This window comes from Rattus norvegicus, chromosome 6 (assembly GCF_021556685.1).
Source record: "Rattus norvegicus strain SHRSP/BbbUtx chromosome 6, alternate assembly SHRSP_T2T, whole genome shotgun sequence".
NCBI classification, from domain to species: domain Eukaryota; kingdom Metazoa; phylum Chordata; class Mammalia; order Rodentia; family Muridae; genus Rattus; species Rattus norvegicus.
In genome coordinates, this window is record NC_141539.1 from 12,201,260 (window position 1) to 12,345,438 (window position 144,179).

Here is a 144,179-nt window from a genome sequence, read left to right on the forward strand (position 1 = left end):
TTCATTTCCTAAAATGCCTATGAACAGCGCTTCTAGCTCTCTGCCTATGCAACAGGACCTGGGTCTCTGTCTCTCTGCAGCTCTCCAAAGTCAGTCCTTGATCCACAGCTCCACCATGAGAATCAATCTTGAGGTTTCATCGGAGGCTGCTGGGCTGCTGGGCTGCTGGGCTGCTGGGCTGCTGGGCTGCTGGGCTACTGCAAAACAGGCCTATCTGTCTCCTCATCTGACCACCCTCACTCTAGGCTCCTCCTCCTCCCCCCCCTCCTCCTTCCCTCCTCTTCTCTTCCTCCCCCTAGCTTCATAGAGTAAAAGTGGATTTCTATTCCCATAAGAAAAACCCCCTACTTCCTAGGCTCCTCTGGGCCCTGCTGCACTGAGCCTTAGTAGGTCTGGGTTCAGTTGGCTCCCTAGCACCTGTGTCCCTGTGCCCTTGCTGGCAATGCCTTCCCTGGTCCCCACCACCTCCACATCGCCTCCCCACCTTTCTCCCAGTGTCCTTTGGTAGATTTTTTTTTTTAACCACTGTAGAATTGTGAAGTTACTAGCTTGTGTTTCTTGCCCTGTGTTCCCTATCATGCTGTGTTCCCTCCTGTGCCCCCAACAAAGCGACAAAGATCCTTAACTATGGAAAACTCATTTTGACTCTTTAGCACCTGGAGAGGGATGCAGGAGTGCACATCATCAAAAAGAATACAATTGCATCACACTCCTGCAAACACAAAGGGTTTCTTTCCCTTCACTTTTCTACCCATGTGAAGGTCATCGCAGATGGCCTTTTGCTGTACCCTCTTCCACTCATGTCCCTCTTCCATGGTGCCCTTGGCGTTGATTTCTTTCTGGAAAATCCTGACTATTGAGCCAATGGTATTTGCATGAGTTCAATAGAGATTTTTGCCCAGAAAATTCTTCAGAATAATATGGTAATTTATTTATTTATTCATTTCTTTTTCTTAACTTTATTATCATTGTAAGGACACTGTCATCAGGACAATGGCAACCTAAAGACTGGGAAAAGATCTTTACCAATCCTACATCTGATAGAGTGCTAATCTCTTAGTCAGGGTTTCTATTCCTGCACAAACATCATGATCAAGAAGCAAATTGGAGAAGAAAGGGTTTATTCAGCTTACAAATTCACATTGCTGTTCATCACCAAAGGAAGTCAGGACTGGCACTCACATAGGACAGAAAGCAGGAGCTGATGTAGAAGCTATGGAGAGATGCTACTTACTTGCAGGGGGGAGGGGGGCTTGCTTCCCCTGGTTTGCTCAGCTTGCTCTCTTATAGCACCCAAGACCACCAGCCCAGGGATGGTGCCACCCACAATGGGCTGGGCCCTCCCCGCTTGATCACTAGTTGAGAAAATGCCTTACAGTTGGATCTCATGCTGTCATTTCCTCAACTGAGGCTCCTTTCTCTGTGATAATTCCAGCTTGTGTCAAGTTGACACATAAAACTAGCCAGTACAGCTAATATTTAATATATACAAAGAACTCAAAAAAGTTAGACTCCAGAGAACCAAATAACTCTATTAAAAGATGTGGTACAAAGTTAAACAAAGAATTCTCTGTCCCCGCCAGCGGGGACCCAGTTATTCAGGGTCCCGAAGAGGCTTTCTACCTGTGGGCCAAAATGGGGGTGAAGAGAAGAAGGAGACCAAGCAAAAGTTCTGTTGTCAAGGTCTCGTTTATTGGGATGAACATTGCAGCTTTTAAGGCTTTCAGGTAGGGGGAGTGACCTTTGTGAAATATGAAGGAGGGGGAGATGAGGGTATAGGCAGTGATAGCTGGAGGCAAAGAAGTCAGGCGATGAGGTCAGGTGGTGGAGACACTGGGTGTTGACTGAGGAGATAACTGGTATCTGCTCGAGCTGAGGCATCCCTTGAATGTTATACTCCTGTGCCGTAAATTCATGGGAGAGGCTTTATCCAACAATCTTAAGATTTATGGCAGTCATCTTCCGGGGTGAGTCTCTGTGGCCAAACAGCCCAGAGTCACTTTGAACCATGCAGTCAAAAAGCGGCTAGGCCCAAATCCAATATGGCTCCGTGCATCTCCCCCATTTTTCTTTTATTAAAAAAAACCATTAGGTGGAAGTAGTGGTCTGAGAGAGATCAGACATGCCTCACAGAGTGCCCAGCTCGGCCATGGCAAGCCACTCTTGCAGTTAGGACTGCACCCCAATGGCTAGGAATGAACTTATGCTGTAACACACCGTTCTGGGCTATACATGTGTGTTATTGGGGGAGAAACTGGGCAGAGGAGCATTTGACCGGCCCGCACGTTTAAACGGGGTGTAGCCACCTCTGTCTTAGGATCGACCTCTCAAACCCCAGCCTCTCTGTCATAGGACCACCTTGTCGCCCCCAAGGTTCCTGTCTTAGATTGGTCAAGGGTCAGAGGAAGTTGCCCGTCCCTGAGGATAGCTACATCAGGTCATCTTCTCATTCCTCTCACTTGAGCCCAGGGGCGAAGGAGCAGGAGCCAGATGGCATTAATATAAGAGATTGTGGAAATTGAGCCTCTCCCAATAAGTAGTGGGCACCTCATCTGGTTCTCCTCAGCTGCTATGGCCATACCACCAAGGACCTAGTCAAGCCTCTCCTGTAATAAAATTTAGAATTCCCAATTGTTAGCAACTACTCCAGAAAGTTCACCCACTGTGCTTGCTTAACAATAGATTGGGGGAGGGTAGCTCCAGACACTGCAGACACAATGGCTGCAGCAGTAATGGCTGCTACAATAGCAGCGAAAATGCCAAGGTCTTTCCCAGGACAGTTCAGGATCGGTCATTCTTCTCTGGAACAACCAGCAGGCAATGGGACCATGTCTGAGATCTGCAAAACAGGGCAGAGTTCCCCAGTCCACAGCAGCTTCCACCAAGCAACAGTGCACAGAGGGTCGGAGCGCAGGCCGTGGTGGGACGGGACACAATGACTGCAGCAATGCCAGAATTTCTGTGATGACAAAAGATGAGTGGGAATCCTCCATATTCCTCCAAGGACACAGGAATGACTCCAGGGACCCGAACCAGGAGAGCTGAATCTTCATGCTCCCAGGATCAGCAAGTCTCACCAGCAACTCGGGCAGCTGGCACACTCCTGTAGCATCCTGTAGAAAAAACACAAAGATTCCCTCTTCCCCATATAAAATATCTGAACAGGATCATGCCAATATGTGGATCTTTCTATTTCACCTAGGCAGAAGTATGCCTAGCTGTAGGGTGCCATAAACTCAGAGTGTTCCTTGGCATCCAAAATTTAAAATTGAAATAAAAGGAGCATATTTTAGCATACAGGGATAACTCCCCTTTTTATTTATTAAAATATTGTTAAAATATTATTTATTAAGATAAGTCCTTAAGGATTAAATTGAGGACACTGAGCACTTGTATTTATAAATTTACTTTTATACCAAATTATTGTCTCCAGCATTACTGTTTTGGATATATAAAGAATGAGATTTTTTGACTAACTGTTTCTATATAAGGCCTATAATCTGTCTGGTATCGTTGTCCTCCCTTGTTAAGGGGTCTAGGCAATCCAGTTTGAGTTCTTAAATGGCCTATAAAGGAACAGTACTTAGTGCTCTTAACCACTGAGCCATCTCTCCAGCCCCTCACCAGCTTTATTTACCTAAACATAAGCATTAATTAGAGACGCCAAATCCTATAAATATTGTCCAGATTTAGTCGCACTAGAAATCCCTGAGCCGGTAGGGTGAGGCTGGGAGTTGAAAGTAAGCAAACGGAGTCTTCCTCTTTTCAAGAGGGTGTGTTATCAACTCCATTACCATTTTCAAAGAGCTGGGTCTATGGTTTTGTTTAGTTGTCTGAGCCAGAGCACTGAAAGGACAGTGAGTTGTCAGACAATTTACACTGAAATCACTCACTGATTTCATGTAGAAAACTTGTCTCTAATAAAGCATTAAGTAATTGAAATCAATCGTAAACCACAAGCCACACATTGGCTATCAGTATGTGAATTGAAAGCTTGATTTTTTTAACATTATAAAAACAGTGGCTAAAGCCAGGAATTTAATAATCTGTGCTGAAGCAGCAGAAACTCAAGAGAATAAACAAGTGATCCAATCATACATGTAGCCTTTTCATTAGATGAACCACCTATAAATACAGTAAGCGCATTTCCTATGGGTTGTATGCACAAATATACAGGAAATACAAAAACATGTAAAGAGTAAAATTATCAATTTTGCCTGAAAAATTTGTATATGTAATAGGCCAAATATCAGTATTTTGTAATAACCAATTAACTGTTGTTTGGCTTTTTAAAATACTTCCATGACTCTAGCCTACAATTCTGTATTAACACAACTGAAGCTTTATCTCCAATGAGGATAACAAACAAAGACCTAAGTCCTCTGGTAAGGTGAGGTACTTAGCCAACTAGCATATCCTTAGTAGCTTAAAATTAGTTTTAAATACTCTTTTCTGGAGTAGTCTAACAGCTACTCCCCAAATATTAAAGCTCATTTAGAGAGCAAAAGTTTGTAGTAAAAATTTCTATATACACTTAAAGATTTAAAGTTCTAACTTCTTACATCGAAGAAGCGACAAAATTACATAATATAAGGCTATTAGCCATTCTTTAGTAAAAATTTTAATGATATCACTTTATGGGCTCTCTAAAATTATAAGCAAGCTCACGAAATGAAAACTCACAATCGCCAGGACGTAAACAAACTGCATAAAAACAATCCTCTAAATCTATCTTGAAATGGCAGTTGGATAAGCAAACAAGCTGTAATGTTCTCACAAGTTCTAAAACCTCATCAATCCTTTTTAAATCCTATAACAATCTCTACCTGTTTGATTTTTTTCTTAATTATAAATAAGTTTGAGTTAGTCAATGTAACACTGACAATCTTTAATCACAATCTTTAAGATCTCTTTGTAACACCAGAGCACAGCCACAACTTTGGAAAGTCACCTGAATTCTGAGTATGTGACTAGGCAGCTGTTCTTGGGGCAGTGGAATTAGCATCAAAATACAGTAACTTTAGGGCAAACCACAACTTTGGCTATGACTGCCAATTCCTACATGTGAACGCACGATGGTGCGGTCTCCAATACCTCAACAAAGAGACATTGCCCTAAAATCTTTTAGAAGCCTGGTTTTTAGAATAAGAATTCCATAAAAATATTACCTCAATTTGGACCTGTTTCCCTAGGTTGGCTCATATCCAAATTACAGTTTTAAGCCAACTTTCTGTTACCAATGTTACACCTTTTAAGCTGTGAAGCTCCTGGTGTCTTTAGGATCAGCTAGTATAAACATTTAGCCAGCCCCTGGGGAGCTTGTCCAGCAGACTTAGGCTTCTAGCTACAGATGTAGGCTCCAAAAGCCAATTGAAACTGTTTTTTATGCATTGTTCCCTTCTTGAAACGAGTTAAAACCAAGTCAAGGTGTGAACGACTGGCAGATAAAGTTTTTATCATTTTTTCTTTTAAACACGAAACATAAAACATTTAAACAACGAGAAACAAAGACCACAGACATAAACTGACAGACATGGATAGCTTGGTGCACCAAGGACACACAATAGACATAGAGGGAAAAAACTAGATGGTGTCCCACGATAGGGACCCACATATCCTACCTATGGAACCCAGAACTAGAAATAAGCATTTCTCCAATAGGAGCCAGCAGAGAGGCAGGACGTCTCCTGCCTTTCTTCTGTTCCCAGGAGAGCCCTGAAAAGTTTTTCTCTTTCTCCAAAGCATCCGTGGAGAGTCCGGGAGGACTGTTTTTCCCAAACCCATTCTCTCTCATGTCTAGGGTGTAAACTATCTCTAGTCAGGATCCAAAGACTAAAATATAACTCTAAAAGAACGCATATGCAAAAACACTTTACCATTACCTTGTCCCTTTTTTATTACAAGTTTTACTTAAGCTAGCCCCACACTGCTTAAAATTAACCAGGGACACCTTTCATCAATAAAACAAAAAAACTTGATTAAATCCTTTTTCTTAACTCTTAATCCTCTCTCCCTGAGTGAGCGCTTGATCTCTCCTATGAAACAAGCCTCCTAAATCCATACCTTCCCCATGGCAATTAGACGACAATTATTCGACCGGTCCTTACCTCCCTCTCCAGCGACGCACGAGCGATGCGGCCTGAAGAGTCCTTGATTCCCGCTGCAGCTCTCTTATCTCCATCGTCCTGTAGTCGGCCTTGCTTCGGGGTCCCTGTGTTCGGGCGCCACTTGTCCCCGCCAGCGGGGACCCAGTTATTCAGGGTCCCGAAGAGGCTTTCTACCTGTGGGCCAAAATGGGGGTGAAGAGAAGAAGGAGACCAAGCAAAAGTTCTGTTGTCAAGGTCTCGTTTATTGGGATGAACATTGCAGCTTTTAAGGCTTTCAGGTAGGGGGAGTGACCTTTGTGAAATATGAAGGAGGGGGAGATGAGGGTATAGGCAGTGATAGCTGGAGGCAAAGAAGTCAGGCGATGAGGTCAGGTGGTGGAGACACTGGGTGTTGACTGAGGAGATAACTGGTATCTGCTGAGGGAAGGTATCTGCTGAAGGGAGCTGAGGCATCCCTTGAATGTTATACTCCTGTGCCGTAAATTCATGGGAGAGGCTTTATCCAACAATCTTAAGATTTATGGCAGTCATCTTCCGGGGTGAGTCTCTGTGGCCAAACAGCCCAGAGTCACTTTGAACCATGCAGTCAAAAAGCGGCTAGGCCCAAATCCAATATGGCTCCGTGCAATTCTCAACTGAGGAATATTGAATGGCCAAGAAGCACCTAATGAAATGTTCAACATCCTTAGTCATCAGGGAAATGCAAATCAAAACAACCCTGAGATTCCAACTCACACCAGTCAGAATGGCTAAGATCAAAAACTCAAGTAACAGCAGATGCTGGTGAGGATGTAGAGAAAGAGGACCATTGCTAGTGGGATTGCAAGCTGGTATAACTACAATTTTTTACTCAAAAAATTGGAAATAGTACTACCTGAGGACCCAGTTATACCCTAGTCATAGACCCAAAAGATGCTCCAACATACAACAAGGACACATGCTCCACCATGTTCATAGCAGCCCTATCTATAATAACCAGATGCTGGAAACAACCTAGATGTCCCTCAACAGAGGAATGGATACAGAAAATGTGGTACATTTACACAATGGAGTACTACTCAGCTATTAAAAACAATGACTTCATGAAATTCTTAAGTGAATGAATGGAACTAGAAAAATATCATCCTGAGTGAGATAACCCAGTCACAAAAGAACACACAGAGTATGTACTCACTGATAAGTGGATATTAATAGGCAAAAAGCTCAGAATAATCACGATACAACTCATGGACCATATGAAGCTCAAGAAGAAGGAAAATAAAAGTGTGACTGGAATAGTCTTACTTGGAAGGGGAAACAAATAATCATGGGAGGTAGAGGATAGGAGGGATGTGGGAGGAAAAGAGGAGAGGGAGGGGAAAGGGCAGGTAGGATCGGGTAGGGGAGGATATAGAGGTCAGGAAATTGAACAGAGGTATGTAGCAATGGGGGATGGGGATCTGGAGGCAACGGTCAGAAAGTCCCAGATGCCAGGAAAGCAAGAGGCTCCCAGTACCCAATGGGGATGACATTAACTGAAATATCCAACAAAGGGGAGAGAGATCCTGTAAAAACCATATCCAGAGATTAGGCACAGCCCCTGATTGAGGGATGGGGCCACCCACTCATCTCCAAAATTTTAACCCAGAATTGTTCTTGTCTAAAGGAAATACAGGGACAAAGTATGGAGCAGAGACTGAAGGAAAGGCTGTCCAGAGACTGCCCCACCTGGGGATCCATCCCATCTGCAGACACCAAACCCAGACACTATTGCCGATGCCAAGAGGTGCTTGCTGACAGGTATGGATGTCTCCTGAGAAGTCAATTCTGACAGATCCTGACCAATACAGATGTGGATACTCACAGCCAACCATCTGACCGAGCATGGGGACTCCAATGGAGGAGTTAGGGGAAGAAATGAAGGAGCTGAAGGGGCTTGCAAGCCCATAGGAAGAACAACAATATTAACCAACCAGATTCCCCCATCCCCCAGAGATCCCAGGGCATCAATAGGAAGGGAGGCCCTTGGTCCTGTGGAAGCTCAATACCCCAGTGTAGGGGAGTGCTAGGGAGGTGAGGCTAGTGGGTGGGTGGGTGGGGAAGCACCCTCATAAAAGCAGGGAGAGGGGAGATGGGATAGAGGGTTTGCTGATGGTAAACCAGGAAAGGGGATACCATTAAATAAAGTAACCAATTGAAGAAGAAGAAGAAGAAGAAGAAGAAGAAGAAGAAGAAGAAGAAGAAGAAGAAGAAGAAGAAGAAGAAGAAGAAGAAGAAGAAGAAGAAGAAGAAGAATCATCTCTGTTGAAAAGGAAAGCTGGGTCTTCTATCAGAGCCTTGGGGCATAGTAGCTGTGGCTTCTCCCACGCATAGCAACACAGTTCCAGAGGAAAGTTGGAAAGTGAACTAGACAGAGCTAGGCAGCCTGTGCTAAAACCACAACCCAGTTTGGGTCTATGCAGGAAAAGCCTGCAACTCTCCAGAGTTGGGCGGAAAGAAAAGGCCGAGGCCCAGAGGCAGCAGCCTGCCTGATGGGCAGCCTGCATGATGGGCAGCCTGCATGATGGGCCACCCCAATGGCAGAAAGAGCCTACACCTGCAGAAGTGGGGAGAGGGCAGAGAGACTTGGTGGACACCAGCTACAGACATGTGCAAATGGTGGGAAAAGCTGAAAAAAATCTAGAGACTTGGAAAACACATGGGAAGTCCTCAAGGAGAGAGTTAGAGGTTAAAGAGAATATTTTCTGTGTCAAAAATGGAGAAAAATGTAATGACAGAGGGCATCTGGATCCTGTATAATTTCGTTTTGCTTATCAGCATACAAATAATTATATTTTCAATCAGGGTTTGAAGGACATCTGGTTAAAGTGTGACTCTGAGTAAGCTGGGGGAGATGCCCTCCTGCCAAATGGTTTATGAGAGTCTTGATAGCTTGGGCTGGTTCCTGCATTCCTTTTCTTTATCTTTATGGTCTGTTAGTCTGGGCGGGGCTGCCTGGACTTGCTTTTTACAGTGTTTAGCCCTGAGTCTGTGAATTTTGAAACTTACTCTTTTAATTTTATATTTTTAAACCTTAAATCTGTATAATTTTCCTTTCAACAGTCACCATATGTAAAACAGATATTTAATAACTGGGCCACGCAAAGTTGTATAATACTGAAAGACTGAAGTGATTTTATGACAGCCATCTTAGAGGCCCTCAATGAGCTACAATGGCTAACATTGGTAGAAAGATGAGGTTTCAGTTATGGAGCAATAAAATCTGACTAGAGGCATTGATGTTGTCAGGATCAGTTACTAGGTGAGAGTCAATATTATGAAGAGTACAGATTACTCTTGATGTTGCTGTCCTAGAATAATATCAGAACAATAGCTTTAAATGTTTGGGACAAGGTTGAACAACAGGGATGATCTGAATCATTTACAAAGGTAACCCAGGGTGCAGATGAATCTTTCACTCACTTTTTACAAAGACCAACTACAGCTCTAAATAAAACAATATTAGATGTAGCAACTAGAGAATTTTCAATAGAATCTTTAGCTTTTGAAAATGCCAATGCTGAATGCAAAAAGGCTATTAGATATTTAAGAGTAGATCCACACCACTTTATGAATGGATTAAAACTGCTGTGGATATAAAATCTAATACTCGCAATTCAGTTGTGGTTGGACAAACAATTAAAGAAGATATAAAAACTCAAAATGCCTATTGCTCTGTCTATGAAAGATGCAATCATTCCCTAAAGGACCTTAGACAAACAGTTCCTAAGGAGAATTCCGCTATATTAATAACTCAGGGGGAAAGTTTCCTGTGAAATGTAGATGATGTGGAGGGAACAGACTTAAAGCTCATGAAAGTAGATTATCCAAAGATGCTTGAGGTGATTCCTTAATATTAGAAAACTGACTAAGGGGCCTCACTCAAGGCCCACCAAAAAATACCAAGGAAAGACTGTTCTGAGAAAGAACTAAAACAAACAAACAAAACAAAAACAAAGCCTGATAGCACAAGCAGAGCTGCTCAAAACTTAAATAAATCATTTAACAGGGATAGAGCAACTCCTGTGGATAAAACAAGAAATTCCAAAGATACCAAGAAATAGACACTTGGGCAAAGCGCTATAAATGATAAAAGGCAAAAGTTAAACTGACAGTTAGATGGGATTGAGATAGAAGGCTTAGTGGACACAGTGGCAGAAGGCTCAGTGGCTACAGGGGCAGAAAGCTCAGTGAATAACAACTTCACAAGAATCTTGGAATCCAGCTTGGCCACTCTGAAGGGTATATACACAGCTCCTAGGAACTGGGACATTATCTCAAGTAAAACAAAATCTAAAATTATTAACTGCATAGGATCAGAAGGTCAAATAGAATAATTAAAGCCATATGTGACAAATATAGCCTTCTTCTATAAGGAAGAGATCATTGAAAATATAGGAAACACAGATTAGCATTCCTCCAACTTCAGAGACAGTCTATAAAAGAGGAGATGTTCCTAATAAAGAAAACTTAAAATGTCATCAAAGACAGTTACATACTGTCTGAGCTGTCCATACGCAGAGTACAGCAGAGCCTGACTGTTTAACTTTTTGTCAGGAAGCCACTGATTCTACAATCAACACCAACTGCCCTACCACTGAAATGGCATACTGATAAACATGTTTTGGATAGAACAATGTCCTATGACTAAAAAAAAAGTTCCAACCACTCAGACAGCTAGTCTAAGAGCAGCTGGAGGCTAAATATATAGAAGAACTCAACAGACCTTAGAATTCTCCTATATTTGTCATTATAAAGAAAATGGAAAATGGAGGATGTTAACAGATCTGAGAGCAGTCATTAAAATCAGCCAACCCATGGGTTCTTTACAGCCTGGAATCCCATTGCCTTCATTGTTACCTAAGGCATGGCTTGTTATAATGAAAAGGTTCCTTTTTCACAATCCTTTTGCATGAGCATGATAGAGAAAGGTTTGCTTTCTCAATGCCTACTCATTAAAATGTTTGATGAAGTAAAGAGAATTTTGCCTCCTGGGAGTTACAATTTTCTTCTGAAAAAAATACAAAGAGAAGATTATACTAATTATGTAGGGTATAAGATAGGTATACAAAGTCTTCAACCACAGAAAGTACAAATCAGAAGAGACCAATTAAGAACTATTAATGATATCCAAAAATTACTGGGAGATATTAATTGACTAAGATTCATAATTGGATTAACTACTCAAGAGCTAAGTAATTTATTTCAAATCTTATTACCTTACAAGTTAATAAGGACCTAAATAGTCCAAGAAAATTATCAGCTGAAGCTGTGAGAGAATTGGTTCTGGTAGAAAAGAAATTACAGAATGCACAAGTGGGCCATTTAGATCTAAAGCTGGCTTATATTTTTGTTATTTTGCCTTCTCATCATTTGTCCACAGGAATTCTTACACAGAAAGAAGATAATATCTTAGAATGGATATTTTTAGCATATAAACAATAAAAAAATTAAAGACCTATGTAGAAAAGTTTTCTTAATTGATTCTAAAAAGAAAAATGAGACTCATCAATTAGTAGAAGTAGACCCAACAGAAACTGTAGTACTTTTTACTAATGCTGAAATTGCCTCATTATGGGTAGAAAATTAATATTGGCAGAGAGCTTGCAGCATTGTGGGGAGGGGGAAGATTAACAACAAACACCCCAAAAGCAGTGAATTCAGTTTATAAAGGAACTAATTGGAATCTCCTTCATATAGTAAACGGGACAGCAATTTCTGGAGCCCCTACTTTCTATAATGATGCAAGTATGTCAGGAGGGACATGTTATAAACCAGTAAAATATAAGCAAAGTAGCTCGGAGCCCTTTTTATTCAGTACAAAAATCAAAGTTATATGCTATTCTTTTTTTTTTTAAGATTTATTTATTATTTACTATATATAATTATACTGTCACTGTCTTCATGCATGCCATAAGAGGGCATCAGATCCCATTACAGATGGTTGTGAACCACCATGTGGTCGCTGGGAATTGAATTCAGGACCTCTGGAAGAGCAGGCAGTGCTCTTAACCACTGAGCCATCTCTCTAGCCCATATGCTATTCTTATGGTATTACTAGATTCTTCTGAATCTCTCCTTTTTTTATTAGATATTCTCTTTATTTACATTTCAAATGTTATCCTCTTTCCCCATTTCCCCTCCAGAAACCCCTATCACACCCCACTTTATTTTAAAGGCTTATTTATTTTATATATATGAGTAAACCCACCATGTGGTTGCTGGGAATTGAACTCAGGACCTCTGGAAGAACAGTCAGTTCACTTAACTGCTGAGCCATCTCTCCAGCCCCCTGAATCTCTTAATATAGTCACTGACTCTCACTATGCAGAAAAAAATTGTTTTGCATATAGAGATTGCTGAACTTATTCAAGATGGTTCAGAATTAAATTCATTGTTAATTCAACTACAAGTAATCAGAAATAGAAATCATCCATTGTATATAACACATATCAGACACTGTATGAATCTGCCAGGCCCTCTAGCACAAGGTAATGATGAAATTGGTCAGTGATTAATAGGAAATGTGCTAGAAGCTTCAGAATTTCATTTAAAAATATAATGTTAATAACAAAGATCTGAAGAAAGAGTTTTCTATCACTTGGTAACAAGCCAAGGAAACTATAAAAAAAATGCCCTTCCTACCTGTTCTTTTTATAACCAAATTCTATTACCTGTAGGGAGTAACCTAAAAGGTACCCAAAGAAATGAAATTTGGCAAATGGATGTGTTTCATTTTGTAGAGTTTTTGGAAATTAAAGTATGTGCACCATGCCATCGAGACATATTCAGGATTTCAGTGGGCAACTGTTTTAAGTCCTGAAAGGGCTGATTCTGTAATTACACATTTATTAGACGCTATGACTATTATGGGCTTACCTGTACAAAGTAAGACTGACAGTGCCACAATATATGTCTCTAGTCAAATAAAATCATTTATTATATTGCAGTATAAAGCACTTTACAGGTATACCACATAATCCTATAGGACAAACAGTTGTAAAGAGATCTAATAGTACTTTAAAAGAGATACTTCACAAGCAGAAGGGAGTAACAAAGATCATCCAGAGATAAATTACATAACGATTTATTAACTTTAAAATTTGTAATGCTAGGGCTGGAGAGATGACTCTGTGGTCAAGAGCATTGTCTGCTTTCCCAGAGGTCCTGAGTTCAATTCCCAGCAACCGCATGGTGGCTCACAACCATCTGTCATGGGATCTGATGCCCTTTCCTGCTATCTAGGCATACATGCAGATAGAGCACTCATATAAATAAATAAACCTTTCAAAAATGTTTAATGCTAATGAATAGAATTTAACAGCTGCTGAGAGACATTGGATTATGGGGGGAAGAAACTGCTGGATTAGAATAGTGCATCTATTTTAACTATGTCTTAACTTCAGAAAGGAAGGAAGGAAATGTGTTGCATTGGGGGAGAGGCTTTGTCTTTGTTTCAACAGGAGAAAAAAAAAAGCTATGGATTCCATCAAATTAATCAAGATTAGATTTGACCAGGGGAAACTTACTAAAAGGCTTGGCAGCAGTTACATGAAGGAAGAAACCAAGAACAACAGAAAAGCAGGTGTATCCTGCTCGGTCCCGCTACATGAGAACAGCTCTAGAAGCTGGCTGAGACATGAACGCCTCCAGACAGGACCTCAGCTGTGCAGAGCCAATAAATCTTGTTGGCTACAGAGTCCTCAGGACCCTTTCACATGGAATGGATGGAAATTCATACTACAGTTTGGCATACCATCCAAATGGACTTCTAAAGTTTGATGCCTTTTTCCTGCTCAAATATAGAGCAAAGAATCATCTTCAGCTGAATTGTACACCTTGCATACTCCATGCACGTGTCGGTAAAGAAATGTTTGTTACTTGTGAGAGTTTATATGTTTACAGAACAAAAGGCCCAAGCACCAAAGAAGACAAGACAAGTAGTTCAAGTGACTCAATCTCAAATTGCCTCAATTGCTGTTTCCACAGAAGTCTACATCCAGGACTTCTATACAGCTAACTGCGACTATCTAGGCTTATGGGCTTTTTCAGCCAGGACTTCAGTTAAGCCCTACACTTTCCCATCACACAGAGGCTGGGTAGCAAATGTTATGGCTTTCCTAGGACTTGGTCACTATCACAGTCTTCCTCTGGGCCCTGAAAGATGCTATTGCCCCAGAGAGCAGGAATGACACCCCATTCCCTCAAAATGGGGTGGGTGGTTTTCAGCTATTTGGTGGCAGATAGGTGTTTGTCATTGTTTAAGGGGATTGGTCACAAGTTGTTGATGGTCTTGGTCAGCAAGGAAATAACATAATGGTGGTTAGACTCAGGGATCTCTTTTTCTCTGTTTCTCTTTCCTCTATCCTCCTTTCTCTCCTATCTAGCATTATGGGTAAAGAAGGGGAGGGATGAAAAGAAAAAAAGGGGGATATAGGAATGATAGGATAAAAGGGCAGATTATTGAATCTACTTTTAAACTAAAGAACATCAACAAGTCAAACATTTTTACATCAGTATAGAATTTCATATATTTGATACAAATTTAGGGCTTTTACAATATACTGTATATTTATGTTTCAACTTTTGTTCATATACAAATCATCTAAAAATATAACATAATATTCCAGTTTTTGAAAACTGCTAATTAGAAACTGTTTAGGATAAATAAGAAGTGCAGTAGTTAGTCAGTCAAACTTATGGTCATGTTAAATACTAGTTTAGTTAACTACATAAATATGATTCCTAGGTTGAACAGATAGGAACAGTTAGAGACAAGCAATGTTTGCCTATTCAGATATACTACAGACAGATGGATTTTCTTCAAAAGCCTCAGAGATATATAGAATATGGAATTTCTAGTCTTTTTAATAGAAGACTTTTTGTGACAATGAGACATCTGCTCCTGGCAGCACCACATACTATTTCATAGAAGTCGAGAAGCATTAAAGAATCTCCTTATGGAGTTTGCTCCAAATGTGGCAAGCTAGCCACTGGGCAAGAAACTTCCCTTTCCTCAACTACAGATAGAATCCTGGTCAAACTAGACAGATAGGACCTGAAAGAAGTCAATTCACAAGCTTTGCAAGAACAAGGTAGGTGAGTTTCTTCATAGCTCTATGAAAAGTCTGTCATCCTGAGTCAGAAAGGCCAAAGAAAGGCTCCAACAACAAAGAAATTTGGGTGACTGTCCAGGTATCGAGCTGTCTCTGTCATTTCTTAGTTTTGGAGGCTGCTTGCTCCATGCTTCCTGTTTACTCAGGTAATGTTTATCCTTCTCAGGTCTCTGATGGGGTTGAAGACTAGACAGTTATAGTCTCACAGTAAGCTTAAGTTGTTTAGGATTTAAGAAAATGTTATAAAGTCTAAAAAGGTATTTTAGGTACTTAGGTTGGTGATGCAAGTTATGATAGAAAATTATTTAGGTATAGAACTTTGGCTCACCAAGATAGGATAGATAATAGAATATTTTCTCCAAGTTTGCCAAACACAAATGGACTGGACATTGTGAATGTGATTCTTACCTGAGAGTTTCCATAATTGTTCTTACCGTATGCAGTTTATTGATGTTAAAGAAAGGACCTTTCATTGGACTAAGAGGGGAAGATGTAGGAATTTTGTCTTGTGTACTTGTAAAAGCATCATCTGTCAACAAAAATCTGATGGCAATAAGCTGAGGCAGGATTACAAGGTGGGGACATCTGGCAGAGAGAGAGGAACTCTGGGAAACCATCAAGCGGGAGATATGCCACCAAGCTGCCAAGGATGTCGAACATATGAAACTGAGGAGAGGTAACCAGCCATGTGGCAGACATAAAATAGTATAAACTGGTTAGTATAAGTTAAGGGCTAGCCAGGGAACACGTCTAGTTTAAGGCTTAGGGATTAATTCACAGAAAAAGCCTGAATAATTCACCAGGATGTATGTTTATGTATTTTTTTTTGGTTCTTTTTTTTTTTTTTTCAGAGCTGGGGACCGAACCCAGGGCCTTGCGCTTCCTAGGTAAGCGCTCTACCACTGAGCTAAATCCCACATAAGCCAGTGTTTATGTATTTCTATGGCCCCGAATTTCATGGAAGACCCAGCTCCATCCATAAACAGGACCCACAGCTATATGCCCACACCTAGATTGTTCTATCTCCCCTCCCAATCTCTTCTTAGACTTCTGAAAGGCTTCCACATCGATCTGCCTCTGATCCCAGCGTTTGCCCAACTACAACCCTTTCTCACACAGCACCAGAAAGACCTTTATAAACTGATTTCTTTTATGTTATTTATGCATGTATGGTGGGGGTTATGTGTGTAAGTATGTGTAGGTATGTTTTGTGTACATGTGTTTTATGTATGTGCGTGCATGTATCTGTGATGTGTGTGTGTGTGTGTGTGTAAGTGCTTGTTGTATACAAAGATCAGGAGATAACTTTTCTTTTTCTTTTTTCTTTTTTTTTTTTGGAGCTGGGGACCGAACCCAGGGCCTTACACTTGCTAGGCAAGCGCTCTACCACTGAGCTAAATCCCCAACCCCTAGGAGATATCTTTTCAGAGTCAGTTTTTGCCGTCTACTATGTGGATCTCAGGGATTAAACTCAGGCCATCAGCCTTGGTACCCTTTTCCACTGAACCATCTGACTACCACAGATTTTTTTTTAAAATAAATGTATTTGTTTATTCACTTTACAAAATAATATCATCCCTTCCTCTACTCCCAGTAGCCCTCACACATAAGTTCTCCCCCATTCCCCTTAGAAGGGAAAGACCCCTCTGGGTATCAAACTCCCCACATGCCCATACTCCACACCCTATACCCCACTCCCCCACATCCTACCCTCCACTCTACACATCAAGTTGCCACGGAACTAGGCACATCTTCTCCCACCAGGCCAGACAAGGCTGTCCATTTAGGGATATGGGATCCACTGACAGACAGGTAGGCAACAGGCTCCAGGACGCACTCTCACTGTTTGGGGACCCTCATGAAGACCAAGCTGCTCATCTGCTACACACGTGCAGGGGGCCTAGGTCCAGCCTGTGCTCACTCTTGGGCTGGTGATTCAGTCTCCGGGAGCCACCAAGGATCCAGGTTAGTCGACTCTGTTGGTCTTCCTGTGGAGTTCCTGTCTTCTTTGGGTCCCTCAATCCAACTCTTCAGTAAGACTCCCCAAGCTCCATCTACTGTTGGATGTAAGTATCTGCATCTCTTTCCATTGGCTGTTGGGTTGGGGGAGACAACTTCCAGAACAGAACAGCAATGGCTCAGGCACCAAGGTCAAGAATCAATAATAAGACCTCATGAAACTGAAAAGCTTCTCTAAGTCAAAGAAGACCATCATCAGCCTACAGATTGGGAAAAGATCTTCACTAACCCTACACCTGACAGAGGGCTAATGTCCAAAATATATAAAGAATATACAAAGATGTTAGTCACCAACAATCCAAATAACCCAGCTAAAAAACGGAGTTACACAGAGAATTCTCACCAGAGGAATCTCGAATGGCCAAGAAACACATAAAGAACTGTTCACCAGAGAAACACTAATCAAAACAACTCTGAGATTCCAACTTACACCCATGAGAATGACAAAGATTAAAAACTCGAAGGACAGCCCATCTTGTTGAGGTTGTGGAGCAAGGGGAACAGTCCTCCACAGAATGATCTTGCAAAGTGTCAGGTACAGCAAAAAAAAAAAAAAAAAAAAAAAAAAAGCAAAGTGTCAGTACTCCCAAAAGCTTAGTGAGTCCCCAGGGCACTCAGAGTAAAACACAGTTCTATCTTGTGGAGACATCATCTCAGCCGTGGCTCCCTCCTTTCTGTTGACTCTAGCTTCTGTCAAGTTGGCAAAAAAACAGCCAGTGCAAGCTCCTTCTACCTGATGGTTACATGAGGCAGCTCAGCTATGTTCTCAGCATCCTCACTGAATCTTACTCCCAGCTCTGAGCGTCTCCAATCTGTACAGGTGAGGAAAATAGTCCAACACTCATCCATACTCTACCACTGCTATTTTTGATTAATTTGGTATCAATGCCAAAGAACACTGCTCTTACATGACAGGGAATAGAGATGGTTTATTCTAGAGGCGAATTTGAGTAACCATGGGAATGAAGATTTAGGTTACCCCAAATTCCATTTCTAGTATAGAGGCAGTTTCATCAAGTTTTTATAATAACAGAACAAAGTCATAAGTCATTTTTAAAATACATTGATGGGTACAACTAAAGTTACAGCAGGATGGGAGAATCTCTCCCATAGGCCTCTGATATTATCTGATGCCGTTCTCGGCTTTAAGGTTGGTGCAATCTAGTAGTATGCTAAGTTAGTTGATTATAAAAGGCTTTGAATCTAGTCATGGGATGTTTGTCCAACGTGGAAGTGAGCAAACGAGAGCCATTCAGGGGGCTAAAACTAGCCCAGGACAAGGTTCTGGAGCCTGCAGTTCCAAGTGGTCAGTCAGTCTCTGCTAATTCTACAGATTCTTTCCAAGAATTCCCACCAACAACGGCTGCAAATGGAATCACAGTAGCTAATTACCTTTCAAACAAAAGAGACGACAGCAGGAAAAATACTTAGCCCAACACAGCACTCTGTAGACAGAGGAAGGAGGTCACAAGCCAAGGAACGGGAGTGACCTCTAGAAGCTGGTAGAAATGAGGAAGCTTTCCCTATTGCTTGTGGAAGGAAAGCAGCTGCTGACATATTCCTTTTAGTCTGGGTGAGAGCTCTTCCTAACTTCTGATCCACAGAACCACAAGACAATAAGTTTTCATGGTTTTAAACTAGTAATTTGAGAGGTAGTTTGTTACACCAGTAAAAACAAACTATCTCCCAAGATCGAGGTGAGGGAATGACTCACATTGCTACATCCAGCTCTTCCCCTATGTCCTAGGGCCATCCACCACTCAGAGGCTCATCCCAGTCTCATGCCCCCCACCACCAACGTCAGCAGCTGAATCCCGAGAGTGGTTCAAACTGCAGTGCACTGATGCGAACTCGTCTGGGCTAACGTGCAGTAACTCCTACATTTTCAAGAATTGCACAAGCCATTTGCTAAGCCCAGCCACTGTCAAAAGCTAGAATGAACAGTATAGGGTAATAGGGCAATGGGAAGTCACCCTGCCCCTGGCCTGTCCCTAAACTCAGGACTTGGACGTCCCTGCCACAGTCATAGGCAGTGTCTATACTGCCTATATAGTCAAAGGCAAGACTCCTATACTTTTCCAGTACCCCACTGAGCATGCCCCAAAGACCACTCTGCCCAGTCCACGGCTATCTTTCTTCCCATTCAGAGGCAGCCACCCTTCCGTTGTCTACAATAAATCTCTGTAAGCTTAGATTTTTCAAAACCTATTTTATTTAGGGTTTTGAATGCTTCAACCTCCCCTCTAGCCCACTGACCAGAGGCAGGGGAAAAGGAGGTTTATAGAAAAGGGGTTTCATTTTCCTAGAAAGGTTGTGAACCAGTTTAGAAGTAGTTCTTTAGGATGATTCCACTCTTTAGTGTTAAGATACCAGAAGTCCAGACCAGAAGCAAATACCAAGCACGAATCAGCAGCAGTGGCACAATCTGGCAGAAACTACAAGGCTCCAGTGAGTCGGCACTGGTCAGTGGAAGCAGCCAGAATAGGCCATGTGACTTTGTAGTGTTTCTTGGCTCCCAATTGTCAAGCTACCCTTGCCTCAGAGAAATTGTTACACCCATATTTACAATGAACTAGAATTTCCTACAAAGATATTGTGTAGCAATTTCTTCCCAGATAAACCTCTTAGGGAAGCTTGTTAACACAGGTTGTTCTAAAGTAGCATTTCTCAACCTATGGGTTATGAACCTTTTGTGTTTAAATGAAGCTTTTACAGGGGTCACCTAAAACCACTGGAAAACAAATATTTACATTATGATTCAAAACAGTAGCAAAATTACAGTTGTAGAATAACAATGAAAATTATTTTATGGTTATGGGTTACCACAACGTGAGAAACTGTATAAAGGATTACAGCATAAGGAAGGTTGAAAAACCACTGTTTTAAAGGGAGATGAAACATTGCATCCTTTGAGGAAGCCCAGTTTAGCTTAGGAAGTAAACAATTCAAAGACTTCAGGAAGTCCCTGAAATTGACCAGATACAATAGGTTCCTCCCTCCTCAAGTATATAAAAGCAGTAGTGAGTGGTGAGAGATACTTCCAGGCCATAGAGCCACTTGAAAAGATATTCCTCGGGTACTTGAGAGAGTGCTTCGGAGAGATGGCTCAGCGGTTAAGAGCTCTGACTGCTCTTCCAGAGGTCCTGAGTTCAACTCCCAGCAACCACTACTTGAGAGATGACTCAGGTGAAGACCACTGGCTGCTCTTCCAGGGGACTTGGGTTTAATTCCCAGCAACCACATCTGACATCCTCACACAGACATACATGCAGTCAAATCACCAATGTCCATAGAAATAAAATAAAAATCAGAAAGTATACCCCTCAGTGTGAGGCTGCCTGCCAGTTGTACATTGAACTCCTGGGTTCTGTTTTCCCCTATGTGGGCCCTGGTGCTGCAACTGTCTTTGATCATCTCCGTTGCTGTAAGTAGGATCTCACCCGTGCTCCTATAAGTAACCCAAATAAAACAGAGCTGGAAGGAGGCTTGGTTTAAGAGCCTTGCTGTTCTTGCAGAGAACTCAGGATCTATTCTCAGCACTCACATGGTAGCTCAGACCTATCCATAATTCTAGTCTGTCACCATCATCTGGCCTCTGTGGGCATCAGGCACTCATAAGGTACATGATATACGTGCAGGCAAAGCATTAACATGAAAATAAATACATCATTCAAAACAACAACAAAGGACATTTCCACTAGTGAAGGACCTTCCTGCCTTCACTGCATGCCAGGAAGTTGAGAAAGAAAGTTTCTTTATGCAGAACCAGGAAAGGTGGTGGGTTTTTTAAAACCACTGTTTTTTTAATTTTTAGCAGAATAATTGACTGAAGGCTAAGGCCATGTGAAACCACTGACAGGTCCACTAGGGAACAGGGAGCTGAGTGAGGATGGGACACCATCCTGGCTTGTGAATCTGTGTTTGAACTGAGGAACAGCAACTAGGCCATTTTCGGTAGTCTGTATGAAAGTAGCCCCCATAGGCTCACAGGGAGTGGCACTTTTGGGAGGTGTGGCCTTGTTGGAGTGGGTGTGGCCTTGTTAGAGGAAGTGCGTCACTGGGGGTGGGCTTTGAAGTCTCAGATGCTCAAGCCCAGTGTCTCTCTCACTCTCTTCTAGATACCAGTCAGGATATAGAACTCTCCAGTACCATGTCTGCCTGCACATTGCCGTGCTTCCCACCATGATAATGAACTGAACCTCTGAACTAAAAGCCAGCCCCGCTTAAATGTTTTCCTTTATAAGGACCGCTATGGTCTCCCCGCAGCAGTAGAACACTGACTGACTAAGACGGTGCCGAAGGGTCTGGGAAAGAACTAGGCAGCACACCTCTGATCCTGTCACCAAAGTGTTTCCCCTGGGCTTCGGATCTACAGTTCGCAAGAAACTCAGGGGTTAGAGGGACACCATAAAGAGTCTGATCTGTAGAGCAATAAATTACTGCACAGTCGCTAGGGAGGAAGAACAAGAAGTGTCTCGGATGAGAAAGGGCGTAGGTTTTCTAATAGTGTTAAGTAAGAGGAGCAGGGAGGCCAAGAGAGATGAGAACTTATGTCCACAAAAAAGATACAAAACACTCAGACACTTCGTTATAGTAAAACAAGGTATACACCGATTTGCATGCACATGCGCACGGACACACACAAGCACATGTGCACACTCACACACAAACATGTACACGAAGACAGACACATGCAAAGACAGCAGTTTGATGTATAGTGTAACAGCCCCACCTGGACGCAGTCTAAGTGTCAAACAGTGGGTATCTGTGGATAGGATACAATGTAGCGATAGAAGAGAATGAGCCACTGTGTGGGGAAAACTCAAAGCACCATGCAGAGTGTGAAGAGCAGTACACGGCGTTCTGTAATTACCTGCTTACCATGGAACTTAGACCAGGCAAGACACCCACAGCAAAAGAACCGAGAGCAGTGTTTGCTCAGAGGCATGGCAGCCACTGTCGGAGGTCATGGACATGTTCTCTAGCCTGAGAAGAATGCAGATCAGTTGCAATGCGCTTGTCAGAATTCATCCAACTGAGCGCTAATGCCTATGCATTTGGTTATTAACATTTGTAACACTTATTCATCCATGTGTCTGTGTATGGGAATGAGCATGTGTGCGCACGTGGAGGTCACAGGACGTCTTGCCTGAGTCGGTTCTCTCCTCCCACCACGTGGCCCTCCAGGGATGGAACTCAGGTTGTCAGGCTTGGCAGTGAGTGACTTTACCTACTGAGCCGTCCAAACCCTAGCGGGGCATCTCAGTGGATGTAGGGGACGTGATTTGAGAGAAGGAAGGATGGGTGAAAGAAAAGGGGGGAGAAAGAGGCAGATCAGAGAGAGAGAGAGAGAGAGATGGAGACAGAGAGAGACAGAGACAGAGAGAGACAGAGACAGAGAGAGCTAAGAGACAGAGCAACACAGTGTTCTATGGACTTCTGGGATCTACAAACAATCGAAAAACATTTTGAAGAAAACCCTGAGGTGAGCATGGTGCATCGCCAGTGGCCCACTCTAAGAACTGTGTACAGTAGACGTGACAGTGGCAGGCAGTGCTCTAGAAAGGCTCTCTATTCCAAGAATGGCTCTCGTAGCTGTAAGGTAAAGCAACACAAAACCTATGTGAGTCACAGTACTTGTGCAGGGGATAAAATAAGAACGACACAGGGTAAAGGAAGTGTCAGAATCAGGGTGTGCTAAACTCCATGTTCTGACACACAGGCTTAATGGTTCTTTTCACTCTGCTCTAGTGTATATTCTAAAATTATCATAGTAAAATATGTCTTCAGAATCCAGGAGAGAGCTCAGTAGTGTCAGTCAGACCAAAGACCCTTGCTACACTTCTGCTTTAGCAGATTATTCACATTTTACTACTAAAACCCACCCCCTTGGTGGGTTATATTTCTTTTTTGTTGGTTAGTTTTGTGTTAGGGTCTTTTGTAGCCCAGGCTGGTCTGGAATTTGCTGTAGAATCCAAAACTAGCCTTGAATCTTCCTCACTCCATCGTCCAAAAACTGGGACGGCAGGCATGAACCACTGGTCCAACCACTAACCACTCTATGCCCTCGCCCAATCATGAGATATTTATTAAGAAATAACCACAAACGTCTCGACGAGAAACTTCTTACAGCTCCCCTCCCACAGTATTATTGTCAAGGCTCCATTCCACTGACTTTCTCAAACTGCTTTCTGCCTGGTATAACCTCATTTTGCCACCAGGCGGCGCGCCATCACCAAATTTGCAGCCACTCGGGGTGACAGTCCTGTAACTGGTTACCAATCCTGGGGCACGCCCATGACCACTGGTAGCAATTGTTTAGGCACGTCTCTGGTGACTTCATTCCACTAACCATGAGTCTTTTTCAGGAAACAATTAGCCTGTTTGAACAGAACAGGTTAGGCAAATTCGTAACTGGAAAATCAGTAAGTCCTTCTGCAGGGCGTGTTGGGACACCTTGCACTCTTTCGGCTGAGTTAGGGTGTGGACCCTTTGTCCTCATGTGATGGCTGGGAAAGGAGGCCAATCACCATCCTCGACCGGACACAACCTCTTCTTTGTCCTGGGCTGTCTGGACAGCGTTGGGGGCGGGGAGCACCTGTGGCTGGGATGGACAGACCCAAAGCAGTAAGGGGTCACAGGCCTGGCGCTGCTGTTCTCTCAGCCTTATCTTTCTGGCAGGGTGCTGAGCACTCGCTGAGCTCCTGACCACCTTCAGAACCACAAGCAAGGCCTTTAGAGGACAAGGGGCTGGGGGACGGGGGAGAATTGAAGCGTCCTTCTCAATGCGATTTGCCCCGGGCTATTTCCCACCCGCTCAAGGAAGCCCTTGGAAATAAGGGGTGCTGCTGGGACACCGAAAGCCTTTCTCAGTCTGACCACTGTCCCTCAGATTCCTACAATTCAGTCAGTGTGGATTCTCAGCCCGCACCCCACCCCACCCATGGCCGCCAGGTTCTCACTATGAAGCAGCTGTATCCAACCCTCTGCTCTCAAACCCTGTGCGTTCTGTCAAGAGTGCCTTGTGGACTCCTAGTAATTCTTTCTATGCTTAAAAGCCATAGGTTCCCACACTTCTGACTCTCTCGCTAGACTCTAAGGGACAGAAAGTCTTGTTTGCTTTTTTGATACAGACTCGTGTAGCCCAGCTAGCCTGGATCTCTGAGAACGTCTAAGGGTGACCTTGAACTCCGGCCTCCACCTCCCGAGTGCTGGGATCACAAGAGCTGATCATTATGACAGGCAGGCACCAAGGCCCCATAAAGCCATTTGAACATTGTAAATACCCCCCACACCCATGGTTATCTCCACTGAGAATGTGCAGACAGACCCTGAGGAGTGCAGCACTGGGAGGAAGAAAGAATTTGAGAACAAGACACCTTCCAGGAAGCCCTCACCACACTGCCTCAGTCTTCAAAACAGGCCTGGGGAGCAAGGGAGAGTTGGGCTTTAGGAAGACAGGAATGCTGGCCTAGGGGAAAGAGTGGGAGGAGCATGACAAAGGATACTTTTTTCGTTCCTCCTGTACTGGTGCCTTTAATCCCAGCGCTGGAGAGGCAGAGACGGGGGATCTCCGTGAGTTCCAGGCCAGCCTTGTTTACTTGGGGAGTTCCAGTTGAGCCCTGTCTAGAAATAAAGAGGAGAGAGCTCAACATGTTCAAAGCTGAGAATACAGAAGACTGCCATCTTTTGTCCCACACCCAATAGGCTGATCCCTCTCCAAAGCTCCTGGTCCCTGCCCACCTCAGACCACGAACACAGGGATCAATGTGATAATTAAATTCTGGCTGTCCCATGTGTGCGCTGGGCACTGAGGTGGGTGCTGAAGAATTCATATACAGCCACAGTGGGAGCCTGGTGGTGGTGGAGAGAAGTTAGCTTGACAAGTTTACAAAGGGGATGGGGTCTGGTCTGGTCACCCAGTCCGTGAGCGCATGCTCACAGGGACAGTCAGATACGTGCTCTCCTGGAGACACATTCCAGTGGAGCATGGTGCACTAGGTCAGAATTGTGTTGGCAGTGGAAAAGGGGAAGGGCTAGGGGAGTTGCAAAGGGAGAAGTGACACTTAACTGTGACTCACAGATGAGGTGCAGGTGACCGGGCGGGGGTCCTGGGCATTAGGAGCAGAGGGTGTTTGGGGAGCAGCAAGGGGGAGGGACTAGTGAGGCTGGGGCAAGGAAGAGAAAAGCAGAAGACATGGGCAGGGAGCCCCAGGCCTTCTCTGCTGTTCCGAAGACTTGTCTGCTGATTCTGAGAGAACAAGGTAACTGTGGGAATGGCCAGCTACTGGGAAACGTGGCTCTAAAAAGAAGCCAAAGCTGCAACTTGCAGCCATGCTGATTCCACCAGGCACCCGTGTAACAGCTCTGAGCGGAGTCAGGGAGGGACATGAGCATCAGTTCCTGCTTCTGCAGCTCACGAAGGCTCTGGGCATAACGCTGACAGCATCTGACTCCTGCTACAGGGCAGAGTCTGGAAGCGTGGTGGGACCAAAGGAGACAGTGGGGTAGAAGCCTGGCTTCAGGGGGGTCTGGCAGTGGTGCCAATGGATCAGACAGTCTCAGAGGTGAGCGTGAGTGGTAGTGGAGACGGAATAGCTGGCAGGTTCTAATCATGACTGAATCCACCAGGATTTCTTGGAGGACTGACCGTAGAGCACAAGAGGAGAGCTATTCAGGGAGGCTCCAAGGTTAAAGGAAAGTTTTGGGGAGAGTAAGAAGAAAGGCATTCTGGGAAGAAGAGATCATGTGCGGAAAGCCATGCTTGTGAGCTTACCTACTGTGGAACAAGAAACCAAGAGATGTGGCTGCCAAGGCAGCATTGGACAAAGCGGCAGGCAGACCTAGACCCGGGTATCTAGGACAGTGATGCAGAGAGAGGTCAGGACTTGGGCCTGGGTCACAGGGAACCACTAATGTAGAACTCTAGGATAGGTGACAGAGAGGAGGTGGGGGAGAGGTGTTGACGGTGTGCCTGTTTCTGGAAGTATAAACTTCGTGGTGACTTCATTTATTACATGCCAACTAGTTGCTGTTTTAATAGAAATTCCACAACATCCCAGTAAATTATCCCTCCCTGTGGAAAATTTTGATGCTATTTTTGCACCTTATTTACTTGCAAAATAAATTTTACAAATTCCCTTCCGTTTAGCTTTTATGAGATTACAGTCTCTGTTATTTAGAATGAGCTACGTGCAGTAAATGAGCTTTAAAAAGGGAATAGAAATGCCATTCTTGCAGTTAAATATTTGGGACGGATGACAGCATTCCTGGACAGACAGATCCAAGCCAAATGGCTTGGCTAACAGAAAATGATCATTTGAGTAACTGCTGGAGCGTTATAACAAGAGCAGGGCGGAAAGCAGCACAGTAACAATAATAGCGATGTAAGTTATAAATGTGCTTTCTGCATGCTCCCGCAATTTGTCCTAAAAAATGTCTTTAAGAAAATCATTTACAAAATGCCTCCATTGCTACGTCTGTAGACAAGGAAGCACAGGCTTGCCCACGTCATACAGCCCTGTCTCTTGCCTTTGTCCATTTACCACACTGGGAAAGCCTTACAGGGAGCACAGCGGTCCGGGGTTTCTGCACGTCCCAGACCCAAGGCCAGGGCTCTTGGCAGCTCAGAGGAAATCCTCCATAAGCAGTTCCACCTGGGCATGGATGGTACACTTCTGTCATCCTGGCACTTGAGACACGAAGGCAAGATGATCAGGATTGCAGACCAGCCAGCGATATTCAGGAAAGATCTTGTCTCAAAAAATAGAGGGGTTGGGGATTTAGTTCAGTGGTAGAGCGCTTGCCTAGCAAACGCAAGGCCCTGGGTTCGGTCCCCAGCTCCGAAAAAAAGAAAAAAAGAAAAAAAAATAGAAATGGGGCTATGAGGTGGCTGGGGGAGGGGTGGCGCTTGCTGCCTGGCCACCCTGGCCCATGGGGCGGGCAAAAGAACAGAATCAACTCCTAGTGCTGGCCTCTGGAGTGAGCCCAGCACAAAAGTCTCTGTATGCACAGATCTCCAGAGAAAGCAGAAATGCTAAGCACTCGGAAGCCTTTCCAATGGGAAAGATGAAAACCTGTTCTTTGATCGGAAGAACGGGAAAAGCTGAGAACTGGAAGTGATCAATAGCCCCGTGACCCTCATTATCTGCTGGGCCAGGCCATATCAGGCTCCCACAACCGGGACCCGAGGTGGCCAGCAATCTGAGAGACCCTTACAGCCCAGGCTCCCCAAAGTCCCACAACCGGCTCTGCAATATCTATAGTCTAAATGACCCTTATAGCCAAAGGCTCCCCCAAGTTCTCAGGACCAGACGGAGGTGGCTAACAGCCCAAATGACCTTCGTGCTGTCTGTATGGCTGAGTCCATGCCAGCCTGAATCTCTAGAACCCACGTTCTTGGAAGAAATGGCATGTATCCTGAGTTGAGTTTCAATGTAAATATGTCTACTTGGGTGAATTATTGGGATTGTACTATACCGGGAAACTCTTTTCTCCCAAATTTACTGGGCTCACGTATGTTGGGAACAAACCATCCAGTCTGAGATTCTTCAGAAGTCTTGATCCAGGTTAACAAAGCTGATCTGACTTCCATTCTCTTCTCACTTTGCTTCTCTTCCTGACCCCTGCAGACCCCTCTGTCATTTGACCACCACACACATGCTGTAGAGTGCATGACACGTACACGGGAATGGGAAAGGGTAAGTACATTCTAATTTAAAACTTGAAAAAATTAAGCCAGATGGTGGTTTCACACACCAGCAACCTCAGCGTTTGGGAGATAAAGGCAAGTGGATCTCTGAGTTCAAGGCTGGCCTGGTCTACAGAGTGATTTCCAGGAGAGCCAGAGCTACATAGAGAAACCTTGACTCAAAGCACCAAACCAAACCAAAAGTACAACAAAAACAAAAAATGTCAAAACAAAACAAGAAACAAGTTTAAGCTAGAAATGACTGAAGCTGAAGATTCACAAAGGAGCTGCCAAGTAAGGGGTGATGGAGTGTTTGTCTAGTAAGCAGAAGGCCCTGGGTTTGTTCCCAACACCTGAACAAAATAAGAAAGAGGAAACAACAAGCCATGGCTCTAGAGCAGGAACACACACCTGCCTGGTTCACACCTGCCTGCTGCACGCACCTGCCACCTGCACACACCTGCCTGGTTCACACCTGCCTCCTGCACACACCTGCCTCATACACACACCTACCTCCTGCACACACCTGCCTCCTGCACACACCTGCCTCCTGCACACACCTGCCTCCTGCACACACCTGCCTCCTGCACACACCTGCCTCCTGCACACCTGCCTCCTGCACACACCTGCCTCCTGCACACACCTGCCTCATGCACACACCTGCCTCATGCACACACCTGCCTCATGCACTTGCCTCGTGCTTGTGTTTGTGGTGGCCCCTGCTGGGGAGTGGCCACAGCTGTCCACCCTTCACCTCCTCCTTTCTGCACTTGAACACAGTTCACAATGAAGGGTTTTCCAGGAATGAAAGTTTCAAAGAGAAGCTGGAACTGTGCGTCTGTCAGTCACAGGGTTGGTCATCAAGTGTACATCCTCATCCTCACAAAAGGAGATCTCTGCTGCTGTTGCATTTCTGTTTTCAGCAACTGTCATCTCCATATAGTCACTGTCAGGACAAAGGGTAGGCAGGGGCACTCTGGCCGTGTGTCCCAACCTGAACAGAAAGTAGTGGCGACTTACTGAGGAAAACAAAGGCTTGTGGAGTCAGCAAGCATGGATTCTTGTTTGTTTGTTTGTCTCTCTTCTAAGCTCAGAAACAGTTGATGCACACAGCCCCTGGCATGTGTGTCACTGTGTAGACTTGCAAGCAACACTGTGGGTTGGATGGAAGAATACGGCAAGATTTTAACAGGTTTGGGGATTTCGATGAAGAAGCAGACACTAAGAGGTTAACTGGTGTGCTCAAGGGAAGGAAGCAGCTTCAGCCCAGAGTCTGCCCCTGTGGCTTCTGGCTATCTGCTGCCTAGCCATCACCCGGGTTCTGTGTGCCGAGGTCCCTGAAGGGAACAAGACCCTGGGCTTACAGTTCTTTCTAGCCCCATGCTGGGCTGGGGCCAGGCTGCATGGGAGACACTGCTTCTTTGTGCTGCCCTCCTTGGCACAAGATGAAATCAGGTGGTCCTCCTTCTTCCTGCTCAACGTCGCCAAATCCATCTGAACACATTTCCTGTGCACAGAGCCAACTCAGCAATTATCTGCTCCAATTAAGGACATCGAGCTGTTAACTCAGCCGTTCCAGTGGGCTGACCAAGGCGAAAGGCAAGGCTGATGATTCTGGCCTGCAGGTCTTCCAGTGACCCTGGGCATGTTGCTTTCCCTGGTATTCCTTGCCTGCCCCAGACAACCTAAGAGGCTACTCTCTCATCCCTTCCTGTTCAGAGTCCCTGGTCTCCCTCCCTTCTCATATTGATCAAGTTCTGTCCTTCCTTCTCAGTCTGTGGCCATGGGTCCACTCAGATGCAGGGGATACTAAAGGAAGACCACGAGTGAATTAGCTCATACAGGACCTTGCCTCTGAGGCATCTTCCGTGTCAAAGCTGCAGCCCATGCTTGCCACAGAGGAGTGTAGAAATCAGGCCTGTCTGGCTCTGTGGTGCAGACTCTAGAGTCAGCTCTCAGTTGTCAGCCCTTTCTGCTTCCAAGTGCCACAGGGCAAGTGAGGAGAGGCTGGGACTGCCTTCCCTATAGCACTCAGGACTACAGGCACCACAGAGGCCTATGCTCTCTCTACCTGAACCCCTACAGCAGCTATGACGGTGAACCCAAAAGCACAGACAGTGTAACTATCCGTGTGCTCCCTCTCTGAATTGTACTGTGCTTCTCTGGAGAGATCAGAAGACAAATAAAGGACATGACCATTTCTAATCCAGCAAAACGCCTCTTGTGCAATCCTATAAGGTAGGATGAAGGATTTGACCACTCGCTCGCCCTGAATGGCCAACTCCAAAGAGAGACTAACATAAGTGTGTTATATAGGAACCACTGCCAATGTAGATGTCACTTTGCGGGTGGGGAATAAACCCTAATTCAGATTCAAAGAAACAAGATCCAAGATTTCTTTGTTTTGTATAAAAGTCAAATTCCCAGAAAATTACACATTCATTACCACGCAAAAAATTATTGTGCTTATGCATATATAAAATGACTATATGGTATATTTATAAATATATATCACATATGTGTGTGTTCGATTCAAAGCACAATTAATTATAAACATTTTGCTATCACTGTTGTGTTTAAACCTACATGAAAGTAAAACAGAATATCCTATATTTACTGAATGTAAGATATTACTTTCGTTGTGACAAAAAATATATAACCTTCCTCCCTCTCAAAATGTCCAACACCCGTCGAATGTTCTTCAGGGAACAACTGCTTAGACAAGGTAAGGTTTTGCTTTTCTCACAAGAAACATAAACTTATGAATGGAGAGTCTTGGGCTGGTTTTATCTAAGCTTTTCACTGCTTCTCTTTCCATTCCTAGACTCAAATTTCATCTTCAAGTTCATAGCTACAGAACGGTTGCTAAGGCCCCAGCTCCTGTGTTTGTAATATAGGAAGGAAAAGGAGAAAGAGGGGAAGAGGAGGGCGTGGGAAGGAAGGAAAGAGGAGGCATGGAATTCTCACCTAAGAATTCTCTATATCCCACGGGCTGTCCCCATGCTCAAAGTCAACCTGGAAACATGGTACTCCACTCGGGGCACTGCTCTCTGTAATATATTGGGTTATGCAGCAAGTAAGAGGGAGGGGACACTGGGTGGGCGGCTGGTCCCCTCTGTGGCAGTGCTTTACCTACTGACGGTGCCTGGGAACAGCAACAACTGAAAATGCTAAGAGGGACTGGAGAGGTGGCCCAGCAGTTAGAAGCTCGGGCTGCCCCTGTACAGTGTGACTCCCACTACTCGCACAGCTGCACACCAGCTCACAACTACCTGTAACTCCAGTTCCAGAGATCGAAGGCTTCTGGAGGTACCAGGCACACACATACTACACATTTATACGGAAAGGTAAAACATTCATTCACACACATAAAATAGCGTGAGCTTTTAAGACAGAGTTAAGCAATGTTTTGGATGACTTAGTTCCAGCGGTGTGTGTGAGCTTCCCCCTTTTTTTTTTTTTTTTGGCTACTCATCACAATGATCTATTCTGTCGAGATCCTGATTCTAAGCAAATCTGGAGAGGACAAACCACACTGAAAACAAATGACTCAACCCAGGACCCCAACCCTTCGAGCCCCATGAAAAGAAACATGCCCATTTCAAATGAGAAGAAGCAAGATGGCAGTGGTTTAGAGCGGCACACTGAAGCTAGTTAAAGAACCAAATAGAGATGGTGTCGACGCCAGGGAGCGTCACAGATGCGCCTTCCCTGCTGTGTTTCTCACCCTGTGTGCAGCTACTTGAGGTGAAACCCATGCCCTCCCTTCCCGAGAGAGCTGAGTCCAGGACTGTGGGGAGAGGCGGTCACTGTGCTAACGCGTGTCCTGGCGTGTAGAGGGACCTGTGCTAACGCGTGTCCTGGACGTGTGCTAACGAGTGTCCTGGCGTGTAGAGGACGTGTCCCCGACAGTGTGCAGCACTGCATGCAGCATATGCTCCACACACAGTTGCCTTCTGCCCTGGGACTCTTCCTTGGGCGGCAGGAAGAGCCTGCTCCCTTCAGAACCCACTCTCTTATGTGAGGAGTTAGTCACTCTGTGTCTTGTACGGCCTGGGGCTCCATATTTTGTTTCATCCAGTCACTTTTGCCCTAGAAAAAGTTACTAAAATATGGCATGCGTGTTTACTTTTAACCTTTCAGAAATCCTATGTGGATGGAAACTATAGCAAATTCTTAGAGCTTAGAAATATTTGGAAATATGAAAAGATAATAAACATACTCTCTATGTTTGGGAAAAAAAATTTAAATCCCTCCAGAGCACAGTTTGATAATAATTTTCAACAATGTTTGCTTTCTTGTTTTTTTTTTTTGTTCGTTTGTTTGTTTTTCAGTTTTGTTTTGTTTTGTTTTGTTTTGTTTTGTTGCAGGGGTAGGGTGGGTTTTTGTTGTTGTTGTTTTGTTTTGTTTTTTTGTTTTTTGGGGTTTTTTTTTTTTTTTTTTTGAGACAAGGTCTTGCTGTGTAACTCAGCCTAACCTGGCACTTGCTGCTATCCTCCTGCTTCAGCATCCTGAGTTAGCATTACTTATGTGAGCCACTGGAGTTTTCATAAAACACTGAGGACATTGGAAGTAGCCATTTCTCTTTTATAATTTATACTGAGAAGATAAAGGCATACAGTAAACAAGAATGTGGAAATAGCTGGGGGTGGTGCACACACCTTTAATCCCAGAGCTTGGGAGGTAGGCAGATCTTGGCTTTGGGAGGCCAGCCTGGGCTACAGGGTGAGTTCCAGCTAGAGCTACACAGAGAAAACTCTGTCTCAAAACAAAACAAAACAAAAAAACCCAAAAACAAAAAGCAAATGTAAAAGTAAAAATGTTTGTTAGAACTGGTTTCTGATAATGGAAGGATTGGGAGTCACCTGATGTGATTGCTTCCAGTGTGTACTAAACAATGAATAACCTTTCGTAGAAAGCACTGCACAGTACCTCTGTGGTCTACCAGCTGCCTGCTGGAAGCCAGACAGTAAACAAAAGGATATATTAGCAGATAAAACCACGAGACCTCACATCCACATGTATGCCATGGTGTTATTTATTGACATGAAAATAAACCAGGTACAACCAGGACACATCGGTGATCCTCCTGAGGAGGCAGAGGCAAGAGGCTAGCCCGGGCTTCCTGTGAGACTCAGACCCAAACCACTACAGCGAAAGGAACAGAACAATCAAAAAACACAAAAGAAAAAATAGGGTAAAGACAATTCACTGAGTGAAATGAAGCGAGCTGGATTACAAGTCTACAGGAACAATAGCAGCCAAGGACATTCAAAGTGTTTGTTACATCATGCTGGGAGCTTTACCCACACTAAATGGCTTCACTTAGGTGAGAAAAGGACCCCTGTGTTTAAACCTAGATGTGGTTGTTTTTCCAGTGTGTTCTAAACAATGAGGAACTGCGGTACATTCTATAGAATGTACTTCCCCTTAACCCTGCGGTCTGTCTACCGGCTGCCTGCTGGGAGCCAGGCAGTTCCACAGTGGAACAAGCTTAACTTCCCTCAGCTGAAAGGAATGCTCACCCCTCTGGCCAGCCTGCTGTCAGTGTGTACACTTGAAGACTCAGGGCCTCTCCTTGCTCAGCGCCACCTGTTCTTACACCGGTCTCTGACTTCTCAAAACTGGGTGCCGGAGAACGGGGGCTGGAGACGGACATCTATCCTGTAGGCACAGTCCTGAGACACAGCTGGCTCCCATGGAAACCAGGGGGCCCTGAGGGACTCTCTCTGGTGGGGGTTTGATGAGTTGCTTCTTAGAACCTTTCTCTACGGATGTGTAGCAGTTACTTTAGTTGTTGCTTATCGCTGTGACAAAAGACCTGATAGAAGAACTTAAGGAAGGGTTAGTTTGGATTGAGAGTTCGAGGGTCGGGTTCATCCTGCAGGGAAAGGCATGGGGGAAAGAAGGAGAGGCAGCTGGTTGCACGACATCTGTTCACCCGACAGCTGGTCACCCAGCACAGTATCCAGTCAGGAGGCAGAGAGTTAAGAGTGCAGGTGCTCAGTTCACTTTCTCCAGTGTATTCAGTCTGGGACACTAGCACATGAAATGGTGCCACCCAAATTAAGTCTGGGTCTCCCCTTTTCTCCCCTCCTCCTCCCCCTCCCCTTCCTCCTCTCCTCCTCCCCTCCTCCCCCTTCCCTTCTCTTCCTCTCTCCCTCTCTCTCCCTCTCTCCTTCTCTCCATCTCTCCCTCTCCCCCTCCCCACTCCAGTTAAGCCTTTCTAGCCTCACTAGCACACCAGAGATTTGTTTCTTGGTGATTCTAAATCTCACCAAGGCCAGTCGTGGTGGCCACACTGGTAGGATTTGCTGAAGGAGGCAGAGGCAGAAGGATCATGAGCTCGTGGCCAGTCTGGGCTACACATTTTTGCATCCTCCGATCCTCACACTTTCCTCACATTTGGGATAGGATAGGGAGTTTATGGACAGGAAATTGGGAAAGGGGATAACATTTGAAATGCAAACAAACAAACAAACAAAGCTCACTGTGAAGTTTGAATTGAACCTCTTCCAGGACATCTTGAATGAGACCCACGGAGACGGTGATTGATGCAAAAGCAAGAGGAGTTTAATCATTTCGACATGTTGGGACCACCCACTTCAAGGGGAGATGACCCTGAACAGACTCTAACAGTGAGTTATATACCTTGCAAGCGATTGGGATAGAATTCAAACAATTGGGGCAGAATTTGCACAATGGTAACTAGGCAGGGTGCTGTGTACTATGTGCATTTGGTGGAGCAAAACAACTTTCAGATCAACTCAGTGTACAGTTCAGGACTTTCAGTTGGGAGTCAGGTGGCTTGCAGCTGTTCCAGGAACTAAACCAGCTTTCTTTTCTTCCTGGAAGGGAGGGGTCCTTGTGCTCAGAGGTTTGTGGTGGGAATTTTCCTACTGGACCTAACTCTGACTCTTTCCTCACCAAGACTAACCACCACAGATGCTATCTCTTTGCTTGGAAGTTCTCAGTTAGCCACAAGCCAAGGGTTTCTAGCAGTCCTTTCCCCCTTCTCCCTTTTCTCTCTCCTTCTTTCTTCTCCCTTCCTTTTTCTTCCCCTCCCCTCTACTCCCTGCCCACTCAGAAGTCTTCTTGTGTAGTCTGCCTACAACAACCCAGGCTGGCTGCCTCCCTGAGTTTACCTGGCCCTAGGAAAACACATATCTTTATCTACCTCCTCCTCCTCGCCCTCCTCCTCTTTCTTCTTCTTCTTTGTCCCTGTGGCATAAAGTCCCATCTAGTCTTCACTTGTAGGTATCTTTTGTGAAAAGCAAAATTCACTCCCTAAATTCTCTGAGGGTCATCTTGGAAATTCCCCCTGAATGACCTAACTGGGATGGAGGTGTGTTCCCCCAACCTGTCCTTCTGAGGAAGGTGTGGCCCAGGCTGTTTGTAAATCTCACAGTCTTCTCTCTACATAGTTTGTAAGGGAGACATAATACTTAAATTATAGTCAGAAGTCTAGAAAAGGCCTAGCTGGATTTGAACTAAGGTGCTGACTGGGCTGTGTGTTTCTTCTGGAGACTATAGGAGAGCATCCATTTCCTGTCCTTCATAGCTTCTGGTAGCTGCCATATTCCTTAGCTCATGGTTCTTGCATCTTTAAACCTGAATTGGTAGATTGTGTCTTTTATATCGTTACTCCAATGTTCTCGTTCCTGACCCTTGCCCACACTTATGAACACGGTGATTACATCCTGCCCACCCGGATGATCTACAATCTCTCTATTGTAAGCCAACAAGAAAACTTACTTCCACACAGCACCTTCACTTCCTTTGCCATTAATAATAATATATTTACACGTTCCAGGAACTAAGAATACAGACACCTTGCTTGACACAGCCATCCCCTGACACATCCAATATGTCTCTGAGTCACCAGCCCAGCCTTTTGACAATCTCAAAGAAAGACCAACCAAGAAAGTCCTTCAATAGAAAAGACGAGGATACACTTTTGAGCATGGACTTTCATCTGTTCAGTGCGCAGACCACCGATTGGTATTTCATTACTGGTAACCCGAGCAAGCAGGCAAACAGGCCTTTCCAATCTCCAAACACAACTTTTAGTTTAGAAAATTCCAAATAAAGCAGAATAATCAATGTTCTTTTGGTTATTGACTGAGATAACACCATCTTTAAAATAGTCACAAATAAGCCAAGTTTGTGAACCATTATTTTCGTTGTGGATATTAATCACCCCCTGGATTTTTACAAGGTTTCATTATAAGAAATAGAATGTATTTTACTTAGAGTCAACAAAAGGCTCTGGGGAAGATGGAAATTCATAGAGAACTCTGAGGGCCATCCACAGCTCAGAAACGGAACATCAAATGAGCTCTTTCCTCTTCCTTCCCATGTCCCTAGGAAAGAGCCCAGAAAGGGAGGAGAAAAGCCAGTACCACTAGCTCTATGATAGCAGTGGGCATGAATAACGCAAGGAAACTCATGTTGCTGTGGTTACCTATCTAGGTAGTCATTCGTTTAGTTCTTTACCTACCAACCTACATGAATCTTCCTGAGATTTTTATTTTCCAGAATCTACGTGGCTTGTCTGAGCCAATCATAGAGTCTGTGTGTTTCTGATCTGTTTATGAGTTTCAATGTTCAATTACATTAGAACAAATGTAATGGCCCTAGATGAGACGGGGCCAAGGTTAAAGGAAACAACCTCTGGATTCCACATGACCATCATCTCTATGAAACTCTGCACCAGCTGATTTCAGAGAAACCTGCCTACACCTTTTAATGAACCGGGGACTTATTCAGGTCTGTCTCTTGACTGCAAAACAGGCGGTGTACTAGATTACCTGTGAGGTCTCTGACAAGGTTCTTTGTGGGTTTTTTGTTTTGTTTTGTTTTGTTTTGTTTTGTTTTGAGATGGTCCCTTACACTATACAGTTCAGGTTGACCTCAAACTCATGACAGTGTTCCTGCCTCCTCTTTCCAAGGGCTAGAATTATAGGTAGGAGGCACCACATTTTGCTAGGTTTCTGACAACTTTAAGGGGTTACTTATGTGTCTCCTATTAGATCTCTCTGGACAGAACACCATGAATTAAATTGATCAACCGATTGACTCACTCATGCACACACTCTGTGCATGTGCCAGGTACTGTTATAGAAAACAGAATGGGCCCTGTTCTCTAGGACTCTATCTCACAGCAACACTCACTGGTCAGTTTATGATCTGAGCAGAACCACAGAGGAGTTCTCTTTAAGAAATCATCACCATACTATGTAACTGCCAATGGGAAGAAAATAAAGTTAAACGGCGAGGGCCCTCAAATTAACAATATAAGAACCCAGTTTCAAGAGAACCTCCATCCCCTGAAAGTTCAAACCCTAACCAAAGCCATCAGAATAAGGTGATTCTGGAACTCCAGTTAGAAAACAAGATCAGTAGTTCACTCTGGGCCTGTCCAGCCCTGTACTAAATTCAGCAGCAGAGGAGGGAGGAGGGGCAATTTTGTAGAACTTTTGTTTAGTTGTGGGGGAGCTTTCTTGTGGGCTTCAACCCACACGTCCATGCAGGGCGAGTGAGGGAAAAGGAACCTACCCTGACTGACAGACTGATCAGGGTGCCTCATGAAGCAATGCATCAGACAGACACCTGTCTGTCTCCACACTGCCCTAACCTTAGCATAGCTCACTGAGGGAGTATGGACTGATGTCAGAGACATGCCCCTTTGTTACATGCCTTGGTATAGCCTGCCTATGTAGAACTGAAGAGCCTTGAGAAAACACCAAGGGGGTCCTGATGCTGTCACTCTTGTTTAAAAGGTGTGTGTGTGTGTGTGTGTGTGTGTGTGTGTGTGAGAGAGAGAGAGAGAGAGAGAGAGAGAGAGAGAGAGAGAGAGAGAGAGTTCTGCTGCCACCAACCACTTGGATGGAGGAGGGGATTTCCCCATGTTTCTGGGAAGCGGGACCAAACAGTAGCAAACAGTAGCATTTCCTATCAGGCCGCTGCTGCGGTGCTGAGGTTGTGCTGAGGTTGCCGCCAGTTCAGCCCCAGCCTGCACAAGGGTTAAGCGCCTTAGCTTTCTCTTTCACTGAGGGCTGCCTCTTGTTGCCTAGTGACTGCTGCTGCATGGCTCCTTGCTGTCACTCAGCTTGTCTCCAGAGTTATCCTCTACCCTCATAAAGAAGGTTATGATTGGACAGAGGTGACATCATAGCAGGGGAAGGAACTGCATTGCTTTGTCAAGACAGCACCAATAAGATGACCCAGAGGTTGGTGGCAGCGTGTTCAGATTCCTTTGTTTTAGTGTCTTTCACACTGAGCTAACAGATTCAGTGGACATCCTCCTCCATTTCTTGAAGTGCTAGTATTGCAGGTGTTGCTGATGGATTTTTGCCCATAAAAATATTCCTTGACACCATGCGGATTCTCTTTACACCCATTTAATCAATGCCGGTAGCCCAGCCAAAACCTTCCGTGCCAAGGACTTGGCCAGCACTGTGGGGGCTGCGGATCACAGGCAGCAAATGACTGCCTGTAGCTCATTATCAGAGCTCTGGGCTGCAGCGCTGAATTCTGAGAGACGGTTCTCCTCGGCGCTTATGTGAGGTGTCTGAAGTGCTTCGGAAGCACCCATCTCAAGGATGGGCTCAGCTTGCAGCTCAGGGCACACAGGAAGCATCCCAGGAGGAACCCCAAGGAAAAACAGTGATTAAAGTTAAAAGCCTATCTACGTTTAAAACCAAGCAGTTGGACACATCTCACACCGTTCAGACAATAAACACAGTCCTTTGGTTACTTCTGCATCTGACATCGCACATGTTGGTGCTGTTCTGAGAACCGAGCCTCACAGTCCTTACACCACGTGTACCAAATACGCAAGTATTTCAGCCACTGAAGACACCGTCTGTGCAATTGTAGGGCTTCTTGCAGCCTCATTGTGCTTGGCTGCTGAATTACATCCTCGGTTAAATGCTCTTTTCTTGGTAAATATTTAGGATCCAGCATCATCACCGCTGGTGTAATGGGATGACTGCTTCCAATTAATGCTCTATTCCAAAAGCTACAATGTCATAGGAAGCTTAGGTGAGCTATAACAAAGGCAAACCCCAGAGAGACAGAGAGACAGAGACAGAGAGAGACACAGAGAGAGAGAGACACACAGAGACAGAGATACAGAGAGAACGACAGAGACAGAGACACAGAGACAGAGAGACAGAGACAGAGATACAGAGAGAACGACAGAGACAGAGACACAGAGACAGAGACACAGAGACAGAGATACAGAGAGAACGACAGAGACAGAGACACAGAGACAGAGACACAGAGACAGAGATACAGAGAGAACGACAGAGACAGAGACACAGAGACAGAGACAGAGAGAGACACACAGAGAGACACACAGAGACAGAGAGACAGAGAGAGACACACAGAGAGACACACAGAGACAGAGAGACAGAGACAGAGAGAGACAGAGACAGAGAGAGACACACAGAGAGACACACAGAGACAGAGAGACAGAGACAGAGAGAGACAGAGAGAGAGAGACACACAGAGACAGAGAGAGACAGAGACAGAGAAACACAGAGAGACAAAGAGAGAGAGAGAGAGAGAGAGAGAGAGAGAGAGAGAGAGAGAGAGAGAGAGATTATAACATCCACAAATAAAGGTCACGTGTTGGCTGAAACCCGAGAGGACTCGAGCTGCTCTGCCCAACGCTGAACACTGTTATTTCTTGCTTGAGTACCAGCTTGTTCCTAATGTGAATTGAAGCTGGTTATGCATTTCCTGAGGATATTCATCTAAAAAGGAGGGAGAGCATTTACACAGAAGCCAGGGTCACAGGAATACACTTATACTTTGAATTATCAAGCATTTTCAGAAAAGAAATATAATTTCCTTTAAAAATTCAGATTGGAGGAGGGTGTGCTGCACTCTTTTTATCTCAGTGCTCTGGAGACAGAAGCAGGAGGATCCCTGTGAGTTAGAGGCCAGCCTGGTCTACAGAGTCAGTTCTAAGACAGCTAGGGCTACACAGAAAAATTATGTCTTGAAAAAACAAACTAAAACAAAACCAAACAAGGGGGCTGGAGAGATGGCTCAGTGGTTAAGAGCACTGACTGCTCTTCCTGAGGTCCTGAGTTCAATTCCCAGCAACCACATGGTGGCTCACAACCATCTGTAATTGGATCTGATGCCCACTTCTGATGTGTCTGAAGATAGCAACAGTGTATTCACATAAATAAAACTAAATAAATCTTAAAAAAAAAACAAAAACAAAAAACAAAAACAAAAGAACAAACACCAAAAAAAAAAAAAAAAAAAACCCAACCAAACAATCAAATAACACCCTCCCCCCACCAAGTAATTCAGATTAGGAGATGGAGTCTCTGTGGTTAACACCGCCTACTGCGCTGTCTGAGGGCCCGGATGCAGTTCCCAGCACTTACATCGTTCCTAGCTAGCAAAGTGCCTGGTAACTCATTTCAAGGGGGTCCAAAGCCCTCTTCTGACCTGCAGCGAGCACCCACATACACATTTGCATATAGAAGCATATACGTATGTAAATAAATAACAAGTCTTCAGAAAAGTAAAGATAGGGACTAGGAAGATGGCGCATAAGTTAAGAACACCTGCTTTCTTCCAGAAGACGAGGGTTCAGTTCCCAGGACCAGAGAAGTGGCTCACATGCATCCTTACCTCCCATTCCAAGGCATCTGACCCTCTCTGGATCCTCGTGCACCAGGCATGCTTGAGGTGTACCGAGGGAAAACTCTGATTATGTAGGTTGAAGTCCACCATGACCGGATAGCCTTTGAGCTTGTCCAGGGAATTCTAAGCCCTCTCATCTACCTCTACCTGAGGACAGTCACATACCCTCAATTAGTTTATAAGATCAATTTCCTTCCTCCTAACAAAACCTGCTCGTTCAGACCTGAGATTCCCTAATTGCTTCCCCATGCAAATGAGGCATTCCAGGTACCCTAAGTCCCCAGCCAATGAACTTTGCCCATCCTGAAGGTCCCTACCCTCAGTCTCCCCAAACCTTATAAGCCTTCAATCACCCTAAGTAAAGTTGATCTGCCTCTGACAAGTGGTCCTGGTACGGTCATTCGTCAAGAGTACTCTCAGGACTTCCAAACCTATCCCTACACCTCACAGTCTCTGCTCCCTTTACCTTTGTGGACCACACTGGCAGACCATCCACAAGGGTTGGGAGACCCACAGTGTACATTCATACAAAGTATTCATACATATAAAATAAAATCAATCTTAAAAAAGAGGGGAGAAGGTCTGGAGAGATGACTCAGCAGTGGAGTGCGTGTTCTGCACTTCCACGGTCTGAGTTCTGTTCCTCATGGCCACATGGCAACTCACAACCATCTGTAACTTCAGTGGTTTGAAGCCTTCTTCTGGCTTCCTTGGGTAATGCATGCATGTGGTGCATAGACATACACACATGCAAAACACCCATACACACAACATAAAAAATAAATCTTAGAAAACTGAAAATAGGGGAAAAAGCAGAATCCTAGAAAGCTTTCTTCTTCCTGTATAGAATGGGAAGTGAAGGGGGTGGGGGCAGGCACTGCTGCTGGGGCGAGATTCTGCCCAGCACAGTGCTCAAACTCATCGTCTGCTTCTACAAGAGATCTGTCAAAGTTGATATTACAGTCATCATTGAGGGGAGCAAGCTGGTTCCCATGAGAAAGTCAGCCTTGCCCCAAGGGGCAGCATCACCATGCTGCCGTTCCTCCCACTTTGCTCCCATCACTCCTTGTAGGTTTGCCATGAAACCTAAGAGCAACAAGGGGGCAGGCATAATAATCAGACAGTGGCCAAATGGAGTTGACCAAGCTAGTGATGAGTGCTTTTCATTCCTCCAAACATATTGAGTATGTGCTGCAGGGCACAAACTTAACCACATCATAACCTTATTTTTAACTTCTTGAGCAATGTTCATATTGCTTTTCAAAGTGGCTATACCATTTGGAATTACTCAAGACCTCTAGTTCCCCTACATCCCCACACAAATGACAATATCATAATCTCAATCTCTCTCTCTCTCTCTCTCTCTCACACACACACACACACACACACACACACAAAGTGTAACATATGTAACAAAATTTCCGCCTAGAGTAATGGTGATATCCTGTAAGACAAGCTTTTTTTTTTTTTTTTTTTTTTTGGTTCTTTTTTTCGGAGCTGGGGACCGAACCCAGGGCCTTGCGCTTCCTAGGCAAGCGCTCTACCACTGAGCTAAATCCCCAGCCCCTGTAAGACAAGCTTTAACATGGCTGCTGCAAGATGATTTTGAGTTCAATGGTTGCTAGAGCTACATAGTGGGGCCCTGACAAACTCATAGCTTAAGGATTCACCATTCCTCATCTGGTAAAAGTATTTACCACAAAATCTTGGCACCTGAGTTTAAGCCCATAAAGCCACAGTGAAATGAGAAAACCAACTCCCCAAAGTTGTCCTAAGTTCCACACACGCACTTTGGTATGACTGTACCAGTGTGTCTGCAATGCACACGCATCCACACACACACACAAACTACTGAAAGATCAAAATATGTAACATAACATATTAAATATAAATAGTAATAAAAGTTAAAATATTGAATACAAACAAATAACAGAAAGCACAAAAGTGTTATAAAATGATGTTTATTCTGCAACTTTATCATAATGAATTGCATATCTTTGGTAAAAATAAACTTTATAAACATTTTAATAGTCAGAGATTAGATAAAAAAACTAAATGTTTATAAGTTGTTTCTGCTATAAGCAAGGCTGCAACTGAGAAGTGGTTCACTTGTGGTTGGTCATCTGTTGGCAGTTAAACTCAGAAGTTTTTATGCTACATCAGAAAAGAGAAAACAATTTAATAACAAATTTCTTTAATCAAAAGGTTTTCTTATACTTTAGTTTAAAAAATAAATAATAGTTACAATGAATGGCAATTATACATTTTATACACTATGATGGCAACATAATACTTTAAAATTAAGCACTGTGTTTAATAAAAAAAGTACAACTTTGACAATGGCACTGGCAGTTAAATGCAAAGAATAGTCTTGGGAAATGGCAGGTTTAACATGAAAACATTCTATTTTGCCTTTCAATAAATATGATTACATCATCAACACATTGGAGTAAACTTTAATCAAAACTTAGACATTTCAAAATAATAATAAAAAATCTCCATGACATATATGTAAACCAGAAAGCCTCAAAAGTTGCCTTATAGTTTTCAAAGGGCGTTCGTTAAGCTGCTGTCCATCTGAGACAACAGCCTTTGCTGCTGAGAAGGCCTCCAGTCTACAAGACACAAGTATTCCCTCAACTCTTGCTCTAGCTTTCAACTATGCTAACGTGTATTTAACTGACCATCTAGTATGAACCCTTTACAGAATGCCTCAGAAAGCGGTGACAACATGTGCTAAACTTTACAATGTACAAAGGATCTGAGTTAAGAGAAGTCGTGCTGGCTATGAGAACAGAAAAGGCTCCAAGGAAAGGGGTGATGCACCCCTGCTTTTCTACTGATTGAGGCAATATTTCATCCTAAATTTGAAAGCAAAGAAATCAACTATTTTTAATATATTGCACAAATTTCAAAGACATATTCAAGAAACACTGATTCTCTTGGCAATGTAGAAAATAAAGTTAATAGTGCTAAGACACAACTTTTATTAGGAATCCATTAAAAATGGAATTGGTTCCAACAAAATTCTTATTTTGATGTAAGACAAAGTATACCTTAGCTAAAACCAGTTTAAATGATTGAAACATGTATGTTGTCCTTGGATTTCTAAGCTGTCTTTATTACACAAAGCTTGCGATTTTCTGGGAATTTCTAGCCCGTAAAATTCAGGATGACTTCCTCAACTGGATAGTTCCAAGCCATGCTTCAGGCTAAGCACACCAAATAGGCACATAATCTCCAAGAACAGCATAAGGGACCCAATCATGAAGGTTCTCCCCTTGAAGTGGGTGCCTGGGCACAGCAGCAAACGGAAAGTGAGACACTGAATCCTACAAGAAGTGCAAGTTGTTAGGGACTCTGCATGTTAGTTCTAAGTGCACAGGCACATGACGCCATCCTTGCTAATGGCTGCTGCTTTAAATAAGAGGCCACTGAAGGAGGGAAAGGAATTTAAGTTACTGCCTAAACATCAATTCTGAAAAGATCCTTCTCTTGGAGCTGAGAACAACTCTTTCCTCCTACTTCAGATCATTTTCCTGTTTGCAGAACAGCCCGCCCCCTGGCCAGGGACATCAGTCGGAACAGAATGCGGTGAGCACAACTGTGAAGGACCTCTCAGAAGGGCACGGTGAGGAGCTGCACAAGTCCATGCTATCATCCGAACTCCACCACCTCTTCAAGACTTGTACCACACTAAAACCACACTTCCGTTTGGTGTTTCATTCAGTCTGCAGTAAAAACTTTAACTGTTTTCTGAGAGATAACATTTATGAATTAGAAAAATTCCAAATTCCTCATCCTGCATTATCAATAAAAGAAAAATGTCTATATTTTAGTAGCACCAATTCCATTAATTTGGCTCTCCAAATTCAATTATAACTAACATGGATTCAGGAGTGTATCAATACTGTTATAGCTTAAGTGTGGTCACATAAGAAACATTCTTTTGTTTTTCTTATTTGGCAATATTGCCCAGAAAAACATTTAGAAGTAAAAATAAAAACATTTGTCACTTTAAAAAGTCCAAGAAGATGCTGTAGAGCCATAAAAACATTTGAACGCAGGAAGCTAACCTGAGCCTGTGTGTGCACAGCAAGGGTGTGTGCACGTAAGTGAGAAAAACTCAAGGTCACTGTCTAGAATACAGGACGTATCATGAAATAAGACTAAGGTTTCTGAAAATTTCTCCCACCACTGTAAAAAAATATATGAGTTATATAGCCTTAGTATCCCTGTTCTTAACACTATAGTCAAAACTGTCTCATATAAGCAGTTTTGTTCAAATATTTAAAATCTTAGCCAATGCACTTTTGAAATGGTAATATAAAATCTTCTAGCGTGGATTAATGGCACATACAGGTTATTACATTGCCTTCTCAAAGTTTTGTGTAAGACCCAGTTTTTCTATGTATTTTGAAATCCCTGAAGATATTGATCTCTACATCTTCCTCAGTAGGACATTTAATACTGTTTTAAATCTAACTCACTATACATTTAATTTTAACTTTACGAAGCTTGGGCAGTTCCGCCCTCAGTGACCTACTTTACTTCTGATGTCACACTCTCCCTTCACTACACTACGGTGTGAAAACAAATGCAAGCCTCTCTGCACGTGTGTCAAGACGACTGCTACTCCATGACACTCTCCGGCTGCATCCTCATCAGACATTTTTACTTAAGCAAGACAATGAGCAGCTAAAGCTTAAGCGCTTGCAGAGTGCTCTGGGGAAGGGCGGAGGCCCTCGAGGCTGTGCGTTAACTGTGAGGTGGAGCATTGCAGAGATGCTACTGCAGGAGCTAGTCATGAGATGAGCCTCATCCCCAGATGGCCTTCCCATGCCTTACAACTGCTCCATTCTCCACAGACCAGAGAACCTTCTAGGCACCTAGGCTCTTCCCGCTGCAGAAGAGGCCAAGCTCATGCTGCAACAAAGAACAACCGAAACAAGGTCAGACAAGCGATCCCATCTCACCCTCCTGCACTACGTCAGGAGAGAAGCACGTCAGGGAGATACCAGTAACTAGTTCATAGCAGAATGGGAAGAAAAATGAAAATCCAAGTTACCAATTTTTTAACCGATTAACAAAGAGATTTTTTCCCTACAAGTTTAAGACAGAGGCTGAGAATTTTTCTATACGAAATTTTCCAAATCTGGGAGACACTTATTCACAGAAATTATGTTGTGGGGTCCTTTATGTCAGATTTACAATTATGCATGATCCTAAGAGCAACTGTTTAAACAAAAAAGAAAAGCAACCAAAAAATATTTAGAAAGAAACAAGTGGCACCCCTCCCCCACCCTTAGCTAAAGCGGTCCATCTGATATGGCTCTGTATCCCTGGTAAAAAGTTAAGTAGAAGAGTATTGCCACACTTTAAAACAACTCCACACTATAAGCATTTCTACTTTTTCCGGTGTTTTTGACTTTGTGCCTTTGCAGTACTTATAAGGGAGCCAAGGCAGGTGCGGATTCCAGCAAGGTGGAGCAGCGACCCGGCTGCTTCTTTGAGCTCCTCATCGATCTCTTGACATGACTGTTTTGGAATCTTTTGGCCTGGCTGTCCTTTCCGAGTGCTGTCTTCATGAGCTTGCGGTGCATAGCCACTGTCTGCAAGAGGATCCTCATCCTCAGCATCTGTCTCCTCGTCACTGTGGAAGCCTTCGCTGCCGTCACTCCCGCCATGGCTACTCTTGGGGATGAATTCATACACCTCATCCACAGAAGACAGGGAAGACATGCTAGCCCTCGATGCACAACGCTGGGCTGCCACGCCGCTGGCACTGTAGTTATGGTCTGCTTTTGGGTCGATGCTGGAGGCTGGAGAATGGCTCTCCTGCAGTTGCACAGCACTGGGGGCACTGAACGCGCTGCCGTAACTCCTCTTTTTCTGCAGTGATGTTTTAAGAGGCAGAGGCTTCTCACCTGCGGGAAACAGAACTTGTATCAGTAAGTCAGAGGTATTTGATTGTAAGACCAGACCCCTGAAAACTCTCTTTGGAGTAGGAAGAGCTTGGAATTAGTCGTTTTGTAGGATTTCCCCAACATAGTACTCTACCCACAGTCATTAGGCTGAAACGTTTCAAAACCATTTGAAAGACAGCCTGGGGCTGGAGAGATGGCTCAGTGGTTAAGAGCACCGACTGCTCTTCCCAAGGTCCTGAGTTCAAATCCCAGCAACCACATGGTGGCTCACAACCATCTGAAACAAGTCTGATGCCCTCTTCTGGTGTGTCTGAAGATAGCAACAGTGTAATCATAATATATAATAAATAAATAAAATATATAAAAAAAAAAAAAAAAAAGAAAGACAGCCTGGCTTGTCCATGGAACATGAAAGTTACTTTCCAGTGTTTGTACCGGATGTCTCAGTATGAGCACACCACTGCCTAACAATGTCCTTGTAGGTGTTTACACAGGTTTTAGGTTACACAGGGACAAATAACCCTGCAGCAATCAAGCTTGTTGGACACCCTTTACACACACACACATTTCTAGGAGGGATAACAAATACAAGTTCTGAGTAAGAAGTTAAACGTATCTTAAATTCAAGTAGGGTCAAATTAACCCTGGGATGGCTATAACAACTCCACAGTGTATGAAAACAAATCTATTTTCATATTACAATAGCAATCATTGATATTTGATAGATACTATCTTAAAAATTATTTTGCATCTCTCCATATTTTTTAAAAGATTTATTTATTTATTTTATGTGTGAGTACACTGTAGCTGTCTTCACACACACCAGAAGAGGGCATCAGATCCCATTATAGATGGTTGTGAGCCACCACGTGGTTGCTGGGATTTGAACTCAGGACCTCTGGAAGAGCAGTCAGTGCTCTTAACCACTGAGCCATCCCTCCAGCCCCATATTTCTTCTTTAAAACTCACTTTCATGGGGTTGGGGATTTAGCTCAGTGGTAGAGCGCTTGCCTAGCAAGCGCAAGACCCTGGGTTTGGTCCCCAGCTCCAGAAAAAAAAAAAAAAAAAAAACCTCACTTTCATATATTTTGCTAGCTTTTCTTCTGTCCTGTTCTTAATTTTTTTATTTTAAAATGTTTTTATTCAAGTATTTTTAGTGTGATATGGGTTTATCACATTCTTTCCCTTTCTTAATTCCTCCCCACCCACCTCCCCACCGAACCTTATTTCCCCTCCCCCAAAGAATAAAATCATAATACAAAAACTGAAAATCACAATAGATTAACTAAACCAAACAAATACAGCAAAAGGAAAATAGAATTAAAAAAAAGCAAAGCACTACCCCTGGACATGAGGCCTACAATTGGAGAGAACACAGTTTCCCCTTTCCAGCAGGAAACAGTTTCTTGGTTAGGATGGGCCTCGGCGCCCACACCCCTTCTTAGTGCAGGGACCTGTCGGCAGTGAAGCGGTACAGCCTTTTCAGTACTGTTGTGTCTGAAAGACACCACGTTTCCTCTACCTCTGGCTCCGTCCTTCTGCCTTCTCTTCCCACAGACCAGTAGGGCAGTTGTGGGTCCTGTTTGCTGATTTCTTACTTGGTGCACCCTTCAACACACAGGCATTACGGTATTAAGCTTTTGTGTGTTATCCATAGTTAACATAGACTTCTCCAGTTACTTCTCACTTTATTTTTTGTGGTGCTGGGGTCAAACTAGTCCAGGGCCTCGGATGTCTTATGCAGGTCTCCTAAACCCATGCTGAGCTCTGTGGCCTCCCACACTCCTCTATTTGCTCTGAGACAAGGTCTCAGGGACCCAGGGTGGCCCCAAACTTGTTGTCTAGCCTGAACTCCGGGGCTTCCTACCCCAGTCCCAGGTGCTGAGCTCACAGGGTTCAGCACGACACCTGGACTGTGCAGTTTTGTTTTTCCTCTTTGTCGTCTTGAATTACATTTGTTCATCTTTTCTCAACAGACTTCGCAATTTGTACTTTAATGCTCCTGTTCCAAAATAACCTTTAAAAAATTAGTGTGTGTGTGTGTGTGTGTGTGTGTGCGCGCGCGCGTGTGTGCGTGCACTCTACTCAAGTCAGAGGACACACCCCTGAGAGTTAGTTCTTCCCTCCTACCACACATGTCCACAGGATTGCCTGAGCTTTTGTCTTTCCTTTTAGCTCTTCAGGTTTATCTGAACAGCATTTTCCTCCCTACATTTCTTGATCAACACAATGATTTCTCACAGCCTTGGCTTCACTTTCTCAAATGTTCACAGAAATAGAAACTGAGTCATTGTGGGTGGGAGTGACGGGGGGGGGGCGGGTCAGTGAGCAGGATGTAAAGTAAATAAGTAAAATAAAATTAAAAAGAAAAAAAGAAATGGAGTCATTCAGATTAAAACACAATTTAGTGGGAAAGAAAGAATTCTGCTATGACATTTAGTCATTTTATATTTTAAATCATTAATTTGAAAAGGCACTTAAAAATTTATCTTGAAAAGAAAGGGTGATTGCTTACACTCTAACATCTCTTGTTCTATTGAAGTATTTAAAAGTATCATTGCAGTGGCAGCATCAATATCAGATTCTGAAAATGGAAGAGAGAGACAGTGTTAATGAATGTTCTTCCCGAGAGACACTGTAAGCACTGCACGTTTCAGAAGATCAGCACTGGGTCTCTGATGGCCCAGTGTTGTGACCTTCAACCCCAGCGCGCAGGAAGCAAAGGCGCGGCTCTGTCAAATCAACCTGCAGCTGGGCAGAGGCTCATCCAGCAAGGAAAGGACAGGCTCATAACCACAGGATAAACAGCCTGCTCTATACCAGGTTCCATGCCAGTCACGGCTACTTAGTGAGACCCCGTATCAAAACAATAAAAACAGCACACACCCACCACTCCCCCACACAGTTTAGTCTCACGCAGCTGAAGATGACACTGAACTCTGGATCCTCCAGCATAAGCTCGTGCGTCAGCACTGGCCTCCGGGTGTGCACGACTGTTCCCAGCTTACATGGAGACAGAACCCGCAGCTGGAAGCACTAATGCCGGCTGAGGCCCATCCCAAGCCCCTTATACACACTATTTAGCAACTTGTGTTTTCCTTTAAGATTATCAACAGTTTATCAAGGGCATTATGTCACAGGTAACGGAGAGATTCGAGTAGTAAGAGGACCGTTCTTCATTCATAATGCATGTGAACCCCACTACCTCTCAAGAGCTACTTCTAAACCAAACTCCTAGAATGCAGAATACTGCTTTTCAGCATTTACCTTGGATAACCTTATTGTAAAATACATTTATTACACAACACTTGCAAGATTTAAATATATATAACTGGTTACTCTATGACCTGAACTTTTAAATGCTAAATGAAGTTATTGTAGGATAAAAATATTGACCATGTTCAGCCATACTTATATAAATGTCTATAAGCACTACAGGGTCTTATGGGTGTGCACATACATACATGCTCATGTCTATGCTGGTCTGCATGCATATGTGTGTAGAAGCTAGGTCACCTTTTCTGTTGCTGGTACTCATTGTATAGCTTTGTTATAGAACATCTATCTAAATTTAGGAGGCTTATCAAAATACAAATGCAATCATCTTGGCATATTTTTATGTAAGATACTTTGTATATACCATGATATTAATTTTAGAATCACAGTTTTGACAGTAAGAATTCAACATAAAACTCACATAGTTATTACTTACTGACACAGCAAATTAACTTGTTAATTTTGTTAAAAGACATAAAACTACCATGTGCCTGCCAATTTCTAAACTGTCAATGACAAGATTTGTTTCTGCACTGTAAAAGTCACATTTACACATTAATACAAAACATTTCAGACACAATGCACCTTACTTCATAAAGGTTCATTACAGCATCTGAACTAAAATTTTCACTATCAGAGTCCTTGAATAAAACTGTTAGGGCCTCAGTAAGTTTTTAACTCAAAAAAGAGCCTCCAAACCCATAAATATAGCCACAACACAAAAGCAGTTCTTACTGATATTTCTAAACAGAGAATATTCTATCTTATGTAGATGGGTGTTTTCCCATGTGTAACGTCTGCATCTCTGCAGAAGCCCAGACAAGGCCATCGGACCCCTAGTTTTGTGGGGTATTTTTGAGACAGAGCACCTTCCTGGTCTAGAACTTGCAAGCCGGTTGGCAACCAGCCCAGGGTGCTGCCACCTCCGCCTCCTCCTCCTCCCCCAGCACTGGGGTTATAAACACCAGCTTTCTCACGCAGACCACATGGGCGGGCCGTGTAAGGAAGCATCTTACTCACTGTGCTCTCTTCTCTTTCCAGGCCTGGGCCTATGTACTGTTTGCTTGTTTGTTTCTTTGATTAGAGACAGGCCTCATTATGTCACCCAGACTTGCCGAAGAATCCCGAGCCTCTGCTTGTGGAGTTTGGAATTAGGTGTGTGTATGCTATTTAACAGGGTTTACAGAATGACCTCACACTGGGTATTCCAACAGGGGCACAAGAATCATGAATTCCAGACTAGCCTGGACTACAATGAGAAATCCTGTCTCAAAAACGTGGTCTTAGTGTAGATTATCAACCACACTCCTCACCTAACTCACCGTGGAGAGGAGAGTAAGCCTAATTCTCCCAAGCAAGGGATGAGAGGAGGATGCAAATCACTTACTGGAGGGGTGACACTTGCAAGTGTCGCATGGAGAACAGACCCATGCTCCAGTCGGAAAAAAAGGCTGAAACTACCAGTGGAACTACAAGTGGAATGAAACAGAGCAAGTATGGATTCTAAGAGCTTCCCAGAATTCACAAAAAGTATGTTGAGGTTTTGTCTTTTACTGTTTATCGTAATGCTAAGTATGGTCCTTAAGACCTGAAGTCTGCATGTAGCCCCTGAGACCCTGCCCCCAAGTTAATTCTGATTGGTGAATAAAGATGTCAACAGCCAATAGCTGGGTAACAGAGACATAGGTGGGGTTGTGGTCTCATGTGCTTGTGGGAGAGAGGACTATGAGGGAGGAGAGAGAAGAAACAGCCATGACTGAAGAAAAACATGTAGGAGGGAGAAAGAGAGCTGCCTAATTGGAGCCAAGAGCAGCCAAGATGAAACACAGTAAGAAACAATGGGCTTTATCAATAGGAAGGCAGACTCTAACAGCATGGACGGTGGGCAGCGGCCCAGCTATCGTGCTGCCCTAAGGCAATTTAAAATTCAAGGCTGTGTGCACCTTTCTTCTAGGAACATAAATGGTCAAGGGCAGGGAAAAAGCCTGGGGCCAGGATTTTAGTATTTTTTATTTAAAAAGTATGTCTCAAAATCTGAATGAAGAGAGTGAGCTTGTGGTGCGATTCAGAAGGTACTCGGGATATGAAGACCTAGGTGTCTCAGCAGCGCCTAAAGGTAAAAATAACCCACGAACCCATGCAGGTGACAGGAAACACCTGCTCCACTGGAGGCAGACGATCTTCAGGAACTCATTCCCATCCACTACAGTTCTTTACAGCATTTCCCCAAACCTCTCCTTCCACCTCTCACAGGCGCACAATACCACCAAAGCTCAGCTTCTAAGTTTCAAAGCACCAAAATATCTGGCAACAGAAAGGCTTCTCCGTAAGGTTTTTCATTTTTGAAGGTCATGGAAATGTTTAAGAATTGAAATAACACTACAAAAATGTAGTGCCACTAATATAGTCTACCTATTAATTATGAGCAGGGACTAAATCCAGTACTCAGAAGAGTTCTGAGGACTGACAGGATGTCCTGCGGTGTGGAGCTGGCTAAGGTACACACGGCTTTGACCCTCAGCACTTCTCCAGAAAAGAAACAGTACATTCTGGGTTTGTTTTTACAAGGCAGAAGAATCCCCTCAATTCTGACTGCTAGAAGAAAAGGTGGGACAAACTCCTGGAGATGCAGGCATAGATAAGAACTTTCTGATAAGGACAGTCACAACAGAAGTAAGACCATCAACAATAGGCGAATGGAACTCCCCAAATCAAACTGCTTTCTGCACAGCAGTTAACAACTGGCAGAAACTCAGCTATACACCACAGAGAATTCCTTCCTTCCTGGTATATCCAAAGGACTTAAGAAAGAATTAAGTAGCAAACAACCAAATCAAAAAACTCACCAAGCCAGGCTGGTACAGTATTTGCCTAGCAGGAAGGAAGCCCTGGATTCATTCTCAGTACAACAAAAAACTGGCATGGTGGTGCCCGCCCGCTATGCCAGTGTTCTGGAGGTGCAGGTAGAAGTTCAAGGTCACAGCAAGCTAAGAGGCCAGCTGGGCTTGATGAGACTGTTAGCTTTGTGTGTTTAAAACAGCCTCTGAGATTTCATTTCAACAATGTCAGAGTGGCTGCCATCAAGAAAACAAATGACAAGCGGTGACCATGGAAAAAGGGTCACCATTATTCACCCCTGCAGCTACTATGAAAATCAGTGTGGAAATTTCCCAAAAGACAAAAGGCAGGAATTTGTCGGACCCTGCTGTTAACACTGCTAGGTATACACTCCTGGGACTCCACATCTGACTACGGAGGTACTTGTACATCTATGCTTGATACTCTAGTGCTCACGAGAGCAAGCAGTAACAGTAGCTCTACGTCCACAGGCAATGCATGGAAAATGACAATGTACTTATACACATCCTAACTGTACTCAGCAGTAAAGGAACAGGAAATGATGCAGCGTGAGTGAGGCAAACACATGGAAGTGGAAACGATTATTCTAAGTGAGGCAGCCCCGGCCCACAAAGACGACAGAACGCGCTCTCTCCCGTATGTGGGGCTCAGCCTCTGAGTGTCACATACAGAGTATCTAGGTGAGAATGAAGACTGTGTTGATGCAGGGACACTGCTAAGGGCCCCACGAGCAGGGAGAGTGATAGAGAGGGTAAGAGACACACGTGACATCAACACAAAGGTGCATAAGCAGGATGTGGTGACCCAGCCTGTATCCTATCACTTAGAGGCAGAACCTGGTGGATCTGTGGGTTTGGGGATAGCCTAAGAGTTCCAGGCCAGCCAGGGTCACATAGACTGTCTCAAAACCAAACACAAATCAACCAACAAAAACAAAAAAGAAAAGAAGAAGAGCACTGGAGATGGAAGAGTTAGGTGAGGCAAGAGCCCCAAAATTCCTTTAAAAGAAATCAATTTACTAGTCTAAATTAAAGTAATATTCTGAACTATATATCCAAGTCTAAGGGATGGTAAAATCCTTTAGCACAGGATCACAAGTATTTTATGATTATACCAGTTGGCAAAAATCAAAGGAATCATTTGTAGGCCTTTGCTGCAGCTAATCCTGCAGCTATAGCAGACACTATGCCTCAAAATATTATGGTTAGTTTTATTTTTTAATTCAACCTTTTCATAAATAACATTATCATGGGCCACATAACAGGAAAAAATAACTCCAATGATAATATTACTAAGAAATTAAATACCACGTTCAAGGAAAAACAGACATAAAACCAGTGAAGAGGAACATAAAATGCCTGTACAGTGTGCATCACTGGAGAAAAAACAAGTAAACACCATTCCAAATGTCCATAAAAGATGACTTTTACTTTCTCTCCAGAAATGTATCTCCTACAGTTAGAAAAGTTAAAACTCCTAAATCTTAACATATGCGTCATGACCCAACAGGACGGTTCATACCTACCTTTAAGAGTTTGCACTTGACTTTGCTTGAGAACAGAGCTTAAGTAGTGAGGCGATAAAGAAGCACTAAAAACAGGAGAGAAGACAGATGTGCGTATTAAACATTATTCATTTCCTACAGAACTAGCCACGAATACCCCCCACACACACACCATGAAAGCCACACGCAATGTCACCTGGTTCCCTCTGCCACCAGCACTCACATTAGGAAGTCTGTCCAAGCACAAGGGCATACAGGAGTGGACTCACAATAATTACTCGGTCACTGTTTAGACAAACACGTTTCTCATGCATAATGTATTTTAAATGCCTTGAACAATAAATAATAAAAATTTGGTTTTATATTACATATTTAAATTTTGTATAACACTAATAGGAGTTAAATTCCAAGAGATTTTTAGTATAAAAATTAAAACTTTTTGGGGGGAGGAGATTCGTTTTTGCGATTGTAGAGCGTAACTTTTAAAATGAAAGTAATTCCTATTCACAGTTTTTACATAAACCTCATTCTTTATTCCATACTTATAAATTATGGAGGGTTACACAAAAACATGTCAAAAGGAAACAACAAAATGGAATAAAATGCTTTCATTTTATTAATGTTTAAGGTCACTAAGTAATAACTTTCATGATGTTATGGAATCCCCTTCTTTAAAAAAAGGCAAAAATAGGGGCTGGGGATTTAGCTCAGTGGTAGAGTGCTTACCTAGGAAGCGCAAGGCAGGCCCTGGGTTCGGTCCCCAGCTCCGGAAAAAAAAAGAACCAAAAAAAAAAAAAAAAAAAGGCAAAAATCACTTAATACCTAAGATTTGTTTTTTTCTTTTTTTTTTTTTTTGGTTCTTTTTTTCGGAGCTGAGAACCGAACCCAGGGCCTGCCTTGCGCTTCCTAGGCAAGCGCTCTACCACTGAGCTAAATCCCCAGCCCCAGATTTGTTTTTTTCAAAAGTCTGAAAGGTTATTATTTTGAATTAACTTGTATTAAAGCATTTAATAATACACTATAATGATAAGGCTAAGGATACCAAGGTGATAGATAAAGATGTTGGCAGACTCCCACTTTAACTTTAATTAAGTTAAATAAATCCTAGCATTAAAGATATTTCCTTTAGCTCCAATTGCTAATTGGAATAGCACACAAGCACCAATATTAACTAAGAAGAAATCAATTCCCAAAGCTATGATCTCTTTCTTATTTTTTGAGACAGAGTTTCATCACACAGACTAGGCTGTAGGCTGGCCTTAAACCCACAGAGCTCTGCCTGCCTTGGCCTCCTGAGTTCTGGGATTACAGCACACTACTCCTGGCCCCACCCACTGTGTTAAACTACCCCACCTCCTGCTCCTTCCATGATGATGACGTCATGTCCAAGAAGTGATGTTCCTGGCATTTCAACCTTACTTTCCTGGCTGTTCACTACATTCAACTAGAGCCGTTCATTCATGATTTTCGAGAATTTGAATAAACTACAGTGGAAATTTCTCAATTTGTTGCAGTGAGATTTCATTTTAGTTTTCTCCCTACGTTTTTGAAAAAACAAACTAAGCAAAGACAACCCTTAAGTTTATCTTAATAAGGCATATTCTAACACAAATATATAAACATAACAGAATTTTAAGATTCTTAAGGTTTCCTTAGGAAAAAGAAAAAAAAAATCAGATTTAGGGAAATCATAATGTCCAGATGTTAAGTCTGAGAAAATGGAAAAGAAGAAGAAGAAAAAAAAAAAAAACCCTAAAGCCAGAGGAGGTTGTAAGAAAATACATTGTTAATTTTTTTTTTCAGAAAACAACATAAAAACCTTTAGAGCATTATTTTACTTAACATTTTAATTTTTAAACTTGAACTTAAATTTTTTTTCAAGACAGGGTTTCTCTATCTAGCCTTGGCTGTCTTGGAATTCACTCTTAGACCAGGCTAGCCTTGAAATCAGATCTACCTATTGGAGCCTTCTGGAGGCACCAGCCCTGGCCCTCCCAGACATTCACAAACCTTCCCACCTGCATGTGGATGAGTGAAAGGACACAGCAAAGGGGGTGCTCACCCAAACGTTGGGTGGGATGATGGAAAAGACCTGTGGCCTATTCATCTAAGAAACTGAACCTGGTGGCATGAGGACGGCCAGCCTGCCTCCAGATCATAGCTGCCACTGCCCTGCTAGTCAAGGACGGTAACAAAATAATCATGGGCAAGAATTTGTTATCACCACCCCCAAGCTACTGAGGGGACCCTCAAGAATCCACCCAGGCGATGGCTGTCCAATGCTAGACCAGTGCACTTTCAGGCCTTGCTGTTGAATCCCCCTCATACTGGATACAACCCAGCACCTGCCCTAAACCCAGCCACCCTGCTACCTGATCCATCGGATGTGCAGCATACTTCTGGGGCTGGACTTGACTGACATACCCTGGCCAGACCCAGAAGTATCTATTTCACAGTCATGGATGGAACAGCTTCATTCAGAATGCAATCAGATATGCAGGGGCAGCAGTAGTGGACTTGGGCTTTGTTATTTGGGCAACTGCTTTGCCACCAGGAACTTCAGCCCAGAAAGCTGAAGGAAAGGCTCTAATCTAGGTTTTAAAACCGGCAAAAGCAGGGCTGGAGAGATGGCTAGTGGTTGAGAGCACTGGCTTCTCTTCGGGAGGTCCTGAGTTGTGGCTCACAACCATCTGTGATGGGATCCGATGCTCTCTTCTGGTGTGTCTAAAGACAGTGACAGTGTACTTACATAAAATAAATAAAAGGAAATAAAATCTTTAAAAAAAAAAAAAAAAACCTGGCAAAAGGGGCCACAGCCAACACCTCCACTGACAGCAGACATGCAGACATTGCCTTCAAGACGGCTTATGTACGTGGGTCCACATACCATAGGGGAAGCCATCAAAGGAAGGAAGAAATACCTGCTTTATTGGAGGCATTATGGCTTCCTCTCAATGTGGCCACAATCCATTGCCCCAGTTATCAGGAAGGGACAGCAGAAATAGCCCAAGGGTACAGGCTAGCTGACAGCTGAAAGGAAAGCCACTAAGCTTCCACTATCACAATCCCAGCCGGCCATCCTTGAGTATTCTGCTGAAGATGAAGGCCATCAGGAGAAATGCCAAGCTGTTTGCAGGAGAGCTGGATGGTCACTGACTGCTGACTCTGAAGGCCACGCCATCATCCTACCTAAGGGGTCTGCTAAGCAACTCGTCCATCAGATTCATCAAGTCCACTCACACCTGGGTCACAGAAAACTGAAGGAATTGCTGCAAGGCTGCAGGGGGTGAGGCTGCAAGGCTGCAAGGCTGCAAGGCACAAGGCTGCAAGGGGCAAGGCTGCAAGTCTGCAAGTCTGCAAGGCTGCAAGGGGCAAGGCTGAAAGGCTGCAAGGGGAAGGCTGCAAGGGGCAAGGCTGCAAGGCTGCAAGGGGCAAGGTACAAAACATCTGACTCAGGACTTAGCTAATCACACTGCCAGGCTGAGAACCACTCATGCCCCAATCAAGGAGGCGCTCCAGAAAGCAGAATCAGGGGTCAACAGCCAGGGGCTAATTGGGAAATATACAGAAATAAAACCAGGAACATATGGATATAAGTATTTGCTAGTTTTTATAGATACCTTTTCAGGATGGATAGAAGCCTACCCTACAAAGGAGACTGACATCTCCTGGAAGGCATCATACCCAGGTATAGTTTGCCAACCTTACTTGGGTCTGACAATGGACCAGCATTCATTTCTCAAGTTACTCAATCTCTAGCACAGGTTCTGGGGACCAAGTGGAAATTACATTGTGCATACAAACCCTAGAGTTCAGGGCCAAGTAGAGAGGATAAATCAGACCCCAAAGGAGGCCTTGACCAAATTAACCCCTGAAACTGGCAGAGACTGGGTGTCTACCTTATGCCTTATATAGGGACAGGAATATTCCCTATACTTTATCCCCCCCCTTTGAGATCCTATATGGGAGGACCCCTCCCATGCTGCCCAACCTCCTAAGAGCTGCCTAATTGCTCCAAGAGTAGCCTCTTGAGACCCATGGTCCTCTTAGGCCCCAACAAGGCCCAACCAACCACCCCTAACCTCTGCCTCAGGCCACCTCATCAGGACCCACCACCCTTTTGCCCAGTGACATCCCACTTCATCAAACCAACTGCTCAACAATCAGGTAAAAAGAGTGGGCATTACCACTGTGTTACTAGGTCCTTTCCTTGGCAGAGGGCTGGCATGGGTTGCTATGTTCTGCCTCAGCCCTAGGAATTCAGGAGAGAAATTACAAGGCCTTCTGGATGGCTATAGATGCAGATACACAGGAGATGGACAAATCCATCCTGACCCTGCAGGATTCCCTGGCCTCCCTGGCAGAAGTGGTCTTACAGAACAGAAGAGGTTTTAGACCAGCTGTTCCTCCAGCAGGGAGGACTCTGTGCAGCCTTAAGTTAAAGAATGTTGTTTTTAGGCTGACCATTCAAGAATGGTCAAAGACTCTACGGCCTTAGTCAGAAAGAGTGTGCAAGACAAAAACCAAACCAAACCAAACCAAACCAAACCAAACCAAACCAAACCAAACCACCTAACAGTCTCAGTGCCTCTCCAACTGGTCTCCCTGGCTGACCGCCCTTCTCTGTCGACCTGTCAGTCTTCTTATCCTGCTGATATTGGCCTTAACTTATGATCCCTGCATAATCAATGCTTTAGTTTAGCTTTGATAAGGAACAGATTTCCACTGCTCAACTGACAATGCTGAAACAATACCAGCCCATAGAAACAGCTCCAGGATGGCCCACTACTGAAGGGGGAATGATTTAGGCAATAGTGAGAGGACTGAGGCAGGCTGACTCCATTGACAGGCTTCGCACTGGCAGGTTAGCTACTGGAAAAACCCCAGACCTTGGGCAGCCAATCAGAAGCTGCCCCACTACCACCTGGCCTGAGGCAGGGGCCATGGGTCAACAACAGTTTCCAGTCCCCACAACTCCCAGCAATGGATTTGGAATGTCCCTAGATATAGAGCCAACCAGTTAAGATAAACATCATCTACCTCCCCTTGGAATTCCCTAATGTGCTTAAAATTGGGCTTTTGAGCTCACTTGAGCGTCTCCATCTTGGTAAACGGTAGACCCCAGTATGCTGGACCTCTGTAGACTAATTTGAGTCTGGGTATCATTCTTCACTAAATCATGGACTCTTACAAAATGTTTTGGTTACAATTGATAAATCATCTCATTAAAAAATTTTAAATATGTATTTAATTTATCGTGTCATTTGTTAGCAATGCAAACAATTAAAATGAGTTAATGTTTTTGAAACTGAAGTCATACAATTTATATTGCACTGACTTATTTTCTGAGAATTTATATTCAACTACCCAGCATTTTATTTTCTAGGAAAAAAATTAACCAAGAGGAAAACATCTTAGGTTAATGTTAACAGTAAATACTTCTCCGTACAATTAAATAAACACACAAATAAACAAGATCCTACAACTTTGTTCTCTGCAGCTCGCATAATAAATCTAAATCACACAGAAGGTCCTTACCTTTGTGGAGAGGAAAACGGTTGCTTCTTCAAGGCCTGCACAAGATTGGGCTTATATTCTGGATCAACGCACCATAAGGAGCCTTTTCCATTAACCTAGAAAAAAGTTGCACAAGGCTTAGTAGCTTGGAGCTATCTATCATCAAATGCTCTGAGAAGCATACAGGGAAACCTCCCTCCCATCTTCTGAGTCAAGACAAGGCTGACTGAAGGCTGGGGCCACAGCCCAGTGGGAGCGTGCCTGCCGAGCAGGCAGCATCTGCCACAATGCTCACTCACTCACACCAGCTTCCACAATCCCCCTAGAAAGTAGAAGTGAGCCTGCTACACATGATAGGTGGCCGTTACCAGCAATTAGTAAAACTTGCTCTAACCAAAGATGAGAGAAGTTGAAGCTTATTATTTATACCCAGGCTTAAAATGTACTTATTTTTATCTATGGGGAAAGACAAGCCATGAATCAGGGTCAGAGGAAAAATATGTGTGTTAGTTCTTTCCTTTCACTGTGTGGATCTGAGAACTCAGTCAGGTTCTTCACCTTGGGCAGCCAGTGTTTTTCTACCCTCTAAGCCATCTCCCCAACCCTATGCTTTTGTATGGCATACTTCATAACCAACTCCATTAATAATTCTCTCGGAGACAATTAAATTGACTTATTCCTTCCCCCTACAGCTCCTCCTTGCATCAAGCCATGTATGGTTGTAAGGTCTGATGCAGTTATCACCACTGCTTCCATTCTCTACGTTCTCCATCACAGCAGAATCAGGCACTCCTGAGATCTTTTATCTTCGAATACTGTTCCATTTTTATAAAATGGCATAATGGAAAATATTACCCCACAAGTTTAAAAACTAAGATCTGGGGCTGGAGAGATGGTTTCAGCAATTAATAAATAGTCCATTGTGCTGGACTTGCAGAAGCCTAAGCTTCCCAACTCCCATTATCAGAAGGCTCACAACTACACACAGTCACAGGGACTAATACCCGTTGACCTCCAGTGACACTCACACACAGGTACACACACACAGGTACACACACACAGGTACACACACACAATATGGAACTTAAAAAAAATCTTAAAAACCCAAGATACTAATCACTACTGATTGAACTAGTCATGTGAAATTGGACAAATAGCTGATTCTGAAAGTCAAACCTGACATTTCACCCATAAAATAAAGATCCAAGGTCATTTCAGTGAATTGTAATAAGATTCAAATAAAGTAATTTATAGCTAAGTGATATGGTTAAAAATAGATGAACATTAACCTGTTTGTTTTTCTGAAATTGGTATAGGGTATTTATTATAGGGGAACTCAATAATACTGACAATAAGAATGGGACTAATTTTTTTTTTTAAATTAGGTGATAAACAGTAAGGAATCTAATTTGGGGAAGAAAGTTGCTTATCTGTGGAAAAGTTCAGCCACTGAGAACAGAACACCTTGAACACCCTGGCAACTGAGACATGCAGAAAAGGAAACTGAACGTGTCTGTGAACACAGTCGCACAGGGAGAGACAGGCTGGGTTATCAGATGGGATATCTCTGGCATTCAGTGGCCAGGTACACAGAAACAACAGTAACATTAGGGCCAAGTGTGGCGTAACCCAAGTACTTCAGAGGCACAGGCAGGAGAATTATCTTAAGTTCAAGGCCAGCCTGTTCTACATGGGGAAATCTGTCCCAACCAGCACTATATAATTTGTCTGTGTGTGTGTGCCCCGTCTCAAAAACCTAACACACAAAAATAACAAAAAAGCCAAGCAGCAGACAACTTTTTCCAAGAGATCTTAAGATTTGCAGATGTAGATTTAAATTAAGTGTTAAAAGCTAATGTAGATGAAATAAGCCACTTAGACAAAACGACAGACATATTTTGACAATTGGGAAGAAAACTAAATGTCAACACTTGTATTTTGTTCCAGTTAGGTTTCATGTAAGTAGTTCTCATGCACTGACCACTACACTGGGTCAGCGCCCAGCTTCCCCTTTGGCATTCCATGCATACCTCCTACAGAGTGTTTGGTTCAAGTTTTGTTTTCAAATTCTACAGTGAGAAGACTGAAAATGGTTTTTGATCACAGTAGAAAAGCTATTTCCTTGAAACGGCAAATTGTAAAAGCTAAGAACTTACAGTTTCAGGACATTTAAGTATATGAGTAGAGTTTCAAATAGCAGCCAGGCTTCTGTTGCCATGGCAACACTTCCTTTCACTGGGCCCCTTCATGAGCCATTAGTAACAAGAAATAAAACTATGTATTTGCTCATCTATATTTTAGAGTTTGAAAGAGATTTTCTAAACTAATTCTCCCTTAAAATTTGTTTAAATGATAAAACCCAAATGATCACTATCCTAACATAAAATTGTCTATAGAAATGAAGTGCCTGGAAACTTCGTGGAAAACAGAAAATAAGCACCCTCCTCCCCTTTACTATCATGAATGCTAAACCTGAGAATGGCTTCACAGGTTTTGTAGAATTTACCCCATTAAAGGGGTAAATTGCAAAGATTCAGCTTAATAAAAGTTTTATTTAAATTCAGAAAATATATTACTATTTCTGAAATATTATCTTCCTGCCTTCTCTACATTTTAAGAGTTGTCTATACTAAACTAGGCAAAACTTAATTCTGTGTGTATGGACAAAAATTCCAGTCATAATGTTCACTTACATTTAATAAAAATTCAGAAAAACGTAAGCTTTGGATGTTGGCTGACTCAGTGGTCAAGCACAAGCACAAGCAATGACTATAAGTTTACTCTCTAGACCTGGGAGCCGACTTTTGTGAAGTGGTATGGTAATAACAAAGGGGTCAGAAAACAGACCTTGCCTTCTGTGGGGAGAATTGCATCTCTAGATAACATCGCTGTGAAGGGTAGTAAATTCAACTTCAATTTAATGGAAGAATAACTGACCTATCTTCCACAGATGCAAAGAAAAATAGATTCTGAGACACTCAAAAAGGTTTCAACAAAAAACACTGACGGATGGTAGTGGAAACTAATTCTAGCACTTGAGAGGTGGAAGCAGGAGTTCAAGGTCACTGGAGACCAGTCTAGACTACATTAAGGCCGCCTCAAAACTTTTTTCCCCCACATGCACTTTCTCCTCTGCCCCTGAATGTAATAATACTCCTGAATCCCAAACAATTAAACAAGTCTTCTATTTTCATCAACATCAAGCTTTTTCCTCTGTGGTTGAAACATTCCATCCGGCAAGGAAACTTAAGATAGAACATAAACAACTCAAAATAGCTCCAGGAAGTCCATGAAATCTACAGATTCACTATGCCCATCCCTCCCACAGTAAACAATAAAGGCTTCTGAGAGTCACTCTCTTCAGGCAAGATAAGCTGCAAAGCTTCTGAGAGAAGCAGAGACCAGCTGAGCTGCCCTGAGGACCTGGAAAGGACTTGCTCCAGTCTCTAGAGCTGCTGCAGACTGCAGTGTGCTCCAGGTCCCCAGCTTCTGAGCTGTCCACGCTGGGGTAGGCTTTGCTGATGGAGCTGTCTTTGAGTCACTTCTACACCTGTCAGTGATCCCCTTACATTCTTACTAAAGCAATTCAAATAAAAAGCACTGGTTCACCAAGTCGGAGTTTGGTAACTATACCTAAAGCTTCCTGTTTAGCCTTACCTGTGATAGCTTGCCAATTTTTGCTTCAGTGTTACAATTTCTGTCTGAACCCTACTTTTCATGAACAGACCTTTTTCTCTTTCTCAAACTCTACCTAAACTCCAGACAGTATCCTTCCTAGCTCTTACCTCCCATCCTCTTCTCTGAACATTTCAACTGCTCAGATTAGGTGTGGACGAAAAGGCCTAAAATCCCAGCATTTAAGGCGACAGAGGCAGCCAGATCAAGATCAGAAGTTCAAGCCTGGGACTAGAGAGATGGCTCAAAGGTTAAGGTCACTGGCTGTTCTTACAGAGGACCTGGGCTCACTTCCTGGCATCTGCATAACAGCTTACAACCACCTTGCTGCCAGTTCCAGGTGATCTGATGCCTTCTGGCCTTTTCAGACTCCTGTATGTACATAGTGCATACACATGCATTTACTGACATACATGTAAAAGAAAATGGAATAGGTTGGACACGGTGGTACATGCCTTTAACCCCATGAGTTAGGCAGATTTCTGTGAGTTCCAGGTCAACCTTGTCAGCATTCTAAAACACTCTCATATTAAAATAAATAAATAAAAGGAAATCTTTAATGAGTCCAAGGCCACTGTGGTGGTTTGAATGAGAATAGCCTCCAGGGGCACCTATCCTCGGTGGTGGAATTATTTGGGAAAGATTAGGAAGAGCAGCCTTGTTAGAGGAAGTGTGTCACTGGCGGGTGGGTTTTGAGGTTTCAAAGCCCACAGCACTCTCAGTTAGCTCTGTCTCCTCTCTCTCAGCCTCATGCTTGTATCTCAAGCTCTCACTCCTCACCTTGATGGTTATGGACTCACCCTCTAAAACTAAGCCCCCAATAAACTCTTCCTCCAACAAGTTGTCTTGGTCATGGTACCTTTTTCTTTCCATAACTTACAGAACAGTTTATCCAGGGCTTACAGTAAGAGTAACCCTCTTCTTGTAAGGTTAGCGTCCATGATGGAAGAGTGGAGGTACCAGGCAAAAGTGACAGGAGCAGCAGAGAGAATTCCACGCCTCGATCCACAAACAGGAAGCGAAGAGAGAACTCACTGAAAACCGCAGGAGTCTTTTTGAAACCTGAAAGCTCACCTCCATAACATACCTTCTCCAGCAAGGGTGTACCTCCTAATCCTCTTCAAACAACCACTGAGGACCAAATATGCAAATGTTGGAGATTACAGACGATCTCATTCAAACCACTACACCAGCCATGCCTGGTCCCATGCTGCCCCACACCTCTCCTGAAGGGTGGGAGATGCCAGGATGGGGCTGGATAGTACACACCTATGGAATCCTCCTTCCTTCCATCTCCTATTTTCCAATGCTAGACTGTGTGGACTTCCCATTCCTGACCTCTGAAAATAAAGCTTTCTTTTTTCTGCCTTATAACACGACTTTCTCAATGTTCCCTACAGGGGAAGTTACGCATCTCTCTCCCTTTCCAGCCTTCCTCCCCGTCTTCTCAGGGAATCCTCCTGGTGGGACCACTAAACCCCCATCTAGTCAACACTGTAGCTGCTTGTAGCATGTAGTTCCTTCAATCCTGCTTTCAGCTCCGGGTGGACTGCATTACCAGCCCTTCCCAGAGAATATTGGATCTATGGATGAAAAACACAGACACAGACACACATAAATACACACGTGCACGCACACACACACACACACACACACACACACACACACACACACACGGCAACTTAAGTTCAACCTACCTTCTTGGCTCAATTGCTGGGCACTTCTAATCTCCTGTGACTAGCATGCCCTTCCCAATACTCTTAGCTCAGCACACTTAATCTGCCCTTAGCTTAGTGCCCTGGTTACCTTCTCCTTGTTCAACAACCCAAAACTGCCCTCAGCTGATTGCGTTTCTAATCTCCCCCAATCTCTTTCCAAAGGATGGTGAAATTTCCCTTCCTCTTTCTGTTTCTCAGCCTGCCTATGGGGACCTGGAAGTCCTGTCTCTTTCCTTCACCCAGCAATTGGCCCTTATTGATCGATCAAGATCTAATTGGGGAATAGGGCCTTAGCATCAGAACCACCCCCTTCAGCTGCTTGTATTATGAATGTTTATGTTCCCCCCCAAATCCTGTTTGAATGAGTATCTGCACTTAACTTCTGGGACCCTGCCCCCAGTTGGTTCTGATTGGTAATAAAGATGCCAATAGCTAGGGAGGGACACAGGGGTAGGATTTGGGAATTCCTAGGTTTGGGGCCAGGAGAAGAGAGGGATGAAGGAGAGATCCACTATGCCAGGAAAGTGTGGAGGGAGAAGAGACACCATGCCTGAGAAGAGTGGAGGACAGAGAGGCATGGCTGGGGCTATGTGAGGGAGCTGGGAGACTTCAGCCCAACTGAGCAGCCCTGAGTCCAGAGCAGCCAAGATAGAACATAGATTTAGTAAGTAAAACTCAGGATTAACCAACCGCATAGAGGTTAGGCAGGGGCACAGCTATTGAGCTGTTTAAGGTATATCAAAATATAAAGAATATAAAGGCTGTGTGTGTGTGTGTGTGTGTGTGTGTGTGTGTGTGTGTGTGTGTGTGTGTGTGTGTTTGTGTGTGTGTGTGTTTCATCCAGGAACATAAACCTCAGGGCAAAGCAAACCTGCCGACAGGATTTATTAACACCGGGTTGGGGATTTAGCTCAGTGGTAGAGCGCTTGCCTAGCAAACGCAAGGCCCTGGATTCGGTCACCACACCTCAACACAGAGCTTTAGCTGTCTGACTCTGACCAGCACTCAGAGCTCCTAGGAGCTCCATGATAATCACGTGACTCCGAGGGCATCTGGTTGAGACTATCTTCTTGGAATATAGAGCATGGCTGGTTCTGTGTTCTACCAAGACAGGCAGGCATTTTTCTGAGCTACACTTACCCCGCTTTGGGGGCTCCTTTGGCCCTTCCTTTTGTCTTTCCTAGGCAGCTTCCCTCAGAGTTCTTGCCTTCCAGAAGCTGCCCTGAATATCTGCTTATAGCCTCTGTATCCCCAAAGCATTGGCTGAGTCTAGTGTGATGACAACATATTTGGGAGGCCGGAGCAGAAGGATCATGAGTTCCAGCCTAAGCTAAATCAAGAAGCCCTAGCATGTGAAGAGAAAACAAACAAAACTTTAATGTTAAAATAAAAGCTTTAAGGGTTGGGGATTTAGCTCAGTGGTAGAGCGCTTGCCTAGCAAGCGCAAGGCCCTGGGTTTGGTCCCCAGCTCCGGAAAAAAAAAAAAAGAAAAAAGGAAAAAAAAAAAGAAATGTAAATAAAATAAAAGCTTTATAAAAGAGAAGTTGGCTTTTGGCATTCTGAGACAGTAATCACTTTTTCCACATTGACTTTGTGGTTCTCACAGGCAATACCCAACAGTTGGGAGGGAATCTAGAGGAGAAAGTGACCAGCGCCCCCCCCCCCCCCCACACACACAGCTGTCCACTCTGGGCTCCAGGACCCTCACCATCCTCTCCGATCCCAGCCTGCTCCCTCTGCTTGAGGGAGTAACTTCTTGCCACCACTTCTTTGTGGGTGATTTGATGAGCCTGGAGTTCCCTTAGCAAAACTTAACCCTTCAAACCCTATATCTTTATTAAAACTATATCCATGTGTGGCATGATGTGCAATTCTCTTTTTACAGAGAACCCAGACAGGTTTAGGATGACAATGCACTATCATTCACAAATGAAAGAAAGGAAAATCTTATCACAACCTTGTTCTGACTTCAACACTGAAGTCCTCCTAGTAACTTACGACATTCAGCCTTCACATTCATTGTGCTTTTCCACTCTGCCTGCCTACACTTCTCACTCGTACAGAATAAAATACTGCCTTTGTATACCTCCCACATCTACAGAAAACCTCTAAGGTAAATGAGCTATGCTGGACAAATAGGATATGTATATCCTGACACAGTTGAAGAAATCAGGGCTATCAACTCAGTAGGGCTAGAGACACATCAGGGGTTAAAAGAGTGTGCTGCCTCTTCCAGAGAACCCAAGTTCACTTCCTAGCACCCATATTAGGCAGTTCGCAAATGCCTTTAATTCTAGCTCTGGGGAATCCAACATCCTACTGTGACTTCTGAAGATATTGTAATCAAGCACAAACCCAGAAACACATATAGTTAAAGATAAATAAAATTTGCTGGGCAGTGGTGACATACACCTTTAATCTCAGCACTTGGGAGACAGAGACAGGTGGATCTCTGGAGTTTGAGGCCAGTCTGGCTAGTCTACAGAGAGTCCCAGGGCTACACAGACAGATTAGGTAGGTAGATAGGTAGGTGATTGATAGATGGATGGACAGATGGACGGATAGACAGACAGATAAATTAGGCAGGCGACTGAGCGAGCCAGCCAGCAAGCAAGCAAACAAACAAACATTATCTTTAAAAAAGAGGCACACACCTTAAAAAAAAGATGCAAAGAAGTACCTTAGGTGGTCTGAGGCCAGCACAGTGGTAGTGCTTTCCTACCACAGCCTGCTGAAGGCCCTGCCCCAAGTTCAAGAAGGAATGTCAAAGAACCATCCAGGTGCCAAAGGCAACTGAATGTGATTTTAGTAAGTTTCTTTCAACACTAAGCAATTTTAAAACATCATAGATATTAACGCGAATGAAGACTATAATTAGCTTCAAGCAAACCTGACATGGCACCCACCACACAGAATGATGTTTATGCACACTCACCTTGCCGTGACTTCTTTCCACTTTCTGAAAACATTTATTCAGGGATAGATTATGCCGAACAGAATTCTTCCAGCCTGTAGGTGCAGTGGCAAAGTACGGGAAGCGATCCAGGATCCAGCTGTAAATCTCTTTGACAGGCAAGCACTTATTTGGCGAGTGTTCGATGGCCATGTAAATGAGAAGACTAAAGGAGTAGGGGGGCTTGGAAGTTGCTGACTTCTTTTCTGGGTTCTGGCAGCACAATGGTCCAAAGGATGGCATATCATCTCCCTCTATGTCATACAATGGACTAACCATTGGAAGGCCTTCACCGCCGAGCCTGAGGTTGGTTAGAAGGTCACTACTCTCATGAAGCCAGTTCAAGTTTGTTAGTTCGTCATCTGTGGAGTCACTGCCCACTAGAGTGGCCTTTGGCCTGGAAGCTTCCCCAGCTTCAGGCAAACTCCCCATTTTGTAAATCTGACTCAGTCCTGCAACCTTCTCAGCTCCCGGGGTCTCAGCTCTCTTATCCGGAGTCATTCCAATTACTGGACCCATTTACTCCTATATTTCTGCAATAAAAGACAAATTACCAATTAATAATAATAACAAATCTAAAACTCTAGAAAAGAAAATAAATGTTCACATATACATATGAAAATCGAGAAAAATTTGCAATTGATTATGCCATATAATAAATAAACATACACACATACATATTTGGGGTTTTGTTTCATTTTTTTTTTTGCGTCAGGGCCTCTCTTTGTAGTCCAGACTGTCCTCAAACTCAGAGCCTCCTGAGTGCTGGGAATAAAGGTGTGTACCACCATGCTAGCCCCCCATATAATATTTAAATATAATATAGTTTTGACAGTTACAATGTATACAAAATACTAGTTGTTTTATATTGTTTGAAAGAATAAATAGTAAATAAAATGTAACTTTACGGAATCATATGTATGGCTGATAGTAACAAAATTAAACAATGTATCTTAAATAGTAAAGTTCCTACTGTACAATAACCAGTAGTAGCTATTAGCAAACACTGGGGCTAGTCACGGCCACACTATGGATACAGCATGGCAACCTGAGTTCAACTCCCAGAACCCATCAGGTAGAATCAGAGCAAATGCCTATAAGCTGTCTTCTGATCTGATCTCTACATGTACACAGTGACATATATCATGTAGCTGTTTCCACACATAAATAAATGTAATAAACAGATTGTATCGTGACTTTATAATTTATCCTAAGTATCTATATTTTACTGTAATAGTCATACATATTGTTCAATCTTTAAACTACTCAAATTTGTAAGTGCTGAGGCAATAACTCCAAATAAATCTTCAAATCTTAAATATTTATCATTAAAATATCATTAAATAGTTATCATTTCTAGGACTGTGGCGATGGCTCACGTAAGAGCACGTGTTGCTCTTGTGGAGGATGACCTAGGAGAACTTCTCAGCACTCACACGGCAGCTCCACCATCCGTCACTCCACTTCTAAAGGATCCAATGCTCTTTTCTAACTTCCATGGTAAAAGGCACATGGTGCCCATAAACACATGTAAGCAAAGCATCCATACACGTAAAATAAAATCTTTAAAAAGTAAACGAGTCTTGTTTTTATATGTCATACCGAAGGAAAAAAACACTTCACATTAATTTTAACCAAGAGAATAATATATAAAGCTGCACACGTATTAATCATGGAATGATTAAAATAAACTAATTAGCAGAGCATAACAGTGTATTCCTATAACCTCATTATCCAGAAGGCAGTTCAGGGCGGTAACTCAGGTTCAAGACCAGCTTGGTCTACACAGCAAGTTTGTCATTAGCCAGGACTATGTAATGAAACTGTGATGCAACACACACCCATACACACGCACGCATGCACATGCACACACACATACCAAAGAAGGCCACATAAATGGAATAAATTATTTCAGTTACTTCTCTATGTGGTAAGAACATATTTAATATTGTCTTGCCAATTTTGTACTCTAAAAATTCATTGGCTAAGTTAAATCCAGATTAAATTTGCTTTTGTTAAAAATCCAATATTTTACCTAACTCTGCATTACCAATCATCTCAGCCTCAATGTGTCCCATTATTATAAGATGTTTGAACTGCCATAACAAATAACCCCTCCCAGAGCACCGATGACCAGAGGGAAGAAAAAACTAGTGCTACTTAGTTCCTTTCAGTGTATACAAAGGTATCTTATTTTTAAAGCCAACAAAAAGCCTATAACCTATTGGACTGACTCATGCTTACTTAAGTAAAATGAGAGACATAACGGTAGAGGTTCCTTCTGCTTAGACCACAGTCACCAGCCACTTAGGAACTATGAAACTTGTCTATTGGATCCTGGGAGCTACCACTGATTTCTCAAATAGTGATAACATCAGCCAATGGTGTGAGGGCCAGAAGCGGTGTCAGCCATCAATTAAAGTTGAGACAATTATGAACCTGACTCTATAGATGAGGACGACTCAGGCTAAACATCTACACCCATGCGGGCACGCTCGGAACCAAAGCTCTAGTTGCAATACACCACGGGAACAGTATAGAACGCCACCTATGAATATTTGTCTCTTCTGCGGACTCAGCGTCAAGGAACTCCCACACAACTGATAAAGCCCAAACTGCAGAGATAACGTGAAGTGTTCCTTTAAAAGAGTCTCATAACAAGAGTGCTAAAACACCAAGTGAGCTCTTTACTCAGGCCAGAGTGTATACAAAGGAGACAGGGTCTCGAACCCTATGTACACAAGTATGACCTAAACCTCAGGTCCTGCAGCTTCAACCTTCTGAGTACGGGAATTACAGGCCTGTGCTTTGGTGCCACCTGGCGTGTGAGGTGCCGGGAAGGAGCCTCCCAGATGTTACGCTCCATTCTCATTCTGAAAGCTATAACCAAGAACAAGATTAAATCAACTTCAAACAAGTTTCTGAAAGAAAAATAAGTGCATCAGCTTATACATTTCTACTTAATATTTAAACCTCGTAAATTACAACCTTTGAGCCACAGGATCATATGAGCAGCCATTGTAAAGACACCTAAAAAAAGGGACTCTCTTGAGGAGTCTATCATGTTTTGGGATTGCCTCCTCCCCAGCCCGTATCGCTCTTCTTAATATTTAATAACCTCGTTATCAAACTTAGAGAGTACAAGCTGTGACACCTCATGTCTGATGACAACCTACTTCGTCACTTTCTCTCTCCCTAAAGCCTTTCTTGTGGTGCAGCAATGAGAGGATGCCCTCCAGCAGGAAGAACTGCCTGAGCTGTCTCTGCTACACACAACATGAGTGCATTAGTGTAGCAGGACTCAAAAATCAAAATCTCTCGACTAAATATTATCAGACACTAATTTAGATGGGGCAAATATGGTTTATAAAAATTCCTTTATTAGGGTCTTTTTGGGTTCATAAACATGACTGGTGTTCACACTATAATTCTGTGTCCCTCAAACCTGATACAATTCCAGCATATTACCACATTGATATGAATTTCCAAAGACCATTATTTTAGAATGGAGTATAAATGGCAGCAAATGTGCCTCAGCGTTACAGGAAAGCGGTAGCGAAGTGGAAAACTCAAGATGACACTGAAGGCTGGCATTGCCTTAGCAAGATTGGCAGTATTTTCAAGGATACCAAGAAATTGTTTTACACTATCATTTTGGCGTACCAACAATCACTCTCTACCCAAGCACTGTCTGCCAAAGCAGATATAAGTGTCATAGCAAAACTGTGAGAAAATACTCAACGTCACTAGCAATCAAGAAAACTAAAATCAAAATCTGATGTTAATCATTATGTGGCACAGTGCATGGTATATAGCAAGTAAAGATATTAGTAATTTAAAAAACATTCCCATCCAGAAACATAAATTAGATCATGTACATCTATAACCCCTCTACAACTTTCCCTCTCCCACCTCCACTCTTACAAATATCCAAAGAATCACTAAAGTTGGAAAATTATTAACGTTCATGTCCTGCAATTACCTATTCAATCTACTATTTGGTAGCCACTAAAATTGAGCTTCTAAAACAATTACTGACATAAACAAAAGAACCTGTGAAAACTAGAGGGATGTGTATTTAAAAGCTGTTTATAGTACTAACATGGTAATGGCCTTTGTCATTAGTCTTTCCAGCTTTTCTTTAATGTATTTTTATAACTTAAACTTAAGCTCAAGGTTCTTGAGAAAAATGTGCTAGATTATTTTATTTGTAGTAGTTACACAACAGACACCCACACCCACACCTCATAGACTTACCAGAAAACTCCAGGCCTACACAGAAACCACCTCTTAGATGATTATAATAGCCTATTCTATCACAAAGCTTTTTCTATAACATGAATTAGTCCATTTTTGTTTTGAAATTACAGAAAGGATCCTACAATTAAGCAAGTGTGTCTGTCCCCCAAACCTAGGACAGGCGCTGGGCAAGGCAGCCATGACCATGCGGGGCTTCTCAGACTTCTGCAATAACTGTTTCCCCATTTTCTGTAGAGTCGACATTCACTTCCTCATTCTGTTTCATGTACTGCATTTATAACTGGACTCTACCAAATGTATCACTTAATACAATACTTCCAATCTCTGAGATTTAAGCAACTTAAAATAATTTAAATCTCAAATTTTTTAGTATTTTATTAATGTAAAAGAAATTCCTTATTGCCAGCTGTACCCAATGCCAACATTCTCAGACATAAAAGAAATCTTTAAAAAGAGCACCATGGCCCAGACCCGGTGAGAGAGAGACCCAACCGCCTGGTCAGGTGGGCACTCCTGAGGCTGCAGAGCGGAAGAGACCACCAACACTGCTCACCCCTGCCCACATCCCTGGCCCAAGAGGAAACTGTATAAGGCCTCTGGGCTCCCGTGGGGGAGCGGCAGGACCCCTGCCAGAGACACCGCCGGACCCTGAAGGAAACAGACCGGATAAACAGTTCTCTGCACCCAAATCCCGTGGGAGGGAGAGCTAAACCTTCAGAGAGGCAGACAAGCCTGGGAAACCAGAAGAGACTGCTCCCTGCACACACATCTCGGACGCCAGAGGAAAAAGCCAAAGACCATCTGGAACCCTGGTGCACTGAAGCTCCCGGAAGGGGCGGCACAGGTCTTCCTGGTTGCTGCCGCTGCAGAGAGCCCCTGGGCAGCACCCCACGAGCAAACCTGAGCCTCGGGACCACAGGTAAGACCAAATTTTCTGCTGCAAGAAAGCTGCCTGGTGAACTCAAGACACAGGCCCACAGGAACAGCTGAAGACCTGTAGAGAGGAAAAACTACACGCCCGAAAGCAGAACACTCTGTCCCCATAACTGACTGAAAGAGAGGAAAACAGGTCTACAGCACTCCTGACACACAGGCTTATAGGACAGTCTAGCGACTGTCAGAAATAGCAGAACAAAGTAACACTAGAGATAATCTGATGGCGAGAGGCAAGCGCAGGAACCCAAGCAACAGAAACCAAGACTACATGCCATCATCGGAGCCCAATTCTCCCACCAAAACAAACATGGAATATCCAAACACACCAGAAAAGCAAGATCTAGTTTCAAAATCATACTTGATCATGATGCTGGAGGACTTCAAGAAAGACATGAACACACTTAGGGAAGCACAGGAAAACATTAATAAACAAGTAAAAGCCTACAGAGAGGAATCGCAAAAATCCCTGAAAGAATTCCAGGAAAACACAATCAAACAGTTGAAGGAATTAAAAATGGAAATAGAAGCAATCAAGAAAGAACACATGGAAACAACCCTGGATATAGAAAACCAAAAGAAGAGACAAGGAGCTGTAGATACAAGCTTCACCAACAGAATACAAGAGATGGAAGAGAGAATCTCAGGAGCAGAAGATTCCATAGAAATCATTGACTCAACTGTCAAAGATAATGTAAAGCGGAAAAAGCTACTGGACCAAAACATACAGGAAATCCAGGACTCAATGAGAAGATCAAACCTAAGGATAATAGGTATAGAAGAGAGTGAAGACTCCCAGCTCAAAGGACCAGTAAATATCTTCAACAAAATCATAGAAGAAAACTTCCCTAACCTAAAAAAAGAGATACCCATAGACATACAAGAAGCCTACAGAACTCCAAATAGATTGGACCAGAAAAGAAACACCTCCCGTCACATAATTGTCAAAACACCAAACGCACAAAATAAAGAAAGAATATTAAAAGCAGTAAGGGAAAAAAGTCAAGTAACATATAAAGGGAGACCTATCAGAATCACACCAGACTTCTCGCCAGAAACTATGAAGGCCAGAAGATCCTGGACTGATGTCATACAGACCCTAAGAGAACACAAATGCCAGCCCAGGTTACTGTATCCAGCAAAACTCTCAATTAACATTGATGGAGAAACCAAGATATTCCACGACAAAACCAAATTTACACAATATCTTTCTACAAATCCAGCACTACAAAGGATAATAAATGGTAAAGCCCAACATAAGGAGGCAAGCTATACCCTAGAAGAAGCAAGAAACTAATCGTCTTGGCAACAAAACAAAGAGAATGAAAGCACACAAACATAACCTCACATCCAAATATGAATATAACGGGAAGCAATAATCACTATTCCTTAATATCTCTCAATATCAATGGCCTCAACTCCCCAATAAAAAGACATAGATTAACAAACTGGATATGCAACGAGGACCCTGCATTCTGCTGCCTACAGGAAACACACCTCAGAGACAAAGACAGACACTACCTCAGAGTGAAAGGCTGGAAAACAACTTTCCAAGCAAATGGTCAGAAGAAGCAAGCTGGAGTAGCCATTCTAATATCAAATAAAATCAATTTCCAACTAAAAGTCATCAAAAAAGATAAGGAAGGACACTTCATATTCATCAAAGGAAAAATCAACCAAGATGAACTCTCAATCCTAAATATCTATGCCCCAAATACAAGGGCACCTACATACGTAAAAGAAACCTTACTAAAGCTCAAAACACACATTGCACCTCACACAATAATAGTGGGAGATTTCAACACCCCACTCTCATCAATGGACAGATCATGGAAACAGAAATTAAACAGTGATGTAGACAGACTAAGAGAAGTCATGAGCCAAATGGACTTCACGGATATTTATAGAACATTCTATCCTAAAGCAAAAGGATATACCTTCTTCTCAGCTCCTCATGGTACTTTCTCCAAAATTGACCATATAATTGGTCAAAAAACGGGCCTCAACAGGTACAGAAAGATAGAAATAATCCCATGCGTGCTATCGGACCACCACGGCCTAAAACTGGTCTTCAATAACAATAAGGGAAGAATGCCCACATATACGTGGAAATTGAACAATGCTCTACTCAATGATAACCTGGTCAAGGAAGAAATAAAGAAAGAAATTAAAAACTTTTTAGAATTTAATGAAAATGAAGATACAACATACTCAAACTTATGGGACACAATGAAAGCTGTGTTAAGAGGAAAACTCATAGCGCTGAGTGCCTGCAGAAAGAAACAGGAAAGAGCATATGTCAGCAGCTTGACAGCACACCTAAAAGCTCTAGAACAAAAAGAAGCAAATACACCCAGGAGGAGTAGAAGGCAGGAAATAATCAAACTCAGAGCTGAAATCAACCAAGTAGAAACAAAAAGGACCATAGAAAGAATCAACAGAACCAAAAGTTGGTTCTTTGAGAAAATCAACAAGATAGATAAACCCTTAGCCAGACTAACGAGAGGACACAGAGAGTGTGTCCAAATTAACAAAATCAGAAATGAAAAGGGAGACATAACTACAGATTCGGAGGAAATTAAAAAAATCATCAGATCTTACTATAAAAACCTATATTCAACAAAATTTGAAAATCCTCAGGAAATGGACAATTTCCTAGACAGATATCAGGTATCGAAGTTAAATCAGGAACAGATAAACCAGTTAAACAACCCCATAACTCCTAAGGAAATAGAAGCAGTCATTAAAGGTCTCCCAACCAAAAAGAGCCCAGGTCCAGACGGGTTTAGTGCAGAATTCTATCAAACCTTCATAGAAGACCTCATACCAATATTATCCAAACTATTCCACAAAATTGAAACAGATGGAGCCCTACCGAATTCCTTCTACGAAGCCACAATTACTCTTATACCTAAACCACACAAAGACACAACAAAGAAAGAGAACTTCAGACCAATTTCCCTTATGAATATCGACGCAAAAATACTCAATAAAATTCTGGCAAACCGAATTCAAGAGCACATCAAAACAATCATCCACCATGATCAAGTAGGCTTCATCCCAGGCATGCAGGGATGGTTTAATATACGGAAAACCATCAACGTGATCCATTATATAAACAAACTGAAAGAACAGAACCACATGATCATTTCATTAGATGCTGAGAAAGCATTTGACAAAATTCAACACCCCTTCATGATAAAAGTCCTGGAAAGAATAGGAATTCAAGGCCCATACCTAAACATAGTAAAAGCCATATACAGCAAACCAGTTGCTAACATTAAACTAAATGGAGAGAAACTTGAAGCAATCCCACTAAAATCAGGGACTAGACAAGGCTGCCCACTCTCTCCCTACTTATTCAATATAGTTCTTGAAGTTCTAGCCAGAGCAATCAGACAACAAAAGGAGATCAAAGGGATACAGATCGGAAAAGAAGAGGTCAAAATATCACTATTTGCAGATGACATGATAGTATATTTAAGTGATCCCAAAAGTTCCACCAGAGAACTACTAAAGCTGATAAACAACTTCAGCAAAGTGGCTGGGTATAAAATTAACTCAAATAAATCAGTTGCCTTCCTCTATACAAAAGAGAAACAAGCCGAGAAAGAAATTAGGGAAACGACACCCTTCATAATAGACCCAAATAATATAAAGTACCTCGGTGTGACTTTAACCAAGCAAGTAAAAGATCTGTACAATAAGAACTTCAAGACACTGAAGAAAGAAACTGAAGAAGACCTCAGAAGATGGAAAGATCTCCCATGCTCATGGATTGGCAGGATTAATATAGTAAAAATGGCCATTTTACCAAAAGCAATCTACAGATTCAATGCAATCCCCATCAAAATACCAATCCAATTCTTCAAAGAGTTAGACAGAACAATTTGCAAATTCATCTGGAATAACAAAAAACCCAGGATAGCTAAAGCTATCCTCAACAATAAAAGGACTTCAGGGGGAATCACTATCCCTGAACTCAAGCAGTATTACAGAGCAATAGTGATAAAAACTGCATGGTATTGGTACAGAGACAGACAGATAGACCAATGGAATAGAATTGAAGACCCAGAAATGAACCCACACACCTATGGTCACTTGATTTTTGACAAAGGAGCCAAAAGCATCCAATGGAAAAAAGATAGCATTTTCAGCAAATGGTGCTGGTTCAACTGGAGGGCAACATGTAGAAGAATGCAGATCGATCCATGCTTATCACCCTGTACAAAGCTTAAGTCCAAGTGGATCAAGGACCTCCACATCAAACCAGACACACTCAAACTAATAGAAGAAAAACTAGGGAAGCATCTGGAACACATGGGCACTGGAAAAAATTTCCTGAACAAAACACCAATGGCTTATGCTCTAAGATCAAGAATCGACAAATGGGATCTCATAAAACTGCAAAGCTTCTGTAAGGCAAAGGACACTGTGGTTAGGACAAAACGGCAACCAACAGATTGGGAAAAGATCTTTACCAATCCTACAACAGATAGAGGCCTTATATCCAAAATATACAAAGAACTCAAGAAGTTAGACCGCAGGGAAACAAATAACCCTATTAAAAAATGGGGTTCAGAGCTAAACAAAGAATTCACAGCTGAGGAATGCCGAATGGCTGAGAAACACCTAAAGAAATGTTCAACATCTTTAGTCATAAGGGAAATGCAAATCAAAACAACCCTGAGATTTCACCTCACACCAGTGCGATTGGCTAAGATCAAAAACTCAGGTGACAGCAGATGCTGGCGAGGATGTGGAGAAAGAGGAACACTCCTCCATTGTTGGTGGGATTGCAGACTGGTAAAACCATTCTGGAAATCAGTCTGGAGGTTCCTCAGAAAATTGGACATTGAACTGCCTGAGGATCCAGCTATACCTCTCTTGGGCATATACCCAAAAGATGCCTCAACATATAAAAGAGACACGTGCTCCACTATGTTCATCGCAGCCTTATTTATAATAGCCAGAAAATGGAAAGAACCCAGATGCCCTTCAACAGAGGAATGGATACAGAAAATGTGGTACATCTACACAATGGAATATTACTCAGCTATCAAAAACAACGGCTTTATGAAATTCGTAGGCAAATGGTTGGAACTGGAAAATATCATCCTGAGTGAGCTAACCCAATCACAGAAAGACATACATGGTATGCACTCATTGATAAGTGGCTATTAGCCCAAATGCTTGAATTACCCTAGATCCCTAGAACAAACGAAACTCAAGACGGATGATCAAAATGTGAATGCTTCACTCCTTCTTTAAATGAGGAAAAAGAATACCCTTGGCAGGGAAGGGAGAGGCAAAGATTAAAACAGAGACTTAAGGAACACCCATTCAGAGCCTGCCCCACATGTGGCCCATACATATACAGCCACCCAATTAGACAAGATGGATGAAGCAAAGAAGTGCAGACCGACAGGAGCAGGATGTAGATCGCTCCTGAGAGACACAGCCAGAATACAGCAAATATAGAGGCGAATGCCAGCAGCAAACCACTGAACTGAGAATAGGTCCCCTATTGAAGGAATCAGAGAAAGAACTGGAAGAGCTTGAAGGGGCTCGAGACCCCAAAAGTACAACAATGCCAAGCAACCAGAGCTTCCAGGGACTAAGCCACTACCTAAAGACTATACATGGACTGACCCTGGACTCTGACCCCATAGGTAGCAATGAATATCCTAGTAAGAGCACCAGTGGAAGGGGAAGCCCTGGGTCCTGCTAAGACTGAACCCCCAGTGAACTAGTCTATGGGGGGAGGGCGGCAATGGGGGGAGGGTTGGGAGGGGAACACCCATAAGGAAGGGGAGGGGGGAGGGGGATGTTTGCCCGGAAACCGGGAAAGGGAATGACACTCGAAATGTATATAAGAAATACTCAAGTTAATAAAAAAAAAAAAAAAAAAAAAAAAAAAAAGAGCACCATGGTGGCTTACAACCACCTGTAGTTTCAGTCTCGCAAGCACACGCGCGCACACACACACACATACACACATACACACACACACACACAATGAATAAAAAATCTTTAAAAAGATAACCTAAGAAATTTAGAAAAATGAGTTGTTTTTACTTATTAATAGTATTCTCAGGAACAAAAACTAAAGCAACAAATTACAATATAACTGGTACAATGAAAACAGCTATTTTTACATGTACAGAGTTATATTCATTCATATTCGACTCCTCAGAATCTACTGTCCTCTTTCAGAATTTTATCAAGTTAAATAAAAAATCCATCTATTAGCTATTATCAAGATACTTCTGGCTGGGTTTGATGGTACCCACCTTTACTCCCAGCACTCAGGAGTCAGAGGCTGAAGGATCTGAGTTCAAGCTCTCTTGACCATTCTGCCACCCTCCCTTCCCTCTCTCCCTCTCCCCCCCTTCCCTCATCATGGTGTAGCTCTCACCTACTTCTCCAGCACCCTGCCTGCACACTACCATGCTCCCTGTCATGATGCCATGATGATAAAGGACCTCTGAAACTGAAAACTAAGCCCCCAAGTAAATGACTTCTTTCCTAAGAGCTGCCTTCGCTATTACAGTGTCTCTTCATAGCAATAAAACAGTTACTGTGACAGGGACCATAATACAACCCAGCATTTCCTAGGGTTTTGACATTTTATTTTTTAAGGTTCTCCATTATAAATAGTGGCCACTCCATAACACCCAATTCTGAGACTAGAAGACAGATTCAAAATCCCAAATACAAAGGCTGAAGAGACAGCTCAGTGATTACAAGCACTTACTGCTCGTGCAGAAGACTGACCTCACAGCACCTACATGGCGCCTCACAACCGCCCACAGCTCCAGCCCCAGAGGACCCAATGTCCTCTCTGATCTTCTCAGAGCCCTGAATGCATGTGGTGCAACGCACTGAGGGGTACACATATAAACACAGAATGAATAAAACAAATTTCTATCCCGTATGTACTGCAAAAGGATGTCTATCTGATCACACTGCTACATGATGTCATGTATCAGGACAACTGAGGCATTATGGTCTCTCAGGGATAAAGGTGCCTCCTGGTCAGATTAAGGTGACACAGCATGAGACCCACTGTCTCTGAGTAACAACAAAAATGTGTGCAGCTGCACTTTCTAGTTAAGAGACAGGGACAGAGTTCTCACGGAGAAACTGCTTCTCAACTAATTCTGGTAACAAGAGAAATAAAACTGATGAAGGGAAAAAACATCTTTCAACAACACTGAAAACCACTAAAATTAAAAAAGAAAAAAGCAATATGGCAACCTCTCTCTAAATCCACTTTTCTCTCTCTCCATAACTCACCCAGACACACCCTGAGTTTATGTTCTGCATCTGTGTAAATAATTTGCACAGAATGCTATTTCTATCCATTGTTTCAGCTTATCTCCAAAAAAAAAAAAAAAAAAAAAAAAAAAAAAAATCCCTGACGGTTGTTGGTTTCTTGGGGAAGTTAAAACGAGGCAATATTTGATTCACCTGTAAGAGGTAAATGGTAAGCCAACCTGTTATTTTCTGTATAAGAAACAAAAACACTGAAAGATGGGGGGGGGGGGGCACTCCAGCCTGCCTGGCTGGCTGGACTTTGATGTGTGAAACATTTTGGGCTTTGTGTGGAGGCACCGTGCAGGACCTTAACAGAAGGATCCTTGCTAAAACTGGGGGCAGCAGCTTGGCTACTTCAGCACCCAGGAATGTACAATGGCTGAATAGGAATACGGCAATGTTTCTCCTTCTGACCAGTACCTCCACAGCTGGTCACTCTTTCCAATAACATTCATCAAGATTATGTGTGCACACAACAGTACCACATGCTTTTCTCTCTTATGTCATGGACATCTCTTTAACTAGTAAGTTCTGTTGAAGAACTCGGCTTTTCACACTAAAGCTCATAGTTTAAAATTCAGGACTACTGCAAGGATATGTGTATTTACTTGTCTATGGGTTGACTCATTCTTTAAAGCCAAGGGCAAATTTTACCAGTGAATTTTTAGATATTTAATGACTTCCAAAACTAGTTTCAGGGCCATAAATAAAATCCAATACTGTTAGCATCAATATGGTAATACATATTCTTAAAGTGTCGGCTCTGCAGTTACGAGCATTTGCTGCTCTTCCACAGGTCCCACCTGACTGCACCTGTAACTCCAATTGCAGGACAGACAAATGCCCTCCCCTGACTCCTGTGGGTATATAAAGTAAAACTTTTAATTTAAAAATGTTCTTAAAATATACTAAGATCTATTTAATTAAAGGGGAAACCCACAACATTTTGTTACAAGAAATCTCTTAACCATAAATAATAATTTCAAAAAAACAGTACCATAGGGGCCATAGGTGGTGGCATATATCTCTAGTCCCTTTGAACTCCAGTGTGCAAGAAGCAAGGTGGGCTCTGTGTGAGTTCCGGACCAGCTGGGGCTGCATAGTGAGACTGTGTCTCAAAACCAACACAGCTCAGTGCTCACACTGCTGCCCCAGCGTGCTGAGTCTGACTCCCAGCCCTCACACTGGGCAACCGCTTGAACTCCAGTTAGGAGGTTCTGCATCCCCTTCCGGTCCCCTTCTGGCTTGTGTCCCACCCTCTTCCTTCCCTGTCCCCCTCATATACACTTACTTTTAAAAAAAACCATAAAATTTTAGAATAAAACCACAAAAGCTCAATTGAACGAAAAGTTCCTCCTACCCAACAAAGTGAACGTTTCTATTTTAAGTTGAAAACAAGACAATTTAAAAGCATTCACTATTATCTAAACCATGGGACTAATTTATTCTAATTGGCTTTTGCCTTTTTTTTTTTTTTTTTTTTTTGGTTCTTTTTTTTCAGAGCTGGGGACCGAACCCAGGGCCTTGCGCTTCCTAGGTAAGCGCTCTACCACTGAGCTAAATCCCCAGCCCCGCCTTTTTTTTTTTTAACCTAGACCACAGTATGTTGACATGGAAGCTCCAACACACAGAACTCTGATAATATGTCCCTAAACTAAGTTTCCTTGCATGTCTGTGCATTAAAATTGTTCATACACAGCATACTTAAAACTCTAGACACTGCTATTCATCCTTCATATTTCACCTTAAAAACTATGAGTGGTCTAACATAAGGAGGCCCTCTTCTACTGTTCCGCAATTAATTAATAACAATAAAAAACCTGCAACACCTGAACTGGCTCAATGCGTATCATTCCAATAGGCTCAAGTTCCCATGAGAGCAAAGCTGTGTGTATTTTGCTTTCTGCTCCAATGTTTGTTGGATGAGGAATCACAGTTCTGCTCTGATGCTACTTTGGTATCTGAGAAATGGTATGATTCAGTTTTACTAGAATAATCGAATAATCAAAACTGAAACTCAGGTGGTGCATCCTAGTACTTAGGAGTCTAGCAGGGTAGGCTACACAACAGAGCAAGATGTTGTCTTTAAACACACTCAAATTCAAGTATTCTTGGCTTTCGTGTAGATAAATGTACACATGTGCATTAAGAATGCTTATTGGAGGGCTGGAGAGATGGCTCAGGGGTTAAGAGCACTGACTGTTCTTCCAGAGGTCCTGAGTTCAAATCCCAGCAACCACATGGTGGCTCACAACCATTTGTAATAAGATCTGATGCCCTCTTCTGGTGTGTCTGAAGACAGCTACAGTGTACTCATATATAATAAATAAAATCTTTAAAAAAAAAAAAGAATGGTTATTGGTAATAGATATCACTTAAAAACCTTTACTAAAACTACCTCGTGCACTTGTAACAACAACCCTACCGCACAGTTACTATCGCTGGGTGACTCACTGGAAGTGCCGCTACAGAGCCCCATCTGCGTTAAGTGATCTCTAAATAAATAAAATCCAACGAGTTCCCCAGACACCACCCAGCAATACTGAACTATTTAAATCCAGCTATTTCTCTTCAAGTTTAGAATGTGCCTACTCTATGCCATGAGGGCTGGCTGATAAATACTTGTAAGAATTAGGGCAATCAAGATCAACTAAGAAACAAAAAACCAAATTTGGGGCTTTTTGTTATATAAATGACTGTAAAAAACATGAAGTGGTAATAATTTTAGGGGGAAAAGTAGGATTCACCAAGATTTTAGGACAAATGATGTGATCATCTCAGATGTTAATGATCCTAGAGAGGACTATCCATGACAGCAGTCACAGGGCACATTTTTGATCACTTATAATCAGCAGATAAGGACAACTAAAGCTGGGAGTGTGGTTCGGTGTTATCAGAATGTTTATCCATCATGTGCAGGGCCCTTGTTTCAACCCCCAGCAACAAACAACAAAAGACAACTAAGGAGCAGATCCTCAAACACATTAACTCTTAGAATACAGCCAAAGCTAAGAAACAAAGGTCTGAGATCATGGCTGCAGCCTTGTTTTCTATACATGTCTAATACAGAGAAGGGCAAGAGACAAACAACCAAGGTATTGATGAGGCTATGAACTGAAACAGACCAACAAGCAGGCATTCCCTGGGCAGCCCCAGAGGAACAAACAATTAGCAACAGAAGCTAGACAGGCTCCACAGTAGGACGTGGTGGACATCCACAGCACGGCCTACAGAGCTGGGTTGTTCTACACTGGTACCCCAATAATCCCACTCATCTCCCAGCTCTTTGTATGGCACCTCTCCACCAAAAGAAAATAAGGTAGAATTTGGATCAGCAGGAATGAGGTAGGTTTTTTCAATAGAACAACTAAAAGCCCTGAATCTGAGCCTGGGTGGTAGCGCTAGCTCTCCTGCGCCCACACCACCAGGCGAACTCTCCAGCACTGCCCTGGCTAACTCACCCAACGCTGCAGCCAGACAAGGAACAGGGTCAGCCCTCCTTCTCTCATGCCCTAGGCGGACAGCTCATCCACACCTTTGCTACCAGGGCCAACTCTACTTCGCTGCCAAGGCAAGGTTCAGGGCCCACGTTCCTAAATGCTGCAATCAGTGAGGGGCAGGGCAAACAAAGCAGCAGTCCAGACCCGGAACATCTGCATGGCCTTTGGTGGTAACACTGGTCCAGGACAACATCAACACAGATCCAGGCTGCCATAGGACTACAAACTCAGACATGGGCCCTGACAGCAGCATGACCCTCACGGCCTCAGGAAGCAGCACAGGCCACTCAGGTCAGCATCCCCCTCTCGTGTGTGTGTGTGTGTGTGTGTGTGTGTGTGTGTGTGTGTGTGTGTGTGTTGGGAAATCTTCTCCCCACCTACCTCCCCTCTTTTAACAAAACAATGACATCTACATCTACATCTACAGAGGCAGGTTAGACCATGAATATCCATTTGTGAATATCCACTTGGCCTTTGGTGGTAACTGGGGCCACAGACATTGACACAGACCTCAGCTACAGCAGGACCACAAACCTAGATATGGCCTTTGGCAGCAGCCCAGGCCAGGACCTCACCATGGCCTCTTCGTATGTGCCTGTCCCTCATGGCCTGAGTCCAGTCCCACCTTTCTCTAGTGTATGAACCCCTAGGCTTCACGTCCTCTTGCGTTTCTCCACCACGTGCTCCATCTTTTCTATCTCTCCATCACAGTCTAATCCATCAGGGTGCTGCAGTGTCTGCAGGCCTCCCCCAGGCTGGCAAAAAGGAAGCAGGAGCTTGGATTTCTTTCTTCAGGTTGCCCAAGCCAGCCAGCCAGCCAGCCAGCCAGCCAGATAGACAGACAGCTGGACTCTTAAAACTGACTCTAGGAGCTCTCTTTCAGAACAGAGCCCACATTTAGTATAAAGTAATGGAAACAGAAATAAAGCTGAGCAGAAGAAAGTCAACAAAGAACAGTCCAGACAGTAATGACAGGATGACAGAACAACACGGTGGCTCACACCTATAATCCCAGCATTAAGCCTGAGGCAGAAAAAATTGTGAGTTAAAGGCTAGCCTGGGCTTCAAAATCAGATTGCTGTATTTAAAAAAAAAAAAAAAAAAAAAGCTAGTTTGCCTGCATGTGAGAAGCAGAGGATGACAGATCTCTGTGAGTTTGAGTCCAGCCTGGTCTACTTGGGGATATAAGGCCAGCCAGAGTTACATAGTGAGACTGTCTCTAAAAAAAAATTTTGGGGGCTGGGGATTTTAGCTCAGTGGTAGAGCGCTTGCCTAGGAAGCGCAAGGCCCTGGGTTCGGTCCCCAGCTCCGAAAAAAAGAACCAAAAAAAAAAAAAAAAATTTGTACCTAAAAATCTTAGAAGCCAACTTACATATCTTAATAACGTATAAACAGAACAGAACTCCATGAAATTAAGACTATTAAAGGTACCTCCTAGAAATTCAGAGAAGCTTCATATTTAAAAAATGGCTAAAATACTGGTAATTCTATTAAAAAAATTACAATTAAAAAAGAGTAAACTTACATTCTTTTAGATAATAAAACATACTTGAAAAAGATACTCAGGGGGCTGGCTTGATCCAGTACCCCTAAGTCCTAACACAAGGCAGTGGTGGCAGAAAGCTGGCTCAAAGTTCTGGGCCAGCTAGAGCAAGAGTGGAACCCTGTCTCAAAAGCAAAAACAAAACCACCAAAGAGGGCCTGGGAAGACAGCTGATCTTCACTTTGTTGAAAGGTACAGCAAAGAACCTCTCCAGGCATCCCTGTTGGTCCTGGTTGCTCCTGCTGACTCATTCCAATTCAGAGGAGGCCTGGCTGTTTCTGCTGGGTTGGGCAACCGTTTCTGATTCATATTTGCTATCCTGACACTCCTTAAACTGGACTACTGTATATCCAAGAAGTGTTTGCAAGTGAATCCAGATGCAGCTGCTGATTTCTGTGAACGGAACTGGTGAATTCCTGACAACACAAATTGGATTTGCTCCAAAGAACAATTTCTAAATAGGTCCATTTCCCCCCATATCCTAATAACCTTTCCTTTCCACTGCCTCTGGTGAGTGAGTGGTGGGCTAGAAGGGAGGTTAAAGTATTTAAGAACCCATATTAAAAATACAATTAGAAAAACCAAAGTCTACAGGAGATTGATTACATGAGTACTGAACTTACTTATTAAGTTATATATTTGTTTTATATGGTTTTCTGTAGCTACATTTCATTTTATACTACAAATAAAACATTTTTGAATAATCTTTAAAACAGCTTAATAAAATGAGAAAGCAAACCTAAGACTGAGTGTCCCATAATATTTAATCATGATGTTGTCACACACTGTGATGAGTTAAGTCTGTAGTGCCTACTGTCACTCAAATGTAACCCCCTTTAAAATTATCTGACCTTTATTCTTAGACCAAAGTACAACCACACTTAAAATATGTAAATGTACCTTTTTAGTTAAAAATATTCTAGAACTGCCAATAACATTTATTTTTGAGGTGTAAACAGAATAATCCCCAAACCCAATAATTCAATCAGCATTGACATGAGGTGTTCAGTTTAGCTGAAGGGGGCTATTTTATTTATTATTTATTAAGTGTTATGAGAAAGGCACAAAGCACTGTGGGTTCAGAAGGACAGGGTAACTCACCTGCTCTGCTGTACTAGCATTTAATTAGGCTCTTCTCAGACTCCTCCAACCCACCCCCACCCCACCCGCCCCCAAAGCCCTCTTTAAACCCTTCACAAAGTGTAAATAAAATGACCAAGCAGACAATAATGAGTAACTCTATAGCCAAGTAGGCAATACATGAAAAGATGACTGGTGTGTATATAAGATACAGAATGATGCGGCCTGGCTGTCTAAAATGAGGGCAGCTCCTTTCTTTCTGAACCTAATACTATCACAGCAATGATGGACAACATTATCTTCACTGACTTTAGCATCTATTCAAGAAATACTAAAGACTTGGAGGTGAGGGACATGTTATCATACACACGTATATATGTTACAGGACACACACACAGAATATCTTATGTACTTACTTACTGTACAGGTGCATCACCTGTCAATTAAAAAGCCTATAGCCTATGGCTTAGGCAGAGAATAAAAGGTAAGACATCCAGAAGGAGAAAGTATTCTGAGCTAGAATGAGAGTCTCAAGAAGATCCACCCAGGAAGATGTGAGGAGCTGGATGATGGTACCGGAGCACAAGTAACCAGCCATATGAAAACAACTGGGGTAACCTTCAGTTTTGATCTAGCCACAGAGTAGAGCCTAGCTAGATGGCTAAGACATTTGTAAATGTAATTTGAGTCTGAGTCTTATTTCTATGAGCATGAGGCTGGGAGGCAGAACCAGGCCTAACTTCTACACACACACACACACACACACACACACACAGAGAGAGAGAGAGAGAGAGAGAGAGAGAGAGAGAGAGAGAGAGAGAGAGACCGAGACCAGGTATGTCTACCTGTAATAACAACACTTGCTTGATGAACAGAACTTTTAAGGTCATCTTTCCCTGCACAACTAGATCCTGGCCAGGCTGGACCACATGGCACTCTGCCCATTAAAGAGTCGGAGAGGGTAAGGATGGGTAATTAGACAGACATTAGGATCTAAGTAAGTCAGTGTGGGCAGGGTGCATTGTATTCATTTTTTGTGCTCCAGCAAACCCCATAGCATTTAGGGAGCAAGCATTTAAAAAATAATTATAGCAGAATGTCACTCTAGGTAACTGCACAGTTAAGATTTGATTTAGAGGCAAGCAAACCCACCAGCTACCAACTCACCCACACAGTCTGACAGATGACGGAACTGCCTGGGTTCCAGGCAAGAGCACCATGTTTAACTCACAGTATCAAAAGAAAAAAGTAGTGGTTTCCTGTCAGTGTAGGCACCTCAATAACAGCTTCTATCAAGCATTCTTACTGCTCCTGCTTGCAACAGATCGATATATAAGCATTTCATTCTGATAACCCATTTTCTTAAAAAACTTCAGATTATAATACAAAAGCATAGATTTTTACTATGACAGATTTGTATTCAAAACTCAGCCAGCACTACATTTACATAATTTCTCATTATTTGTTTCTTATGTATAAAAATATATAATATTCCCTGCAGGACTATTGCTGAGAACTATACACGCATGTGTCTAGAAGCAAAATGTCATGTCAGGACACAACAGACAATAAGAGACAGCAATTATTGATAAGATTATTAATAAATGTCCTATCAGTACAACAGAAAGGAGCACTTCAGACTGGAGGGATGGTTCAGTGGTTAACAGCTCAAATTACTCTTCCAGAGAATATGAATTCAATCCCTGTACTCATGTCAGGTAGAATCCATACTCTGATTGGGGGAAGGGGAGCAGGGGGTACGGTATCAATTCAACGTTAAAGGATGAAGATGCTGCACAAAGCTAACGTACAGCAAAATCTTAATTTAAAAGAAACCTTTTTCCATTTTTCTTTGTATTTCTTCTTTTAACATAAACCACAAGGTCATGTTTTTATCAGCTTCCTAAATCCTTTATCTCAAAAGTAATGTATACAAATTCAAAGTAACTATATTAACAATCCATGGTCATAACACCTTTAATCCTAGCACATAGGAGACAGGCGCAGATGGATATCTGTGAGTTCCAGGCCAGCTAGGACTACATAGTAAAACCCTGTCTCAAAAACAAAACAACAAAACCGACATTAGCACCAGATCATTGCAGAATCTAATATTAAATTCTGCTCAGTGGGGTTTTGTTTGTTTGTTTTAACTGGATATTTTATTTATTTATATTTCAAATGTTATCCCCTTTCCTGGTTTCCCCTCCTATCCTATCCTCCCTCCCGCTACTTCTATTAGGGTGCTCCCCCACCCATCACCCACTCCCACTTCCGTGCCCTGGCATTCCCCTACACTGGGGCATGAAGCCTTCCCAGAACCAAAGGCCTCTCCTCCCATTGATGTCCTACAAGACCATCCTCTGCTACATATGCAGCTGGAGCCATGGGTCCCTCCATCTGTACTCTTTGGTTGGTGGTTTAGTCCCTGGGAGCTCTGGGGGCTCTGGTTGGTCGATACTGTTCTTCCTATGGGTTTGCAAAACCCTTCAGCTCCTTCAGTCTTTTCTCTAACTCCTCCATTGGGGGAAAAAAAAATACCATCATGGAAAAAAAAAAAGAAAGAAAAAATTTTGTGATAAAAGAAAACCTTCATGTGGCACACATTGTAAATAACTCAAAAGATTGATTGATCGATTGGATTGATTGAGTGACTGAGTAAGTGATTTAGAAAGCAATAGCAGGAGTGGTGACATATTCCTGTAGCCCCTGCTATTCCAGAGACTGAGCTAGATAGAAAGACAACTTGAGCATTGAAGTTTGAGACCAACCTTGACAACATAACAAGACCACACCATCAGCTCCAAAAGGCAAAGGGGACCAGGGTATAGCTCAATGGTAGAGCATGTGCTGGACACTTGCCTAGCATTCCAAAGACCTGGGTCAAATCTACAGCACTACAAAAGTGAAATAAGAAAGAGGAGCAGGTGGTGGCTCATAACTTTGATCCCAGAACTTAGGAAGCAGAGGCAGATGGATTTCTGAGTTCGAGGCCAGCCTGGTGTACATAGTGAGTTTGAAGACTGTCAAAGCTGTACAGTTAGACCTACTTCAAAAATAAAAATATGTTTTTAAAAATAATCCTGCTCAGTGAATGCACAAGTTAAGAGTATTTCTACAAATGAGAAAAAATGTCCAAAGTTGGATGTGATGCTACATACGCTAAGATTCAGAAGGCTGAAGCAGGAGACTCAATAGCTTGACACCAGTCTTAATATACAGCGAGATCTTGTCTGGAACATAAAAAGAGAGGGCCAGCAAGATGACTCACCAGGTGAAAGGACCTGTCACATCCTGTAACTTCTATTTGACTCTTGAAAACCAACTCCCACAAGTGTCCTGACCTCTAGCTGGGCACGTGCCCCTGGTCTTTTCTATACATATATTTCCATACATCAATTTCAATTCAAAGCACTTCCCAAACAAGTAAACCAGGCTTCTGGTGCCAAAAGAACTCAGAAAGGCGAAGAGTGGCTGGAGATGACCCCGTGGCTGAGTGTTTGCTAATCGTGCAGAGGAGCAGAGTTTAACTCTCATCCACAAGTGCGTGCTCTGACACGCTCTTCCAGCTTCCGCAGGCACATGCACACCTGTCATCTGCATACATAGACTGCACACACATACACATTAAAATTCAATTTTTTTAAAAGCCAAGAAAATTCTTGTCTTCTTTCCATCTGAACACTCCAGTCTAGTACAGTGCCTCACACCTGTAATCCCAGGACTCAGGAGCTCAAGGTCAGCCTCAGCTACACAACAGGCTTTGAGACAGACTCACACATACACACCCCCCAAAGCTATGAGGATAGTTGACAACAAATTAAGTTATCAGAATATAACCACTTGGGAAGAATGAAAATCTGTGTTGACAGCAAAGGGACAGCTATTTTCATAGCGCACACACTAAAGCTGTACGACAGTAGCTTACAAATGGCTACTTGAAGAGCTTTACTTAAGACTTTAAGGGCTTTGTAACTTTGTATGTGTAAATGCTAATGAAATCAAAGGACACAGTAAGGCAATAAAGCCTACTTTATGATTATTCCAGACATAGCTCCTGGGTATAAAACTGTCTCTCTTGCTCACAACTTAGGTGTCTAGCACCTAAGTACAGTCTAAGTGCTCAAACGCATTTGCCCAGGTTCTTTGCTTGTTTGTTGTTTTATATAACAGAAAATTAGGTTGAGGGAAATTAAAAAAAAAAAAAATCAATCAAAATAGGGTCAAGACCTGTGAGCATGGGCTGCATTTAGTACTTCGCTTCCAAAGTAGATCTGGTGTGGAGGAGTGGGTACATTTGTAAAATCAGGAAAGCAAAGATCATGGTCAACGACGGTTATCCATTTTACAGCATGTCAGCATGTGCCCTTATTATACAGGCACCTTACCTGTTTACCTGTACTAAAACCACAAGCTGAGTCTCACCAGGGGAAATTTAACAGTTAGGTCTCAATTCAAGGACATTCTATAAAATTTCTGATTAGGATTAAAGCTCTCATGTCATCAAAGGTAACTCTAGAAACTAGTTGTGGAATAAAAAGGGACACCAGAGAAAATTTAGGGAAATCTGAATGACTTGCTTAATTAACAATAATACAGGAACCTTGTTTCCTTATTGTAACACGGTATGTAAGAAGCTAATCTGAGAAACTGGGTAAGGTTTTACATGTTTTCTGCAAATGCAAAATTATTCTAAAATAAAGTTTGCTTGAATAAAAACTAATTGATAAATGTTCTCTTGGTGGTTTTTTTTTTTTTTTGTGGTAAGACAGTGACAGCATTCTACTGTTGTGGAACTAAAGTATCAGTAAAGTAACATCAAAGGAATGATAAAGTCTGCAGTATTCATTACAAACCTCCATGTTACCATAGCTAATGCCTGTAACATTCTAGTTTCCCAAGCAACATTCTTAGTTCTCAATACTAACTACTAGCTCTTAAGAAAATTCATACCACTGTCCCCTCTGCATTGCCCCCTCTGTGGACAACTCCTATAGGTAGAGGTCATGTTCACCCTGCCACCACCCATTCATCTACATTCAGCTGACTAAACTCAGTGTCCTGACTACTAAACAAGTCCTAACTGCATCCTGTCATTACTTTTTCCTTCAGTAGTACTCTTTCCAGTTCCTCCCAATTCCTCTGAGGGTTGGACTACACTGAGTCAAATGAGTCTTCCTCAAAAGAGGATTATGTCATTCTCCAACTCATTCTGGAGGAAATGAGACCATATTTAAATTCAGTACTTTTCTTCCCACCTAAAAACATCTTTCTATTCAACTTCACACCTCACATCACAAATCCTACTTTTTCTTTATTCAGACTAGGAAGACAGTATATATCTAAAATAAGGTTCTAAGGGCGTCTTGCTGGCAAACACATATATTCTATCTATCTTGCTGGTCAAAGACACATTCTAATTAGGGTAATAAAACCTAAAAGATAATAAAAACATGAAGAAATTCCTCTTGTTTAACACTGCACTTTTGATACTTACTTAGCACAAGGTATTCAATTTTTTTTTATCTTGTTAAATCAAAGATGCAGCAGAGAATGCAACAGTCTGGAAGAATTATATGCTGTTACAAAAGGAAAGGAATTTATAGTTGAAAGTAAGGAAGGATCTAGAAGGCTGTGATTCCAAGGCTCACAGAACATTCCTTGAGTGTCCAAGTGCATTTCCAACAGATAAAAGAGATAAGGTCAGCACACATATAAACAGGTAAGGTCAGCATACATATAAATTGTAACACCAAGCTGAGGTCTGATAATTAAGTTTCGGCAGAACAGTAGAGATTGAGACGGAAGAAAGAAGATTGGAAACTAAGTGTTAAATTAACAAAATAAATTTCAGGGGTTGGGGATTTGGCTCAGTGGTAGAGCGCTTGCCTAGCAAGTACAAGGCCCTGGGTTTGGTCCCCAGCTCCGAAAAAACAAAAAACAAAAAACAAAATAAATTTCATACCTGTGCTTAATTTAAAAGGTTGGGGGGGTGTAGTGCCATATTGGATTTGGGCCTGGCTGCTTTGTAACTGCATGGCCACAGTTAAGAAGTCATGGGATTGTTGGACAGAGGCCTCTCCCATGTATTTACGGCACAGGAAGAAAAGACCAAGTAGTAAACACCCGATATCTCCACTGCATGACCTCTGCTGAGCCCGGCTGATGCCTGTGGAACTGACACACCTGGACCACACCTGGGTGGTGGTCAATTCACTTCTGCCTTTTACTTCCTCAGCCTTTATCCTTGAGATTTAGGCTGGTCTTCTGGGATTTCCCCCTAATTAATTCAGGTCTCGTAGTTGGTCTTTTGTTACCGAAGTCACGAGCCAGGTAGTCACGAGCCAGGGTTTCCCACTGTGCTTCCCAGTTATTTTCTACCTGGAGACTTGGGTATATAAGTGGTGAATAAAGCTACAGGACACTCTCACTATTCCTCTCACTCTCACTATTCCTCTCACTCTCACTATTCCTCTCACTCTCACTATTCCTCTCACTCTCACTCTTCCTTCCCAGCTTCCTCTCTCTCTCTCTCTCTCTCTCTCTCTCTCTCTCTCTTCCTCTCTTCCTCTCTTCCTCTCCTGGCTTGACACGATAACCTGTGTGTGTGTATGTGTGTTTCTTTCATCCCGTAGGCTTTCGCCGACAGGGGGGGGGGTGTTTAGTAGTGCACACCTATAATCCCAGCACTCGGGTGGATCTCTGAGGCCAGCCTGGTCAGAGAGTTCCAGGACAGCCAGGGGATTCCAAGGCTACACAGGACTACTTTGTCTCATAAAAACAAAAGCAAAACAAACAAAATAAATTAATAATAAACAGAGGATGGACATTTTGGTGACATTATCTATTAGCACATAAGTTTTCCTGTAGAAAGCAAAAGGCTTCTTTTTCCAAGAAACCTTTCCTTCCCACCCAAGCCTTCTACAACTTCCTTCTCCACTTACTCTCTTACAGCTCCTACTTTTATCACAGTTTAACTCCTGTACTGTCTCAGTTATGTTTTACTTCTTCAACCTACAGCCCCGAGTGCTCAAAACTATTACTGGAATACTGTTTGCATTTATATAAAACCAGTTATTAAATTACACAATCTAAAACCAACAACAACAAAAAGGGTACAATAAAAAAATATCCTTAAACAAAAAGGACATATATTTGGGGGGTACAGAGATGTGGGCGGATCTGGAGAGTTCTACTGTATGACAGTCTTAAAGAATAAAAGTATTTTAAAAATAACCATTCTTTTGAGTTGTTGAAACAAGCAGCAACAAAACATATAAGCTGTGGTGGTGTGCACCTATAAAACAGTTCTGAGGAGACAAAGGCAGGTGGATCAGGAGTTTAAAATTGTCTTTGTCTACACAAGAGACTGATCTCGTCAGGATCCTATCTTTAACAATCAAACCAAAACTACATGCAAGCCATATATATGGTGATGCACACTACAATCCAGAATTCGAGATGCAGAGGCAGGTGGCTCTCTGGTTATTGCAGGCCAACCTAACCTACATAGCAAGTTCTTGGCCAGCCAGGGCTACATAGTCAAGAGCTTGTCTCAAAACAACAGAAGACGGCAGAAGCAGGAGGGGAGGGTCACTCCAATTCTGAAGCCATGAAGCCAGCCTGGACCACATAGTGAGAGCCTTCTCAAAACACACACACACACACACACACACACACACACACACACACACACACACACACACGGTTTGAGTCGGATTTTTAAGTTTCACTTTGCTTTAAATCTCATGACAAACTGTTTTCAGTCTTCCGGCTTTATGTAAATGTCCCTTCACTTCTCTTCAGTTCATTTCCTTTTCCTGCTCAACTATGAACTGTTCTCAGTGGTCAGTACACACTCATTCTCCAGCCTATCTTCTTCTCTACCTTTATGGCACCTCTTCAATGCCTTCATTAGCTTCACACTATCATTGCAGAACAATCAAAATCCCAGTAAACACAGTTGGAATGATTTCTCCAAAACTCTACAAATGTAGTGTTTCCTTCTTCTGGTTTAACAATCAACTAAAACTAATAACAGAAACATGTTACCGAAACAAAATTGCCAATCAAAATATGACGCATGATGCATTGATAATCTCTGAGTGTAAAGGCATTTTAAAACTTCACTCTCCAAAGTTCACTTTTTAAACTTTAATCATTTTTCTTTCACCTTTATATACTATAATTTTCACTTATGAATTCTGCTCAAATTTGACTGCATAAAATACTAGCATTTATCCTTTAAAAGATAACTTCATTGCTAACCTATGTAAAAAGAAAAAATGAGGGTTTTTTCATAAACCCTAAATAACGCTAGAATGTGATCATTTCAGATTCATTAGAATCGCTCGCAAATGGCTTTGAAATTCAAACGGTTTTTTAAAGAGTCGTAGATTTTTTAAAGACGTCGTAGGCTCTCTGATGATACCTAACACCGCTGAAATTTTAAGATGAATCATCAAAGTTGCAGAGAATAGCAAGAATGGCAATATACACCTTACCAGAATTGCAAAGGAAAGTCATTATACGATTCAGGTGAAACAGCTAGACCTGATCGATCCGGCTTTTTCCACTTCCCCTTATCATAGCGCAGAACCCAAGACTACAACATTACAAAGCCCCTGCTGCGGGAGAAGCCACAAGCCCTCCGGCCGCTAGAGCACTCTATTGCACTCAGCCGGCCACGTGGCTGTCACAATCAGAAGACAGGAGAAAGAGCACCAACTAACCTGGAAATAATTAACCGCTCGCGGCGGAGTTGCAAGTAGGAAAAAAAAAAGTCTGTCATTTCTCTGCACTTATGACTCCTCCTCCCACCACCACCCAAAAGGTGAAAAGGGAAGGCTTTAAAGCAGAAACGAAGTGCAAGATCTCGAGAGTGCGGGTTCCCAGTGAAATAGCTACCCCAACTCGCGTGAGGTGTGGTGAGAACCCTGGCATTTTGCAAGGGGGCAGCCGGGGGCGGAGTTTGGAGTGCAGACCCAGCACCTCGCACGTGGACTCCCTCCCCCTACCACCGGGTCCCGGCTTCGGCCGCCAGCTAGTGCACGCGGGCTGGCACCCAACCTCAAGGCCGCCGAGTACCGTGCACCCTTCCCGGTCCCGGCGCTGGCCGGAGTGCATTAGTAACCTGGGCCCCGAAAGAGATGGTGAACAGGAAGTGCCCATATTGCAACGCCGAAACAGTCCAAGTCCCAACCCCCCAACTCCCCAGGGCAACAACGCTCGGGGAAGCCGGCCCCAGAAGCCTCGAGAGCGGGCCGGGGTCGCCACCCCACATCCGGGCCCCGCGCCCGAAGTTCACGCGGGTCGCGCGCGGCGCCTCCTGGGCACTACTTCTCGGGGCCCAACCATCCCGCTTGGACCGGGACTCCACGCCGCGCGTGTCCCGCTCCGATGGGAACGCGAGCGGCGACGTGGCGCGGGCTCCCCGGGCTCTAAGAGCAACTCCCGGGTCGCAGGTTTCCGCCGTGCTCGCCCGGCTGTCCTCTGCCCACTGAGGCTCCGGTTGCGCGACGCCCCCTCCGGACGGTCATTACCTCAGGAGAAACTCCTAACTCCTCACGGGGCCGTGCCCGCCTCGGTTCCACACCCCCAGGAGCCCACGCTCCGCCTGAGCCGCGCGCCGGGAACACCCCCGCGCCGGGCGCCAATTCTTCACGGGACAAAAATGTCCCGGCGCGTCACGGGACAGCCGCCTCCGCGCCCCACGCCCAGCGCCGGCCGCACGCGCTGCCTCCGCGCCGCACGGCCCGGGGACTCACCGTCAGCTCGGCCGCCGCGAAGGGGAGGCGAAGGCCGGGCCGGGCCGGGCCAGACACAATATGGCAGAGCACCGCAGCTGCTCCCGTGGCTCCCAGCAGCCGCCTCCGGGACACCCAGCCGCGAGCAGGCAGCGGCAGCTGCGGTGGCGGCCGCCGCAGCACCACATCCCCCTCCCGCCCGCTGGCTTCCTCCCCTCCTCCCTGCCCCGCTGCCATGGCAACGCGGCGCCAAGGCACTTGGCCCCGCCCCTCTTTCCGTCCCGCCTCCCGCGGCCGGCCCAGGCCTCCCTCCCGCCTCCTACCAGGGCGGCGGCCGCCCCTCCGGGCTGCCCTGAAGGCGAGTGGGGGAAGGTGGCGTCCGGAAGGGCGGGGCGGGCTCGGAAGGCAAGGAGGGGGACGCCCAGGGACTGAGCCTGGCGAGCAGGCGGGAAAATGAAAAGACGTCGCCTGTCCCCGGAAGGACCTATGGGAGGGCGACAGAGGCGCGGCGCGTCTGCTGAGTGGACAAGCTGGCGCGGGACGCGCGAGTGTCCGCCCGCGACCGGTGTGCTGGGGCTGCTGCGACGGTCAGAACAGCCCTGGGCTTTGAAAGTGTGGGGATACGGGAAGCTTTATTGTGAACAGCGCTCCCTTCCTCTGACTAAAGTGCAGTGGAAACTCATGCGGAGCGGTTTTTAGTCGGGGAATGGGCTTTGTAATCGGATCCAAATTTTACCAAAGTTAAGATCTACTGTGGGCCTGTCTCCCAAATAAAAATCAGTATTAAAAGGCAGAACAAAAAAAAAATGTACAGAACCCTCACTTTTTACAGTAATAAGGACTTAATATGTATTGTGCACGTATTGCCTACACTGTATTGCTGGTACAATGCTGCTACGCAAAACGGGAGTGTCTGGTTAGTTCTGAGTTTCAGACAAATGTGGAATAATTTTTAATATTAAGTACATTCCCTTTGGGGTATACTTCCTGGTTTCAGGTTTTGGCGAATCTACCAACCCTCCACTTTAAGGAATTCCACTTTACATATAAGGAAACTGAAGCCTAGAAATAGCCTATCAAGCTGCGCTTGGTGGTGCAGTTTTATGTATCAGTACTGGGTAGGGTGAGGCTGGAGGAGTGCCATGATTTAAAGGTCATGCTGGGCTTCTTATGGAGTTTCTGTCTCAAAGGGAAAGCGAGATATTGTGCCACCTCATTCCTGTAATCCCGGAACTTGGAAGGTGGACATGCTCAAATGTTTAAGGCCATCTACATAGGAAGTAGGGGGGGAGGAGGGCGGGATATTCCGTCGACTATCTGGAAAGAAAACTATAATTTGAGTTTACAGTTGTCATTATGAACATGGAAATTAAATCTTTCAGTTTGTTTAAATTACCCAGCTTTTTAAAAACCTCGCCACTGATACCTGTTTCACACAGATATTAAATGGATTAAGAGAAAAGGCATTTGAAACCGAGACATTGCCTGCCTGCTTGCTCAACAGAACGTCATTGGGCTCCCGATGAACGGCTGCTGACTAGATAGATATTCAGTGTCTTCGCATATAAAGTGAGCTCAAGGTAAAGCAGATGGCCCTCGAGGAGGATAAAGATGCAGAAGAACTGCAGGCTTCCTGATGTACAAGAACAAAACAGGAAGTAATCCCCTCATTCCACAGACAAGAACATTAATCATGTGATCCATGGAAGCTCGTCTATCAGTTCCACTTACCCTTTTTTTGTCCTTTTAATGTCCCAGAGAGCCCAGCTTTCTTCATTCAGAGTAAGAAGTGTCAAGACCCTTTCCCATTCCAGCCTGGCTCATGGGCCAGTGACACCCAGAAATTAAGGTTTTTGGAACGCAGTAGTCGTGGACGGGTGCTCCGCGGCTATCATCATGCCACATAATAGATTGAATTGCACCACAAACGATATGGATATTGTTTGGACTACCACGAGGAAAAGAGAAGATGGGGAGACCCAAGAATGTTCAAAGAAGGCAAAGAAAAAAAGATTGACCTGAAGGCTAAGTCTCCCTTAAACAGTGCCACACCAAGAAAATACAAATGAAAAAGACTATTAAGGTGCATGAAAAGAGAAACACCAAGCAGAGGATGATCAGAAGACTCCACAGGGAGCACTCCATGCCTCTCTGCAGGACAGAGAGCAAAAGGACTTTCTGACATGATTAAGCAGAAGGAAAAGCAAGGGCAGGGAAATGTGAGGTCTCTCTACCCAGAGTTTGTGCCCAAGGAGAAACAAAACTATTGAAAGTTATTCGAACAGGAAAAAGAAAAAAGTCATGGAAGAGAATGCTTACAAAGGTCTGCTTTGTTGGTGATGGTTTTACAAATGTGAAAGGTTCATTAGGCCAATGGGTCTACATTTCAATAGCCCATGTCACACATCCTGAGCTGAAAGCTACCTTTTGCCTGCCTATACTCAGTGTAAAAAAGAATCCATCGCTGGGGATTTAGCTCAGTGGTAGAGCGCTTGCCTAGCAAGCGCAAGGCCCTGGGTTCAGTCCCCAGCTCCGAAAAAAAGAAAAAAAAAAAAAGAATCCATCATCCCCATTATATACAACCCTGGGTGTGATCACCAAAGGTGCAGTTACTGAGAGAATGTGAGTGAGTTGGGTCTTGTGACACAGGAGGCAAGGTTATTTGGGGAAAGTGTGCTCAAGTTACCAACAATCCTGAAAACGACTGGTGCATAAATGCAGTCTTGCTGGTATGACAATGACATCATACAAGTCATTCCACTCACTACCAAAGACTACACACTGTCAGGAAAACACCATCACTGGATCTTTCTGAACTACCAAGCAGCCTTACTGCATGTGCAGCCCATCGAGAAATATTTATTAAATTGTAAAGGGAAATAAAAAATGTCTCAAGGCAAATGTGAGATGTGCTTCAGCTAGAAGAGCAACAGCTACTGCAAATCGCCTTACATAGCATCACATTTGCCCTTCACGTGTACAAACTGAAGAAGACACAGAAGAGAAAAAGCACCGAGAAAAAGAAAGGGAAGGCAAGAAAAGGTAGTTTTTAAGAAACCAACTTCAGCCAGTGGTGATGCATGCCTTTAATTCCAGCACATAGGAGGCAGAGGCAGGCAGGTCTCTGTGAGTTCAAAGCCAGCCTGATCAACAGAGAGTGTTCCAGGATAGCCAGGGCTACACAGAGAAGCCCTGTCTCAAAAAACAAACAACAAAAAAAGAAGCCTCGGCCAAGGTTATCTGCTAGCCTTTCACCTCCCAACAGAGATGAACTAATATAACTAATACAGTATTTGATATATAGAATGAACTTTATAGTCTATGTAGCTCTCTTTCCCATTCATCGCTGTCTATTTTAAACTCAAGTAGCTAAATGCTTTTCCTGAATTCCAGAAGAATCATAAGAGTTTGAAAGCTGGAGATCAGAGATAAATCACCCCAGGAGCCAGCCTACCATCAAATATACAGAAAAAGTGTACACCTTGTCCAAGGTGAAGTAATGAATCTTCTGCATCTTCCTTCATCCATTAAGCCTTCTCTGCTGGTTCTCTGCAGTGAACGGTCACGCCCAGAAAGACTGGGCACATTTATACAACCTCAACTTGTAAAGCTCAAGAGTCTTAGCAAATCTGTTACACTTAGTTCAAAGTCTGGGGATTCGTGTATACCAAGAGGCTAATTTAGAGGACTTTGAACATCCACCAAGGAAAAGCTCTGATTAAAGATAATGATGGTCCAGAGAGAACGGCTTTTCCCTTGCGTTTACAAGAATAAGCAGTGTAAAAGAGCAGAACTTTAACTCTTTACACAAAACAGCCCCAGACTTCAGATTTCTTGTGGAGCTTTATTCTTTCTTCAAAATATTTCTGCTGTGTGATTCTATGCCCCGGGGGAAACATGAACGAATACCTACTCACCCCAAATAGAGAACAAATACAAGCCATCAAAGTGTAACTGATTGAACCAATGTGTTTTATTGGAGTTTCTTACAGGAGTACAGGGGTGGCAGGAACAGAAGTGACTCAAAGAGCAACATCGCCAAAAGCCCACTCCAGCATGGTGACACCTCATAAAAGTTAGAAACCAGGGAACCCAAGGCACAGCCTGCAGGTAGCTCAGCAGGTTGGGGACAGGTCTTTCTAGACAGTTCAGTCGGTCTCTGCTTCTTCAAGGTCTTATCTTCGAGCAGATTCTGGACAGCTTGTTTGGCCCCGGTACATCCCAGCATTCCTTACACATATGCTTGGGCTGGGAAGAGTCTAGTTCATCTGGTCAATTTCAGGGACTTCCTCAAACCTTTGTTAGTCTATTTCTCTGTCTTATAAACTTCCCAGTGGAATGGAAGGAATGTTAACTTCCCTTTAAAATATCCTGCATCTTAATGAGCTTTCCTCCAAAATGGAATGCTTTTATTTTGGAGGAAACAGCTATTAAATAGTTTTAAAGCTTACGGGCTGGAGAGATGGCTCAGCGGTTAAGAGCACTGACTGCTCTTCCAGAGGTCCTGAGTTCAAATCCCAGCAACCACATGGTGGCTCACAACCATCTGTAATGGGATCCGATGGCCTCTTCTGGTGTGTCTGAAGACAGTGACAGTGTATTCATATATATAAATAAACAAATCTTAAAAAAAAAAAAAAGAAGAAGAAGCTTACTCAGGCGCTTGCCCAGCAAGCACAAGGCCTGGGTTCGATCCCCAACTCCAAATAAATAAATAAATAAATAAATAAATAAATAAATAAATAAAAAAGAAGCTTACTCAGTTTACTGGAAAACAAAACATTTTATAAAATACATTGTTTAAGAAATGCAAGGACTTGCAATCCAAGCACTCTGACAGAAACAGATGGGAGGATCACTTCAAGTTCTAAGTCAGTCTATGTAGCATGTTCCACACTAGCCTATACAGAGTTCAGCCATGTCTCAAAATTAAATAGGGGTACCCAACATGGCAGTGCACATCTTTAATCTCAGAACTTGGGAGGCAAAGACTAGTAGATCTCTAAGTTTGAGACCAGCCTGGTTTACGTACTAAGGTCCAGAACAGACAAGGTTAAATAGTGAAATCCTATCTCAAAAAGAGAGAGAGAGAGAGAGAGAGAGGGAGGGAGGGAGGGAGGGAGGGAGAGAAAGAAAAGGAAAGAAAAAATTAAATACAGGCTGAAGAGATGGTTAGTGGTTAGGAGCACTTGGTGATCTTACAGAGGATCTGTTGCAGTAAATATTTAAAAACTGGTAATCTTTCTCCCGTGCTAGCACCAGCACCTGTAGGGCCGCATGGCACTGCGGGGATCTTTATCTCAGTGGCTCCACACTGCCCCCAAGTACTCTCAGACCCAGGCGGTCCGAGAGCCATTCCAATGTGGCACCTTGTCACGCTGGTCCCTAGAGTCAGCTCCAGCACCTGTGGGGCCATAAGGAACTAACCATAGTTAATCTCTGATTAGTATCTCTTCCATTAGCTTTCTGCTAGCCTCAAACTATCTGGTTCCCGCTCAAGACTCAACAAACTGCAACCCCACAATCAGATTTATATGTTAAATTCCCAATCCACAATACATCCACACAATAAACTCACAACCAATTGATAACCACCTAGATAAGATAAATTTACCTGTAGAAATCCATCCCTTAAGAAATACACATAACTGCCTAGGGCCATGCAAGACCACCCGGATCTGGGTCATCCTCTGTCTCCATCTTGATTCTCTTCTCTTTCCCCTTCTGTCCCATCTTTGTCCCCGCCTTATTTTTTTACTGTCTAATCATGGCCTTGACCTAGCTTGTGCCAGCCCTCACCTGCATATAGACATTAACCTACAAGGATCTAGGTTCAGTTCCCAGCACCTACTCCAGTTCTAAGGGAGCTGATGTCCTCTTCTGACCTTCAAGGGCACCAGGTATACATTAATGCATGATACATGCAGACAAACATTCATACACATAAAGTATTTCAAATAAATAATATGTGGACCCTCATATTTAGGCTAAAGGTGGGAGAAATAAAAATGTAGACATTCACGTCTAAAGTGCATTTATCATCACTTATTGGTAATGGAGCAACAAATGTTATTTCAAGGAGAAAATTCTGAAAGTCTTGATTAAATAATATACACTTAATGACTTTTTGTAATAAGAATCACGACTGTGTCTTATAAAAGCAGTAACTATCCTCGAAGACTAAAATACAGTATTCCAAGGTACTGGCATACTACTTGGGCTAAAAGGTTAGAATGGCAAATGCAACTTTTTCAATATGCATTATTGTTGCTTTTTGTTCTTTTCTTCGGAGCTGGGGACCGAACCCAGGGCCTTGCGCTTCCTAGGCAAGCGCTCTACCACTGAGCTAAATCCTCAACCCCTTATTGTTGCTTCTTATTTGTTTGTTGTGGTTGGTCTTCAATAGCTGAACTCTTTGTAGCCTAGATGACCTTGAACTTGATGACCTTGAACTAGATGACCTTGACCCTCCTGCCTTCACCTCCAAAGTACTAGGATTACAGGTGTGTACCACCATGCCCAGCCTCGGTCATCTTCATCATCTTCCTCTTCTTCTTCTCTTCCCACTCCTCCTCTTCTTTTTTTTTTTTTTTCAAGACAGAGTCTCTTTGCATATCCCAGGCTGTCCTGAAACTCTCTCATAGACCAGGCTGTCCTGGAGCAACAGAGAGCCACTGCCTCTGCCTCCCAAGTGCTGGGATCAAAGGTGTGTGCCACTGCCACTAGTTTCATTCTACCTAACAGAAACTTCTATCAAATAAAATTCTCTAAACCCCAATATTAACAGTAATTTGGAGCAACCCACATGTTGAGAAATAGGAACTAAAAAAAAAATGAAACAAAAATATTAGCTTGAAGACAGAAGAGAGCTAAAAACTCTAGGAATTACTCCCCAGGAATTATATTATCTTATATCCTGGGGAAGCACACAGTCTCTCAGCTCCTTCTCCAGCACCACATCTGCCTGCACGCTGCCATGCTTCCCTCCTTAATGATAATGAACTGAACCTCTGAAACTGTAAGCCAGCCCCAATTAGATGTTGTCCCTTATAAGAGTTGCCTTGGTCATGATGTCTCTTCACAGCAATAAGAACACTAACTAAGACACCCTATCTCAAGGGAATAAGGCAACATACAGAAGAGACATATGATTCTCTCTGGTCTCTTCATTATGTGTACATACACCACACACACACACACACACACACACACACATATCAAACACACCGTATACATACACATCACACACACCACATAACCACACACACCAACACTCACACACCACATATCCCTCTCATATTACACACTACACACTACATACCCACACACATCATACTTACACACATTACACATGTACACCATATATACCATACACACCACACATCTTTCTCTCTCTCTCTCTCTCTCTCTCTCTCTCTCTCACGTGCACACACACACACACACACACACACACACACACACACACACACAGTAGCATGCAATAGAAGGGAAAACAAAGCTATAAACTGGGACAGACCTATGAACCCTCTATAAACCCTATACCCAGGAAGCTGGAACAAGAGGATCAAGAGTTTGAGACCAACTTTGTCTACAATACAGCAAGTCTTATATTTAAAAAAAAATCCAGGGGCTGGAGAGATAGCTCAGAGGTTAAGAGCACTGAGTGCTCTTCCAGAGGTCCTGAGTTCAAATCCCAGCAACCACATGGTGGCTCACAACCATCTGTAATAGAATCTGATGCCCTCTTCTGGTGTGTCTGAAGATAGCTACAGTGTACTCATCTATAATAAATAAATAAATCTTTAAAAAAAATCCAAATGAAAAAGAAAAGGGAGGGGCAGAAAGCAAATCTGTATAGCTGAGTTAGTGTAAAATTACTTGTATTTAGAGACAGACGAGTGTCTAAGCTGAGTCCCGCTTGGGGCGCCCATGCCAACACTTTATGTGTTAACTTGTTCACTGATTTTATGTTTTAGTTTCATGCATATGATGTTTTTTCTTTGTGTATGTCTGTGTGAGGACCTGGGGTCCCCAGAGAACAGAAATGGGCATTGGAACCCTGAAACAGGAGTTACAGACAGCGGTGAGTCACCTTACAGCCACCTGTGAAGTGCTGAGAATCAAACACCAGTCTTCTGGGAGAGCAGTAAGTGCTGTTAACCACCAAACCGTCCCTCCAGCCCTGTCTTGCTTTCTTCTAACCATCTTTTTTTTCTCCTCACATTTATGCTTAAGCATATACAAAGATATAAAATATCTTTTAATCACACCTCCAACTATGCTTCTTTTTTTTTTTTTCTTTTCTTTTCTTTTCTTTTCTTCGGAGCTGGGGACCAAACCCAGGGCCTTAAGCGCTCTACCACTGAGCTAAATCCCCAACCCCCCAACTATGCTTCTTAAAGAAACAAAAAGGAGAGAAAGAAAGAATCACCGGAAACGAACAAGGTGGGAGTGGAGTGGGGGTTGGGATATGAAACAGAAGAGAGAAAGGAACCTAGTGGAACCCAATGCTGCAGATTCATGGCTGTTTACAGCAGAGGACTACTAGTCATTTGGCAAGTTGGATAGAAAGCTTGCTCAAGTTCTCTAGTGGCAAGAAACAGAAATGCAAGCCAATTGGCTACATAAGAGATAACTGATACAAAAATAGACAGGGATTATGCAAGAGCCAGCCCTGGGAAGCTCAGCTAGAGTTGCAAGAACTTGCCTCTCTATTTTCTCTCTTCTTATCAGGTTAGCCTTGACATTTCTTTGTCAGCTTGCTTCACTCTTGTGGATGGGTTCTCTTTGCTCACTTATCCGATTCCATGTGGCCTAATAAAGCTGCCCCAAATAGCAGCATCAACATTCCATGTCTGCCCGGTTTGCCTCTCTAGACTGCTGAACCACCAGCAGTCGTTAACTGACTGGGTCTCAAGGACCAGCAGGAGTTGTATTGAGATGGCTGTAGCATCTAAGTACTGCCATACGGGCTCAGCAAACGATTGTCTTAATAGCTAAATCCAGCCTGTCTCCTGTGAATTAAGTTAAAAATGTTATTACAGCCTTTTATTTGCTTTGGGCTGGGGGAGGGGAAGCATGTGTCACAGCACAAGTATAGAAGTGGGGGAACAACTTGTAAGCTCAAGAAGAGTCAGCTCTCCTGTGACATGAGCCCCTCAGCAAGTGCAGCCGTCTCTCCGGCCTGCACCTGAAACTTCAGTGGGTCGGCACTGTACACACGCATGTGCCTGTTGTTCAAGGGTAGTTCCAAATTACAGTGACACAGCTAGTAATCACAACAGAGAAATACAGACCAAAAGGGACGCCTAGACCTTTACGGTACAAGTTGGCTGAGCCTGCGTTAAGTAAGGTGTTAAGGCAGTCAGATGTAGAGACACGAGCACATCGAAAGACTCGGGGGAGTCAGCTTGGGCTATCTCAGCTCTGAGGGCCGACGGCCTCTCGCTCGCTCAGTCTTCAGGAAAAGGGTAGTGTCAGGGAAAGGCTGCTGAGAAAGTATTCTGAGAGAGGAGCTGCTTTCAGGTTCTAACATGGTCAACACCAAGGATGAGCTGAAAGCTTTAAGCAAAGGGTGCAAGGGTGTGACGTGGAAAGGTCCATTAAGAGGCTAAATTTAGGGGAGCCTGCCACCCTAGACACCTTTGAATATTTCACTCATAGCAAATTTTGCAAGTCCTCTGTAGTTGGTTCTTGCCGAGATGAACTGGCCAAGGTACAAGGTTTGTGATACATGAAGCCTTCTCAAATGCCCACAAGTTTAAATATCACTGAGAGATAGACAAAGAGAATGAAATAAACAGACACTAAGTCGCCTGAGACTTCAGGCTGGGAAAATATAATGAAGTCTAGAATTCATCTTTTTAGTTGACATAAAATCATTGTGGGGAAAATATTTCATTAAAATGTCTGCTCAGGGGCCTGGAGAGATGGCCTATTGTTAAGAGCTTTTGCTGCTCTTGCAGACGGCCCAGACTTTGTTCCTAGAATTCATACCAGGCAGCTCACAACTGACTGCAACTCCAGTCCCAGGGACATCCAATGCCTCTAGCGTCATGCACACATACACATATGAACACATATATACAATACGCATACACACAATTTAAAAGTCTGCAAGGCTGGATGTGGCTCATGCTCCTGGGCTTCGCATTCAGGAACTACAGAGGCAAACTTTGGGTTCAGGTCTGGCCCAGGTTATAAAAGTCTGTGGAGTGAATAGAAACGATGAGTTAGTTCTAAAGAACCTTGGAGGACCTTCAGTTCTTGCTACTCAAAGTTGGATGAGAACAGTCAGCTGCTTTGCCACCATGGAGTGTTCTGGAAATGTAAAATCTTAGGTCCTGCTCCAGACCACTGAATAAACATCTCCATTTTAAAAAAAATTTTTAGCCAGGCAGGTAAAATCCCAACACTCTGGAGGCAGAAGCAAGCAGATCTCTGTGAGTTTGAGGACAGCCTGGTCTACAGAGCAGGACAGCCAGGGCTACACTGTCTGGAAACAAAACAACAAAAACAGAACAAAAATCTCATGGATAATTCTGTAACAGAAAAAAAGAACCAATACTATAAAAATATATTTATCTCTGGGGGAGAAGGGTATGCATGCCAAAGGCACATATGGAAGTCAGAGAACAACTTGTAGAAGCCTATTCCTTGCTTCTGCCATGTGGGTTCCAGGGAGGACTGAACTCTGTTGGTCAGTCTCAGTGGCTAGTACCTGCACCAGCTGAGCTGTCTTGCCTGCCCCACACAATACTTTAGTGAGACAGACTTTATGTGGGCCATAGCGAGGCAGACTTTATTTTGGGGCCACAGTAGGTAGTAGGGATCTCTGTAGTGGCACTTCCCAGAAGGGACAGAGGACAGGGTAACCTCCAAACAGACAGACTGGACAAGTAGGAATACCTAGCAGGGTAGAGGTCAGAGGATGGAAAGTTCCTGAGAGCAAACCTTAGGGGGAAGGGAGTATTCAGGCTATACTGACCCAAGAGCATTCTTGCTTAAGATAGGCAAGGTATCAGACAGCCATCAGCCTAGGGAACAGTGGTAGATGGGAAAGTCAAGCAGGGTTCATGCTAAACTGACTTTGTAGAGCCATTTGTTAAGATTGATTTTACAGTAATGAGACTGGAGGAAAGTGTACAAGCCTGTCTACAACTGCCCAAGCAGCGAGAGAGCCTTCGTGATTATCAAAGATACCAAGACACGAGCAGCCGGGGGTGGAGGGTGGGGTGGCGGGGGCACAACACGATGGTGGTTTGGGCTCTGAACAGAAGTTTTGATTCATGTTCTTTGAATGAGGGTTTTTTTCCTTTTTCCTAAAATTGTTTTTCTTTTTACATGAAATCTTGCATGGACCCCCAACTCTAAATTGATAAAGTAGGTTTGCCATGCTGGAACCGGGAGCATGTCGTAGAGAAAGAAAGCCAGGGTTTCCACGAGTGCTCCTCCCTGAACAGTTTGGAGACTGTAACGCACACAAGGAGCAAAACTAATATAAATGTTCAGGTCCCCGGGGTTACCTCGGTTTCAGTGAACAGCACTGACAGGGAGAAAAGAAAACAGAAAACATCACCCTCCTGGGCCTTCTGCTTCATTTTACCGAGAGTCAGCTTCTGCTGGTGACAGGACAGGCCCTGTCTTGGGGCAGCTGGGATGGTTTCACGTTGAGAATTGCTGTGTGAATTTCTCCTCTTCCCTCCCCACCTTCTCCTCACTTTGATTAATTTACTGTTGCTGTGTGTGTGTGTGTGTGTGTGTGTGTGTGTGTGTGTGTGCCTGCCTGTCTCTCTCTGTGTGTCTGTTTGTCTGTGTGTGTCTGTGTGTCTGTCTGTGCATGTCTGTGTGTCCATGAAGAGGTCAGAGGACAACCTTGTGGAGCTGGCTCATTTCTTCCACCTGGAGATAGAACCTGAGTCGTTAGGCTTACACCAAAAGGTATGAAACACTTTTACCTACTCACCAACCCCCTCACCGACTCTTAGACCCCACCCCCTGGCACTTTTATCCACTTTTATCCACCAGCCCTCCCCTCCCCCCTCCCACTTCTATCCGTTGATCCAGCTCACCAGCCCTTCCCCTCACCCTTCCCCTCCACCCTTTTAAAGTCTTTTTTAAGACTCTCTAACCCAAGCTGACTTGAAGTCCACTATGTAGCCCTAGCTTCAAACTCCTGGTAAACCCCCCACTCACCCTCCCAGGGGCTGGGTTTACAGGCGTGAGCTGCCATACCTTGATAAATGTCTTTTTTAAAAAAATGTATGTTTTTAAAAAGGTAACCTGAGCATTTAGGACAGGAAATCAGGAGGCTTGGATTCAAGGGTATCTTCTAAGTAGCAAGATAAAGGCCAGCCTAGCCTATGCAGAACCTTGTCTCGGAAAACGCAAACAGCAACACGCAGCAGGTAAAAGTGCCTGACTGACAGCCTGAGCTCAATTCCCAAAATGCAAATGGCAGAGGAACCTGACTCTTGCAAACTGTCCTCTGAACCCTATCTACATTTGCTGCTTGGTCCCAGAAAAGAAAAAGGGAAACAAAACGATATAGTCAATTGATAACAAGAGAGGCCAACCTGGGTTGAGCTGTAGTTGGTAGAATACGTTTTGTTTGTTTGTTTGTGGTTTTTGTTTTTGTTTTTGTTTGTTTGTTTGTGTGTTTGTTTGTTTGTTTGTTTTTGCCTTGCATATGTACACAGTTCCATCCACAGCCCTGCATAAACCTGGCATGGTGGCTTACGCCTGGAATCCCAGCACTTGGGAAGTAGAGGCAAGAGAATTAGAAGTTCAAAGTCGTCCTTGGCTAAACAGTAAGGGGATGGTCAGACTGGGCTACATGAACCCTGTCTCAAATAATTAATGAACAAGAAGAACAAAAACAAACAAACGCAAAAGCAGACACTCATTTTTAGATCCGGCAGTGAGTATTAAAGGGATTTTCTATTACATTATATAATCTATTAAGTTATGTAATCGCTTGTAAACTTTTACTCCTCCTTAGTGTGCAGGCAGCTCGCCTTAGGTAGTAAGAGTGGGGCCCAGGGTGGGTCCTGAGCTAGTCATGTAGCACATGTGACCTCTCCTTTGAATGGATGATGAGTAACTCCCTCACAGCGCCGAGAGAACGTGGCCAAGCTTTATGGACTCCTTACTGGCTAGGTCTGCGATTCTCCCCTAACATGAACAATGTTAATACAGGTTACCTCTGCCTTGTTCCCACTAGAAAACCCAGGAAACACAGCTTAGCAGGGCGGCCTGCTCCTCTCCTCTAGGAGCCCAGCCTTCTTTCTTGCTTTCCTTTAATGATCTCCATCAGTCCTCAGTCTTTGCTTTTCATTATTATTCTTGGGCATCCAACAAGGACCCGGAAGCCTCTGGCTCGGGGTATGTTCGAAGCTGTGCCCACCTGGCGCTCTAGCTCCCAGAGTTAAGCCCACCAAGGGCCAAGAGAAGTCCGTGGCACTCAGAGATCCACATTGGTGTTGATTCGGCTTCTGGAGTTAGAATTTCCCAGTAACCAGGGGCAACCGCTTCACTCACTGGTCTCCTTGATTATGAGCAAGCTCTGCACTTTAAAGTTGTGGTCGCGCTGTCCCTTCTAACCACCCTCCTCCATCCCTGTTCCTCTTTTTCTCACCTACAAATACATCAGAATCTGAGCTCTGATTTCCACCCTGGTATACCAGCCTGGTCTCTGAACAGAGTAGCTTGAATAACCTCTTCACCGCCCTTACATTGCTCTAGGAGGCCCTTTCCCTGGCTGGTGTGTGTTGTCTAGTTGTTTTGAGATAGGGACTGTGCAATCCTGGCCTGACTGGAACTCACTGTGTAGACCAGACTAGCCCTGAAGTCCTCCCTGCCTCTGCTTCCCAAGTGCTGGGATTAAAGGAGTGCACCAGCAGTATTGTAGCAATGTAGCAGCCAAAGTACTGTCCACTCCATGCCACTCCTTACCTCAAACTCGGTGGCTTGCCATTTTGCTTAGGAAAAAAAAACCCAGAATATTTATGCTAATAAACAAAGTCTTACATGGTCTAACTCCTTCCCCTAACCCCCCTACTACTTTTATTTTTCTTAAACACACACACACACACACACACACACACACACACACACACTCAGTTCCCATATGCTTGCTCTGCTTGGAATGTCCTTGCCCAAGAAGCCCTCTTAGCTACTGGTCTTATCTCCATTAAAGTCTTTGCTCAAGGGTTGCTTTCCTAGTGAGCCTCATCTAGGTCTCCTTATCTGAAAGCACACACCCCTGCCCCATCCCAGCATCTGCAGCCCTCCCCCACGGCATCACTAGATGGCTTACTCATTACACTGTGTCAGTCTAGCTCTTCCTTTAAAAATTAATCCTCCAGGGGCAGCAGCCTTTGTTTTTCATTGATATATTCTAAGCACCTGGAATGCTGTTGGCACACAATACACATTCAACAAACATTGCCGCTGACTGAACTAATCTGTTCTATAGTTAGAATTTCGAATATATTTGTTGCAGTATCTTGTCTAGATAAAGACTAAGCCAAACTGACTCCTTCTGTGGGAAATCCTTGAGCCTGTCTCCCCACCCAACCCCTCTGATAGAGCCAGGGAAAGAAAAAAAGGATGAACGCTTCAGGGTGTTGTGAGAGATGGGGTGTGGTTTATAGCCCTTCCTTGGCTTCCTTACAAAATCTCCAGTAAAACAGCCATTGCTTATAAATATTTGAAAGGCATATTTTCTTTTGAAGGGATTTGAGTATGTTTTGATTTGTTTTTTATGGTTAGTGTAGGGCAAGAAAGAAAGCTTCACAAGGCAGATCTTACGCAAGAACGTTTGGGGTATCAGACTAGCTAAAAAGGAAGTATTCAGTAAGTAAGGGAGCTGTTAAAGGGGGGGCCATAAAATGACAGAAACACGCATTCTTTCTGGATTGGAGATTGAACCCTGAGACATCTATCTCTTGCATACATAAAGCACAAGAAGCAGAAGCCACCGGAGAGTGCTGCTTGCCAGGGCTTCCTGGGGCTTAGCCACCTTTCTTAAAGCCCTTGCTCTCAGGCTCAGGGGTGGCACACCCACATCGTGCCGGCCCCTCACGTCATAGAAATTCAGAAAATGTCCCACAGGCTAATCTGATGGAGAATATTCTTCAGCTGAGATGTCTTCTTTCTAGATTTGTGTCATGTTGACAAAAGTTAACCATCACAGCTTCATTCAGTAAAGATTTTACTTTCATATAAGCAAATCCTTAAAGGGAAAAGCAACCTGGGGACCCGTTTGTGAAATGTGATTAGATACAAACCACAAAGCAAACTAATACATTTTGAATGAAGAGATAAAGACAAAAACAAATAAACAAACAAACGCCCCAAACCAGGATGTTGGACAGAGAGAGGTACACACCTAGAATCCCAGTGCTTGGGAGCCAGAGGCAAGGGGGTCAGGCTTTGAAGCCAGCTTCAGTTACACAGTGAGTAGGAGACCAGTCTGTGCTGCTTGAGTCCTGGTCCCAACCAAGCAAGGGGGAGGGAAGAGAGAGACACGGTGAAATCCATTATATTCTCCACCTCAGTTTATAAATATATGGACTTGTCAAAGAATCAATCAATCAATCAATCAATCAATAACACCAGGAGGCATTCCCTGAGTACCCACTAGTCACTCAAGCCAAGGAACAGCTAATTAACTGCAAATCTTCTCTATCTTCTTTTCTAAGTCTAATCCCCCAGTCTCATCCCCAACTCTGTAGCAGACTATCCCCATTCCTAAGTGTCAGCTGCCAACATCTAGACACACATTTTACCCCGAACTCCCAGTGAGCACACCTATCAAGGTCTCAGAATTCCCTACCAAGGAGCACACAACCACCACATCCTCCGAAGAACCAAAGAGGCAAACAAAAACCAAGGAACAAAGTACACACCCTACAAAGACAAGACCAGATATCAGTACCTACAATCACAAACTTCCCAAACACAGATGCCTAGAAGCCAGTGTAACAACTGGGCAGTCAGGAATGTATGTCTCCACAATTACAACATAGCTGATGCACAGGCCAAAGACTTCAAAGGCCTTTATGAATATGGTAGAGGTCCTAAAGGAGGAAATTAATAAATCCTTTGAAGAAATCTATGATCTGGGCATAGGTGGCACCCACCTGTAATCCAAGCACTCAGGAGGCAGAGGCAGGTGGATCTGCAGTCAAGGTCAAACTGGTCTGCAGAGTGAGTCCTAGACAGTCAGGGCTCTGTTACACAAAGAAACCCTGTCTCAAAAAAGAGAAAGACAGAAAGAAAGAAGGAAGGAAAGAAAGAAAGAAAGAAAGAAAGAAAGAAAGAAAGAAAGAAAGAAAGGAAAAAAGAAAGAAATCAAAAACCAAACTAAAAAAAAAAACTCACAAAGCAAAATTTAAGAGAGAGAATATGCAAATAAACAGTGAAAGGAAATGAATAAGAGAGTTCAAGACCTGAAATTAAAAATAGAATCCGTAAAGAAAACCAAAGCTTAGGGAAATCTGGAATAAAACATTTAGGAACTAACAGGAGCCTCAGAGTCAAGGATCCCTCAACAGGACATGAGAGATAAGAGAGAGGATCTCAGACAGTGAAGACTTGATAAAAGACATGGATACCTAGGTCATTTTAAAAAAGTCCTAGCTCAAAAGATCCAGGAAATCTGGGACACCGTGAAAAGACCAAATCTAAGGAACAAAATAGAGGAAGGATGAAGAAACCCAAGTTAAAGGCATAGAAAATATTTTTAAAAAAAAAATCAGGGGTTGGGGATTTGGCTCAGTGGTAGAGCGCTTGCCTAGGAAGCGCAAGGTCCTGGGTTCAATCCCCAGCCCCGGAAAAAAAGAAAAGAAAAAAAAAATCAAAGAAAAATTTCCTAACCTAAAAAAGGAAATGCCTAGCAAGGTTCAGGAAGCAGACAGAACACCAAATAGGTTGAAACAGACAAGAAAGTCTCCTTGGCACATAATAATCAAAGCAATAAACATACAGCACAGAGTAAGAATATTAAAAACTACAGAGGGAAAAGAGCAAAGAACAAAAAAAAATCCAAAAACCAAAAACAGACCAACCAACCAAACAAACAAACAAACAAAACAGACCTATTAGAATTATACCTGACTTCTCAATGGAGGCTCTAAAATCCAGAATGTTCTACAGACTCTAAGATGCCACAAATGCCAGTCAGTACTACTATACCCTGTAAAACTTACATGCACATTATATAGAAAAAACAAGACACTTCATAATAAAACCAGACATATAGAAGGCACTAGAAGGAAAACTTCAACCCAAAGAGATTAACCACACCCAAGAAAACCAAGGGCAAATAATCTGAGACCAGCAACCTAACACACACATCCTGACAAAACTTGTACAGAAAAATGCTTCAGGTAACATGTTATAAACCAAATGGACCTAACAGACATCTACAGAACATTTTGCTCAAACACAAAAGAATATACCTTCTTCTCAGACCTCACGGAACTTTCTTCAAAATTGATCCTATTCTCAGACACAAAACAAGTCTCAACAGATACAAGAAAATTGAGATAACATCCTGCATTGCATCTGATTACCATAGATTAAAGCTGAGTATCAACAACAGAAACAATGAAAAGCTCACATTCTCATGTTCTTAGGAAACTGAATAACTCACTACTGAATAAAAAATGGATCAAGTCAGAAATTAAGAAAGAAATTAAAGACTGTTTAAAATTGAACAAAAATGAACACATAACATACCCAAACTTACGAGATCCATTGAAAGTGATTTTAAAGACAAGTTCATAGCACTCAGTGTCTACATAAAAAGCTCTAGAACAGCAGTTCTCAACCTATGGGTCATGACCTTTTGGGACTGAAAGACTCTTTTACATGGGTCACATATCAGATATCCCACATATCAAATATTTACATCATGATTCATAACAGTAGCAAAATTATAGTTATGAAGTAGCAATGAAAATGATTTTATGGCTGGGAGTCACCACAACATGAGGAGCTGTATCAAAGGGTTTCTGCATTACAAAGGTTGAGAACCTCTGCTCTAGAACAAAAAGGAATCAGGTCAAAAGGAATAGAGGGCAAGAAGTAATCAAACTCAGGGCTGAAAGCAATAAAATAGAAACAATAACAAAAACCAATATAAAGAATCAATGGAACGAAGAGTTGATTCTTTGAGAAAATCAATAAGATTGCCCGAACCTTATCCAAATTAACTAAAAGACAGTGAGAAGATCCAAATTAACAACATTAGAGCTGAGAATGGGACATAGCAACAGACAGCAAGGAAAGTTAGAGATTCAGAAGCACATATTTTACAAACATATGATCCACAAAATTGGAAAATCTAAAAGAAATGGCTAATTTCCTTGATATATTCTATTTACCAACATTAAATCAAGGGCAGATGAGCAATTTAAACAGACCTATAGTTCCTAGTGAAAGATAAGCACTCATTAAAACCTTCCCGACCCAGAATATAAATAAATAAACTCCCAGGGCCAAATGGTTTGAAGAAGAGTTAGTGCCAATACTCCTCAAATTATTTCATAAAATAAAAAGAACATTGCCCAATTTGTTTTACAAGGCTACAGTTACCCTGATACCCAAACCACATAAAGACTCAACAAAGAAAGAGAATTACATGCTAGTTTCCCTTATAAGAATACATGCAAAATTCTCAATAAAACACTTACAAGCTGAATGCAAGAACGTATCAAAAAACCACCCATGGCATGGATGGTTTAACAAATGCAACAAATTGAAATACAAAAACCACATGATCATCTCACTAGATACAGGAAAGACCTTGAACAAAATTCAACACTACTTTATGATAAAAGTTCTGGAGACATTAGGGATTCAAGGGCCATACTCACCATGATACAGCAAGCACACAGCCAACATCAGCTTAAATGGAGAGAATGTCAAACTAATTCCACTAAAATCAGGAACAAGACACAGTTGTCCACTGTCTCCATACATACACAATATAGAACTTGAAGTTTTGGCTAGGCCAATAAGACAACTGAAGGAGATCAAGGGAATACAAATTGGAAAGGAAGAAGTCAAAGTATCTTTATCTACAGATGACATGATAGTATACATAAATGTCCCTAAAAGTCCCACTGGGGAACTCCTCTAGCTGATAAACACTTTCAGCAAAGTTGCTAGATACAAAATCAACTCACAATAATCAATAGCCTTCCTATATTCAAATGACAAATGGGCGGAGAAAGAAATCAAGGAAGCAGCACAATAGCCTCAACTGATATAAAATGTCTTCAGGGTAATTCTAACCAAGCAAGTGAAAGACTTGTATGATAAAAACTTTAAGACATTGAAGAAAGAAACTGAGTAAGAGAAGAGAAGATGGAAAGATCTCCTGTTTACGGATCAGCAGGATCAACATATTAGAAGTGGACATCCTACTGAAAGCACTCTACAGATTCAATGCATTACCCACCAAAATTCCAATACATATTTTTTTTCTTTTTTTTTCGGAGCTGGGGACCGAACCCAGGGCCTTGCACTTGCTAGGCAAGCGCTCTACCACTGAGCTAAATCCCCAACCCCCCAATACATATTTTGAAAGAACAATTTTTAGCTTCATATGGGAACACAGAAAACCTAGGACAGCTAGAACAAACCTGAATCATCATCGTCATCATTGTTGTCATCATCATCATCCTCCTCTGAAGTTGGGGTTCAGTATCCCTGATTTCAAGTTGTACTAAGGAGCTATAGTAACAACAGCATGGTGTTGATTGGCATCTGATTTTTGATAAAGAAGCTAGAAATACACACTGAAAAGAAGACAGTGTCTTCAACAAATGGTTCTGGTCACACTACATGTAGAGGATTGCAAATAGATCCATACCTATCACCTGCACAAAACTCAACTTGAACTGGATCAATGTCCTCAACATAAAACCATATACAGTGAAACTGATAGACAAGGACATGAGGGATGGTCTCAAATGCATTGGCACAGGAAGCGACTTTCTAAACAGAACATTTTAGCACAAGCACGAAGATCAACAATAAACACGACCTCATAAACTGAGAAGCATCTGTGTGGCAAAGGACGTCATCACTCAAATAAAGCAGCAGTGTACAGCCTAGATAGCTCGCAGTAGAACCAAATACTACTATAGAAAGGAAGGAAGGAGGGAAGGAGGGAAGGAGGGAAGGAAGGAAGGAGGGAAGGAAGGAAGGAAGGAAGGAAGGAAGGAAGGAAGGGAGGAAGGAAGGACAATCTCCAATTTAATACCACTTGTAAATTCTCCAAGGGAGGCTCACTGGGGAAACAAACAACAAGTGCAGATAGACTGCATGCCCAGCGGCAGCTGGCCAATATCAAACACACTGAACACTATCTTTGGAGGTCTCTTGTCTCATGACGTCATGTCGGGGCTTTTCCTTTACCTTTCACATTTTTATTATTAATTCATTTTATTTATATAGTTTCTCTCTTTTTATCTTACCTTTGTGTATATATTATTTCTTCTAGTTCAGTGCGGGGTCTTTTGTTTTGTTTGTTTGGTTGGTTTTGGTTTTTGAGACAAGGTTTCTTTGTGTAGTCTTGGCTGTCTTGGAACTCACTCACCAAGCTGACCTCCAGTTTGGCGTTTATGGGTTTCCTGGGTGAGCAAAGCAATGGGTCTCTGTGTCTGTATGTTTGATGCGCCTTTTCTACGTCTCCTTTCCTTCGGTTTGTTTTGTCATAGTCTGATGGGTTAGTTTTTGTTTCCTCTTACTAATTTTATTATTATCCCTTAGAAGCCATTTGTTTTCTAATGAAAGACAGAAAAGGAGTGGACCCAAATGGGGTGGGGAGGAACTTGAGGGAGTAGAGAGAGGGGGAAACTAATCAGTAATATATGAGAGGGAAAAAATGCTTTCAATAAAAGGAAAAAAATTAAAACTAAAAGAAAAATAGAGAGAGAGAGAGAGAGAGAGAGAGAGAGAGAGAGAGAGAGAGAGAGAAACGACCGATTTTGGAATGTTTTGTTTTGTTTTTATGGTCATTAAACTCAGGACTTCACACACACTAGATCAGATCAGCTCTACTCCTGACCTGCATCCCCAGACCTTAATCTTTGTTGTTGTAGCTGTTATTGTTTGCTTTGTTTTGAGACAGGGTCTCACTGTACAGCCCTGGATGACCCAGAACTCTGTGATCAGCCTGCCTCTGCCTCCCAAGTGCTGAAATTCTAAGTGTGCACAACCACAGAGTCCTATTCGATTTTTCTTTTCTTTTGAGACAGGTTTTCCTACAGCCCTGGAAGGGTTCACCATGCAGATAAGCTGAGACACTGGCCTTGAACTCCTGACTGTTTCCCAGATGTTAGAGTTGCAGGCACAGGTCACCACTCCAGGCCAATCGAGGTTCCTTCTCATTGCCTCTTTCCATTTTGTAAAGGTTTGTGTGCTTTATTTGTGCATATGAATGTTTTGCCTGTGCATATGTTTGTGCGTTCTGTGCATGCCTGTTATCTCAGAAGGCCAGAAGAGAGAGACAGATCCCCTGGAACTGAGATTACAGCCCTTGTGAGCCATTAGGTGGGTGCAGAAAAAGGAGCCAGGTCCTCTGAAAGCAACTTAATGGTGGAGGGGTCTCTAGCCTCATCCTTTCCTCCTCCTTCTGTCTTCTTTCAACAAGATTTTACAGTGTAGCCAAGACTGATCTAAAACTCTTAACAATCCACCCACCTGCGACTGTAAGCATCGGCCACAATTGCTCAGCTTCAAAGACATTAAAGTTCTGGTTTGGAAACACAGCCCAAGTCTTCTTGGAAGATAAACAACAGTGGCTTAAATACAGCCCTGGGAGAGTTGGAGAAGGCCTTAGGAAACGCAGTACTTGAGAGGACATTGGAGTGAGTATTCCAAATGGATGGTAAAGAGATGCCATTCTGCAAGCCACTCATGGATGATTTCCCCACCTTCGAAGGTCTAAAAGCTTTCAAAATGCACATGCATTCTGTAATTGGATTTCATAAGGTCACTTAAAATACTGTAAAATCTACCGCAGTGTTTCTCCACCTGCTTCTTCATCAAAGCTTCATAGTCTCTTTGGAAGAATTACTTTTATTATTTTGTTCCTCGGCACCATAACATGCATGAGTCCTGCCAAGCCATTGGATATTTATCTAAAAATAACTCCAACCCAGAGACAGACACGTGCCTATGCATGCACACCGGTGTTCGTGACTTCATCTTGACAACTCTGAAAGGACATCAGTTCCTCATGCGGGCCCAGCTTGTGGCTGTGGTCAGGTTCCTCCCATAAGCTACGTGTTGAGAAGAGCCCTGCTTTATTTATTGTTCGTGTTATAAGAGTCAGTTCTCTTCTTTCACCATGTGGACTCCTGGACTAAACACAGATTGTCAGAACTGGTGGCAAGCCCTTCGCCCATGCAGCCATCATGCCAGCGCAAGGACTCTGTTTTTCCAGCTTAGTGTTTGCAGTCTCAAGTGTCTTAATGTTATCTTTGCATTTGGGTTTTGTACATAAAGTTTGTTGAAGCAGTGTAGTTACAGTGGAGGGCTGGACCCTTGGCTCACATTCTCTTGCCATATAACTGCTTCCCAGGATAGGGTCTCGGGTGCTGGCTCTCCCAAGCTCTAGCACCCCAGTTGTTGTCTGCTCCCCTTTGCCCAACCCCATGACAGGGTGCTACCAAGGTTAAGGATGAACAGAGTATGTTCTGTCTAAATTCTAATGGAGACTGACCTAGGCAGGTTGTGGAAAGGGTCTAGGTAGAAGGGGTGTTCACGGGTGGGTTAGGGAAGGAGGGCAGCCATCCATGTCTGCTCTGAGTGACACTAGGCATTAATTTAGTGGGTATCTGTGATTCCAGATACCAAGTGCTTTTAGGCACTGAAAAGCTGCAATCTTTGGTGTGGCTATGGGGTTGCTCAGGCCTTTGATGGCTTCTTTTATAGGGCCAGATGTCCTGGTCCCATGGCTGGTGAGAGTATGAACCTGGTAAACTGGTGGGTGTTCAGACCACTGGGCCCAGCCATTAGGGTCTAGGGCTCCTGTAAAGCTCTGTTCAGTGCTGTAGATAAGCATGGCCATGGGAGGAAGCATGGCACTAAGTATGATTGGTCAACAGATGGACAGTTACAGAAGAAAAGAATGTTTTATGTTAGTAGCTTTAACTACACTTTACATCTTCTCCAGGCTTGCTCTGACGGTTTATTGTTTGTTTGTTTGGTTTTTTTTTTTAGTTGTTTCCTTGTTATTTGTTTGGTCAATTGTTTGATGTTTGGTTGTTTATTTGGTTGTTGCTTGTTGTTTTGTTTGTTGTTTGGTTGTTTATTACTTGGTTGTTGTATGTTTGATTGGTTTGGTTGGTTGGTGGTTGGTTGGTGGTTGGTTGGTGGTTGGTTGGTTTGTTGTATGTTTGATTGGTTTGGTGGTTGGTTGGTTGTGCTTTGGTTGGTTGTTGCTTGGTTGATTGTTGGTTGGTTTTGTTGGCTGTTGATTGGTTGGTTGGTTCATTGGTTGATATTCTACTCTGGAGATCTGGATTACTTTTCTCATTCATTACTGTGACAAAAAATCCTGACAAAGGTTGGCATATAGGAGACACAGAGCTGAAGCCTCAGGGTTGTACAGACCAAGTTCCAAGACTCCAGTGACTGTTCTATTCTGTGCTTCCAGTCCATGCCTAGGATCCCTTTCCCTCTGCTCTCATGCCTCAGTTCATCCTCAACACCATGTGCCCTCTGTCTCAGTGCCATTGAGGCTCTTGTCTGTGTTCATGCAACAGTTGGTGCCAGCCACCCACAAGCCAACCCAGTACAAACCAAAGGCCTCCTCTTGGCTTCTGGTGTCTAGTGACAACTGTATACTCTGTAGCCTGCAGATCAAAACCAATCCTTATGCAAGCTGCTCTGTGGCCTGCAGGCCACATTGGGTAGTACAAGATCTACACAGCAGGACTCATACAGCAGGATCTACACAGCAGGATCTGTACAGCAGGATCTACACAGCAGGATCTACACAGCAGGATCTACACAGCAGGACTCATACAGCAGGATCTACACAGCAGGACTCATACAGCAGGATCTACACAGCAGGACTCATACAGCAGGATCTACACAGCAGGATCTACACAGCAGGATCTGTACAGCAGGATCTACACAGCAGGATCTACACAGCAGGATCTACACAGCAGGATCTGTACAGCAGGATCTACACAGCAGGATCTACACAGCAGGATCTGTACAGCAGGATCTACACAGCAGGATCTACACAGCAGGATCTACACAGCAGGATCTGTACAGCAGGATCTACACAGCAGGATCTACACAGCAGGATCTACACAGCAGGATCTACACAGCAGGATCTACACAGCAGGACTCATACAGCAGGATCTACACAGCAGGACTCATACAGCAGGATCTGTACAGCAGGATCTACACAGCAGGATCTGTATAACAGGATCTACACAGCAGGATCTATACAGCAGGATCTACACAGCAGGATCTACACAGCAGGATCTACACAGCAGGACTCATACAGCAGGATCTACACAGCAGGATCTGTACAGCAGGATCTACACAGCAGGATCTGAAAAGCAGGATCTACACAGCGGGGTGGAAGGACGAGTCTTGCCTCATTTATCTACACATGCTGCTGGAGCCTTGATGCTCACAGTACTGTGTGCTCCTTCAGCCATAGCAATGTCCACCTGATTGGGAGAAATCTGACAAAGTCAAATTAATAAAGGAAAGTTAATGTTGGCTCATGGTGGCAGGGTACATCCCAGTGGTGACAGTGGCTGTAGCAAGGGCAGCAGGATTGAGAGGCAGCTGATCATGTTGCATCTGCAGCAGGGAAGCAAGGACAGATGAATACTGGTATGTGCTGGCTAGTTACATCACCTCCACACAGTCTAAGTCCTCTATTGAAAGCATGCCTCCATGTGATTTTCCTAATTAGTGATTGGGAGGGACCACCCCATCCCTGGTCTGGTGAGCCTGGTTCTATAAGGAAGCAGGCTGTACAAGCCATATGGAGCAAGCCAGTAGGCAGCACCCTTCCATGGCCTCTGCATCAGCTCCTGCTTATAGGTCCTGTCCTGATTGGGTTTCTGCCCTGACTTTCTTCAGTAATGAACTATGATGTGGAAGTGTAAGCCAAATAAACCCTTTCCTCCCCAAACTGCTTTCGGTTATGTTTTTTGTTTGTTTGTTGTTTTATTTTACCTTTTATCACAGCAATAGTAGCCCTAACTGTTGTGTGTTGTTTTAACAGTTGCTGCTGCCTTTTCCCTTGAGCTTCTGCAGTACCAGCCCCTCCCAGCTCCCTTTTGTTCCACCCCGCTTAGCTCCTGGGTGCGTGCTGCCAGCCGTAACCTGTCTCCTACTTTTGCTCTGTGAGGGGTCATGCTACCAGCTCCCACCCAAGACCCTTGAATCCTTGGATAAAAACACTCACACACAACTTGCTGCTTTTTAACTTGTCTACTTTGCACAATTTCTGGGCATAGATTTCTCCTGCCTTGGAAAACTGTGTCCTTACCAATTTATTATATTTTCCACCCTAAACTTAGTGGCTTGTTCCAAGTAACCCGTGCCAAACATCTTTGGCCACTTGCCCATAGCAGAGGCTGCAGACTCTAGCTCTCCCCGAGGCCTTACATGATTGCTGCATCCCTCTTCCTCCAAAGGATGGTGGAAAACCTCTCTCCTTCCTTGTGTCTTTCTGCCTTTCCCCCCTGGGACCCGGAAGTCCCAGCTGTACCTTCTGCCCAGCAATTGGCCTTCTTTATTGACAAATCTAGAACTGATTGGGGAACAGGATTTTAACCTCAGGACCTCCCTCTACACCCAACTAAGTCATGTTACTTAACAGACTTTCTCTTTTTATCCAATCCTGTAATTCAGACCATGGATGGTCCCTCCTTTCTCAGTTGGACCTCTTTGGTGTGTCTCCCAGGTGATTCTATAGCTGGTCAAATTAACAATGACAATTGGCCATCACAGGACCCTATTTCAGGGCCTCAAACGTGCTAGACAAACGTTCTGCCTCCTAGTTATAGCCTAGCCTTTTAAATTATTATTTACGTGTGTGTGTGTGTGTGTGTGTGTGTGTGTGTGTGTGTGTGTTTATTACATGTGGGTATATGTGATGGTTTGTACATGCTTGGCTCAGGGAGTAGTGCTTTTAAAATGTGTGGCCCTGTTAGAGTATGTGTAGCCTTGTAGGTGTGTCACTGTGTGTGTGGGCTTTAAGACCCTAATCCTAGCTGCCTGGAAGTCAATATTCTGCTAGCAGCCTTCAGATGAAGGTGTAGAACTCTCAGCTTCTCCTGTACTCTGCCTGCCTAGATGCTGCCATGTTCCCACCTTGATGATAATGGACTGAACCCCCCACCTGTAAGCCACCCCCAAAACTGTTGTCCTTATAAGAGGTGCCTTGGTCACGGTGTTTGTTCACAGTAGCAAAACCCTGACTAAGACAGTATATGTTCATGCATGTGAAAATACATGTGTGTGGAGGCCAGAGCACAGCCGTGGGTTGTCATTCTTCAGGCACCATCTGCCTTTTTTTTTGAGACAGTCTTTCACTGACTTGAAGTTCATTAAGTAGTAGGCTAGACTGTCTGACTATTGAGAGCACCAAACATCTGCCCGTCTCCACTTCCCTAGCACTGGACTCAGGCGTTTATTGCGTCAGCTTAAATACATTAGTGGTTGAAACAGCATGCTTCTATGCTGAACTAAAAAAACAAATCAAAGCCCTTCCCCCTGGAATGGTTTGACCAAGATCCTGAGTTATAACTCATTCCTTCTCTCCCTGTGTCTTCTTTCTCTCTGTAGCTTATGGTTTCTGGCCTAGCTGTAATCTGTTGTATAAATCCAAATCTATGTCACTGTGCCTGCCTAACGATGTCATGTGGATCTATTACTCCTTGCATCTGTGTCCCACACAAAGACTTTTGTTCTGCATTTACTGAAATACACAGAAAGCATCATATTGGGGTGCAATGAAGGGTGGTAATCCTCTACAGATATCTCTAACAATTTTGCGAGGTTTGAGACTTTACTAACCCCAACTGTCAAACAAACCAACCAATGCTATCAAGCAACATCCTTATATTGCTTTCAATTTTTATGGTGGATTTTTGTTTTATAGGATTGCAGTTTTATTATCATAACAACATACATACATACATACATACATACATACATACATACATACATACATACATTAGTCTTGGGTCAGGAATATGCAAGAGTACACAACTTAAGATCCAAGCTGTGCCTCAATTAGGTTCTAAAAGCTGATTTCCTGGGAATCCCAAGACAAATAAAGTTAGCTGTTATTGCTTTCCTACATAGCAGAGAATCTGCCTTAAGCTTAGGTGATCTCAAAGTGTATTTTTAACTCTGCCCATGAGGTCCAGCAAAAGTTCATCTCTTACAACGTAAGGGTTATTCTCATAATAGTGTAGTGAGTGTTCTGGGGACCAAATGCAGATCCTTAAACGTGAAGGCAAACATTTTCCCAATTGAGGTGTCTCTCTATCCACCCTTAAATAGTACTTTGAAACAGAGTCTTACTAAATTGTCCAGGCTGGCCTTAAACTTCTGAGACTCCTGTGTTAGCCTCCCCATTACCCGGAATGACAAATAACATACCCCAGCCTTGGCTCCCCGCTGCTTTTTATTTTTTCCCCTTTTCTTTTATCTCTATACAGGGTCTCACTATGTAGCACAGACTGGCCTGGAACTCTCTTGTAGACCAGGCTGGCCTTGAGCCCATAGAAACTGGCCAGCCTGGACCAGTTTGGACCAGCCTGGACCAGTGGTGGGCTTAAAGGTGCATACCACCACACCTGGCTCTTGGCTGTTTTATAGCACGGTACCCTTATCTTCATTTTTTATTGGGCCCTGAAAATTGTGTACCTGGTTCTGTCTGTAGGCATGCTACATTTTTTTCCCTGCTAGGTAATAAAACTGCATCGTCATAAATAGTAAGAGACCTTTCAGTAGTGAAATAAACCAATTTTTACAATGTAATATTTATTATTAATCTTCAATTACATTTGATGGGTCTAGAAAGGAGAAACATCTTTCCCATACCCAGAAGATCCGGTGTGTCATTAAATTCACTTTATTATATATGGTTTTAAATTAATAAGCAGGGAAGAAAATTTAGTAGTTGTCACTAAAATTCCATTTTACATTGCAACGGCCTTTTTTTTCTGAACATTCTTAATATTACAGAGTGATGATACAAAATTCTGCTTGTGTATAGATGCTACATTATATAAGATTTTTTATTTTCAGCACAGAGGCAGTCAAGTCCTCTAAGACTAAAATAAACATTAAAATAATTGAATCTTTGAAGTACATATTTCTCGTTGATATCATTACTGTTGCTTGTGTTAAGAAACTGAAATAGCTTGGTAGAAAGATCCCAACATTATGAGTTACCTCTCAGTTTTCTCTTTGTAAAATGAAGACCTTCAACTAACCAAAAAAATGTCTAAGGTTTCTTCTAATCCCAGAGTTCAGTGATGTTTGCATAACATGCTTTCAACTCTCATGGGTACCCATGTGTACACATGTACATGCACACACACACACGCACACACGCACACACACACACACACACACACATGCACGCACACACACCACACACACTATTGAAGGACTATTAGTACTGGGCCACTTTACATAGTTGTGCATGTCAGAACATGTAAGAGAAAAGAAATAGAAACATGATACATTAGCTTGAGTGAAAAAAATCTGGTGCCTTCTGAGAAAATGGGTTATATAGAACAAGAGCATAACACACACCTGAACTAATGTTTAAAATAACTGTAAGGTAGCCACTACAGAGCTAAGAATATAAAACCACTCTCTCTCAGACTTTCTCTCAGTTGCCCAGGAGTGACTATAATGTCTCCTATCACCCCCATACCATGTTAAACTTAAGAACATGCTATATAAAATTGTGGATATTCAAGGTAGTGTGGCCATAAGAACAAAAAATGCTTGAAAAAACAACACAGGAAATCATATTACTTTGTATTTACCTAAAAGAGTTACTTATAAGTTAAATGAAGTTATGCTACTTTGAGTGGTAATGCTACCCTAAGAGCCTTATAGCTAACTCTGATAATACCTATGAGAAACCTCCTCTTGAGTTGTTAGCCAGGGAAGTCCTAGAGATTCCAAAAGTAATATAGATTATTGCTGTTGCCTTTGGTCACCTCTGAAACATGGAAAGGAGTTCCCTATTGCTGAAGACATCATGTCATTGGGACTTAAGACTCAAGAGGCAGGGAACTGGATCAGAAAGTACTACGCAAGCTGACCAGGGAGATAGCAATCAATAGTGCCATGCAGCTGTGATTCCTGTGACCCTTAATGATGGCCACCAAGAGCAGGGCATCCCTAAAGATGCAACAGTAGCAGGCACCTTTCTTGGTGGTAACTAGCAGCCTTCTAATTGAGTGTAAAGCTTTCCCAACAGAAGGGAAATCATGCCTGTTACTGTAAGCCTAGCCAACTGCCTATGGCTAGAGAGGTAACAGATCTCAGAGGAGAACGAGTACAGTTCCTAACTACATTCTAAACACTTATCCTTATACCCACAGAAAAGGGTAGCTCTCATCCTTCAGCAAAGAAGCTTCTTTTTGCAGCAAAGGTCACTACAGAAAGTCATAACTGTTTAAAATGCAGAGAGTTGATTATGGGCTTCCTAGCCCTAGAAATACATTTACAACACAACCCTAATCCTAAGACTTGGTGAACATTAAAGAAGAGGAAGACGGTTAAGAGCCAGAGGACCACTTCTGGTTTCCCTCTGTGCCTGGAGCTGACCCTGTACCACCACTATCTGTACCCAGATACTGCTGGGAGAGAGCTGGTCTCCCAGGAGTGCTGACACACTTGAAAGCACAGGTGAGATCACCACTTCTGCTCCAAGGAACCTGCCTGGAGCACTCAAGACATAGGAACTGAGGAGCAGTCTGACATAGAATCCTTCCAGTTTCTGTCTGTGCCCAGAACTGACCCTGTGCTACAGCTCTCTGTACCCAAATCCCATCGGTAGAGAGCTGGTCCCCATGAGTGCTGACACATAAGCTAACAGGGGGGTCAACACACTGTCAGAGACAGCAAGACCAGCTACCACCAGAGATAACCAGATGGCAAGAGGCAACTGCAAGAACCTAAGCAAGACCAAGACCACCTGGCATCATCAGTACCCAGTTCTCCCACCACAGCAAATACTGGATACCCCAGCACACTGGAAAAGCAAGATTCAAATTAAAATCACATCTCATGATGATGTTAGAGGACTTTAAGAAGGACATAAATAACTCCCTTATAGAAATACAGGACAACACAGGTAAACAGGTAGAAGTCCTTAAAGAGGAAACACAAAAATCCCTTAAAGAATTACAGCAACCGAACAGGTGAAGGAATTGAACAAAACCATCCAGGATCTGAGAATGGAAATAAAAACAATAAAGAAATCACAAAGGGAGACAACCCTGGAGATAAAAACCCTAGGAAAGAAATCAGGAGTCATAGAGGCAAGCATCACAAACAGAATACAAGAGATAGAAGAGAGAATCTCAGGGACAGAAGATATGACAGAAAACATCAGCATAACCATCAAAGATAATGTAAAACGCAAAAAGCTCCTAACCCAAAACATCCAGGAAATCCAGGACACAATGAGAAGATCAAATCTCAGGATAACAGGTATAGAAGAGAAGACTCCCAACTTAAAGGGCCAGTAAATATCTTCAACAAAATCATAGAAGAAAACTTCCCTAACCTAAAGAAATAGATGCTCGTGGACATACAAGAAGCCTAGAGAACTCCAAGTAGATTGGACCAGAAAAGAAATTCCTCCTGTCACATAATAGTCAAAATACCAAATACACAAAACAAAGAAAGAATATTAAAAGCAGTAAGGGAAAAAGGTCAAGTAACATATAAAGGCAGACCTATCAGAATTACACCAGACTTCTCACCAGAAACTATGAAAGCCAGAAGATCCTGGACAGATGTCATACAGACCCTAAGAGAACACAAATGCCATCCCAGGTTACTGTATCCAGCAAAACTCTCAATTAACATAGATGGAGAAACCAAGATATTCCATGACAAAACCAAATTTACACAATATCTTTCTACAAATCCAGCCCTACAAAGGATAATAGATGGAAAACTCCAAAACAAGGAGGGAAACAAGGAAAAGCAAAAATGTAATGTCCTTTCAACAAACCCAGAAGATAGCTGCACAAACATAATTCCACCTCAAACAACAAAACTAATAGGAAAAAATAATCATTAGTCCCTAATATCTCTCAACATTGATGGGCTCAATTCCCCAAGAAAAAGATATAGACTAACAGACTGGATACATAAACAGGACCCAGTACTTGGCTGCATACAGGAAACACACCTCAGTGACAAAGACAGCACGTCCTCAGAGTCTGAGAAAGAATTTTCTAAGCAAATGGTCCCAAGAAATAAATTGGAGTAGTCATTCTAATATCAAATAAAATAAACTTTCAACCAAAAGTTATCAAACAAGATAAGGAAGGACACTTCATACTTATCAAAGGAAAAATCCACCAAGATGAACTCTCAATTTTTAATATCTATGCTCCAAATGCAAGGGCATCCACATTCATAAAAGAAAGTTTACTAAAGGTCAAAGCACACATTGCACCTCACACAATAATATTGGGAGACTTCAACACCTCACACTCATCAATGGATAGATCATGGAAACAAAAACTAAACAGAGACACAGTGAAACTAACAGAAGTTATGAACCAAATGGATTTAACAGATATCTATAGAACATTTCATCCTAAAACAAAAGAATATACCTTCTTCTCAGCACCTCATGGTACCTTCTCCAAAACTGATCATATAATCGATCACAAAACAGGCCTCAACAGATAGAAAAAGATAGAAACAATCTCATGCAGCCTATCAGATCACCACGGACTAAGACTGGTCTTCAATAACAACAAAAACAACAGAAAGCCCACATACAGATAGAAGCTGAATAGTGCTCTACTCAAAGATAACTTGGTCAAGGAAGAAATAAAGAAAAAAATTAAAGACTTTTTGAATTTAATGACAATAAAGATACAACATACCCAAACTTATAGGACATAATGAAAGCAGTGATAAGAGAAAAACCGCACAGCTCTGAGTGCCTCCAAAAAGAAACTGGAGAGCATACACTAACAGCTTGTCAGCATACCTGAAAGTTCTAGAACAAAAAGAAGTAAATAAACACAAGAGGAGAAAATGGAAGGGAATAATGAAACTCATGGCTGAAATCAACCAAGTAGAAACAAACAAACAAACAAACAAACAAAAAACTATACAAAGAATCAACAAAACCAGGACCTGGTTCTTTGAGATAATCCACAAGACAGATAAATCCTTAGCCAAACTAACCAGAGGACACAGAGACAGTATCCAAATTAACAAAATTGGAAATGAAAAGGGAGACATAACAACAGAAACTGAGGAAATTTTTTAAAAAAATCATTGGATCCTACTACAAAAACCTATATTCAGCAAAATTGGAAAATCTGGATGAATGAACAATTTTCTAAACAGATACCAGGTACCAAAGTTTAATCAGGATCAGATAAACCATCTAAACAGTCCCATAATCCTCAAAGAAATAGAAGCAGTCATTAGAAGTCTCCCAGTCAAAAAAAAGCTCAGGACCAGATGGATTTAGTGCAGAATTTTGTCACCTTCATAGAAGACCTCATACCAATACTATCCAAACTATTCCACAAAATTGAAACAGATGGAGCGCTACTGAATTCCTTCTATGAAGTCACAGTTACACTTATACCTAAACCACACAAAGACCCAACAAAGAGAACTTGAGACAAATTTCCTTTATGAATATCATTGCCAATATACTCAGTAAAATTTTTGTAAACCAAATCCAAGAGCACATCAAAAGGATCATCCATCATGATCACGTAGGCTTCATCCCAGGGATGCAGGGATGGTTCAACATAATCACTATAGAAGCAAACTCAAAGGAAAAAAAACATCTCATTAAATACTGAGAAAGCACGTGACAAAATCCAATATCCCTTCATGTTAAAAGTCTTGGAAAGACCAGGAATTCAAGCTCATACCTAACAAAGTAAAAGCAAACCAGTAAACCAATATCAAACTAAATGGAGAGAAACTTGAAGCAATCCCACTAAAATCAGGGACTAGACAAGGCTGCCCACTCTCTCCCTACTTATTCAATGTAGTTCTTGAAGTTCTAGCCAGAGCAATCAGACAACAAAAGGAGGTCAAAGGGATACAAATTGGAAAGGAAGAAGTCAAAATATCACTCTTTGCAGATGATATGATAGTTTATTTAAGTGACCCCAAAAGTTCCACCGGAGAACTACTTAACCTGATAAACAACTTCAGCAAAGTGGCAGGATATAAAATTAAGTCAAACAAATCAGTAACCTTCCTCTACTCAAAGGATAAACAGGCTGAGAAAGAAATTAAGGGAAAAAAATCCTTCACATAGTCACAAATAATACAAAATACCTCGGTGTGACTTTAACCAAGCAAGTGAAAGATCTGTATGAGAAGAACCTCAAGTCTCTGAAGAAAGAAATTGAAGAAGATCTCAGAAGATGGAAAGACCTCCCATGCTCATGGACTGGCAGGATTAATAATAGTAAAATTCGCTATCTAGCCAAAAGCAATCTATAGATTCAGTGCAATTCATATCAAAATTCCAATTCAGTTCTTCATAGAGTTAGAAAGAACAATTTGCAAATTCATTTAGAATAACAAAAAACCCAGGATAGCGAAAACTATTCTCAACAATAAAAGAACTTCTGGGGGAATCATCATCTCTAACCTTCAGATGTATTTCAGAGCAATAGTGATAAAACCTGTATGGTATTGGTACAGAGACAGGCAAGTAGGTCAATGGAATAGAATTGAAAACTCAGAAATGAAGCCACATACCAAGGGTCATTTGATCTTTGACAAAGGAGTGAAAACCATCCAGTGGAAAAAAGACATTTTCAACAAATGGTGCTGGTTCAACTGGAGGTCAACATGTAGAAGAATGCAAATTGATCCATTCTTATCACCTTGTACAAAGCTCAAGTCCATGTGGATCAAGGACCTCTGCATAAAACCAGATACACTCAAACTAATAGAAGAGAAAGTGGGGAAGAGCCTCAAACACATGGGCACTGAGGAAAATTTCCTGAACAGAACACCAATGGCTTATGCTCTAAGATCAAGAGTTGATAAATGGGACCTTATAAAATTGCAAAGCTTTTATAAGGCAAAGGACACTATCAATAGGACAAAGCAGCAACCAACAGATTGGAAAGAGGTCTTTACCAATCCTACATCTGATAGAGGGCTAATATCTAATTTATACAAAGAACTCAAGAAGTTAGACTCCAGAGAATCAAATAATCCTATTAAAACTGGGGTACAGAGCTAAACAAAGAATTCTCAACTGAGGAATATCGAATGGCTGAGAAGTGCGTAAAGAAATGTTCAACATCCTTAGTCATCAAGGAAATGCAAATCAAAACAACCCTGAGATTCCACCTCACACCAGTCAAAATGGCTAAGATGTCAAAAACTCAGGGGACAGCACATGCTGATGAGGATGTGGAGAAGGAGGAACACTCCTCCATTGTTGGTGGGATTCTAAGCTGGTACAACCACCCTGGAAATCAGTCTGGCAGCTTCTCGGAAAATTGGAAATAGTACTTACTGAGGACCCAACTGTACAACTCTTGGGCATATACCCAAAAGATGCTCCAACATATAACAAGGACACATGCTCCACTATGTTCACAGTAGCCTTATTTATAATAGTCAGAAGCTGGAAATAATCCAGATGTCCTTCAACAGAGGAATGGATACAGAAAATGTGGTACATCTACACAGTTATCAAAAACAATGACTTCATGAAATTCATAGGCAAATGGATGGAACTAGAAGATATCCTGAGTGAGGTAACCCAATCACAAAAGAATACACTTGGTATGCACTCACTGATAAGTGGATCTTCACCCCAAATCTCGGAATAGCCAAGAAACAATTCACAGAACACATGAAGCTCAAGAAGAAGGAAGACCAAAGTGTGCATGCTTCAGTACTTCTTAGAAGGGAGAACAAAATACTCACAGGAGAAAATATGGAGAAAAGTGTAGAGCAGAGACTGAAGGAAAGGCCATCCAGAGACTGCTCCACCTGGGGATTCATCCCATATGCAGCCACCAAACCCAGAGAATATTGCAGATGCCAAGAAGTGCATGCTGACAGAAGCCTGATACAACTGTCTCCTGAGAGGCTCTGCCAGAGCCTCATAAATACAGAGGCAGATGCTCACAGCTAACCATTGACCTGAGAACGGGGTCCCCAGTGGAGTAGTTAGAGAAAGGACTGAAGGATCTGAAGGGGTTTGCAACCCCATAAGAACAACAGAATCAACCAAACAGACCCCCCCCCCCACCAAGAGCTCCCAGGGACTAAACCACCAGCCCAAGAATACACAGGGATGGACCTATGGCTCCATCCACATATGTAGCAGAGGATGGCCTTGTTGGGCATCAGTGGGAGGAGAAGCCCTTGGTCCTATCAAGGCTGGATGACCCAGTGTAGGGGAATGTCAGGGTGGAGAGGTGGGAGGGAGTGGGTGGGTGGGTTGGGGAGCACCCTCATAGAAGCAGGGCAAGATAGCGGGCTTCTGGAGGGGAAACAGGGAAAGGGATAACATTTGAAAATGTCAAAAAAAATTTTTTTAAAAAGCCAGAGGACCAGGAAGTCTGCTGCAATCATGTCCTTCCTTTAGATATGGTAGGGGAGCTATGACCATGAAATCTTCATAAAATATGGGTGCGTAGACAAGAGCTGAACAATGACAATACCAGTTGACATGGATAGTGTCTTAGTCAGGTTTCCATTACTACACAAACATCATGACCAAGAAGCAAGTTGGGGAGGAAAGGGTTTATTCAGCTTACACTTCCACATTGCTGTTCATCACCAAAGGAAGTCAGGACTGGAACTCAAGCAGGTCAGGAAGCAGGAGCTGGTGCAGAGGCCATGGAGGAGTGCTGCTTCCTGACTTACTCCCTACTTATTTCGACAGCACCCAGAACCACTAGCCCAGTGTGGTACTGCCCACACTGGTCCAGGTCCTCCCATATCAATCACCAATCAAGAAAATGCACCACAGTTTTGCCAATAGGCCAGTCTGGTGGGGGGGGTATTTTCTCAACTTAGGTTCCCTCTTCCAAAATGTCTGCAGTTCTGTTAAGTTAACATAAAACTAGCCGGCACAATGAGGGAAATCTCAACCACCCTCAGAGGAAGAGCTTCAGGCAGTTAATGCTCGCTGAGAAAGAGAGAATTAGTCTTCCCTGGGAGACTAACTGGTTATCTGGTACTATGTAGTCAGCCCTAAATACACACACATACACACACACACACACACACACACACACACACACACACACACACAGAGAGAGAGAGAGAGAGAGAGAGAGAGAGAGAGAGAGAGAGAGAGACCATGGACTGAGAGTCAAGGGAGGCCACAGAAGGAGTTGGAGGGAAGAGAGGGAAGGATTAAATGATATAATTATATATTTATTTTAAAAATTATTTTATATTTTAATTTTTAAAAAGATTTAAAAATTTAAATGTGGACAAGGCACCCAATATATTTTTCTCTCCTTGTTTTTTGTTTTTTTGTTTTGTTTTATTTTTGAGACTGGGATCTTGCTAGGTAGCCTAGGCTGGCCTCATCAAATTTATAACTCCCTCAGAGTGCTGAAATTGTAAGCATTTACCGCTATGTTCAGTGATGATGTGCTCCATGTCTGTCTCTGTCTCTGTCTCTGTCTTTGTTGCTGCCTCTCTCTCTCTCTCTTTCTCTCTTTCTCTCTCTCTCTCTCTCTCTCTCTCTCTCTCTCTCTCTCTTATGTATGTGCATTCATGAGTTGTATGTAGCTCTGTTTGTATGTATGTATATGGTGTGTGTGTGTGTGTATGTGTGTGTGTGTGTATGTGTGTGTATGTGTGTGTATGTGTGTGTATGTGTGTATGTGTGTGTATGTGTGTGTATGTGTGTGTGTGTGTGTGTGTATGTGTGTGTATGTGTGTGTATGTGTGTGTATGTGTGTGTATGTATGTGTATGTGTGTGTATGTGTGTATGTGTGTGTATGTGTGTGTATGTGTGTGTGTATGTGTGTGTGTATGTGTGTATGTGTGTATGTGTGTGTGTATGTGTGTGTGTATGTGTGTATGTGTGTGTATGTGTGTATGTGTGTATGTGTGTGTGTATGTGTGTGTGTATGTGTGTATGTGTGTGTATGTGTGTATGTGTGTATGTGTGTGTATGTGTGTATGTGTGTATGTGTGTGTGTGTGTATGAGTGTGTGTGTGTGTGTGTGTGTGTGTGTGTGTAGATCAAGAGAAGAATGGCAGATATCACATTCTATCTTATCTCCTTGAGGCGGGCTCACTTACTGAACCTGGGGTTCACCCTTTCTTGGCTAGGCTGGTTGGCTAGCAAGCCCCAGTTGTTCCTTCTCCCTGACTCCCTAACAGGACACTAGGGTTACACGTGCACACACCGGCACATGGCTTTTATGTGGACACTTGTCCTAGGTAGGGCTATTATTGCTGTTATCAAACAGCATGTCTAAAAGTTTATGTGACTTACACATCCCTATCATAGTCCATCACTGAAGGAAGTCAGGACAGGAACTCAAACAGGGCAGGAATCTGGAAGCAGGAGCTGATGCAGAGACCATGGAGGAGTGCTGCTTACTGGCTCGCTCGCCATGGCTTACTCAGACTGCTTTTTTATAAAGCCCAAGACCACCACCCCAAGGGTGGCACCACCTACAATGGGCTGGCCATCCTCATCAATCACTAAGAAAATGCCCAACAAGGCTTGCCCAAAGCCCTATCTCATGGAGGTATTTTATCAATTGAGGTTCCCTCCTTTCAGATGACTATAGTTTGTGTCAAGTTGACACAAAGCTCTCCAGCACAAGATCCAACATCAGCATGCACAGTGCTGGGGCTGCCTTTCCATGTAAAGTGGGGTGTATGACAGACAACGCCAACAGGTAGAGTGGCATGGCCCATTCACAAAGGCCATGATTGATGTGGGCATTTCAGTACACACCCATACTCCATATTTGTAAAGTTCAGGCATAGGCTTGAAAGTCTGAGGCCAGCTAGGCAGTGATGGTGCACACCCCAATCCCAGCACTCAAGAGGCAAACTCTGAGTTCAGGGCCAGCCTGGACTACAGAGTGAGACCCAGCACAACCAGGGTGGATAGTCCCTTGTCTTGAAAACCACCACCACCTCCAAAGAAGAATAAAGTTTGGAGCCAGACTGGTCTACAGAATGAGACACTGCCTGGAACAACAAAATGAAGCATGAGATCACCATGTGAGCGGTACCCCAGAATCGCATTCACGATTGCCCTGTGGTGGGATACCCATCTCACAGTCTTTGTTATGGTTAAATTAAAGTGAGAAATACATATGAAGGGAGGTTTGGAATCATGCCTGGCGTGCAGGAAGGAACCTTTCGGTGTTATTGTAAACTAGGCCTCTGCTTGATTCATGTCAAAAGACCCTCTGTAAGTGTTCCTCAGGGTTGGATGTGTACTCTCCGAGATGCAGGCGTTGCCGAAGTGATGCGCTAAATTTCGAGGACCTCCCCTTCATTAGTGAGATTGACAGTGTTAAGGCATCGGTCGGTTATATTGCCCTTCCACATTCTACCACGTGAAGATCTTCAAAAAAACCCTCATCGGATCAGACACCTGCAGCCAGAGCCAAGACACCCAGCCTCTCCAGCTGTAAGAAATGGAGTGCTTCCCTAGCATACACAAACGAGGTCCTGAGAGCAATCCTGGGTCAGGTAGGTAGGTAGATAGATAGATGATGGATAGATGATGGATGGATAAATGGTAGATACATACATACATACATACATTCATAGATGATAGGTACATATATAGATACATACATTGATAGATTGGTGGTAGATAGATAGATAGATAATCCAGTCTGATATTCTACTAAAAGGACAGAAAAAAAATCATAATAACTGTATTTTGAGCTAAAGTAGTAGGCATGGTAGTACACTCCTGCAAAGTTGAGGCAGGAGGATTGAGAGGCAAATCTAACCTTCAATAACTAGGTGTACTGGCACATACCTGTAATCTCATAAAGATCAAAAAAAAAAAAAAAAAAGGAACAAGAAAAAGGAAAAAAAAAAGGAGGGGGGTGTCCAGCTTCTGGGTTTGCAGTCTGCGGGTCTGTTGTGCTGAGCAGCTCCCGGTGCAGTACTGTGGGTTTGTGGTTTATTGTCAGCAGACTGATCTGAAAACAGGCTTCAGGTCAAAATCGCAAGAACACCTTGTGTGGCGAGCTGCCATCCAGGTAGTCATACCTAGTAACTGGCTGCTCCATCAGCAGATGCTTGCTGCCTTCTCAGTTCATTTACCTTCCTACTCTAGTGACCTCAGGAAGCAAGATCAACTGTGGGCAACGCTCACGAAAGAGCAGTCACATACAATGCTTGAAAAGCTCAGATTCCCCTTTACACATAGGAAGAGGGAGGGGGGAGGGAGGGAGGAAGGGGGGAGGGAGGGAGGGAGGGAGGGTGGGGAGGGAGGGAGGGAGGGAGGGAGGGGGAGGGAGGGAGGGAGGGAGGGAGGGGGGAGGGAGGGAGGGAGGGAGGGAGGGAAGGGAGGGAGGGGGGGAGGGAGGGAGGAAAGGGGGAGGGAGGGAGGGAAGGGAGGGAGGAAGGGGGGAGGGAGGGAGGGAGGGAGGGTGGGGAGGGAAGGGAGGGAGAGAGGGAAGGGAGGGAGGGAAAAGAAGGTGGTAGCAATCTCTGTGGGAAGTGACACTAGTCAGGACACTAGTTCCAGCATCTATTAAATGTTACACTAATCAGTACAGCTTTAAAATCCTCATGCCCTGGCATCTGCCCACACTGGTAAATTAACTCACAGTCGGCCATGAAGTCCCCCAGGTGACTCTGCTGTGCAGCTAAGGCTGATGGCACTGACTTGGGCCATAAGCCACCATCTCCTGACATTCACCTAGGAGAAACTATTGCAAAGCTTGTCCAAAGAGGGCAGGATGTGTCCCCCTGCCGTGTCCCCCCCCCAACACACACACACACACACACACACACACACTTGAAGACTCCTCCAGCTACATCTGTACCCACATATGTATGTATGTATGTATGTATGTATGTATGTATGTATGTATGTATGTATGTATTTTATTGAGAAAAGTCTCACTAGACAAGTCTCACTATGTAGCTATAGCTAGCCCGAAACTCATTATGTAGACCAGGCTGACCTCAAACTCATAGCAATCCTTCTGCCTCTGACTCCTGAGTGCTGAGATTAAAGATGGGCACCACCGCACCTGGCTACATCACTTTCTTTCTTTCTTCCTTTCTTTCTTTCTTTCTTTCTTTTTTTTTTATTATTATTAACTTGAGTATTTCTTATTTACATTTCGAGTCTTATTCCCTTTCCCGGTTTCCGGGCAAACATCCCCCTAATCCCTCCCCCTCCCCTTCTTTATGGGTGTTCCCCTCCCCATCCTCCCCCCATTGCCGCCCTCCCCCCAACAATCACATTCACTGGGGGTTCAGTCTTAGCAGGACCCAGGGCTTCCCCTTCCACTGGTGCTCTTACTAGGATATTCATTGCTACCTATGAGGTCAGAGTCCAGGGTCAGTCCATGTATAGTCCTTAGGTAGTGGCTTAGTCCCTGGAAGCTCTGCTTGCTTGGCATTGTTGTTCATATGGGGTCTCGAGCCCCTTCAAGCTCTTCCAGTTCTTTCTCTGATTCCTTCAATGGGGGTCCAGTTTTCAGTTCAGTGGTTTGCTGCTGGCATTCGCCTCTGTATTTGCTGTATTCTGGCTGTGTCTCTAAGGAGCGATCTACATCCGGCTCCTGTCGGCCTGCACTTCTTTGCTTCATCCATCTTGTCTAATTGGATGGCTGTATATGTATGGGCCACATGTGGGGCAGGCTCTGAATGGGTGTTCCTTCTGTGTCTGTTTTAATCTTTGCCTCTCTCTTCCCTGCCAAGGGTATTCTTGTTCCCCTTTTAAAGAAGGAGTGAAGCATTCACATTTTGATCATCCGTCTTGAGTTTCATTTGTTCTAGGCATCTAGGGTAATTCAAGCTAATAGCCACTTATCAATGAGTGCATACCATGTGTGTTCTTCTGTGATTGGGTTACCTCACTCAGGATGATATTTTCCAGTTCCAACCATTTGCCTACGAATTTCATAAAGTCATTGTTTTTGATAGCTGAGTAATATTCCATTGGCTACATCACTTGTCTTAAAGACAAGGAGAGGAGCTGAGCTGAGCGCTGCAAAGTAATCAGACTTCTTCCTAAGTTAAATGCAAATGTGTGTGTGTACATACCTGGGGGGGGGGGGGAGGCAAAGTGGAGGTCAGAGGACGTCTTGTAGAAGGGGAAGTGGTTCTCTACCCGCACCATATGGGTCCTAGGGATCGAACTCAGTCAGGCTTAGTGACCAGCGCCTTACCGGTTGAACCATCTGGTTCCCCCGGGTTTTAAGGCATGTATAATAGGAAAATGGGGCGATAGAAGCTAGAAAAGCGAATTGACTGTGAAGCTCTGAACAGCTTCCTTCAGGTGGGAAGTGACGGGATCGCTTCACCTGGTAGCCCCTGTGCTTAAGAGAGAGCTGATTGTCTCTAAACACCGTTCACTTCCTGCTGCAAATGCTTCAACTTCAACCTTCTCAGACCTGTTTTCCTCCTGACTCCTGTTTAAATCTTCAAACAAAAGGAATCTACTCTTTTTCTGAACTGCTACTTAAGAACTCCCTAAGACTTTGCCCCACGTTTAGCATCGGTAAGTTCCCCTCTTCCATATCATGCTGTTCCACAGTTTGTAAATCATTAGGAGGAGCCATGTCTGACTTTATTAATATTTCATTTTGCTGAACAGATAATTTTCACATAATAAGCCTTAACTGCCGCTGCTCCTAGGTTCCGCAAACATTTAGAAAGAGGTCTTTTTTCAAGGGCTATTTAAGCTGAGGAAGGGAAAATTTGACCCAAAGTTTATCACTTAGCTCATTAGCATACTAATGAGGCTACAATTTACATTTGACTGGGGGTTGTCTTTCACCCCATAATCTTGTTGGCAGAGCATCGCGGTTTTTGGTTGATTTTTAAAAACACTTTGTCTGAATACACAAGGGAAATGAGGTGGTGTTAATACTAGAAGCTTGGAAGTGAATTAATTGCTCTGAAATAATTCCACACTGGGTTAGCCTCTCTGGGGGTGGTATTTGCATGACCCTCGCACATGCTAATTGGCATTTAAACAGAATCAACCTTCGACATTTCTTACACTTCCTAATGAATGATTATTTCCTCAAGGTACCTAAATTCTGCAGGGGGCTAAGATAGCTCATTGTCAATCATTTAACACGTGGCCCGAGTGTTCTAAGAACTTTCTTAGTTAAAGGAGTCTCTTTCTGACCAGTTCTGCCGCTTGAAAGACTCAGTGAAATCAACCCTGGCTCTCATCCCTGTAATCATATTATTGTTAAAAAGCTTTTTAGAAAAAAAAAAAGAATAAAGGAGCCAGGCAAGGCAGCGATTTAGGGAGGCAAGAGAATGAAGAGCTAAAAGTGAGCCTCAGACACTTAATAAGTTCAAAGCTAGCTTGGTGTACACAAGACTGCCTCAGAACAGATAGATGCCTAGCTGAACGTTTTATGCAACCTCAGGATGGGGTGTAGCCCTGGTCGATAGCTCGCTTGCCTAGCATGAATGAAGTCCCGGGTTCTATTCCAAGCATACCTGGGCCTGGGTGTGGTGGTACACACTTATAATCCAAGCTCGTTGTAGTTAGAGGCAGAGGAGGAGCAGAAGTTCACGGTTGTCCCTGACTGCTGGGTTGGAGGTCAGTTCAAACTACAAAGACTCCACCTCAAAAAGAAGAGAAAGGAGACTGAGCTGCATGTGGCTACGTCTGTGGTAATCTCAGAGCAAGGGGTGATCTGACTATGGCTTCCCCTAAAGAATAGATTACCACTTACAGTAGGTTTAAGGAAATCAGCTAGGGTATTTGCCACTGTCATGAGGAAAGTGTGAAAGAAAAGCAGGGTTCCCCTGAGGAAGTCTTTCTAGAACAGTCAGAGGAGTGAAGATTGGATGGCATGTGTGCTAATCCCATTGGCGAATTATTGTACTTTATATAAAAGTGAAACCCACGTGCTCCACACTTCCCGATTCATCCAGTGGGGGCAGGCAAGCATCCTGCTGTATTTCCTGCCTACTTACTTCCTGCCTTGGGTCATCAGCACAACCTGTGTGGCTGGAGCAACCAACCCTGTCTACAAACGTGGAAACACACTAATTAAAACTTAACTTGTAACTTCAGCTTCAGTGAAGGACTTGGGTGTTAGGAAGTGAATGGAAGTGGGTCATGGAAAGATATGCAAATAAATACATCCAGGTTTGGGGAGTCAGAGCTCTGACACGTACACAACACCCATAGCAAACAAGTGACAAGTGTGAGCGCAGGCACGGCTGTTTCCTTCTTTGTGGTACTGATGACTGAACACAGACACCAGTGAACCAGACACTCTATCCTTAAACTACATTCCCAGACCTATATATCTCTACATAAAAAAATCTAATATGCTAACATCACTAATGAGGGTGTAAATTAACACATTGCATTGAAAGGGCATTTGGTAATATTCAAGTAATTTATATATTTTCCAGATAAATTTTATTTTCAAGTATGTACCCTGAAGAAATTTACCTTGATGTATGCAAGTGGATAGGGGCAGACGTTAATTGATTGATTAAGTAGAGTTTCGAAGCTGGAACCTGATATGTAGTCTAAGATGGCTACTGGGATCCTCCTGTCTCAGTTGGCCAAGTGTAAGGTACCAGGCTCGGCAATCGCCACATTTCTGACAACAACATATTGGAAACGCACTAGTTGCAGTGCATGGAGGAATTAATAAGGGAATTATTACGACTGCTTCCATCAAAGCTCTATAATACAACAATGAGAATGAATGGAGTAGAGCTACAAATGACAAAGGAAATAACTCCAGGAAAGATGAGAGACGGAAGCAGACAGGGGGCCAGTCCCTTGAGAAACCCACACTCTCGGGACTTTCTGTCACTTAGCTCACATTTTAATACCATCCCCCAAAGAGGTCATCAGGAATGATGGGGACTCATACCTACGATTACAATAATTGAGACACTTAATAGGAAGTTTACAGCCTGGGCCACAGTGATATCTCAAAACATAAATGTAAGAAGAAATGCAGAAGACTATAGTCATTTTACGTTTTAAAGTCTAACAAAACAGGGCTCAGAGTAAAGCTCAGAGACAGAGCATGAAATACAAGGCCCCAGATTCAATTGTCAGGACTGCAAAATGTGCATATGCACACACACATGCACTCTCACACACTTGTACATACTACACACATAAACACTCACTCACAGATACACTGACCCACATATTCACACACACACACATACACACACATTCATAGACACATATATACAAACGCACACACTCACACACACACATACACAGACACACACATTCATAGACACACATATACAGACACACACATTCACAAACACACATACACAGACACACACATTCATAAACACACACAGACACTCACAAATAAATGTAATAGAAAAAGCAGGAAACAGAGAAGAAAGAACGATGAAAGGGACATCATTTGGCTTGTCTTACATTGTTAGGTAATATTAGGTAATGGGCCGGGGGGAATTTTTTTTTATTAAGCTCTAATATTTTGTGGCTGAAATATTTCAAATTAAAAGAACAGGAGTAAAAATGAAAATAAAAAAGATACACAGTAACATATGTTAATAGTATTTGTTGGGATTGCATGTGCATTCAAATTTCTTGATAGTTTCCAGAAGTAAATGTATTGCTTTAATTTTAAAATGTATGAATTAATAAAATAGTTTATGCGCTGCAGAACCATGCTATAGAGAGAGTAAGGGCTTAGCGCTGTAATCACCATGTATTAAAGTATCCATAAATATTTAGAGAACGGATTAGTGGATGGACCGCACAGTGAGACCTTACCCACACAGCCAGCAGGAGGGCAGAGAAAGCAGGGGATGCTGGGAGCAAGCTTGTGTCTGAGACAGATGGTGCTGTCCAGCAGGACACACAGTGCACAGCGGCCATGGTCCTGTTTCTGAGGAAAACTAATTCAGGTATAATCATATCGTTCTGGCAGGTGGGCCTGGGCAGGCAGGGATGGTGACACAGCTCTCCATTTCCCATCTGACCTACTTTTGGGATTTCCTTTTCTCTTCCTATCTGCTCACATTTCTTCTCTTCTCTTGAGACAGGCTCTTGTTATGTAGCCCAAGCTGCCCTTAAACTCAGAGCAATTCTCTAGCCTCAGACTCCCCGGTACTAGGATTAAGGCAAGGGCTGCTACAACCCTCTTTTCTTGCCCGTTATTGCTAAGGTTCCATAACCCTGACCACATAAGCCTGCATGTCACCTGCCTGTAGGACATACAGAAACTCGCAGGCCCATCGGTGTATACAGGATGTCCACATTCTAGGCAGCTAATCTAAGTAATTTGGGTTGTAGGCATGGAGTGGATAAAAACTATTGAATTCAGTGAGTGCCGAATCCTGAAGCAGCCCAAACTCGTCATCATTTGGAGAAAGCCAAAGGGGAGAAACAGATTATATGAATTTGGCCAGGCATTCATTTTATTTAAGGGAGGCCATCCTGTTATTTCACAGGCGTTCTTACACTTCCACACTGAGTTACTTATCTCTCGGTGTGGTTCTGCCTTGTTAAATTGACTAACAAGGTAATTCTTTGGGCTGAGGTGGTTTGAGGAGGACACAAGAATCTGCACAGAAAATAGCAGTAATTTTCTGAGCACGGCCGAGTCAATCGTATCCATCGCACACTCACCGAAAGACTCTGGCTTTTAGTAGACAGCCCACTATGTGATCGTCCTGGCTGAATAGCTCTGAGACGTTGTTTTGAGGAGAGAGCAGGAATCCTGCAGGTTTAATTGCCAGTAAATCAGCATGGTTTCCGATCCCTGGCAGGCCTGTTCTACAATCATCTTTTCAACCAGAAAACGTGGAGCTGGGTTTTACAAAGTGTGCGTCCTGCCTGTGGTAAGCGTACAGAAGCACTCGGGTTGTCCTCTCGCTACAGACTCCGCAGGATAATGAGGGACTATGTTCACGGCACACTCTGTGGTTAGGATATCTCCAACCGGTCTTTTGGTCATTTCTTTTTGTTATTACAGGGACTGCCCCCACTCCATCTTTTAAAAAAAAGTCTTATCATTCATTAGTTCAATATTTTGCTGGAGAGATTATTTCCTACTTAATTTGTACATATTTGCAGTAAAATATTCTGGCTCTCTTAAAACACTAGTCACAGACTGGCTGACTTGGATGTTGCTTTGAGCTGGTTTTCAAATTTGTTTTTAAAAGTGCTTACTTTAAAATTAACATCTCCAATTTTCACAACAGCGAATAAAGCAATTTGACCATTTGATCATCCCCAAATAAAACCTAATTAGCCTGGGATTATACTTTAAGCTCCTTGTGTATCTATTTTAATTTAAATAAGTAATGTTCTGGAGTGGATATCCATACAGTTGAGTATTTAATAGTATTACCACTATAAGAAAACATTAAAATTTAAAGTTCTTCACCAGTAGGATGAAGTTGTGCTTAATTTCCGAGAATGTCTGCTGGCTAGTCTGAATTTAGGCAGGGGCTGTTCCTGTCTGGCTACCAAGTTCTATCTGGATTGCCATGGGCTGTGTCAGGAGCCCATCTTTTCTGGGACAGTGTGAGGGCTGTCCTGTTGTGGGTTTCACATGTACTTATTTATTTATTTATTCAGTGTCATAGCTACCAGCCACAGCCTTTTACATTCTAGGCTATTGCATTTGGAACACATCTGAAGTTTATTACTAGGGCCTGGAAGATGCTGTGATCGCTGGCGGTGGTAGTGGTGTATTTTTTTAACCTCTTCAAATCCCTACATCATAATCAGTACAGCCACTGGATGGCAAAACCAAAACCCATTTACAACAGAATTAGGTGATAAGGTAGCCCCCGAAAGCCTGTAACACAAGCAACGGAGAATAAACCACTGACATCCAGAGTAGCTGACACTTGTGTGACGAGTGGAGGTGAGCTTGAGAACAGGGCAGAAAAAGGAGCTGAGTGAAAAAGGCAGACACTGAGGGACTGTGTGTGCCAGCAGCAGGTAAGACCCGTAGTGAGGAAGGAGCTAGGATGGGTTAGCGCCAACACACTCACACCCTGACCGGTCAAGGCTCCCTTCCAGCGTTACATGGGTATGTTTGTAAGCCTGTGAGGTATATAATATATACATACATATGCCATGATATATACATTACATAGATCATGCATACATATATCATGAACATATACATACATAGATTATGAAATGTTCACATGAATATATCATGAATGTATACATGAATTTTTCATGAAATATACATACATGTATCATGCATACATATATCATGAAAAACTAAGCAGTAATCCTTTGACAGTCTAGTTTAACCTGTC

The 144,179-nt window shown here is 43.1% G+C and overlaps 1 protein-coding gene and 1 long non-coding RNA gene across 7 annotated transcripts; one reads left to right on the forward strand and one right to left on the reverse strand.

Annotated features, from left to right (window-relative positions):
- The first annotated feature begins 33,362 nt into the window (after window positions 1–33,362).
- LOC102546644 (uncharacterized) lies at window positions 33,363–36,053 on the forward strand. 3 transcript variants are annotated; one of them, XR_015622199.1, is made up of 3 exons: window positions 33,363–33,794; window positions 34,470–34,588; window positions 35,764–36,053. It is a non-coding gene; the product is annotated as an uncharacterized LOC102546644 (long non-coding RNA). The 3 variants fall into 3 exon arrangements; XR_015622201.1 differs by having other exon boundaries at window positions 33,377–33,682; XR_015622200.1 differs by having other exon boundaries at window positions 33,378–33,616.
- A 6,514-nt stretch (window positions 36,054–42,567) lies between these two features.
- On the reverse strand, window positions 42,568–96,657 carry Foxn2 (forkhead box N2). Of its 4 annotated transcripts, none has more exons than XM_087552984.1 (6): window positions 96,230–96,657; window positions 68,034–68,584; window positions 59,727–59,821; window positions 54,210–54,274; window positions 49,065–49,133; window positions 42,568–46,549 (listed from the first exon to the last, which is right to left on the reverse strand). In XM_087552984.1, exons 2-6 carry the CDS (start codon window positions 68,568–68,570, stop codon window positions 46,029–46,031), a joined length of 1,287 nt encoding a protein of 428 aa, XP_087409110.1. In that variant the 5' UTR covers window positions 68,571–68,584; window positions 96,230–96,657; the 3' UTR covers window positions 42,568–46,028.
- Window positions 96,658–144,179: the final 47,522 nt, after the last annotated feature.

What these genes read in the sequence shown, in the direction of transcription:
- Foxn2 (XM_087552984.1), bottom strand. Translation starts at nt 68,570, where the DNA reads ATGGGTCCAGTAATTGGAATGACTCCGGATAAGAGAGCTGAGACCCCG. An exon ending in TGGAAAGAAGTCACGGCAAG is followed by an intron (nt 59,822 to 68,033) that starts GTGAGTGTGCAT and finishes ACTTTTTTCTAG; the next exon opens with GTTAATGGAAAAGGCTCCTT. An exon ending in TCAAGTGCAAACTCTTAAAG is followed by an intron (nt 49,134 to 54,209) that starts GTAGGTATGAAC and finishes TTCCATTTTCAG; the next exon opens with AATCTGATATTGATGCTGCC.